General features: G+C 44.8%; 4 protein-coding genes across 6 annotated transcripts; 1 reads left to right on the plus strand and 3 right to left on the minus strand.

The window, feature by feature from the left end:
* Nucleotides 1-9,322: 9,322 nt before the first annotated feature.
* tmem131 (transmembrane protein 131) lies at nt 9,323-37,571 on the minus strand. Of its 2 annotated transcripts, none has more exons than XM_070961644.1 (41): nt 37,275-37,571; nt 34,830-34,891; nt 34,680-34,720; nt 31,412-31,480; nt 29,539-29,659; nt 26,051-26,167; nt 25,846-25,968; nt 25,657-25,737; nt 25,420-25,570; nt 25,282-25,338; nt 25,139-25,200; nt 24,948-25,056; nt 23,757-23,865; nt 23,485-23,638; nt 23,225-23,395; nt 22,459-22,569; nt 21,910-22,044; nt 20,643-20,747; nt 20,473-20,559; nt 20,233-20,385; nt 20,080-20,155; nt 19,876-19,990; nt 19,609-19,747; nt 19,403-19,512; nt 19,242-19,314; nt 18,953-19,104; nt 18,729-18,871; nt 17,775-17,961; nt 14,954-15,139; nt 14,719-14,874; nt 13,640-14,079; nt 13,366-13,550; nt 12,484-12,614; nt 12,276-12,394; nt 12,040-12,192; nt 11,782-11,932; nt 10,962-11,077; nt 10,794-10,875; nt 10,607-10,710; nt 10,378-10,529; nt 9,323-10,288 (listed from the first exon to the last, which is right to left on the minus strand). In XM_070961644.1, the coding sequence occupies exons 1-41, from the start codon at nt 37,444-37,446 to the stop codon at nt 10,022-10,024; spliced, it is 5,427 nt and encodes a 1,808-aa protein (XP_070817745.1). In that variant the 5' UTR covers nt 37,447-37,571; the 3' UTR covers nt 9,323-10,021. The 2 variants fall into 2 exon arrangements, with proteins under 2 accessions (XP_070817745.1, XP_070817744.1); XM_070961643.1 differs by having other exon boundaries at nt 12,040-12,189; nt 37,275-37,556.
* An 8,247-nt stretch (nt 37,572-45,818) lies between these two features.
* On the plus strand, nt 45,819-53,248 carry cnga3a (cyclic nucleotide gated channel subunit alpha 3a). 2 transcript variants are annotated; one of them, XM_070961740.1, is made up of 9 exons: nt 45,819-46,023; nt 47,746-47,867; nt 48,038-48,127; nt 49,271-49,444; nt 50,135-50,194; nt 50,715-50,921; nt 51,016-51,117; nt 51,199-51,305; nt 51,396-53,248. In XM_070961740.1, the coding sequence occupies exons 2-9, from the start codon at nt 47,770-47,772 to the stop codon at nt 52,790-52,792; spliced, it is 2,235 nt and encodes a 744-aa protein (XP_070817841.1). In that variant the 5' UTR covers nt 45,819-46,023; nt 47,746-47,769; the 3' UTR covers nt 52,793-53,248. The 2 variants fall into 2 exon arrangements, with proteins under 2 accessions (XP_070817841.1, XP_070817842.1); XM_070961741.1 differs by having other exon boundaries at nt 49,316-49,444.
* A 1,666-nt stretch (nt 53,249-54,914) lies between these two features.
* Nucleotides 54,915-61,188, minus strand: ube3a (ubiquitin protein ligase E3A). The gene is made up of 11 exons (XM_070961449.1): nt 60,873-61,188; nt 59,675-59,721; nt 59,099-59,400; nt 57,805-59,015; nt 57,559-57,703; nt 57,132-57,337; nt 56,166-56,330; nt 55,691-55,846; nt 55,534-55,607; nt 55,273-55,416; nt 54,915-55,106 (listed from the first exon to the last, which is right to left on the minus strand). Coding segments are annotated over exons 2-11 (2,526 nt in total). The 5' UTR covers nt 59,677-59,721; nt 60,873-61,188; the 3' UTR covers nt 54,915-54,985.
* A 7,714-nt stretch (nt 61,189-68,902) lies between these two features.
* Nucleotides 68,903-100,723, minus strand: atp10a (ATPase phospholipid transporting 10A). Its single transcript, XM_070960892.1, has 21 exons — nt 100,101-100,723; nt 96,714-96,918; nt 95,774-95,859; nt 93,203-93,309; nt 92,990-93,121; nt 92,671-92,801; nt 91,279-91,531; nt 90,950-91,167; nt 90,681-90,875; nt 87,474-88,032; nt 82,523-82,626; nt 81,838-81,964; nt 81,502-81,686; nt 80,610-80,970; nt 76,672-76,748; nt 75,402-75,527; nt 75,027-75,227; nt 74,193-74,273; nt 73,987-74,091; nt 72,441-72,628; nt 68,903-72,261 (listed from the first exon to the last, which is right to left on the minus strand). Exons 1-21 carry the CDS (start codon nt 100,523-100,525, stop codon nt 71,637-71,639), a joined length of 4,491 nt encoding a protein of 1,496 aa, XP_070816993.1. The 5' UTR covers nt 100,526-100,723; the 3' UTR covers nt 68,903-71,636.
* Nucleotides 100,724-124,659: the final 23,936 nt, after the last annotated feature.

Raw genomic sequence — 124,659 nt, forward strand, 5'->3', positions numbered from 1 at the left:
GCGTGGGTTCTCTCCGGGTGCTCCGGCTTCCTCCCACAGACCAGAAACATGCTCATTAGGTTAATTGGTGACTCTAAATTGTCCGTAGGTGTGAGTGCGAGTGTGAATGTTTGTCTGTCTTTGCATGTGGCCCTGCAATCGGCTGGCGACCGGCTCAGGGTGTACCCCGCCTCTCGCCCATTGTAGCTGGGATAGGCTCCAGTCCCCCGCAACCCCGAAAGGGATAGGCGGTATAGATAATGGATGGATGGACCCACAATGCCTTGGTGCCATAATGAAGATCAGGGCCGGTGAGCAAAAAGTCAGAAACTGTGTTGAGGACAGCATCACTCCGAGGAGACAGCAGCGTGGATTTCTGGTTTCTGGACAAAACCATCGAGTTGTGGCTTTACAGATACAACAAAGACAGAAACACACGAGGACAAAGAAAGAAAAAGACGATGTCCAAAAGTGGCAATAATGCATAAAATAAACCAAACAAGGATGAAAATAAAGTAATCGTAACAATAACATCAGACAGTTACTGTGATTTACATCAGTGTACTAACTGATGCACTGGTGGTGGGGCAGCACTTAAGACGCCTGTGAAGGAGGGTACGCAGTGGGATTAAATGGGTTTTATATATTGTAATATGGAAAAATGAAAAGTATAGTTTCTACTGCAGAGCTCGTTCAGGCTTATCTCAACACCTCCATGTCTGTCATCAAATCCTGCTCAAACCTGCACTGAGCTGCACGTTTGTCTGCAGATTCCAGTGTTTCGAGGTTCTGGGGGTCCTCTGCTGGGAGCCAGTAGCCAAGTGAGGGACCACTTTGGAACTGATGGACTTGGGGATGTGATTGAAGACAAAGACCTGCAGTGGGAGGAGAAGGTCCAGAGAGAGCACGCGGTCAATGCAATGATCCGGCTGGTGACTGAAAAGCCGAAGCAGGTGAGAAACTGGTCTGCGCTCTGCTTGTAATGTGTGGCGACTCTGAGTTAAATGCTCTTCCCACAGGTCTCCCTGGTGGCCCTCGGCCCACTCACTAATCTGGCATTGGCTGTCAGGCTGGATCCATGTTTTCCCCAAAAGCTCAAAGATCTGTACATTATGGGTGGCAACATGGAAGGTAATGCTACGACATGATGACAGGGTTTGTGTTTCAAACACGTCGGCTCGTATAACTTGATTTTGTCTTTGCAGGAAAAGGAAACGTAACACTGTGTGCAGAGTTTAACTTTGCAATGGACCCAGAGTCTGCCTACATTGTTCTTGAAGAATTCCTCTGCCCTACGTACCTGGCATCCTGGGAGTATTCATGCAGAAATGCACTGACGTGGGTAAGTCTGCGCCTGTGAAGAGCCACGTGACCCTGCGTGACCGCTCAGTTCAAACTGATTTCACTGCTCTGGCTTGTGCAGGAGATCTTTGAGGAGCTGATCAACCAGGACGCGCCTGCTGCACGTTTTATGAAGATGATAACATCGAAATGCTGGGCTTACTCCAGAACGGCCATGATGAATAAAAGAGACGTGCACTTTGGATCTGGCTTCGTCTCTTACGATGCCTATGCCATGGCGGCCTGCATTGACAGCAGCGTGGTAACAGAGAGGATCGAGTGTCCTGTCCGCGTGGAGCTGCACGGCTCGATCAGCAGGGGCATGATGGCGCTCGATCGCACAAACGAGCTGAAGAAGAGCCACAGTGTGTCTGTGTTGACCAAGTGTGACGTCGCCAAGTTTAGTCAGTTACTCATGGAGTCTGTCAGACAACCGTGTAAGAAGTGATCTTTGCTGACATGTCGGGGGAAGGAGAAAAAAAGATACTGCTGCCCTGAGTAGAATTATTTTTCAATACATCGAATTAAATAACTTTGTTAAAAAACAGTGCTAGAAAATTTTCTTTGAGCAATTCATTCTCACATGCTTTGATATAATATATGTATATAATCAAATGTTGACTGTTACGCATTGATCTGGATTTTTGTTATAACCAGCAGCAAAGGTGTGAGTCGCTGCAGACTACTTGACTTCATTATTTGAAAAGACTCAACAAGCATTTCCTTTGTCTGTTTGCGTTTACTGTGACACAAATGAGAAACACCCCGAAGGGACGCTTATTGAACAGGATTGATGTTAAATGTTCACCTGCAGATTTCTCTAGTGGACTGAGATCACACGATTAAGGTACGAATCAGTCACATGTTCTAAATTCAGTTAATAGTGTTTTTATTACACCAGAGAGCACTGACAAGCTACATGTCAACTGTAAAATATCCTGCTTAGTATGTATCTTATTCATAATTTAAAAAAAAAAAAAACATAACTGAGGGATCAGTATTATTTGATTTTCTGAAACTCCCAAATATCAGTATCAGTCTCAAGCATCAATCGCTCAGGCTCTAATCAATAACTTCATCAGAGTCTACATTCGTGTCAGGTGTTCCAGCTCCAGGCCCTGATACTGAGCATCTTGTCCTGAAGCAAAGAAGCACTGCAAGACTATTTAAGATAAATTATGCTTTGTACACAGACCCCTGGATCCCTTTCACCCCCAAAATAAGTATATTGTTGGCTTTCAAGGTGCAGTAGGTAACTTGTATAAAAGTAAATTTATGTCATATTTGCTGAAACTGTCCCTCTGCCCAGACAGCAGGACATCAAACATGTAATCTGTGGACAAAAAAATGGCTCCACTGGTCCCACCTACTGCCGGCTGCCGCCCAGTCAAACAGCTCAGAGAGCGGCGTCAGGAGGCTGGCGAGAGCTGTGGCGGAGCAACAGCCACCCGCTGCCAACAACAGCATAACAAACTAGACAAATTCCCCTCGGCGGGAAATTTGGAGAGTGATACAGTGCGCAAACGCCGGGCCGTGTGCCAAACGCCGGCCCGTGTGGCAAACGCCGGGCCGTGCGCATGCCTAGTGCCATCATATTAGCACGGCAGCCCGATATCACAAGTCAAACCCGTTCATAGGACCCCATTTCAGCATCGGCGACAATGCTAAGCTGACATTAGCATGTCAGCAAACACATTGAGAAGGTCTCAAACACCATTAGAATGCCTTTCCCCATCATTTTAATGCATGTTAGCATGTTAGCATTAGTATGCTAACATTAGCATGTCAAATAACACATTAAAAACCTCTGAACCACCATTAGAATGCCTTCAACAATCATTTTAGCCTAAGTTAGCATATTAGCATTAGCATGCTAACATTAGCATGTTAGCACACCAAACCGACATCAACAGGTATACCTCCAGGCACCAACAAGTTCATAGGACCTCATGTTAGCATTAGCATGTTAGCATTGTGGCTAATGCTAACAGGCCAACATCACTCATTACCTCACTAACATATGCAAGTCACCAGTAGGTAGCTTGGCTGTGGCTGGTTACCATGTCACTATAGAGCTTAATGGAGAACTGATCATTTGACTGAGCTGCACAGCTGCAGCTAAAGCTACATATGTGTGTGTATGGGAGAGGCAATCAGGCTCAGAGGTTGCCATGGAAACTTGAGGTGGCCTGATCCATGATGTCACCCACTCAGACACAGGTGCAGACCCACATGCATTTGATTGGAGTCAATGAGGAGCAGACACAGAAATGTCTGAATTTGGCCTCTGCGCACCCCTCGAACAAACGCTTCTCACACGAAGACCGAAAGTCCTATTGCCGAGATTTCTTCACCGTGAGAGCCACAAGGCTTTACTGTACACACTGATCACTTTGTTTTTCCGCTGGGGTCAAAAAAGCGGATTTTACAGCGAGCTAAAAACATGGTCGGTTTCTGTCTCTCCTGTTTTTGATTTGTATTGGACCTTATGGGCGAGGTCAGAGGCGCTCTCCTCGCTCAGAGGCTGAGAACTCAAAAACCGTGAGTCCTATCGCTTAGCCAGGGACATCGTGAGAATCAGCGCAAGCGGCACTACAACCTCGGAAAGTCTCATGCACGTAGTGCGAAATTTGTGCTTTGGAGGAGCGTGGAAACAAAAAATTTCAGACACTTTTCAGAGCGTCTCTCCACTATGGCAGTTAATCACCTCCACTCTAGCACAACATCCTGTGCAATACACACCCATTATAAACTCACAATTTCTCCCAAAACGCTCACGGTAATTGAACTGCGACAGCTCAACAACTATACGACTTATCAAAACAAGAATTAATACACCAATACCCGAGACGTGTGTCTACGTTTTAAAGTTGGAATGGCGTCTCTAGGTGAACGTATGCCAGAGCAGTAGTCCGTTGAAAAAGGGAGAGATTTTTTCGCTTTTTTTGGCTCGTCCCATTCATTTCTTATGGGAAATCAACGAGATGAGTCTGAGAAACGTCTGAATTTGGCCTCTGCGCACCCCTCGAACAAACGCTTCTCACGCAAAGACTGAAAGTCCTATTGCCGAAATTTCTTCACCTTGAGAGCCACAAGGCTTTGCTCTACGCTCTGATCACTTTCTTTTTTCACTGGGGTCAAAATTGCCGATTTTAGAGCGAGTTAAAAAAACAGTTGGTTTCTGTCTCTCCTGTTTTGATTTGTATTGGACCTTATGAGCGAGGTCAGAGGTGCTCTCCTCGCTCAGAGGCTGAGAACTCAAAAACCGTGAGTTCTATCGTTTAGCCAGGCACATTGTGAGAATCAGCGCAAGCGGCACTACAACCCTGGAAATTTTCACGCGCGTAGAGCGAAATTTGTGCTTTGGAGGAGCGTGGAAAGACAAAAATTTCAGACACTTTTCAGAGCGTCTCTCCACTCTAGCAGTTAATCCCCTCCACTCTAGCACGAACATTCCGCGCAATACACACCCATTATAAATTCAGCGGTTGCCGTGCAACGAACTTTTGCGTTTTTCGCGTCTTACGACGCGAAAAACGCGTATTCTGTAGAGAAAAATAATAGCACACCGAGTCCGATCGAGCCGCACGTTTTGATATATAATTCGCCTGGGTGCTCACTATCGTTTTAGACTAGTAGCGAATCAAAAAAAGTACGGAAGATGAATAACTAGACAAATTCCCCTCGGCGGGAAATTTGGAGAGTGATACAGTGCGCAAACGCCGGGCCGTGTGCCAAACGCCGGCCCGTGCGCGTGGCTATTAGCACGGCAGCCCGATATCAAAGTCAAACCCGTTCATGGGACCCAATTTCAGCATCGGCGACAATGCTTAGCTGACATTAGCATGTCAGAAAACACATTGAGAAGGTCTCAAACACCCTTAGAATGCCTTTACCAATCATTTTAACATATGTTAGCATGTTAGCATTAGCATGCTAAATTAGCATGTCAAATAACACATTAAAAACCTCTGAACCATTATTAGAACGCCTTCAAGATTCATTTTAGCCTAAGTTAGCATATTAGCATTAGCATGCTAACATTAGCATGTTAGCACACCAAACCGACATCAACAGGTATACCTCCAGGCACCAACAAGTTCATAGGACCTCATGTTAGCATTAGCATGTTAGCATTGTGGCTAACGCTAACAGGCCAACATCACTCATTACATCACTAACATATACAACTCACCAGTAGGTAACTTGGCTGTGGCTGGTTAGCATGTCACTACAGAGCTTAATGGAGAACTGATCATTTGACTGAGCTGCACAGCTGCAGCTAAAGCTACATATGTGTGTGTGTGGGAGAGGCAATCAGGCTCAGAGGTTGCCATGGAAACTTGAGGTGGCCTGATCCATGATGTCACCCACTCAGACACAGGTGCAGACACACATGCATTTGATTGGAGTCAATGAGGAGCAGACACAGAAATGTCTGAATTTGGCCTCAGCGCACCCCTCGAACAAACGCTTCTCACACGAAGACCGAAAGTCCTATTGCCAAAATTTTTTCACCGTCAGAGCCACAAGGCTTTGCTGTACACGCTGATCACTTTGTTTTTTCGCTGGGGTCAAAATTGCGGATTTTACAGCGAGTTAAAAACATGGTTGGTTTCTGTTTCTCCTGTTTTTGATTTGTATTGGACCTTATGGGCGAGGTCAGAGGTACCCTCCTCGCTCAGAGGATCATAACTCAAAAACCAAAAGTCCTATCGCTTAGCCAGGCACATTGTGAGAATCAGCGCAAGCGGCACTACAACTCTGGAAATTTTGACGCACGTAGAGCAAAATTTGTGGTTTGGAGGAGCGTTGAAAGACAAAAGTTTCAGGCAATTTTCAGAGCTTCTCTCCACTCTGGCAGTTAAACCCCTCCACTCTAACACAACATTCCGTGCAATACACACTCATTATAAAGTCACAATTTTTCCCAAAAACGGTCACGGTCATTGAACGGCGACTGATCAAAAACTACATGACCTATCAAAACGAGATTTAAGACACCAATAGACGAGATTTGTGTCTACGTTTTAAAGTTGGAATGGCGTCTCTAGGTGAAAGTATGCCGGAGCAGTAGCCCTTTGAAAAAGGGGGAGATTTTTTTGCATTTTTCGGCTCGTCCCATTCATTTCTTATGGGAAACGCATGAGACGAGCCTGAGAAACGTCTGAATTTGGCTCCTGCGCACCCCTCGAACAAATGCTTCTCACGCAACGACCGAAACTCCTTTTGCCGAAATTTCTTCACCATCAGAGCTACAAGGCTTTGCTCTTCACGCTGATCACTTTCTTTTTCCGCTGGGCTCAAAAAAGCGGATTTTACAGCGAGTTAAAAAATGGTCGGTTTCTGTCTCTCCTGTTTTTGATTTGTATTGGACCTTATGGGCCAGGTCAGAGGCGCTCTCCTCGCTCAGAGGCTGAGAACTCAAAAACCGTGAGTTCTATCATTTAGCCAGGCACATTGTGAGAATCAGCGCAAGCGGCACTACAACCCTGGACATTTTCACGCACGTAGAGCGAAATTTGTGCCTTGGAGGAGCGTGGAAAGACGAAAGTTTCAGACAATTTTCAGAGCGTCTCTCCACTCTGGCAGTTAATCCCCTCCACTCTAGCGCGAACATTCCGCGCAATACACACCCATTGAAAATCCAGCGGTTGCCGTGGGGACGAGGTTTTGCGTTTTTCGCGTCTTACGACGCGAAAAACGCGTATTCTGTAGAGAAAAATAATAGCAGACCGAGTCCGATCGAGCCGCACGTTTTGATATATAATTCGCCTGGGTGCTCGCTATCGTTTTTGACTAGTAGCGAACCGAAAAAAGTACGGAAGAGGAATAATATTAAAAAAAATAATAATAAGAAGAAGAAGAAGCGCACAGAAGAACAATAGTGTTCAGTGCTCAGCACTGTATCACTAATAATCGGAAGAAGAAGAAGAAACACGCAGAAGAACAATAGTGGTTCAGTGCTTTGCACTGAACACAGCAGGGGCTTCGCCCCTGCTGTGTTCAGGCAAAAGCACTGTATCACTAATAACCAGAAAGCAGGAACAGAAATTCAAAAATAAACAAATACAGACATTTGGAAAAGAGCAAAATTCTAAAATATTTGAATAAAAACAACCTGTTGCGTGCTTTGATCTTCGATGTCAGTTGCATTGGGTGCTTTGATCTCTGATGTCGCTGCCTTTGAGTGATTTGATCTTTGACCTAAAAAACTTTTAAAAGCCGACTTTTTTTTCCTGTCTTTCAAATATCACAGATCAAAGGACTGAACACATTTTATCAAGCGATTGAAAGCTTTGAATTTTTCATTCTAGTGACTTAAAGAATAGTTAAAACCCAGTTTCCAGTAGTCAGACAGACACAAGTACTCCAGAGTCAGATGGATAGAGGCAGAAATCAAAGGATGATGGGCAGGAACAAGAAAACCAACAACGGTCAGAGAGGTAGAACCCTAAGGAAAGGGTTTCCTAACAGCACAATGAAGCAGACGGCTCAACCTGAGCACTCTGTGGAGGCAGCAACAGCACCTGAAGAACCTCAGGTAGCTCTTGCCTCTGAGATAGCACAGGAGGTCATCACCTCTGAGGAACCACGGGCAACCATGGCCCCAGAAGAAGCACCGGCAAATGTGGCCCTTGAGGATCCACATCCTGTCACTGCACCTGCGGACCCACGGCCTGACACAGCAGCTGTGGAAGCACAGGCAGCTGTGGTCTCTGAGGAACCAACTCCCACAACCTCACAGCAGGGTCCAACAGCCAAGACTATCGATCAGGTCTTCTATGAGCAGACAGGGGTAAAGATGGTAGAAGTCGACGAAATCGACTTCATGACAAACACAGAGGAGGAGACCAACAGGTTGATATGTGAGCAGGTGGCTTTGGTCGCTGAGGTGGAGCGTCTCAGATACCTGGTCCAGATGCAGGAGCGCCAAAATGCTGAGAGCACTCTAAGACTTGACATTGGTATCGAGGACCTCCATTTGAAAATCAGGGCCAGTGAGGTCCTTAAAAATGAGGTTCTCATGAAGGTTAAAGATGTGGAAGAAGAGCTTGAAAAAAGAAAAGATGCCCTGAAGGAAGTGGAGACTTCCCTGGAACACCAGAGAAACGAAACCACCAGACTGATGGAAGAGTTGCCCGCGGCAGAGCTGGAATTGCATAACAAGGCATGTGAGTGGGAAAAGGAAAGGTCTCAGCTCCAGGACTCCATCAAAGCACAGCAAGAGGTCCTCCAGCAGCAAATCATCCTGGAAGACCTGAGGCAAAGACCTGACACTGTCGAGCCAGAGCTGACTGAGGTCAGTGAGACAACTGAAAAGCTCTCTCTGTGGAGGAGGTTCCTCAAGCTCTTCAGATCACCCGAAAGGGCCTCGCCACCCCCCACCCCGCCATCCAACGACACTCCCAGCACCTCCCACTGCCCCCGTTAGGTCTGCATGCTCCCACCACACCACCGAGCTCTGAGCCTCGCAGCCGTTCCGTGGCGCGTGCATACTACATGAGGTTTTCTCCGGGTGTTATCTTACTTAGCAGCTAAATATGACATTTTGCTCAGATTTGATTTAGACCAACAACAGAAAAATTAAATAAAATATTAAAATAAAATGGGCTGCACGGTGGCGCAGCAGGTAGTGCGTGTGCCTCACAGCAAGGTTGCCGGTTCGATCCCCAGGTCAGACGGGGCCTTTCTGTGTGAAGTTTGCATGTTCTTCCCGTGCATGCGTGGGTTCTCTCCGGGTGCTCCGGCTTCCTCCCACAGACCAAAAACATGCTCATTAGGTTAATTGGTGACTCTAAATTGTCCGTAGGTGTGAGTGCGAGTGTGAATGTTTGTCTGTCTTTGCATGTGGCCCTGCAATCGGCTGGCGACCGGCTCAGGGTGTACCCCGCCTCTCGCCCATTGTAGCTGGGATAGGCTCCAGTCCCCCGCAACCCCGAAAGGGATAGGCGGTATAGATAATGGATGGATGGATGGATTAAAATAAAATGAAAAAGCATTTTGCTGAAGTCCTTTATTTAATTTGCTGACAAATAGAGGTGATGTACAATACAAACCTCAAACTTAAGTGTTCTTTGATCACTGAACCAATTTATTCTCACAGAAGGCTTTGTTAAATTTAGGGCAGAGCCCGTTTTAACATGGGGAACATGAACATTCATATTCAAGGTTTTGGGCTGTTTATGTTCTGAAGAGTCACGTTCAGATTGAGAAAGATTGCTCCTGCCAAATAAAAGCCTAGTGTAATCATTTCAATGCAAATTTGACTTTAAAAACCAACTTTTATAAGAAACCAATAAGAACCAAAATGACTGAAAACACGTGGCTTCAAACAAGATGTCTGTTCCAACATTAATACTGAACTCAGAGAATCTGTGCCATGTTTCAAACTGACCAGCCTTCCTACAACAGCAAACTGTCTGCGCTGGCTTTAGCAAACCATGTTCAACATTTTCAATTTAGGGGCGCCGGGTAAAACAAATCCAAATAAAAAGTTAGCATTTCTGCCCCCGTGAATAAAAAGCTGCAGAGAACTAAATGGCAGGGCTGGTAACCTACAGCACTGGGCTACCAAACGCGTTATACTTCAGGTATCGTTGCTTTCTGTCGGGATTCTCCGGTTGTGAACGAATTTGATTGAGCGTGCAGAGTACATCGACTCCACGACGTGCTTCTGTTCAGTGCAGTCACGTGCCGCTTAATTCACGTTGTCAGAGGAGCTCGGCCATGGCTCCGAGCTGCGCCTGCTCAGCGTGGGGCGCCACATGCTCCAGGGGTTGTAGGTGCGACTCATCTCGGTGGAAGCCGGCGGCGACGGGGCGGGACTGCTGACCAGATCCGTCAGAGTCGTCGAGCTGGTCGTCGGAGAAAAAGGGTGTAAGGTTGAATCTGCGCTTGTTGACCAAATGGAGCTCCCGAAGGGCGTGGTTGCAGACCAGGGATTGCGGCCGTTTCCCAGGAGTGACTGTTAAAAGAGAAGAAGAAGAGAAGCTTCACAGTGGTGTTGTGAGCAGGAGGACGATCTGCAGGCTTTAAACAAACAGCCGCTCTTACTGCAGTCGGGGCAGTGGGTGAGCCGGAGCTGCTGGGCCAGGAGTGCAGAGAGTCGCTGCTCGGTATGTCCCAGATGGAGGAGGGCACAGGGGTGAACTCAGGCCAGCTCTGCTGAGGCTCAGATGACTTTGGGAGGTTCATGCCACTGAAAACTGAAAACACACCCACAGTTCAGTCTGCATGCAGCTTCTCCACATCCTCCTGTTCACTCAAACTGCTACACGGTTACCTCCTGTCAGGTTGAAGGAGTTGTTGGGTCCGAAAGCAGAGAAGGAGTTGGCAGAGTGGAAGTTTGGACTGCTGGCTGTGTCGATGGGACTCCACAATCCAGAGCTGAGGGACAGAAAACACATGCAGAATATTCCAGATGATGTCTGGAAGTGAATACATTTTCTTTCCTTTCACACTCACGTTACCTGTCAGAGCTGTCGCTTTCCACTGAGGTCATGTGTGCCAGACTCTTGCCTTGGCTGTCACTTTTACCTGGTCCAGATCCACCTGACGATCACATGAAAGATCAGCGTTATCTCATCGCAGAACTTATCGATTATTGATCGAGCTTTCCTTCATTGCTGCGTATTTACCTGGACTTTTGTCATAACCAGCAGCTACAGCAGCAAACGTGGGATTTCCATTTTTGCCTGGGAGTGGAGTGGCTGCAGACAGTTTATTTCCTGGGGCCTTCTTTTGATTTCCCTCACTGCAAAAAACGAGAATGAAATTCACCAAGAATCTGGATTAATTGGAGTTACATCCACTAATTCATGTTTTCCTCACTGTGAGGTGACCTTGGTGGAAGCTAACATGACTGCAGTTTCTCTGCTGCTGGCTGTAAGAACCAACAGAAACGTCTTCATCTTCTCCCGCCATCCGAGAAGTGAAGAAACTTAGGCTGACAGTTAAAACGTCACGTGTTCGCTAATCATTTTATTTCACACCGCTGTGACAGCCAATACAAAGCAGGAGTCTTCTGAAGCTCAAGGGACGATCGATACTGACCTCAGACTTCGAACTTGTAGGTTTTGCTGTTGTCTTGCTGCTTTTCTGTTTACTTTACTGGTTAGCTTGTTGAATTTTCTATTAGCATGTTGCGCGGCTAATGTGGCGAATAGCATCCACTGCAGACCTGCACACTGGAGCAATGTTGGTCAGGTACTAGTTAACCTACGTTATGGGGCAGATTATGGGCCTGTACCTCATTTTTATTCCTATTTAAATCCAATAAAAACACTTTTTAAATCATTTTTTTCTTTTCTTACAATATGTAGGAAATGACATCGCTAATAGAGTAAAACAAGATAGAATCACGTTTTCAGTGGAGCATCCCTTTAACGTGATATAATACTGTCATTATTTGAGCCAAAATAGCGTCATTTTATGAGCAAAGGTGCAGCGGTTGGATACCTGTTGCTATTGAGCACGCTGCTGTAGGTGCCCCGGGACAGTAAGCTGGGGGAGGTGGGTGGAGGGGAGCAGGTCCCGGCTGTGACGGATCTCTTCAGGAAGGGGTCTGCGTTTAATGTCTGGAGGGAGATCTGCTGGAGACTGTCAGCTTCTGCATGTGGAGAACAGGAGACGATCAGATCTTCACAGGTTCATCAGTGAGTGTGAGACAAAGGACAGACACCGGGCAGGACGGGACGGCTTCAGATCTTGACTTACGGACGCTGTTTTTGGAAAGCGGTACATCCCACTCTGGAGATGCAAACTCCTTCTCCCCCTCAGAGCTGCTGCTGTGGCCCAGCTCGGGCACGGAGCCACTGGACAACAGCTTGGCCAACAGAGAGGGACGCCCGTCCTCCAGCTTTCCATCTACTGTCAAAGCAAACACGTCACAAACACGTCTGGCATTGAAGCAAAGGACAAGGAGACGACATTTAGAGACCGAGGACACTCACGTCTCTGTTTCTGCACGGGTCTCGTCTTTGGGATGTTGGTGAGAGGGTAGAGAGCTTTGGATGTGAAGCTCTTGCGTTGTTTGTTCTCCAGCGGTGTTACATAAGGCAGCTCCAGAGAACTGAGGACAACGAGGACAACGAAAGATGAGCGCGTCCAGCTGCAACTGAAGACGAATTAAAGTGAAATCAAAGGGAAACATGAACACACCTGGACTTCTCTGCTTGGCTCTCTTTCTTTGTGGTTCCTTGTTTCTTGGTTTTGGGTTTGATTAAGAAGTTTGAAGGTTCTTCTTTCACTTTTCCTGTGATTACTGTCCTCCCTTTCTTTGTCAATGGTTCCTGCAGGAAACGATGGGAAAAGGTCAAATAGCAGCTTGCTTACAGTATCATGATGTCACTTCCGCAGCAGTGGAGGAAAGCTGTTTTAAAGTCTGTTGAACCAAATCAAGTCTGAGTCTCAAGGCGTGACCTGAGAGTCAGTCAGCAAGTTTTTCTGGTTTGTCAAAGCTGAGATCAGCTAAAGATGAGAAGCAATGAGCACATTTTGCAAAGCATTCACTTCTAATTCAGCTGATTTAAAATTTAAAAAGTCAGCGGCCACTTTTATTTTTAACTGAAAGCTCATATTTTTTACAGTGTAATGTGAGCGCTGACCCAAACACAGAGCTTTCATTTAAAGTGTCGCAGGGACGCAGATTTATAGAAGGACAGGAAGTGACATCGGTTCAGATCGAGAGGCTGCAGGCAGAAAACTTAAAGTAGTTCAATTCAAAGCCCTGAAAGTCTACAGACTCATTTTATCAGGAAAGGCTGCAGTCTTTCATCTGAATGTAGAGTTGTCAGAGTGTGCATGAGCTTATGGAGACATTGTGCACATCCCGGTTCTGTCATTCATCATTCATGACAGCTTGAGCTCCACGAGGCAAATGTATGCACAGCATTCTGCTTTTCAATATTTATGCATCATAAAGTCAAGTCTCAGCTTTTTGCCTTCATGTCTCAAGTCAAACCACGTCCTCATTTTTGAGTCCAAATGTCAAGTGCGGCTCTGGTGGAAGCACCAGGACGCGAGCGGGACGACAGCGGGTACCTCTTTGATGTTTGTCTCCACGTCTGGATTGGAGGTCTCTGTGGTGGTGGAGGAGCTGTCGTCGTTGTCAGCCAGGTTATCTTTGAGCTCGTCTCCCTGAGTCTTTACTGATGATTTTTTCTCTTTCTCCTCCTTCTTCCTCTGGGCTTTTGCTTTGCCCCTCAGCTTCCCTTTAGATTCCAACACTGCAAACAACACAACACATGCGTCAAAGCCCTGTCAATGATTACTGAGGTCTCTGCCCTGCGGCTCTCGCCTGATTAAAGGTGGGTACCTTTGTTTTGTATTGACTGAGAGCTCTGTTCCTGTAGAGTCTCGCCGCTGAGGGACTCTGGACGGTCGAGGTCGTTGTCCATGGCTCCTATCAGGTTGGCATATTCTGCATCCTCGGGGCCGAGGCCTCTGTGAGGCAACGATGACCCGGCTAAACTTTGACTCTGCAGATCCAGCTGTTTGGCACTCCGAGCCTTCCGGTTGGTTAGCTGACAGGCGGCTGGAGGGCCGTCTTGGCCTGAGCTTGTACTTCCTTTGGTCAGCTGGGAGGAAGCAGCTTGCATAGATGGGCGGCTGAAGCCGATCCTGGACCTCTTCTCTTGGCTGTCTGAGTCGGATAAGGTGCGGCTGTTGCCTTGTCGGCCTCCAACCCGAGCTGCTCCGTTACTGGACGCGTAAACTCCTCTGGAGTTCTGGGGCGAGTCGCTGTAATCATTCAACCTGAACGGCGACAGAAGAGACTCAGACACTGAACCCTCTCACATTTTCTGCCATGTAAACCAACTTTCTTTGAATCCCTTCACTGCTCTTTTATCTGGTTTTGCTGTAAAGATCACGGTTTATTTCTTTCTGCAGCTGATTTCTTCTTAAATTCAGAAAGAAGTGAAGCTCCTGAAGTGATTCCGGGGCTCTGACACACTAGTCTGACTTCACACCACAGCCTCCATTGGATGAGTGTGTGGGTTCCAGTCAGATGCCTGAATTCATCATCCATAAATATTAAGTTTTTGCTCCTTGAAATGAAAAAAGAAAAGAAAATACACTACATGGGTGAAATCACTTATTCACCTGGCTGAGCGGCCAATCAGGGAGCTCTCACTCGTTAACAGCATCAGGTCAAACATGCAAAGCTTCCAGTGACCAGTGATAAGAGCCAACAAGTGGTTAGAGCAGCAGACACTGCAAAACCTGTGGACAGTGGTTAACCACAGACACTCCACCACTGCCTTCTCTTTGTGTCAGCGTCTGATCAATCAGTCAGAACGATGGATCACTGTTTCAGCAACAGCTAAAGGACGCACTCGGACTGTTTTCGAGTTTTGAAATCATGAATATTAGATCCGTCTATTATACACTTACTTTGAATCACTGTGAATTTGCACAATTTCCCTGAGATTAAACGGTCTCCCAGTCTCCAACGTGGAGTTGGATTCCACTGACACACGTCTCTTGAAAGGCTCCCAAATGCTCTGAGCCTCCAGGTAGGCCGTGGCAATCACCAACAGAAACATAAAACTGGAGAGACATAAACAAACGTCAGCTGTGAGACGGGCTGGAATCCAACATGAAGCGCGGCGCCGCAGACTGGACTCACCTCATAATGAGAGACACGATGATGTAGAGCTCCAGCTCCCAGCTCGGCCTGGGCAGGGTCTCTGCACATGCAGCTAACATGTGGTAGGGCAAGGAGGCGTTCAGGACAAACACGAACTCAGAGCCTCCACATGTCACCAGTTTCAGCTCCCGGATCACTCGAGATGAAGTGAAGTCGGGTGTAAACCTGGTGGGAAAGGAAGGAAACGTTCAGAGGCCGTTTCAAACAGCACAAAAACCTTGCTGATCTGCATCTGAAATCTATCAATGTGTCAAAGTAAAGAGTTCTAATTGCAGCCTGAAAGCTGCAGGAAAGCCTCTGAAACTTCCTTTCAAAACACAGATTTGTTGAATTTAATCCTCTCTAAGATACACTGGAATTCAGCCCAGAGGAGGTCATCCGGATGTTATCGCATTCATCGAGTCACCTCAAGAGCTGAATACAGATGATGCCTTCAAGCGCTCTCTGTAATAAAATGTATCTATTGCCCCACATGCACCTGGTATTAAGATGTATCCTGACAAGGAAAAACGCTCATGGTCACAACTTACGTAGACGTAAACACCATCCAAACATGCTGGCATCTGCAGGCTAACACTGATATCTGCTTTCAGTGAACAGAAAATCAGGTTGCTCAAATTTAGAGAGCGAGAAGGCGAAAACAAGTCACTGAATCACATGTGACGCATTCACAAGAGGGCATAAGAGGGCATCAGCACCTCACTGCAGCCTTTGGTGGGCGTTACTATTATTTACTGACTGTAAACAGAACAAAGCCACCAAAAGCCAGTGTTGTTATTAGAGCTCTGCTTTTCCTGCTATGGGTGAACATGCTTTGATTGCATGTGAAGAGTTTGATGAAAACAAGCTTGATTCTGTCGCTCATTCCACTCTGTATGCTGTTTATCATGCACTAGTGTGGATATTTACAGTTTAATGTGCAATAAATAGTGTTGCGCTGCAGACAGACCAAAGGTTGGGGAGGGAAGGTCGTAAACGTAGCACACGCTATGGCGGGCTGTAAATCATACAGTGTTTTATTAAACATTTCGCTGTCATCGATCTCTGTCTCTGTACTCACAGGACACTCGCTGCAGTGGAGCAGCTTCCCCTATAAAACAGGACTATAAACACACCTTATTTCCTGAACGAGAGTCCCACCCTCGCTATCAAACCGGCTGAACGTTGGACGGCTTCATGGCTTCACATGTTAAAGTTTAAGAATTGAGCAGACTTAACTCAAAGGCGAGCAGGTGGGTTCATTTCCACCTGGACATGAATGCATCTCGTCCCATTCTGCATGGAAATGAAGTGTTGCGATACATTACCCATAAGCCACAGCTGCAGCCCCTCGGGGGACTGCGTGAATCCCCTCCTAAACTAACTCTCCTCCAAAAACTGCTCATTTTCAACATGCATAGCACCACGCTACGTACTGTGCAGCTCATCAGAAACAGCTAGCACGTGAACCGAGGCTAACAAGACGCCGAGTTGATTCGATAAATCTACTTACTTCTCATTTACTTGCTGCCACGTGGCCCAAATGCCCATTCTCACAATGTTAACCAGAGTGAGAAATAACCTGCGTATCCGCCCCGTGTTTCTGATCTGCTCCAAAATCCAGCTCTTCTTCGGCTCATTCTACACACTTCCGACAAGCTTCATGAAAATGGGGCCAGTAGTTCGTCCCACTGACAAACGGGACCAAAAACAAAACCTCCTTGGTGGAGGTAGGAGTGGGCGGGTAGGCTGACAACATGCTAGTTTACAACAGGCAGTAAAAATCAGATCGCTAATCAGTGAGGGTGTGTGGCTCTTGTTTGACACATTTGAATGTGTTTAAGACCTCCACAGGCGCTTTCACTGAAATGTTCTCTGAGAAAAAAGTCCATCGCGGCCTGTGACCGAACCTCACGTAGCAATAAGAGTGAAGGTGTCAAACGTCCTGCGTTAACAGGTGCAAGTGAACACACCCACAGTTCTGAGGAGAGGTCTAATGAGTGGAAACCTTCCAGGGCGGACCGAGGACACGTGACACTTTCAATTACAGCAACTTTTATTTCAGAATTTAAGATTTAGCGGTTTAATGGCTTAAAATTAGAAGTGACCCTTAATCTAGTGGCTGCTGGAACAATGAAATTTCTCACAGGAAACCAGCAGAGCACATTTTAACAGCGATGTGTCAGAGTATCTGATCCTGGAAAATGAACCTTCAACCACCGCAGCGCCTCCGAGTTTGGACAAGACAAACAGCAACTTTTACATCAGTATTTATAGTCCGAGAGGGTGAGGACGGCATGTGGCCGCCGAGCTGGTGTCGCTCTGACTTCTGGGTAAAGCTTGATTGAAGAGAAACGTCCTGACTTGAATATTTGAGGTGACTGTGTGTCCACATCGAGAGCGGACTTGAACTTTAAAGCAAAACGAGACCCGAGGGGAGCGAGCAGAGACAGAGAGCCAATTCATCCTCTTACTGAGGGCTTACTCAGCCACAGAGGCTGAGGACGAGTATTAATAGAGCCTGTGGGTGATGGGGAGAAGACGCACACACACACACACACACACACACACACACACACACACACACACACACACACACACACACACACACACACACACACACACACACACACACACACACACACACACACACACACACACACACACACACACACACACACACACACACACACACACACACACACACACACACACCATGCAGCTCTCATACTCCTTTGCACTCCTTGCTTCTCACACACGTCCAGATCAGACAGAGGGAGACACTTGCAGACAAAGAGACACGACGCCTTCGTCCACTTACAGTATGATGAGGTCTTTTGAAGCGTTTGGCTTAAGTGCAAATTCTTGACAGTTGAGAACTTTGAATCCATAACCTTCACAAGCCTGTCCGTTGATTTCCGCTGATCTGATGGTGATCGGGAGCAGGCCCGTGTTCTCCACCCTGAAGGTCCTTTTGAGAGTGAAGTTTGGCTCTTTGACTTTCGTCTCTGAAATAAAGGAAGAGATCATTTTAAACGGACTGTTTTTTTTTTTATCACTGTCTAACGTGCGAAGGCAAAGAGTGTTGTGAAGGCTTTAATGCCCTTCTGGTTTGTCTTTGCACCCTCAGTTAAGAGAGAACTCATGTGCAGCCGATGCAACAGACCAGGATGGAAATAAGCTGAAGAAATTGTGTTTTTAAACAGTAACAGCACTAATGATCTTTTATGGAGACAAGAGGAAACAGTGTTTGTACAATAAGGTTCAAGCTCTCCTCGTGGTTATGACATTCTCGGTGTGCAGAAGCCTGTTGTGAAATTATGCACATTAATAAACATCAAATTACTGATGAGTCAGAGACTCAACGTGCAGAATGTGTTTTACCGTGTGTTAAAAATTGATCTGAGAATCAAGACGGTCGACGTGTAACTACGTCTGTATGAAGTCTGTGGAAGGAGCCACTTACACGATAACTGAGCCAAGTTAAACTGAAACTGTTTAACCTGATTTACATGATCCCTCATCAGTTCAACCACTGAATTATCTGTGCTGGTGAGAGACGAGTGAGAGTGAGATTCATCAGTGTGTCTGTGGGAGTTTATGGGCAGCATAACTCGGGAAAAAAAAGACAAAATATAACTGAATTTGTGATCTGGCCAGTGGAGAAAGATATATGTGTCTGAGTGTGAAGTTTTATTGACATCTGGATTTTATCCGGATAGGAGAACGGCTGAAAAGGGGCCCATGGTCGCGCTGATCCGGACCACAAACTCACTCTCTGTGCAGTCTTTCAGCAGAGCCTCAGTCATCTTGAACCTCAGCGAGCTGCCCTGTCCCGGAGGCTTCCCTGCAACCTTCAGGCTCTCCGTCGTACCTCGGCCGTGAAGTATGATGGTGTCGATCACAGTCAGGTTATTCCTACACGGATTCCCAGAGAAGCACAGAGTCACAGAGGAGAAACACACACCTGCTGAAGGGACTGTATGGTTGTGACATTACCTGACTATGAGGAGGGAGGAGACGCTGTGGTTGCTGACGGGAGTGAACCTCACGTTGAATGACTTGACTTCTCCGGGCAGCAGGAGGAGGTTGTACACAAAGGGTCTGGTTGATCCCTCTACGAAGCCTGCACTGCTCTTCATTAGGGATGTCTGCCAAACAAACAGAGGGCCTGTCAGAGACAAACAGCTTCCACATGCTGCCTCCGCCTCGGACAAGAGGACCGTGTATGTGCAAACAACCGCTTCTCTGAATTCCTGAATGATGGCCAACGTCTCGCGGCACTCACTTGATTTCTGTGAACCTGAAACTCGAAGGTGTTTGTGTCGATGTTGATGTTGGACAAATTTCCTAATGGCAACCTGGGAAATAAAATCAGAGAAGACCACAGTCAGAGTCAGGCGAGGGGACAGAGGACAAGAACGCTCTGGATTCATGGAGGTTCCTCACCGGTCCGCCAGCTTTCCAGAGAAGACTGAGGGGTTGGGTAACAGGGCCAAGGGGAGAACTTGGACGTAGACGAGGACGTCAGCAGGATTCTGCAGAATCACCTCCTCGTCCTGCAGAGACGCAGAAAGATGTCCGCCTCAGTTTCAAACAACAGCGTAGGACACTCCGGCACGTGTTGTGACAAGAGGCGGCTCGTTTGTACTCACAGAGGAGCTGTTTGTGTTGGTCAGAGGGAACGTGATGCGCTGGGAGGAGTTGACCACCGAGGGCCAGGTCAAGTGCGCCGTTATTTTAGCCTGCACGTTTTTCTGAAGGTCCGTGTTGACTTCAAAGACGGCTTCAACCCTTTTTGAGGAGAGAAACATCTTGTGACAGCCTGTAAATAGCCCGTCTGTGTGAAACAGCTAATTTAACAGCAAAATTCGATAACCAAAGCACAAAGAACGCTGAACCTAAACCCCTGACGTGCTTACTTATGGCCCGAGCGCTCTTTCAGCTCTTTCCATCGTCTGAGGAGTTTCTGGTGGAGATCCACATCGGCGTCCCAGATATCCTCCTGTAAGGCCAGCCCATGAGGCTTCGCCTCCGCTGTGAAAGAGAAGTTTGCTTTTTTAATTTTGACTCTTGTGAAATCTGACTGCTACACACACATTTAAAAAAAAACAAAAAAAACTTACATTTAAGCACAAATGGCAGCCCCACATAACAGTGATCACCACACTGCAAGCTGGCGTCAAAATAAATATTTGCCACCTGAAAAAGATGGAGGAAAGAAAATAAGTTCGTGTTCGTACGGCTCGCTCATGGCGCTCGGTGAGGCGAGGCGCTACCTTAGATTTCCGTCTGGGCTCCAGCTCGTCCTTGTTGTTGCGGAGCCGTTTGTAATAGAAACGTATGTCTTCTGTCAGGGAGCGGATCTGCTGCAGCCTCACTTTTTGTGTGAAGGAGCTCTGTATGCTGTAGCTTTGATGAACAACTTTCCCCTGAGGACAAACACAGACACGTCAGGAGTTGCCGGCGCAGGGCGGCTGCGAGAGCTCCCTCGTCAACACATCCAAATGTTTACTCACTGGGAATGAAGGTGGTAAGATGATGTGTTTGGGGGAGCTGGTTAATGTGCCCACTGCTATGAGAGCTTTCACTGGGATGGTTAAAATCTGAGGGAAAAGCAAAAAAAACGTCACCTTTAGACTGAACTGTGTGTTTTTGTTGAGAGAACAGATGATTTGTGACGACCTACCTCGTAATCCGTGGTTAGATGCACGGCTCCATCATACGTGCCCTCCAGTGCCTTGGCCACAAGCGTCACTCTGAACGCTGCGTAGTAGCCAGATGCTAATATCACCTTGGAAGGAACAAAAACATAAAAATTCTTTGTTTTTTTTAATGCAAAAATACCTCAGGGGACTCAAACTTCAGATTCCCTACATGAGGAAGCGGTTTGCTGTAAAGTACCTTGTTTTTGGGGGGTTTTCTAATCTAAGTGGTTGTGAGATATTTTCACATCCTGTATAAAGTGAAACTGGCGTGCGGTACTGTGCCCTTTTATGGGTCAAAATAACAATCACCTTTATGATATTCTACAGGTATAATATCAGAAATACACATTTAAATATTTGTTTCTGGCACTGAGAATTCACTTCCTGCTTAAAATAAGCTTCTACCTGGTCAGACATAACACACTTTATACTTTGTTTAAAGACAAAAATTACTTTAAATTTCAAACGCAGTTCAAGGGCATATTTTAAATTTAGACACTAAAAGTGTCACTGACAGATCTGAACTGATGAATTACAGATGCTTTCTCTCACTTGTTCTAGTGCTTCTCCATGAGTCTTGTCAGACCTCTGCAGTAGTTCTGCATTAGCCTCCACAAGCTGGAGTCACTGTCAGTGTCCATGTCAGCAGCAGCAGACACAAACAACAGCGAGCAGGTCAGTGGAGTTTGCATCGCGGTGACTGTGAGCTGCTAATGGTCACATTAACGCTCGTGTTTGCATGAGCTTGACATTAGCAGCTAGCTTCCTCGCAAAGAAGCAAATACAAATTAATCCATTTTGAAAACTATTTCATGAACTTTTCGGTTCTTTAAACGTCGGTCAGAGCCGTGAGGCAACACGGTAAAAAAGAAGAAGCTGATCAGCTGTGCAGCGGGGACTCTGGACCAGCAATGCACAGTAAAAATAAACCCACACAATGTGAATGCCTAATGAAGAACGGCCTGATGTGAAAAACGTTGTCGTGCTACAGTCACAGTTTATGTCACTAACTGCACGTATGCAAAAGCAGCAACCTTAAGTGCGTCTGCAGTGTGATGAAATACAAAAACACTGCAACCTCCAAAATGACCATGACGTCAAACTGTCCTGTAGCTCAGTCTCAACAAAAACAGAGGCTTCGTAAAGGTGAGTCTACTCTGCACCAACGTCCAGAGATGAAATCTAGAGTTTCTACCACGTTTCGTGTGATCAGAGCGTGACGCTAACAGCAGCTTTGCAGTGACTTACTGTTTTATGATGCGAGGCTGAAGTGTTCTGCAGCTCTCGCAGCGAACTCAGGGCCACTGTTGTGTTTCCTTTCTCTGTCTTCAGCAGCTCCATGGACAGACTGTCTCCTGTGACCAGCCAGGACTTGATCTCCAGCTGGAGGACAGAGAGCAGTTTGACTGAAAGCATGACACACATGGACATGTGATACTCTTTGCTGAAGGATTTGTGTACTTGAGCTGAACAATGTGTGACGCTTTATCAAGTATCACTGTGGACATGAATATGTTAGCACAAAGGCTAATGTTGGAACAGGTTTAACTATTGCAGTGAACAGAGTGCAAAGCACACGTCAGCATAGTGAAAAAAATGCAGAAGTTCCTCCCACAACGGACCTAATGTGTGTGTAGTGCTGTGAACAGCTAAGACAATCACAAAAATAAAGCTCCATTCTTCATTATTTTTTACTTTCCTTCGGGGACAAAACATCCCTAAAATCGGACACTTGTTGCGTAATCAGCCACTGTTCTGTGCGAGTTGAAATGCGCGCAGTTTACCGTGTAACCTCACCTCTATGGGATTACTGTTAACCACCACGAATATGATGCTGCTGGTGTGGGTTGCACTGCGAACACCAAAGTCCAGGATGTTCTCGGTCAGACTGGGAGGCAGGACCAGTGGCTGTTCAGGCCAGGCGACAAAGAGCAGACACCACGTTACAGACAGACACACATACTGGAATAACACAGTGACTGGACACGTGTTTACATTTAACCAAGTCCTGAATCTGACTTGACTTCTGTTTTACTGTATAGGAAATTCTGCAATAACAACATAGAATTGCTGTGAAAATCTGCAGTAGCTCCGAAACAGAGCTACAGACGAGCCAGACCGCAGTTAATGCACTCTGGTTGTGTAGTTCCTGCATTCTGGCTTTGAATGGCTGCAGTAAGTTGCTATACTGTGGCCTCGAGAAACCACCACCACCACACTTCCTGCCAGCCAGACAGCTAAAGCAAGAGCGCTACATCCAGCAGCAGCTAGCTGGTGAAATACCCACGGCTGGCCTTATTAAAGCCGGAACTGAATCTAAACTCTGATGTTTCCCCTCCAGTGTACAACAAATATCCACTTATGACAGAGAGCAGAAACACAGCTAAGCTCCTGCCTAATGCTAACTAGCTTAGCAGATCTCAGTCGCCGCCGTCTCAGCTTTTGACTCTAGTGAACTTATGCAATTTGGTGTGACTGATCTATCTTCATATATCTGTTATGGAGTTTGACAGCCAGCCTTTGCGACGCATGTGGACCGCCAACGTCCGTGCAGGGTGTGTACCTCCAGGAAGCCCGTGTAGGCTCGCACGGGCAGGTGAAACTTTGATGCGTTTGTGATGAGCAGGATGTTGCTGTCGATGTGAATGGAGGGTCGGACTGGCTGGAAGAGGAGGGAGAAGATGTACCGTGACTCATGAGGGGGGATGACGATGGGCGCGCTGAAGTTCTGCACCTGAAACAGAGAAAGTGGCGTCACTTTGACCTCGAGATCAGGCTTCACGGTCACAGCGCCCTCTGTTAACCCTCTGTGGCGACACTCACGTTAAACATGGTTTTGGCCTCTTCGGGCAGAGACACCTTATGTATCCGGATGGCAAAGCTGAAGGCATTTGTGAGGAAGATGGGTCTGTCCACCGGGTCGACGGGGCTGTCCCTGATGTGGAACAACGTGGCTGTGTGGTCAAAGCCCAGGTAGCTGCCAGAAGAGACGGCAAACCAGAGAGAACTTGAAGAAAACCAAAACTCTGAAAAAATGTTTTTCTTCTATCACACATAAAGCCACCCACGCCCTGCACATCCACAGGACAACTCACCCCTCTAAAACTTCTGCCTGGTACGGGATTTCAAGCTTGGAGTAACTCTTTTCTTTCGCTTTAACTGTTATTTTACCAGACAGCTGATATGGTCTTCTTGCTTTTGAGGCTGCAATAAAAAAAAGAAGGTTGAAACAGCGGATAAGTGGGCTGCAGAAGAGCACAAGGCCACACAAGAGGAAGTTGTGTAATACTTCAGCAGTGTGACAAATTGCTAGAGTGAGGACAAGATAGAAAACTACTAAAGCCAAAGAATGTCCAGATCATCACTAATACACCGTCAATATGTATTAAACAGACATAAGGTGAAAAGACAAGAACTCTGGCTGCTTAATTTTTGCTTAAGTGGACCTAAAACAAAGGTCAAATGAAAGAATCCTCATGAGGAAGTTGATGCACCACACACGGTAATCTAAAAAAACCCACAACTTCACTTCCTGTTGAGATGGTATATCTATGTTTGTGTCTCCCAATGAAGACTTAGGCCTCGTCCATGCGTCCACGGGTCATTTCAAAGACATTAAAGAAATAAATAGATAACATCCTGTCCGCACGAGCACTCTCTAAAAAACGGCGGTGACGTCTGTGTATCAGGTTATATATCAGTAACCTTCGCAGTGTTTTCTGATGCCGGTTTCTCAGTAACGGTGGAGGAGCAGCTGTACATTTATGTGTAAACACGTAAAAAGTCACGAGGCACTATTTTGGCCCCGTCTGCCATTGCCCAAAATGGCGTCATGTAAACAAAGGAGATAACGGAGCACACTCTGAAATCAAACAAGGGAGATAAGTGCACACGCTCTGCCGTCACGAGCAAGAAACTCCCCGTCTACCCTCTTTCTGAACATCTTCAGCCTGGAGGACGTTTCCGAAAGGTCCATTTTCAGTGACCTAAAGCTGTTTGTGTGTGGACGAAAAGGCCAAAAATGAGAGAAGAAGCTACTGTGGCTGAGGAAACATCACGCAGGCTCTGCAGCTCACACTTCCTGCTTTCTGTGGAAATGAAGACGATGTATTTTTATTCCTTTACGTACTCTTTTAGTTAACTTGTCTCTGCATCGCGTCCTGGATTTACTGCAGGACGGTGGTATCAAACTGCATTAGTTTGGCGTACCTAATAAACTGGCAACCGAGCGTGTATTTCAGCAGATCTAAGGTTAGATGTTACCACATTAAAAAAACACGACTTACCATCAAAACTGATACTTGCGACTTTGGTGTATCTGCTCTCTCCAGCCTTCAGTGTGACCGCTTTGAAGTCTATTGTGACGGCTTCGTTTGACGGCGTTGTGCGCACACTCTGTGAGGCAGAGGCACAGGACGGGTTACAGGAGGGATCAGATAAAGTCTGAGGTTTTAAAAAGGCCACTGAGGGTACCTACTGTGATCGGAACATCTTTCGTTCCTGAATTTAAAAGGTGCAGATTCAGCAGTTTGGGACGATCTGTAAGATGGAGGCAGAGTGAGAAAGGAAGCCGGGTGACAGACGGACGGATTGTGCAGCTTCTGCTGTCGGACTCCTCACCTTGTGACCGCAGCGTACCAAAGTCGAGCATCTCTGTGGAGGAGTATATACCAGGGGCTGCGCAGAGAGCAGAAAAGTGTTAAACGACAGGAGGGGAAGGACAGCAAGCGTTAGTATTCACAGGGTCTGATGGCGCACCTGAAGTGACCTCCACCTCCACAGGGAGGATGATGAACTGGTCCTCATTGGGAGCATTGGTTTTTATTCTGATGAAAGCGGTGTGGTTGTCTACATCTCTGGACGAGAAGCTGGCTCTCATCACGCCCTTTGTCTCAAAAGGGGGAATCTCCTGGAGGGAGAACAGGTGACGGTGACTGGACCGGACTGAGCCGACACACACACACGCTGGGACAAAACCAGTGATGTGGAACTCACCCATAATTTTCCAGTGCCTCCTTGTTGACCTGTGGGAAGCTCTAGATGGAGATCCCCACCACTGGAGTACATCTCAACAACCTGGAGGGAGACACACACAGCCAATCAGTCCAACATGAACCAGCCGGTCCACCCAAAAACAAACATGTAACCAAGATTAAACATCAGACTGTAATTACTCTGAATTACCTGCAGCGGTTCACTGTACGGGTTGTGGATGTGTATTAGTGGTGAGAAGCTGCTGTTCACCGGGACTCGAGCCCCGATGAAGGGCCGCAGTCTGTAGGGGTTTGGGATACCGACCCCAAAAACCTTCAGGACAGAGATGGAAGAGTCAGCCTGGTTTCTCCTGCAGCTAATCGTTAGAAAGCTGAAAGCTTATTCCGGTGGATACCTGGTATGTGAACACTCCATGATGTGACGTATTAATAAATAAAGTGTTTTCTACATTCCCAACTACTCGAGCGAGAAACACGACATCAAATGACGTGTTCCCTCCTGGTGGAATTATCTGTGGGAAGAACAGAAAACCGGCTCAGCACACACGATGAAGACATACGTCAAACACTGCTGAACAGAGGACGGCTTATCGGCGTGAAGTGACCCCCGAGCGGCTGGACCAATAACCTGAAAGACCTCGACGCGCACTCACACCTGACCCGAACGCTCCGCTGCTGCCAACACATTACAGCTACACTCTGACTTTAGCATTTTGGAGGTGACTGCGGCTGCAGGTGGCGAGCGTTCAGCAGCTTTTAGCTCAGATTCCTCTGAATCCTTCCCGGGCGGTTTACAGCAACGTCAACGATCGACAGAAGCGGCTCAAAAATAAAAGATTCACAAAGACTAAAATAGAGCAAAAGCTAAAGTAACAGGTGCAGGCGTGTGTGTGTGTGTGTGTGTGTGTTATACACACTTAAAACAATGTCCTTCTCTTTTTCTGCATGTTTCAGGGTAAAAAATGATGAAACTGCCTTTCCTTAATGTTATATCTAACTATACATCATATTAACCCCTGCTGTGTTAATGCACTAACACTAACCCGACTTTAAATCATGATCAGTTTCCTTGATCCAGACGACAGATAATCTTAAATTTGCATGTAGACTACAAAGAGCTTTGTGCTTTGTCGCCTTGTCCAGCTCCTCTGAGCGCAGTGATAACTGAAGACAAATCAGACGAGCACAGCGACATCTTTATCAACTCGTCCCTTCTGGATTTTGCCAGCTGGACAGTCACAGAACAAGTGTTCAGAGAGAAAATCAACCTGAAAGTGTAATATGGCCCCATCCCAACACACACACAGGAAATTACACCCTTGCTGCACACAACTGGTAATTCCAAATTTCCCAGACATTTAACGATATCGACTGGCCCGCTAAAGGTACCACAGCGGAGTCCGCACAGGAAATGGAGAATGAAGCTACAGAACAATAAAACTAAAAACAAAATCACTTGTTTAGTTCTGATGCAAAACACATGTGCCACTGGAGCTCGTGACCGCAGTGCAGACCTCCAGGGAACGGAGTCTCTAACTATATATGGGCTAAAGCGCAGGGAGGAATCCTGGTGTATAAATAGACGTTCAAAAAGACAGAAAACCCATTAGCAAAATAACACTGGGCAAAATAAACAGCAGCAGATATGAGGCAGGGGTTGGTTATGTGATGAAGAGGAAGGGTCCAAAACAGCCCGCTCTGACATACATTCTCTGTCAGGCTGTTTATGATGGTAAAACGGCTCTTAGGGCAAGAAGAGTTTGAGCAGTTTTAGCGCTTGAAAACCTGAAAATCACAATAACTCTGTTCTTAAAGTTGTCATAAATTCGTAAAAACGCGGTGCAGCCTGCAGGAAGGACCACCGACATCATTCACGTTAACGTCCACGTGCAGAGTCTCCCATCAGACCAAACTAATGACGCCCGATCAGATTAAAGAAAGCGAAGGATCCCCCTGGAGACATGTTCTGTCCTCATCGGGTCCTGTGACAGAGGACGAGGCCTCAGGTTATCTCCCTCCACTGAACATCTTCATGAACTCCACTCTGTCCTGAAGCTGGAATTAGTTTTATATTCACCGCTGTCACACATTCATGTGCCAGACATCTATGTACGAACCTTTTAAGCTACACTGTGTCTTGTCTCTTGTCTCTGCAAGTGTCCTCTCCTGATACGTAAATCAATCTGCGTCGACGCTGCCCAGTCATGACTTTTATTTTGAAAACATCTGCTCACAGCGAGGCTAACTCAAACTCTTCTTTTTAAATATCCCAGTCACTGTAAGAAGACGTTTTCATCGTCAGCTCACTATTTGAATGCCTGAAAACGAGTAATTGAGTAATCAACGTCTGAGGACAACACATGAGCTAAAGTGTCCCAGCCTGGTAAATGTTTAAGTGTGCAGCCAGCGTGACTGAAGCCACAGGACAGGTCTGTCATGTTCACGCGCAGCGCACAAAACACGCTCTGCTGGCTGACGCGTCAACATGAGTGACTGCGCAGTGGAGCAGCACCGCACCGCACCGCGCCGCGCCGCTGCTTACAGCAAATCAGTGAAACACGACGTCTTCACCCGACTGACCTCATGAGGTCGAGCAGTGAGGAAGTCCTCTGTCGCAGCTGTTTTGTCTTTCAGCTGCAGGAAGTGCGAATGTGTTGCATTGCGTGGGTAGACGTCTGCCGCTGGCCACCACTTCACGCTGCCTTTTAGCAACGATCTGCGCAATGTCTCACGATGTACTGCACGATGTTCAGAGCTCAAAGGAATAAAGCTTTCTACGACAACCGTCTGACACTGACAGCTTCTTCTGCAGGGAGCTAATTAGATCTGCACAGTTTGGGATCAGCTGGTCACATTACTGTTTGAACATCTGTGGTCAGGCCATGTTTGTATTCATGAGGCGTTTATAATAATACGATGGCATGACAGAAGAAGTCTGTTCAGAACCTGCTGTGATTATTCTTCTCCTCCAGTCACAGTAGACACTCCTTTGATTAGCACCACAAAGTTAAAATCCGGTGGTCTGGAAGCTTATTCACCTGCTATGAAATATGATAACGATCTTCTACGAACAGCTTCTGCAGCATAATGCAAGCTCGTGAACGCTGCAGGTGACTTTGCCCCAAATCGGTGGGGGTGTCAGGTCACGTGACCTCCCGGTGGCCTGTGTGAAAGACCAGGATGGAGACTTCTGACGTGCGTTTGCTATAACCGGCCACGGCGAAGTGAACGTGGAGCAAACAAGAAGCGCGCGGGCCGCAGGAGGTCAGCAGGCCGCTTCACTTCACTTTTTTCATACATGGCGAGGAGCAGAACGGGTCTTCCTCGCACAGTAGTCAGTTATTACCTGTCCTCGAGGGACACTGCATCCTGTGGGTTCAAATTACGATTTCAGTGCTTTTAAATAAAGGCCAATAAGGAGGATGTTTAACTTGATTACACTGCGGCCTGCTTTTCCTTTACTTGTTTACTGTGTCTCTTTACACACTGTCCTTCATCTCGTCTCCGCCTCTGAAAAACAGTTGAGACTACGTCCCCAGACTTCTTTGGTGTTGTCACATACTCTAACGACACGTGTGATGTGCATCAGGACTTCCCTCTGCACTGTCAGCGTCTATCTGCTGCTGTTTATGTTTGCCGCTGATGCCTGCAGAGGATTCCTGACGAGTTTCAAGCAAAGCCAGAAGGCAAAGAACACCTGAGAGACAGACGTGGCGTTTCCTGATCACTGTCTCTTGTTTACAATAACATACCACGCTGGCCAATGTTTACAGAGGCTTCATGAAGTGTGATGATCAAATAACACGGTGAGATCAGCACACAGCCGTGTGACTCCACGTTAACAGTGTTCAATATGTTGAGACAAAAAGTGATTTATACTCACCCTATTCTGGAAAAAGGATGCGTGAAAATGTGCTGTTGTTGCTGATATTGATATCAAACTAATTTGTTCTGAGCTAGGATTATGTAAATAAACTTTCTCCATTTTTGGCATTCCAACGGGCCTGTGAATGAGGAAGAGAAGCCTCTGTGAGAGTGAGTAAACAACAACAACAACAACAACAACAACAACAACAACAACGTGAGTGAAGAGATTAAACACACATCTAAGACAAATCTCACAGCGACGTCAACGTCGACACAAAGATCAACAGAGAAAACAAGTTTGGTGAAGAATTTAAGAGGAAAAATAAACGAGCAATGTCAAAGATGTTTTAACGGCAGCGAAGACAAGAAGAGACAGGAGAGTTTTTCAAAGTAAAATGACACAAATAACGTCCCTGTTAGCATCTCAACAAGGTGATTAATGACACTCTGACGTTCCTCTGGGTGACCTCCAAATGTTTTCTTTAAACATGTTATAACCCTTCAACATATGTGACGAGACGTAATGTAAAGGCTTTGATTTCCTACCTTCCAGGCAGCCTGTGGTTTCCTTCATTTCAATATGGTATGAAAATAGACTTGCAGGGACTTGAAACTTGGGGGATTTTTTAGGACTCTGCCTGCTCGCAAATGCTTAATCATGCATTGAGGAAGTCACTTTGGCTGAAGGATAAAGGCCACATAATGCTAACTGTGGCGCATCACTTCTGAGACAAATGAGCAAACCTGAAAAATCACTTGTATGGTCCTTTGGACAAAGTGGCCTGTGGGACTCTGTGTGAAACATAAATAAAAGCAGAACGCCGTCATTTGCAAACAAACTGTTCCTGAGCTCATGTATTAACATCCTTTATCCAGTCTGAGTCTCTCCAGGATGCCCCTTTCATAGCCAACCATGACACTCTCACCTGTTACCAATCAACCTGTTTACCTGTGGCATGTTCCAAACAGGTGTTTTTGGAGCGTTCATCAACTTACAACAAATTCAGAATAAGCCAATATTTACTAAAATCGATGAAGCTGATGAGCTCAAAGATTAAATGTATTGTCTTTGTGCTGTTCTCAGTTGAGCTTATGTTAGAAATGATGAGCATTTTGTCACATTCTGTTTCATTTATGTTTTACAGAGTCCACCTTTTTTGGAGGTTGTAAACGTGTCCATCATCTAAACGTCTCATGCAGTACACCTGAGCGTCCACAGGCTGCTTTATTTATATCTAATCGTGCAGTGTATTAGAGACAGGGTGAGGATTTCTCAAGGTTTCACTTTCATGCCCTCAAAACATTCACAACTGATAAGTGGACTGTTTATTGAGAAAGTAGGGCGGGCTGGGAACGCTGGGTCGGTGCATGCAGGGGTATGCCGCTCCTCTGAGAACGACCGAAGCGTTTGCACACCGCACGCTGCTAAAGCTACGCTACGCTCTGAGCTCGGTCACACAACATGGGTGTGCTCCTCCTGTCAGACTGGAATGTGATCTGTGTCCTAGGTGAAGCTAGGTGCTGCCGCTGGAGCTGAAGAATGTGGTTTTGTTAAGTGCATTAAATCCTACCTCAGCAATCCATTCATTGTTGACAGGCTCAGGTCACCTCAGGCATGCTCAAAACTTTGGCTTTACTTAGGATAGAAAGCTAAAGGACATACTGACTGTGCACCAGGCTGTAAACTGTCCACTGGGCTTGGAAAATGTTTATTATCATATCAGGTGATGCTGTTGATCGGATGTGAGGAAGCAATATTTCTGCTAAATGAGTTTTGTGTCTCAATGTGAAACGTAATGAAAACACATTACAGGAAAACAGGATAATAAATGTGTGTGAGATAATGTACATTTCACACTGCATGAGGTGAGAACATATCCAACACTCACTGTTCATGAAAGTCCAACATTGGAGGTTCAAATCGTATAGGTCGGCAGTTCCCACGGTGCGGGGACGTGCTGCGAGAGACGGGGACATGTGACAGCAGCAACAGCAGGACAGGAAAAATAGTATCCATGTTTGTGTGCATTTCAAACAAATGAGAGGCTAAACACACAAGCACAGACACCACAGTCTGCGCCCAGGCTTCTCCAGCACGCCATTATGGGACCACTCCCATCTGCGCTGCACATTTTCCACACGAATCTCCATGAAAATCCATAGGCTGAAGAAAAGAATCACCCAGACCAGGAAAAACTAAAATAAACCCGTCTCTTCTCGTCGCCCTCGGAGCAGGGCGTCTCTCGCACGAAGGCAGCAGCGTCTGAGCATCGGTCGCACCCGCCCAGTCGCAGGACGCAGGCATAACTCACCAAACCTGTTCAACAACAGGTGTATCTTAACAATAGAGAAGGGCGTCCCCGCAGAGACGCTGCTCTTCTTTGGCTGAGGTGATACACGCCAGAACAATGTAATGAGAGCCTCTATTTAAATCTTATGGAAAGAGAATTGGGTGATCCAGGTGTGGTGTGTGACCAGCGCTGAGTCATTTCATGGTCGAATAAAGCAAATGCCTTAAAGTTACGGGCTCATTTTACCAAAAAGTACCGAACTGTTGGTGGAAAAGTTAAGACGACCACAAAAATCCTGCAAGCAAGGGAGCACTGTGGCTGAAATGCTTTATTCTCACGTCTTTGGCACCAGAATCGATGTGGCGGTGCCTTCTGGCGCCCACTTATACATCACTCACTTGTAATCACTCTAATATCACCCGGGAGTCAGACAATTTACCAGAGATCAATTTCACCTATTTACTACCCAGCCTACGCGCACAGGAGAAGACAATGGCCGTAGCAGTGAGCTCCAATAGCAGAGCTGGCCGGAGACGGGATGGATTTCCATCCCCTGAGGCGCACAGTAATCCACCCCGAGCCCTGACCACGCAGCGCTCCTCCTGGATAATCTGTCATCTCCAGCCTGTCCTCGCTCCTCTCATTAATATAACAACTACTGACAAAATTCTTGTGGGATTAAGGATTCAAATGGATCCTGGCTGTGAATTCTGCGCAGCCTTTCGCTCGGCGCTTCAGAGCTAATGTGTTGAATGTCAGTGTGTAATTGGAGGAGCCGGGGAGATCACGGGGAGGGCCGTGCTTCTTGGCCTCTGATCTGCATACGTCCAGTGTCAGGCTACCCTGAAGACGAGCGCGTGAGAAATAATAAACAGTGACCATGAAAAGCCTTTCAATTCCTGTGGAAGCGAGCGGCGGCTTTCCTCACAATGGAGGAGCTCGCTGTGTGACAGAGGGGAGATAATAATTAACAGCAAAAAGGACAAACACTGCTCACACACTGAGGGAAAAGGGGAAGTTCAGCATTAAAACAACCTGAATCAACATAGGCAAACAGCAAAATCCCCCCCCCCCCCCCCAACTCACAGGGAGTGGTCATGCTATGCCTGTGCAAGATAACCCTTTTATGGAGCAGCACATACTGTTCACATAGTAAAGCCTGGCTGTATGCTGCACCCACCCGAAACACATGCAGACTACGAACACAGCTGATATAAAAACATGATGTTTGAGCCATTCGACCTGTCCATCACAGCCACATGGCCCTTTCCTGACAGACTGACACACTTAATCCTGCAAAATCTGTACAGATTCCAAGCATTTCAGTGGACTCCACCATCCTTAGACAGTCACTGTAGTTCTCATCATGCCAAGACGTACGAGGCTAACGTCTGTCTGCGACGGACACTAGAAAGCAAACTTTAACTTCCCCAAAACACTCTGCCTGTCGTCTATGTCTGTCACTCAAAGCATCCTGACTAGGAGGCCTGACCCGGGACCCTCATAGGACGACCGTCAACCAGCCTCCAGGTAGCCGTGGCAGCTGGTTGTTGTCATGTCTTTTGGGCTCTGGCAGCTTGTGATGACGACGCTCAAACTTTGTATTTTCGGTGGTTCACTGATACTTTGCAGAACTGCCACATGCGATAAAATTACTACCCAGGTTTGTTATCCTTGAGAAGAAGAAAAAAAAAACATTTTGTACTTGCTCGTCCACATGACCGCAGTGACTGATAGCACATCTGCCAGTTTGTCGCGGTGCAATTTCGGCAGAAGCTTTGTTGTTTCCTGCTTCATTTTGCCTCAAGTTCATCTGCCCGAAGGCCAAACTTTTTCTGAGGAGACACTGCCGGGGAAGGACTTAGAAAAAGGAAAATACTCATTTATTTAGGGATAATTGTCCTATTATAATTTAATACTTTCACTTTCGTACAAAATTCATCTTATTTTTAGGAGTCAGTGTGAACAGACTCCTAAAAAACAAGGAAAATCCATAATAACTGTGATAACTACTTAGAAAATGCTCTGAGAGCTCCACCAAGGAGGCCGTCAGTGCTCAGTAGAAAACCCGCAGTCCAACTGCCAATGAATGAGTCCTGATCTCGACAGAAACACCTCCTAGGGATTACAATTAGGCATTTGGCAATTCACACCAAAGGCACAGCTTCGGGGGCAGTTTTGGGGGTCAGTATCTTGCCCAAGGATACTTTGGCATGTGGACTGCCTAGGCCAGGGATTGAACCACCGACCTCCTGATTGGTAGACGACCGCTCTACCTCCTGGGCCACAGGCCCTCAGGAAGCAAACAAAAATACTCAATTTGAGACTCAATACAACAGTTAGCCAATGAAAATAAACCCAGCTGAGGCCTCTTGAGTCTAATCAACTTTATGAAGGGAAGCTCCAGTGAATGACCGACCTGGGAGGGGGCGGCTTGAGGGTGGGTCCACGGAGTGCAGAGGATGGAGCTGGACTATAATCTGATTCTGTTTAACAGGTGAACTATTAATTACAGACTTTTGGGGCTCATTGCCAGGGCTTGGCAGGGTAATAAGTGATAACTCTCCAGACAGACTGGTCCTCTTCCTCTGGTGAGCAACATCACATGCACACATCTCATGAGTTCATTAACACTGCGGGCTGGATGTTGACAATCACTGTCAACTGTGTAAGCCTCACTTTATATTTACTTTGCAGGTAGACTTAACAGAAGAATGTAATGTGGGAACAGTATGTTTACTTAATGAAGAGGTTCAACAACACCCAAACGAACATAATGGCATTTAACCACACAAACATACATTTGTTTGGAGTTCTTGCAACAAAACAGGGATGAACATTTACAAAGAGAAAAGTAAAAACGTACCTTTGTTGATGATATAAACTAAAATCAATGTCAGACTCTGCCTGCAAAAAGAACAGAGACGTGAGCGATTATTAAAAAGTGGTTCAACTAGAAGGTACATTATTACGCTCAGACGTGGGTCAGGTGTGAGAAACAGGTGGCAGCACTTACCTGTAAAAGTCTTCCCTCATCAAAATGTAAAACTTCTAGAATTGTGTCTGACTGAATGAATGCTGTGAAAACAATGACAGGAAAACCTTGTGAGTATTATTGCCGTCACTGAAAAGACAGCAATCTGTTTTTTTTTTCTGATTTCAGCCCAGTGTTGAACTTTCAACGCTTGTGAACACTAGAAGGTGAAACTACAGCAGAACGGAGCATATCTGAAAATAACTTTCTGCTACTAACCCCTCCTCCCGACTCTCCAAAGCAGAAGTCATCCATTAGCAGCAGCGTTATATCTCCCTGAACCACAAAGTTATATTACTAGTCAAGATAACTCCTTCCTTGGACATTAACCTCTTGTACTTTCAGAGCAGAGAAGACACAAGAGACAGATCATGTTTGAGGTCTGTGTGGACGTCTGGTGTCTGACCCAGGTTGAACCATGAGGGTACATTTCATGTGTCACTATCAAGTCAAAACATAGACTTATGTTTCAGGATGTTATCAGGCGTCAGTCCACAGCATTTCTGTGAATGAGGCTCACTTTGAACTGGATGAGCCTGAACCAGTACACGCTCATATCCTCCAGCTGAGCGTTCAAAGAGCGGTAAATCCTTACTGATCACGTTATTATCAGCAGGATTTTCAGGACTGGACGTTTTTTGTACTGACTGTCATTTGATTCAATCCAAGTATGAATCGACAAGTTTGGAGAGGTCAACTCAACGCTCGGCAGCTGCGACGCTTTCACTGTACCGAGAAGCTTTTCACCTGACACCGCCACAATCCCACAGCTCGCGCTGCAACATCAGCCTCTGCAGATCATGTTCACAGCACACTTTCAGCATGGAAACCTGTTATTAAGTCGGCCTGAACCGACAAATTAAAGAGCCGTAGTCTCCTGCTGGATATAAAGTGTGCGTTGAGATTAAAATGCCACAGCAGATCCAGGTGATCCAGTCACCTGCCACGACTCTGTTCCATTTCCTTTTTAGATTCCACAAGTTAGATTTCACACAAGTGCCTCGGCTAACATTAGAGCTATTCTGCCATCGGCCAGAGCTGGAGTGAATTTTTCCGAGTCACCTTTTTTGTTAAGTATAGAGAGGATAGAAATAACTTTTCCTGCTGTGCCTCAGTGGAACATACAAGACTAACAGAGGACAGCCATAGTGAAAGTTACCCTGGGCTGGATGCAAGTCTACACAAAGTGAAACTCTGAAGCGTCACTTGTGTTGTTACTCAGCATATGATTTAGGAAACTGCTATCAAAACAGCAAATGTACCCTACAGCATGCACTAACAGAGGGCCTTCGGTCACAGCTGTTGGCTGAGTGCAGCTGGGAGTTTTCTTTGCTATTTCCAACCTGAAAGGAAGCAGGAAGTTTGATCTTTTCTCTCCTTTAAATCACATGGCACCCCCCTGTCATGACCCTGTGTAATTCTGCACAGATAGTTCAGCAAATGAAGCACAACTACTGATGTCGGTGACACTGGCTCAGTTTGTGAAACTCGCAGTGTTGACTTTGGCAGAAGCAGAGAGACTTCGCAGTTTTGCCAGCTAACCCTCGCAACGCTATTTTAGCATTCAAGTGCATTTCTTGTGAGATAAATGTTTGGATTGTGTTGCAAGTTTGCGGAAGCAATGTAAACAATTTATCAGCACCAGACACGTTTCAGAGTTGGCACAGCTTATCTCGGACGTGGACTGCAGCTGTCCACTCAGGACCGGCGGACTTATCACTGTGACCTGACACGATCAGTACATCTGACAGCTGGACTCTCCGGTCCGCTGGATAAATAACATGCGGCTGTCATTTGGCCCGCGGTGGGCCGATCACTGCCAAGCTGGGGTCAAAATCAAAACTCCCAGCCACGTTTACAGTCACCTGACTGAATCAAACATTTCCCTTACTGAGTCCAACATGAGGAAGTAATGTGAGGTGCCCTGCCAGCGATAAGGAGGCAGTGTTGTCATAAAAGCTGCCAATCTGACTTATCTCTTAATTGCAGTCCGTTAAGATCATACAGCAGCCGATGTAAGCTAACATTAATGCTAACTATGCGGCTAACGAGCTGCTCTTTCCGTCTCTGCCCTGGTTATTTTGTATGTTTGCTGGGCTGAATGTTAGCCTAACTTAGCCTTATATGGAAGGAATGACAACATAACAACAAGCTGCAAACGAAGCTAACGTTTACTGTAACGTTTAAGGCCACATACAGCTAACTACAGCAGGTTAACTAAGCTTTGAATCCATTCAAAGTCAGCCCGCTCCAGTTTCTGCTTGAAACAACTACAATTTAGCATGTTGGAGAGGCGTTAATGTTAGCGAGGCAGCGGGCTAGCTGAGATAAAGTTGGCCCGCAGAGGTAACCTCAACACACACTTCGTAGAAATGTCTACGGAAGTTAGCGCTAGCTAACGCAGACGTAGCCAGCTAAGTTACAAACCTTGATTATTGGCCCGCGTCGTGTGAATAAAAGCAATAAATAACATCCTCAATAATCCGAAACATGGTGTTCTGGTTCTTGTGTGAGGGTGGCGAGAACTCTGGGCTCCTTCTCCGCTCGCCATGCCGCAGATCTTTCTGTTACGATAACAACCGAGCGACTGTGCGGACATGCCCGTGTAAACCTCTGCTGACTCTGTCAATCATAGCCGTGCAGAAAAAACTCGAACTCAACTGAGCAGAAGCTAACTGCCGAGCAGGACGTTGGCCTCGCTTCTTCTTCTTCTTCGCTTCCTCTTCCGCTTCATGTGTGCCGCGTCACGGGCGGACGCGCGCGGCGGGGTATACTGCTGCCTGCTGCCGCGGAGTGAGCGGGGGTCTCCGCGGGGGTTAGTCCCCCAAAAGATCCACGTTTCACCTTACTACGCTTTCATCTTATTTGTACTGTGTGAGTCTGTGTTTTCATCTTCATGCCATTTCATCTCATGCAATATTACACATTTTCTTCAATATCACACTCATATCTTCTTGTGTCATATTCATATTTTTTGCTTCTGTATACTGCTACCTACTTTTTTAACCAATGTGCAATACTGAAAAACTCTGCGCTCTCTTGTATAGAATGTATATGCTGAGTTTTGATTTTTTTTTAATTTTCTATTTTGCATTTTATTCCTTTCTCTGTGTTTCTATACTTCTGATATTACTGTAACACCCACATTTCCCCAAAGTGTTATCTTATCTCATTTTTCATGTGTTAACACAGGATGTTTAATCACTTACTGGACATTTAGTGGATGCTATAATCCCCCTCCTCTATGGTCATTTTCACTTGTAATTAGCAATTAATCAAATCATTTATTTATTCAGATAGCTAACTTAATTAATTAGGTGGTCTGTCTAATAAAAGTTATCTCGCTAATTCATACTTTTGATAGACTTTTCATCAGAACTGGAAAGTAACTAAATACATTTACTCAACTACTGCACTTACAAGCAGGTAGACGTACTTGTACTTTACTATTGAGTATTCCCCCCCCTCCAACACTTTTATCACTGTCACTCTTTTGTTATCTCATTCATTCTTGTTTGTCCCAGTTAGCGTCCTTCCTTCTTCTGTAATCTCCCCTGGGTCCTTAATGGTAAGACTGAAAGCGATGAACAAACAGACACAGTGGACAACAGACAACAGACAAGAGACAGAACCAAGAAAATTCAATAAAACCAAATAATGAAATTGAAATAAAAATAAATACTAGCACTTTGTTGTTGCAGGAAAATTAAAGTACACTTATGGTTAATGGTTGACAGCAATAAAGCCCGATGATTGCTGATAGCTGAGGATAAACCAAGATAACATCTGACCAGCGGGCTAATGCAGCACGATAAGGATGCTGTTCTTAGAGCTGCCTCTTACAGCCGGTGGATTGTCTGTTTGGCCTCAGGCTGAAAGGAAAGTTGACCTCTGCTGTGAGGTGAACTAACCAACACAAACTGGAGCGTAATTTATGGTTAACTGGGAGTCATGAAACCCTGCTAATGTCTGCGTTTCAATGTTTCAGCACAATATCATCAATAAAGGGCTCATTTGAAAGGTGGGGGGGTGGGCTAAAACGACTATTCTTTGACATCTGCTGTCAGCAGATCATGAGAATGCATCATGAGATAACACTCACAAACCCATTACTTGTTTGATAATTACAAGGGTGACAAAGGTTGGTTATTTTCTGCCGGCTGCCACGTCTCTTCTCATTATCAGTACAATGCTGTCAATGTTTTTACCGAGCCAGAGGACGATCCTCCATCAATGAGTGTCACAAAGAGGGCACAGTATTTATAATCAGGCTGTTCTGAGGAAGTGCTGCATCGTTAAGTCATCAGGCAGTAACATGTCACTGTAAAACCTGTTAGTTTGGACTGGAATTCTTTCTTTCTGCAAACAAAAATATCTAAAATTTACTTTTAATTTTCCCCCATTACTAAATATAGGATTTTTAAATACTTCTTAAAATAAAACCAGACGCCGTGCATGCAGGCCAGTTTTCAGAAATGAAAATCACCATGACTCGGCGTTCCTCTTCTTTGAAGCTTGTTCTGGCAGGAAACTGCTGACGGTCCCCAGTTTCCCCAGTTTCCCCAGTGAACCCGGGGCCTCAGAGGCCCCGGGTTCACTCCGTATCATTTGGCTCTAGATAATTTGATTAAATGCAAATTTGTCAGAAACGTGTACCATTGAGGTACAATGTCATTGTGTCTGTGTTTTATGGCCCAGTCTTGTAGGTCAAAGTCTGATTTTAAGATCTTGATTGTTTTCCTTTATATTGTGCTTATATGATGACATTTAATTTGTGGCAAGTAAATACCCCATAGAAACATGCCACTAATCTACTTCAAGTGTTGGCCAAGGTCACATTATTCCATCACAGAAGGCTGTGACTGATGATTACTTTCATTATGGGTGCAGCTGACAGTTATTTTCTTTAATAATCAACTGATTGTTTGGCGGACAGACTGTTGGCGGGTGGTGGAAAATGCCCATGGTGATTCCCTGAAGGCAAAGTTAACACAAAAAGCTATTCAAATAGACCAACAGCCAAAAACCAAAGGACTGACCCTCACATCCCAGAAGATCTAACAAATACTCTTATGTGAGAAGCTGGTGACAAAAAAATGGTTTAAATGGTTAATCAATGGTCACATTGTTGCTAATTTTCTGTCAGTGGTGCATTTCAGTTTTACAACAGTGGTAGGTCTCTGTGTCTGGTGAAATAATGAAACTGCCATATAAAGAGGAGGTTAAAGGGCCCAACAACACATTTTTGCACTGGGGCCGTCTGGGAGGTCAATCCAGCTGCGGGCGTACGAGCGTCAGGTCTGATGGATGAAGCACGGGAGAAGCTGGGGAAGAGGAATGCTAACTGACAGCAGGGTCACGTGTCGGCATGCAGGGGGCCGACACCCCGACAGAAACCATGAAAACAACCTTCAACTAACCGCCAACGTTCACATACAAGTTTCTGCGAAGCGAGCATCCGTCCAGCAGCAAGACACATTCATGTCCACACCAGAGCTGCTTTATGGCTGCGTGTCAACAGCACGAGCGGCTCGGACGGTCCGGGTATTCAGGATCCACTCTGCTCTGCAAATATGAGGAATGAAAAATAAACTGTCTGGACAAACGTTTGCTGTCTGAACGTTTCACCAAAGAAGTGACTGACAGACGAGCTCTGCTGCTCGTGTCTTAAGAACACAGTGATTATCATTACAGCGTCTTTGTCATTACTTTGAACATAATGACAGGCGCTCCCAGCGCAATACGGTTTAACTAATGTTCAAAGTTATTTATGTCTGGAACAAAAAGGCCTATTTGAGAGCAACCAACAGGTAAAACCAGAATGTGATATGCAAATGATGCAGCGGTGTTTGTATTGTGGCAGGGCTAACATAAGCACCTATAAGCCCATTATAATGTAAACATTCCCTCCAGACATTTTAAAGATGTATATAAAATACTCTGCTTTGAATAATAATTTGGGCCTGAGTCCTTGGACACCACATGTCTCTCACTTTGCACTTTGAAAAGTTGACTCTCAGTGTTTGTGCACTGGAAGCTTCAAGTTTCCACATCACACTTTGCAAGCGGAGTTTTGGACCAGGACTGGCTTCGAGGGCCCAACCCTAAAAACTGGAATTTCAGTGAGCACGGACAAACTTTCCGCTTGTAGCAGGCGAATGTAAAAACAACCTTCCAGCTAATATCAAAGTCTGCACAAACATCATTCTGCACAGTGAAGCTCAAACATTCACAGTTAGGAAAAGGAAGAAAAACCCATTTTTGAGTGGATATGATGGCAACTTTCAGTGTCCCTTTGAATGGCACTGATGAAATGAATGACTGCTGGTACAGTTAGAGCCCTGCTGCTTAGTTTACAAGCTGCCTGCCACACCTCAGTGACACTCAGCTATTGGTAATGTTCTTATTACACCTGTGCTTTTCCTGCCCTGACAAGTCAGACTGTCACTGTGGGAAAGGCCAGTAACCATGATTAATCGCCATGTAAGGGCACATTGCTGGGCTGTTGGGTGTGATTTCATTGGTTGCCTGCAGAGGGCAGAAACACACTGACATGCATCCTGCAGAACTTCCTTTTTCCTCACACAGTTCAGCATTTGAATTTGCTTACTCCTCTTCATCATCCTCATAGATTTATCACTAATCTTTTCATAAAATGCATCAGTGTAAATCGGATCAAATATTTCTTTTTGCGTGGCAAAGGCTTTAAATCATTGCATGTTTCAGTCAAATAACACAATCAGTGTCCCTCAATAACTGATTTTCATCCATTTCACTGTCAAGGTTTTAGTCTACAACTTCTGTGGTATTCAAATAACATTCATACCAACTTTTTCAGCACATTAGCATCTGCAGTTACTTTGATTGTTCACATGCACGGACACGTCTCCTTACATTCATGTACTGAACTTTACACACCATACATGCATTCCTATTTCTTTTTACATACCTGTACATTACCGTGTGTACATGTAGATTCACACTATTATTCCCAATATTCACCTATGTAACTCAACTGAAGTTACTATTTCTGCATCCCACATTATTGCCTGCTCACTCCTCCATCACGCCCTCTGTTCATTCCTTACTGTGTTTCTCTGCAGCTTCACGTGGAGCTGCAGATAAATCCAGATGGATTTTAGGAAGGATTCTCATCAGAAGAGTCAAGCAGCCAATCATGCACTTGTACCACTATGTAATGTAATTGTAAAGCACAGCGCCAACACTCGAACTGTCTACTGATTGCAAGAAGGAGCAATCAAGCGTGGCTGATTACACAACCAGAAAGATGAAATCAATGGAAAGCCTCACACACGCAGTGGTTGTAGAGCACAGATGCACATTTTCCTCCTGTCTGACATGTCGTTTTTGACATCTCTGATAAAGGCTCACAAATTTGTCCTTGAGGTTGTTATGGCAACCCTGTGTAAGTGTTTGGCAGAAGATAAATCATCGGCTCCATCTGGTATAAAACAATGACAAGGTACAAGTAATCAACCCGAGCATCTGATGAGCAGGGGGCAACTCATCAGCTCAAGAGGACTCACAGCAGCCACTTAAACTGATACTGCTGCCAAGACACATCTGACTGTGGAGCTAATTCAGCGTTACAGGCACGTATGGCATGTTTTTCTTTTCATTCTGATTTCCCCTTTTGGATTAAGGTTAATTAAGTCTGATATACGCCACACATTTTGCACACATCTGAAGCTTCCCTTTGTTTTTGCCGTTTGGACTTTGAAATAATCAAATTACCAAGAAAAAAGATTCATACCTGAAGACTAACACTGCACTCAACACCTTTCAAGGATGTGCCGTCTGCACAGCCACAGTGTGCAGCGATGTGTTCACATCAGCCACATTTAGAATTTCTCTGTTTTCAGAGCGTAAGGCGACGCTGCGCAGCAGTGGTGGTTTGCTGTTAGCTGAGTTTTTGTTTACTTCTGCTTTCCAAAACTGCAAACCGGATACGTCTGGCTCAGCATACCGAAAAATAAATCGATTTAACAGTTTCAGACTGCATGCTATGCGTTTCCAGGCAGAAGGTGAAGAAGGTGGTTTCAAATACAGGCCATGATGTCATCTCCTCTGTTTGCAACAGGCTTGTTGGATTTTAACTGAATTTCTTGCATTTACTCCTCTTAAATCACCGTCCAGTTAATGTAGACACGTGGGAGGGACCGTTTCAGCCCTACTACTCAAACTTATCACAGTATACTGTTTGTTGGGCTCCATCTGAGACTTTTCTCCTCTTCGTTTCATCTCAGAGCTAAAGTGAAGCCTGAGCTACCAGCTGGGACCTGATTAGAGCCTCATCACATCAGTTTGATTCAGCTCATTGTTGAACAGCTGAGGTTTGTACATGAAGGGGCTGCACAGTCTGATTGACTTGGAAATGCACATGAAGGCAGCGTGCAGAAGACAATTGTTGCACTGTGTCACGGTGCACTCTGGGAAGGCCTGCAGGGTTTAGGATGCAGTAATTACCATGTGCCTTCTGGCAGAGATGTAAAGAGGCTTTCAATAGATCTCTGCACCTGGAGGCAGTCCTAAACCTAATGAGGTTTGGAGGAGAGGAGAGTGATTGATCGACACTTCTTGATTTTCTTTTTGCCACAGCAGCTAATTGAAATACAGCATTCTAAATAACGTTAACGGTTAAAATGACCACATAACGGTCTGTTGCAGCTAGTTTGAACAAAGATCCAACACCCGGGAATTAAATGCTACAAAAGCTTGCTGCACATAAAATCAGACACCACATTTGGAGAAGCTTAAAGAAATGTTCTTTCTTTCTATCAGTGTCCACAGACCTCTGTATATAAGCACCTTTCCTGTGTATCCAGCACACTGCTTCTATTAATGGATTGGCCTAAACCCACTCTCAGTGAGGACAATCCTAAAGTCTATTACACTGCTAATTCCCTTCAGTTTGAGATGACTGCAGGCGCATATAAAAACAAAGAGGATCAGGTTCTGCAGCATCATCGCTCATATCTGAATCCTGGGGAGGATTTCTTACAGATGATTGTTAGAAATATCTGAGTGCACATGTAAGAATAAGAGGCCATATGCCACAATGTTGACCACAGATAACTTCATGAATTTAGTGTAACGCAGACACAAAAGGGTGAAATGATGCACAGAAGTGACATATCTTTAAGTGACCACATCTATGAGGGGGCATTAGATGGCTGAAATAGGTGCTCAAGTCTAAGCTGGGATTAGTGGTGCAGCGTTGTGTATTGCCAAGGGATTTCTCTTTTAACCTTAAGGCTTCAGGTGACGCTGCTGCTGAGCTGGTACAGTGACAGAAAAACATGGTGATGGAGGATGTTTCTCTCAGTCAACCGACCCAAAATACTGCTTTATTCAAAAGCTATTTGAAGTGTGGATACTTCATGTCTCTTGGCTTTTTGGCGTGGCAGTATTGAAAGTGATGTTAGAGAAGCCATTAAACAGTCCTGTGAAATCTGCACTGCACTGAGGAAGAAAAGGCATAATCATCATGAGAGTTAAGCAAAAATGAGTTTGGATGATTTGGAATTAAAGTGAATCCTGACATGTTTGCTTTTTCACCCTGCTCGTCCTCTCATGATGTCATGGCAGGAAATGCTTGTAAAAACGTCGGATTGGTCCAGATTATGTTGATTAAAGTGGAGGACGAAGTACTTCTGTTAAAAGTATCAAAAGTAAACACACTTGTTTTGCAGATGTCAGTGTTACATTGTATTTTGTCAGTGGTTCTCAAACTGGGGGTCGGGCCCCTCTGAGGGGCCATAGAGCCACTGCAGGAGGGTCGTAGATGATCAGGAGAAAAATATGGAGACTAAATTAAATTGAGCTGAATGTCATCTGTACAGAGGAAATAAACAAACAAGAAATTGACGCTCTCGTCCTGACCGTTATTTCATTAAAATTCAATTCATTTTTGTTTGTTGCTTCCCAAATCATTATGAGTCAATGATAGAAATTGTGAGGTCGGGGGTGAGAACTTTTTTGGGGGGCGTGACAGAAAACATTTGAGAGCCACTAAATTATATGACTGGATTATAATTAACGACACTTTAATGTGTACTGGTCTCCTGTTTCTGCTGGTTGAGGTGGAGCTAGTTTTAACTTTTGTACTCTTGATTAAACCCAAAACAGTGTGTTGTATTTCAAAAGGTCGTCACGGCTTTTGTTTGTAATAGTTTGTATATAGTTTACAAAGTGCTTTAGCTAATTCTTGACAGACAAACTACAGCTGTTAAACATGGTATAAATATCCACACCTAAAGTACAAGTTTGTCAAAACTGTATGATAGATGTAGACGTACTTTGTTACATGTGGTAAATTTACTTTGTTACATGCAGTAGATGTACTTTGTTACATGTGGTAAATTTACTTTGTTACATGCAGTAGATGTACTTTGTTACATGCAGTAGATGTACTTTGTCACATGTGGTAATGTGTTACATGCAGTAGACATACTTTGTTACATGCAGTAGATGTACTTTGTTACATGTGGTAATGTGTTACATGCAGTAGACATACTTTGTTACATGCAGTAGATGTACTTTGTCACATGTGGTAATGTGTTACATGCAGTAGACATACTTTGTTACATGCAGTAGATGTACTTTGTTACATGTGGTAAATTTACTATGTATTTTGTTACATACTCCAGCTGTGGTTGACAGTATTTCCCGGATAAAAACACTAATCATGTCATATTTCGTTACTCTGAATTGCTCTCATCGGTATTTTTTATTTATTTATTTTTTGTACTTTTCTATTCAACTTTTCTTCTTCGTGGTTTCAGACATCGTTTTAAAACGCGTCCTGTGATCCCTGCAGTCAGCTGGAGTGTCACTGCTGTGAGCTGCGGTCAGTGATGGCAGGTACGGTGATGCACACGTCTCCTCCCCCAGTCTGATCTGGGACCTGTCAGCTGCCTCCTCACACTCCTCACCCTCCTCACCCTCCTCATCCAGCAGAGCCGCCGCTGCCGGTCATGGACAGCCGCCATCGATGGGTTTGGTGACGCTGCGCTCGGACAAAACATTTGGAAATATTTCCTTTGGAGAAATATGTGACATTTCTGCGGTGAAGATGGGATTATACAGAAACACTCAGAGGAGAGTTGCTTGTTCGGTCGGATTACAAAAGTCATTGTGAAAAGGCTTCAAACAGGTGAGCTGGGAATGCGCAACAGTTTGACTTTTTGGTGCAAAGACAGAGAACTGAAAACAGGAGGACGCGTCAGACACTTTTCAGGATTTCCGCCTCTCAAACTGTCCTTTAAAACCCTGACTTAGGTTTATGGCTCAGTTTAGGACAGAAATCTGCTTTAGCCTTCTGCTGTTCTGCAGTCTGTCGCAGCAACAGCTTCGTTATTGCTCAAATAAATTCTCACTGAAGCTATTAAAAAAGTCCAGAAATGTGGATTAACAGCAAACACAAAGTGAATACGACAGAAACAACTCCTGTTGAGCCTTTACAGACAACATATTGACACATGGAGGCACATAAAGTGAAGAAGAACAAGATATTCCAGTGTCATATGAATCCTTAGACCAAACAGTACATTTAACCATCATCAGATCAACAGCTGCATTTACAGCTCGATGTACTGAGGTCTTTGTTACAGGATATCTATGTGGTAACCTTACAGGCACAAGTCTCAAGCCTCTTAGTGAGTCTCGACACCTGGTTGCAGCAAAAAACTAATCTCCAAGAACAAAAGCTGCCATCATTTAAAGCAGTTAAACAGTCAAAAGGACATCAGAGACTGATTTTAATAAACTCATCATCGTCATCGTCATGTTCAGATGGCAGATATGAGTCAGGCTCAGGTTCTGTGCATCGCTGAGTTCAGTCCTGTCAGATTATTACTGGACTTCAACACGTAACACATTTTCCAACATTGTTTTTCATGTTAAAATTGCATCTGTGGAAAAATTATGTTCACCACGATGCAAATACATGATTGTACAAATGTTTTTAAAATTAATTTTGGCCTTTCAAATGGAAAGGAAGGAAGGGCCATGAATTTAAACATTTCTCGATTTTGCAGCATCATCGTCCAGACTGTGTCTTAATAGTTCTTGTCAAAGGCAGGAAATACAGAAAAAGACATAAATCACATCCTGATCTGGTTTCAGCCTTTCACAGATATGTATCGTCGGGATCAGAGATGATAATGTGACTCATACTCAGAGTACAGACAGCGCTGGCTTTACCTTTGGTCACCCTTCAAGCTTTGGCTTCTTGGTGATTGTCAGTGTGATTTAATTCAGTGGGGGTTGCTTAACTCCCTGGTATTAGCACTAATCTACATGTGTGCACGTGTTACAACCACTGGTGTTCCCCAGAGATCAGTGAGTCAGTAAGAAAGCACGTTGCAGCTTTGGAAATGTAGTTGGCTGGAAATGTTGTCTAATTTGCATCTGCGCTGTATCATAACGTTAAAATCAGCTTTTTTTGAATGCAGTTCCTGGAGGATTTACAGGAGCTGATCTGGCTGCTTCTCAGGATTCTGCCCAGAGCTGAAGAGTCGCTGCCCTCAGCCACGCACAGCTATACCTGTTCTTTAAGTGGTGACCTAATGGACTTAACCTGCTGTATACATGGCTGAACATAGCAACTCCAGTCTACCTGTAAGCCATAGCTTAGTTATTTTAAAAACCAGCTGATGGTTCACAGGGAGAGGGCACTGATCCTGTTTAGTGTTAAGGACATAATGAGGATGTATTTTTAGGCGCTACTCTCAGACACACAGCGAAAAGTGGCGCTCAGTAATCAACAACACAGCTCTCATGAGGGAAATGTCTTTTTGCTGTGTGATGATGTAAAATGTGATGTTGGCGCTGTCACATCGCAGCCTTATGGCGTGTTTTTCTCTGTGCGCTCCAGGCCAGCAGAGCCGGACACGACAACATGGCAAAAATCTGCAGTGAAAACTCTTTAAGCAGACAGCAGCTGTCCACCAACACACACGATGAGGAGCTGGCTGTCATCGAAAATGGAGACTGCAGGTCTGATGTCACCACGAAACTCAAGTTTGCTACCTTTAAGTCAGGATTTTGGAAACTTTTGACCATGTTTCTACCATATCACAGCCTTGTGCGTTGTTCTGATAGCTAAGACACATTTTCTGTATCTTTGATGGACTGGTCGCTGTTTTCTCTCACCTGCTGTCTTCCAGGTCTCGGTCTCTTTGTGAAGACAACTCTGAGAGAGCGCTGTCTTCAGAGTCCCACAGGGACCCATTTACAGGTGCTGGTGTAATGGCCAGGTAAACTTCTGTACTAATACTTTAGAGGTCTTACTTGGTATCTACCAGTGGTGGAAAGTACACATTGTATATTGAGTATTTGCATTTTATTCTACAACATTGATTGAAGTTTGGTCTCAGTGTAAAATGGAAATAAAATCAGAATTCAGTCAGGTGTTCCTGAGTCCATGTAATAACCTCCTTTATACAATCATGTGTCCACAAAGTGGTGAACCTCGCTCCATCCTGGCCTGTGAGCAACTGAGCCTTTCCAGGATTCATACCCAATCACTATCACCTGTTACCAATCAACCTGTTTACCTGGTGTTTCTGGAGCCTTCCACATCTTTCCCAGTCTTTTGTTGCTCTTGTCCCAACGTGTTGAAACAGAGATTCATTCAGAATAAGCAGATATTTACAAAAATCAATGAAGCTGCTGAGCTCAAACTTTAAATATATTGTCTTTGTAATGTTTTCAGTTGAGTATGTGTCAAAAAAGATTAGCAAATGATCACATCCTATTTTATTTATGTTTGACACAGCGTCCCAACTTTTTTGTAATCACGTTATACTCCTACTCGTGGGGTAACTATTGTTCATTTGACAGCTGGTTAAAGCCTACAGTTCTGATAAAGATTTGTCATAAAAACATAGAAGCTTCTAAAATACAACACATTGTTAAAGATTAAAACAGTGGTTACAAAACTGCTACATTTAAATAATCGTCTGAGCACCAAAAAGGTCACATTTCAATATGTCACACAAAAGCAAAAAGTCCAAAGTTGGAAAAAATGAGGACACATTCAGAAAAGTTCCTCTTTCCTCTCCCATTAATCATCTCACAACCTTTCAGATTCATCTTCTGACCCTTTGAAGCAGCCGTAGGCTCAGAACCACCAGACTAAACAATGTCATTAAACAGTATATAATAAAACTCAAACGTCTCCGCCAGCTACATCAGTGAAATGCTGCCACCACACTGATGCATCAGCATGCATGCTAATATTTTACTCTGTTGTACTGGTGCTCTTATGTAAATATAAGATCTGAATCCCTCCTCCACCACTGGTATTTACACATCCATTGAGATTTGATGACTGACAGTTCATCTGTAGACTAGACAGGTGTCACCTTGTTCCGTTTTACCTCCTGCTAACCCTCCAGGCTCTCTTACTTCTTCTTCATGCTGTGGAACTGGGCGTCTCACAGAGCGAACCCTGAAGCAGAGCGACACGACTCTTTCCTCGAGCGCTTCAGAGGCCCTGAGCTCAAAGACATCCCCAGTCGAGAGAGCAATGCCCAGTCCGTGGGCTACGGCGACACAACCCATAAGAGAAAGTAAGTACCGGTCAGTGCGACGGTGCGTTAGACCACAGTCTAAAGAGTCACACTGTGGTTTCATGAAAAATTTCACACAAACCCACCAAACAGGACAATTAAACTATAAAACAGGCATAACAATTGATTCCACAGCTTTGCTGAGACAAACGGGGCTGAATGGAAGGAGAAAGTGACATAAAAGTCTCATAGAGCGTCTTTAGCTCCAATAATTTGACGTATTTCTGGGCGAAACAGAATGCGGACGGGGTTCAGTTTTGTGGATTTGAATCAAGTCGTTGACATGTGATTGGATGGCTGAAAAGCAGAGCTGTGGAGGAATGCTGGTCACCATACAAACCTCCCTCACTGGCATTGTTAGGTCAGCAGGAGGTGATTGAGGGTAAAATTACGTTGTTTGGAAATGTGGACAAAGTTTTTGCCTCTAAACACCTGCAACTATGATGCTGCTCTGCTGGTAACCACCAGCTAAAGGTCTTATGTGGTTTTATTTGACGGATGGTGTTAGCTAGCCACCCCACGTCATCGGAGTTCAAGATGATTTTTTTTGACATTTAGCATGCAACAAGCGATAAATGATTAGCCAACACAGGAAAACAGGACTACAAGTTGGAAAATGTACTGAGCTGTAATGTCTGACACTGACAAGGTTCACCGAGCAAACGTCTTGTCCTTTATCTCTTTCCAAAGCCTTGCCAGTAAGTGGCCGCTAGCTACTTACAACATGAATAACTGCAACAACACAGACGAGTAAGTGTGTGCATACCTGTCAGAAAATAGAGGTAGAATAGAAAAACGAGTCATGGATCATGCTGGACATTAGCAGATTTGTGTGTACTGTGTAGCTAATGTGGTGTATTCTGCAGTAAGTAGCATAGCTCATAGCACATAAGTTCCTTTTTGGTGTCTTCTCCTGCATTAGACAGATAAAACCTCTGTCCCCTTTGCTTGCTTGAAGGATTTTTTGGTGCACTGTTCTGATGTAATGTTTGGGGAATAATTAGATATGAAATGGCCAGGCATGTTCTGATAGCCAGTAGCTGTTTTGAAGAGTTAAACTGAAAGAAGACATAGAGACTTGCCTGTGCTATGTTGCCACCTGCTGGACAAATGCTTGAACAGCACCAGATCATCCAACAAAGCCTCGAACCCCAAGCTGTGAAACGTGCACTAGACCCCCTCCATGTAGTCTCTCAGCCCTCTGAAAGCCCCTCGTAGACCACCTCTGTCCTTTTTTACAACCATGAAAAACTAATCCTGTGGTCTGTAGCAAAAAAGAGGAGATTAAAAAAGATGAGAAAAAGGAGGAGGAGAAGAAAGATGGGGACAAGAAGGAAGAGGAGAAGAAAGACGGGGACAAGAAGGAAGAGGAGAAGAAGGACGAGAAGAAAGATGAGAAAAAGGATGAAAAGAAAGACGAGAAGAAAGACGATAAGAAAGATGATAAGAAAGATGATAAAAAGAAAGAGGAGCCACCGTAAGTATACCTCTAGATTCAGTCAGTCGGGACGGAAAACATACGTTTTTACGAAATCTTGCGACAACATCAAGTCATTTTGTGTTGTTTTCAGGAAAGAAATCTGGATTATGGATCCAGCCGCAGACCAGTACTACAGATGGCTGACCATCATCGCAGGCCCAGTATTTTATAACCTGATGTTGATTGTAACAAGGTATTGTCCATTTACCAGACTTTATAACTTCACTCAGTGGGACGTTCATGAAATTTGAGACGTATTCTCTTTGTCTTCTAGAGCCTGTTTTAACGAGCTCCAGGACACATATACAAAACTCTGGATAGTCTTGGACTACACCTCAGACATTATCTACTACGCAGACACATTTGTCAGATCAAGAACAGGTCAGATTGTGGACAGAATTCGTAGAGCAGCAGCAGTTTGTGTCCGTTGTAGTTTTGGATTTGGCTCCTAATTTGGTGTTTGTCCCTCAGGTTATCTGGAACAAGGCCTGCTGGTAAAAGACGCCAAGAAACTGAGAACTAAATACAGAACAACATCTCAGTTCAAGTACGATATGATCTCAATGATACCCACTGATCTGCTGTTTCTGAAATTCGGATTCAACAACCCCGAGTTCAGATTCAACCGTCTTTGCAAAATCTCGAGGCTTTTTGAGTTCTTCGAGCGGACTGAAACCAGGACCAGCTTCCCCAACATGTTTCGTATCAGCAATCTCGTACTCTATATCCTCATTATTATCCACTGGAATGCTTGTATGTTCTTTGCCATTTCAAAAACCATCGGTTTTGGAACTGACACGTGGGTATATCCTAATATCAGCCACCCGGAGCACGGCCGCTTGGCCAGGAAGTACATCTACTCCTTGTACTGGTCCACACTGACCCTCACCACGATCGGAGAGACGCCTCCGCCGGTCAGGGATGTTGAATACCTCTTTGTCATTTCTGACTTCCTCACCGGTGTGCTGATCTTTGCTAGTATTGTCGGTAACGTCGGTGCCATGATCTCCAACATGAACGCCTCTCGCGCTGAGTTCCAGGCGAAGATCGACTCCATAAAGCAGTACATGCAGTTTCGAAAGGTCACCAAAGACCTGGAGGCCAGGGTCATCAAGTGGTTTGACTACCTGTGGACCGAGAAGAAGACCTGTGATGAGAAGGAGGTATTGAAGAACCTCCCAGACAAGCTCAAGGCTGAGATCGCCATCAATGTCCATTTGGATACGCTGAAAAAAGTGCGTATTTTCCAAGATTGCGAAGCTGGGCTGTTGATTGAATTGGTGCTCAAGCTGCAGCCACAAGTGTTCAGTCCTGGAGATTACATTTGTAAGAAGGGGGATATTGGCAGGGAGATGTACATCATCAAGGAAGGAAAGCTAGCTGTGGTGGCTGATGACGGTGTCACTCAGTTTGTAGTGCTCAGTGATGGCGCATACTTTGGGGAAATCAGCATCTTGGGTATCAAGGGCAGTAAAGCAGGCAACAGGAGAACAGCCAACATCCGAAGTGTAGGCTACTCTGATCTCTTTGCCCTGTCCAAGGATGACTTGATGGAAGCTCTCACTGAGTATCCAGAGGCCAAAAAAGCTCTGGAGGAGAAGGGGAAAGCCATCCTGATGAAAGACAACCTGATCGACGAGGCGGTCGCCAACGCCGGTGCCGACCCCAAGGACATAGAGGAGAAGATCGTCAAACTGCAGTCCAACATGGACACCCTGCAGGTCAAGTTCGCAAAGCTGATGGCGGAGCTGACCTCCAGCCACACGAGGATGAAGCAGAGGGTCACAGAGATGGAGACCAAAGTGAAATCCATACGGCCGGAAGACCTGGAAGAAGTGGTGGCCGACAAAGACAAAAAAGTGCAGTAACATGAGAGATGCCCGAGGACTTTACAGGAAATGAAGGGATTTTTCATTTAGAATAGTAGAGTGACACTTTTTAAAGGCCCATGTTTCTATATTTATACATCCGTTTATTATCATCATAATGTGTCAAATTGTGTACAGTGTATGCAGCATGTGAATACATTTGTGCGTATGGTTGACAGCCACTTTCATGTTGTCATGAAACTGTTTGAGCTTGTTGATCAGAAGCACTCGTGTATGCAAAAAAAAGGTGTAGAGTAAGTTTTCTTCTGATCCGTATTGACATTTTCCCTGAAAAATAAATATATATATATATATATATAAAACAATACATAATAATGCAACTGCAATATCCATTTGATACTCTATGTGAATGTACAAAATGAACCCAAATGTTTCTAAGTTATCAGCATGCATCAGTTGTAAATTGCTATATGTGAATAAACATTGAAATGTTCATAAACATATCCTGCATGTGTCTACAGTTCTTTTGTAGAATGAAGGTTTTAAGCTCTTTTCTGCAGCAGCGAGTCAATGATTGTTTTGCATTGAGTCTTACTAAACTGTAAATCTTCATAAGCAACAACAGTTTGATTAATCTGCTTCGTCAGGTCTGCGTGGTTGTGATTTGATTGGCGGTGACCAAACTACCCGCCGACTGTCATCAAACTTTGATTGAAATGATGCCTTTGAGGACTTTTAAAGTTTTCAGACCTCCAAACCTGCATTAACTTTGGCCACTTGAGGGCAGCAGAAACAAGCTGACCACATTGACATCTTATCCACTTTGAAGTTGTCTTGCTAACACTGTTTACTGACACTCACCTGGACTCATGTTTCTGTCCACCTGACAAATGTAACACTGATATTTACCTCCTTTTGGCTCAGTTTATGGGACTAACTTAATTAAAATATCTGGCTCTTTAGCTTCTGCGTGTAATCCCTCCAGTATGTTCGCTAGCTAGCCGCTAACATGGTCTGTCTGCTGTTTGGTGCTGGCAGGTAGTGGATGAGAGTTTTAGAGCTTTTTGCTGAAAACAGTCGGCTGCTGCAGCCAAGAACAGTGAAGCTGTGCGCTGCATAAACACAACAGGGAGCTGAAAGACGCCATAAAACTAGGTGGAGCTGACAGAAACACAGTCGAGTGATAATTCTCGTGGGATTTGTCCCTTTTGCATCACACAGTCATGTGATCTGTTAACATAAAATGACTGATTATCACACGCTGTTAGTGGAAACTCCTTCAGTGCATATTAATGAGAAATTTGGTGTTTTTTTCAGCTTTATTTACTTTGCATAATAGATGCTTTACATTAGTTTCACATTTTCTGCACATTCTTTATGTACCTGAGATATTTGGCCAAATAAAACATCATGTGACTCGTAGGCATTGCACATTTGGAAACTGCACATACAAATGTGCAATGAGAAACACTGAACGGCAAACAAACCGAGGGAAGAGAAACACTTCTTTCAGGATGTGAAAGTCTGACCCGACCAGTCAGTAAGTACATTTTAAAACCCGGCAAGCTATCGAAACCACTCTATCAGGTCAGGTTCGCTGTTTCACAACACACAGTATTCATTTCTATGTAATACAACGGGCACAAGACAGAAATACTTTAAAATAACCTTCATGTTATTGGTGAGTTTGCTCTCACACTGACAGGAAATACTTCAAATCTAAGCTTGTCAGTGAGGCTGTTTGGGTTAGCAGTAATATAAAAGGCTTCACCTCCGTTTACCACAATGACATTTGTAACCAAGTAGCACCATAATGCTCAGTCCACTCAGGTGAGGGAGGAGGGCCCGAAGACTGAACACTGCTACGCCGCAAAGAAGTGAAAAACACGAGGACATTCAAACTGAGTCAATAAATAAATACACTGTGTGTGATGGCATTCACTAAAATCCTGTGTATAAGTGCACTTTCACAGTTTCACAAATCAAATATTGTTCATGTTTGGCAAGAAACAGAAGCACACAAGAAAAATAAAAGTGCCGTGTTAAACTCTTTGGGGAACCTAACGAGCGGTGGAAGTGGAGCGGCCGGCAGCGGAGCGTGACTGCTAACGGTCGGTCAGGCACGTGTTACTGCAGCATCTTATTTCATGTCATCTCTGTGTTTTGTTTATTTTTTTGGATTCGCCCTTTTTTGTGTTAAAATGCCACCATAAAACCTTCGTTGTGCGTCTGTCACAGCATCCCAAATCCTTTGGCATAAGTGATGGCCTTCAGGAGTCTTTCTCTCAGTTTTTCCTTGGTGGAGTATTCTGGGAGCAGCAGTGCGTTGAAGCAGGTGTGAGAGGTCGGTAACCTGAAACAAAGGACGAACGTGAGCTTGTGAACCTCGCTTTGACCCACACAAGGGCAAAATAACAGAACCGCTGTATTTTTAGGCTTGCTCTAAAAAACGGTGGACAATCGTCTATTGTGCCTGAAAATATCAAAATAAAACCAGAAAAAGGCCGACTGCTCTGTACCGGTCTGTGTCGGAGCCGTTCTTGGCGATGATCATTTTTAATTTGCCGAGCCCGCCGACCGGCGCTCTGTCTGTGCCGGTGGTAAACTGAAGAAACAGCCTCTTCTGCTCCTCTCCAAACGAGTGAATCGTTTCCCAGAAGTCTCTGCGTGCAGAAAATAAAAGACGACTTTCAACAGCAGTGACCCGACTGATAACATTTATGAGCTGCTGCTTAAAACTGCTGTGCTGTGCGTGCGCAAAAAGGAAAAATCAGACCCACTTGATGATTTGACTGTCTTTGCTATAACCTCCATCGTACTCTGTTGTCTTTTCAAGTGCTTCAAAATCAAGTTTCTGGGAAGAGATCAGTAATGTAAGTCATAAAACACCGGCGACAATACAGCAACAAAAACCTAAATGAAGGTTTGTTTCCTCACCCTGCTTCCACAGATAAGCAGCTCTACTTCCTCAGGTCTGAACAAATACTTCAGCGGGGACTCATTTGTGACCATGAGGAAACCTTTCTTGAAGGCTTTGAATTGTCTCTCCACGCTCTTGTTCAGGATGTACTCGGCGTACAGGTCCACAAACTCCTGAGAATCAGAGATATTAAAAACAAAAACGTCTGTTAAATGTACAGAAAGGCACATTATTTACTTCCTTTCATGACGGCAGTAAAGTGAACGTGAACCTTTGTGAGTCAGTGTACTCTGTGTACTTTAAGTCTGTACATGAACAAAAAAGATGGCCAGCAGAATGAAACTGCATCATTTCCAGCTGTTTCATATAAATCAAGTTCGTGCTGCTGCACGTCTGACATGTGCATTTAAATCAAAGCCTGCTGCAGCTTCTCAACTCAGAAATAAAGATTTTGAATGACCCTGAGAGGTCTTCACATGAAGGGTTTCAGACCTGTCTGTTCTCCTTAGTGACAGGGATCTGGTCTCCCTCGTCCTTGAGGTCGTATAACACCGGGCTTCCAAACAGGTCTGTGTGTGATATCTGGAAGGTGAGCATCATGTCTTCCTCCACGTTGCCGCTATATTCGAGCAGCTCCTTCAGACTCTGGTAGAGAGGCTGCAAGAAGAAAAGAAGAAGATGAAGAAGCTTCTGATGTTAAAGGGATAGTTGGAGGTTTTGGGGGATGTGCTTCATTACTTTCCTGTCTATTGAATCTAAGGTTACAGCCATATGACAGTTAGCTTAGCATATAGAGTGGAAACAGCTAGCTGGGCTCTGCCCACCTACCAGCACCTCTAAAACTCACATTATGTCTTATTTCCACACAAAAGTCTAACAGTAAAAACAAGAAGTTACAGTTTTATGGGGGTTTATGTGCTGGGGGTGTCTGTTGGCCTTGTCAGTGACTTCCTGGAGTCTCCACCTGTTGCCTTTCATGTGATGAGACATGAGCCAAGATTGCCATTGCCCCTGCTGCCAGCCTTTACGCTAAGCTAACGGTCTGCTGCGTTTAGGACCGCAACCAATGATTATTTTCAAATCTCCACATTTAAGAGAACAGAATCAGAGAATTTTGACTTGTTTTCTTAAAAAGTACTCAAAGTGATTATTAAAATAGCTGGCAATTAATTTCATAGTTGACAACTAATCGATTAATAGTTGCAGCTATACCTGGTTTAAGCTTCACATTTACTGTATGGATATGAGAGTGGTATCAACAAAGAAGTGTGTTTCCCATAATGTTCAACAGCTGCAGCACAAAGCCGATGAAAGACTCTGCAAACTGTTCTGTACTGAATCATTTTCGTTTCAGACGTTTCAGAAGCATAAAGCAAAGGAAGGTGTCTCCAAAACGTGGAGATACAGAACTGCTGTTTGTCTTTCACTGCATATGAACTTAGGAGAAAGTTACTGTACTGGATGAGAGTCTGACAGGTCCAGGTAGGTCCCTTTCTTGCCCATGAGTTTCCTGTAGACCACCATCGGGAAATGCACATCCAGGATGCAGTTGTTGTAAATGGCGAGTCCCAGGACGAGTCCAACGAGAGTGTACTGCGCCTCATTCTCCAGCGAGGAGGAGTTAAACCAAAAAAGCTTTGTCTCGTCGTCGTAGGTGAACATTCCTGCTCAGAGAGTCAAGCAGAAAGAGAGAAACACAGCAAATGCTCGAGTTAGAGGAAAAGATTGACACCACTCTAATGTATGTTCAGTAAATATGAAGGTACAGACATTAGCTTATCTTAGCTTAGCTTAGCTTAGCTTGGCACAAAGACTGGAAACGAGGGGAAACCGATAGCTCAGATCCGTCCAAAGATAAAAAAACTTTCGTCATTTCCTGTCTCACCTATGTCGGGATTGAAAATTTCCTCCAAGACCAGCTGAAAGAACTCCTTTGAAACGCCCCCCTCGTCTACACCTTGCTCCCCCTCAAACTCCACAAACAGCTGCTTCTTCAGGTCGGACGGGTTCTCCATGGAGATCATCTCCAGCTGCAACACGGGGTTTGAATTCAGTGACAATCACAGCAGCACCGAGCCTAAATCTGACAGCCCATGCACGTGCAACAGGAACACATCACACTGCAACTCACTCTCACGAGGGCGTCGTCGATGATGTGATCTCGGCGCACTTTGAGCTTCAGGTAGGGGTTGGGCTCCTCGCCCTGGACCATGCTGTAGAGGGCCGTGAGGCGCCGCTCGCTGTACATCCTGATCCTGTTGTCGTAGTACAGTCCTTGGTTCTTGGTGATGACACTGAGGATGAAGGGGCAGGTCTGGAAAGAAAACTTGGTTTCGGCGTCGACCTTGAAGAAGGTGAAATCTTTGTCCATCTCCACCACTTCGTTCAGTGACTCATTGATAAAATCCTCAAAGGGGATGAGCGGTTTTATGCAATCCACAGGTCTGATGCCCAGTTCTTTCTCCAGAGGATCGACCCGGGGACCCTTCTTATAGAGCCGCTCCTCGCCCAGCAGCTCATGCAGGGTGATCTCATCGGACTCAGAGTCCTCCTCCTCTTCCTCGTTGTGCTCCACGTCCACATCTCCACTCTGGATGCTTGCGTAGAAGACAACTTTTAAACACTGGGTCGCAGCCACCACCGTCTCGTCGTCATTTACCAGGTTTTCACCGTCATACTCATTGCTGACGACCGTGAAAGTGATGAGCTGCTGGAAGGTCTCCATCATTCGGCGGATGTGTGGGAGACCGAAGGTGGACCAGACCTTTGACAGCCTGGCAAGCGCAGTCACCGGCAGTTTGCTCATTGCCTTGCAGAACTGCGGCAAAGCCACTTCCAGGTACTCTGGGCTGTGGAGGTTGCTGTTCTCCATCACGATAAGGAAGATATTCAGGTAATCTGGGTTTGTTTCGTACACGTCAAGGTATTCAAGGTCAAGTTCCATATTTGGAGTGAGGTAAATGAGTGCGTTAACAAGAGCTGCCTCCACCTGGTCGATGGATAGAAGTCTGTCGTAGACCCTCCTCACGGCGGAGACGTCCACTGTAACCTCACAGGGGTTCAACATTTCACTGGGACCCCCGTCTGGCAAAGCAGCTGCAGAGGAAGCACCCATCGTCTCAGAGGTTCGCTCGCTCTGCTTCTCATGTTTGTCCACATCTGTTTGCTTCAGAGAGTCCAGGTTTTCACTAGTGTTGGGTTCATCCTTCCTGAAGCTCTTCATCAGGGACTCTGTGCTGGAGAAAATCCTGCCAATGATGCGGATGAGAGCAGAGTAGTCGTCTTCCTCCTCGCAGAAACTCAGGATCATACATACAGTGTTTTCTGTGAGGTAATGAACATCTGGACCAAAACAAGAAGAGAAAAAACGAGTTAACAGTGAACTTACAGGAAGTCAGCAGCCATAAGAGTCAGTTTAACGGTACCTGAGAAGTCCTCTTTGTGGGGAAGAAGGTCCATATCGCTCATCTTACCGTCCAGGTAAGTGTTTTCATTGGCACTGGAGTCTGAATGCGGGGCGTCAGACACTCTCTTGGACGGGTGAGGATTGCAGAGTTTGGCATTAATCTTAAAAAGCTCAAGCGCTTTGGCGGCTGCTGAATTGTTATCCAGAGGTTGGAAATCACTACATGATGCGCAAAACTCATTCGTGCAGTCGCCATTTCCACAGCCTTCAGTTAACTGCCGAAAGTAGCGCTCAATTAGATGCTTTGCAGCTGCTCTGTTCCTGCGTGAGACATTTGAACAGAAGTCAGACTGATGAGGCCTCTACGGTTAGAAGAAAGAAGCATAAACACATTCTCGCAATGCAGATAATGAGACACATTGAACGAATTCCACTACCCAGCAGAGATGAATATGGAACAAGCACATTTAAACACGTTCTTGTTTTACACAGGTGAAGACATCAAATGGTGAAACTCAGAAATATTAGTTTAACTAATTGCATGTATATTAGTTCAGCAACTAGTTCGAGTGCAGGTCCAAACTGACTGACTTACATTCGGCTGGATTCAGGAATTCTCCTGCAGGCCCAATTTACAGTCCTCTGAAAGAAATGTTCAGCAATAATGTAAAAAAAAAAAAAAAAAAAAAAAGTTACTTCCTCTGTGAATAAAAGAAACTGCTGCTTTTAAATTAGTCAACAGATTCAGATATGTGATGTTGTGCTGCATCAGGCCGCATTTCATGCATTTTTATTATTTTCAATGCGGACTGAGGCAACAAAATTGAAGAGGCTGTCTCACTCCTAATGTTACAGTATCAACAACTGTTTACGTCACCGTGCGTAAAAGCCAATCAGCTGTGCGTAAAAGACGTTACCGGTCAGAGCGCACGCTGCACACAGCTTCCTCTCTGTTCTGCACCAACCAGCACTTGAGCCAAAGTATTAACGTGCTTTTAAATGTTTACATTCATTCAGAGGCTGTAATAACTGTTTGATTAGAGGGTCTTCAATATATACGTAAAGGTTGCATCCGCTCGTTTTTGCTCTTAAAAGTAGAGAGTGGCTGTATTTTCACCACGCTGTAAATATGCTGAGATATTTAGAATAACATGCATAAAATGATATGTAAGATTAAAGCCCCCTCCCCGCCCCAACAATGTCTTGGCTCTTACAAATAAATAAAGCTCGCACTGCCGTGCCACGTGCGTAAAAGTGCCCGTTTCTCATCTGGAGGCGCACGCGTCCTCCCTGCTGCTGTGTGATGGCTGCAGGTATTCAATAATCACTAATAAACTGATTATTCAGTGACATGTGAACATCAACAAAGTGGAAAAAGCCCAGATAGTGTTTGTTTTTCGTGAAAGGGTGGCTTTGTCAGGACGGCGAGAGGCAGAGATGAAGGCGGCTGTGTCACGCCAAAAATGGTATTAATATTAATGTAAATCGGACGAGGGGTTTCCTCCATGATGCTACATATAAGACGAGAAATATTACTAATTATTATTTATCAATGTATGAAGCCTGGATAAGTGACATGCATTAGCTTACTCATTAGCCACGTTTGACCACTAACTGATATTGCAATAAGTTGACAGCAGACTGTCGCGAGCCGCCACGCAGCGCTGAAGTGACGCTGCTTTCCCACTTTCAAACTAGCTTACTGTCACATTAGCAAAAAAGCTACGGAAGTGAACGCACCACGGAATAAGGTTAACTTCAGTGTCACGTCTCGGTTAGCTTCGTGTACTAACCTGTGATTTGAGCAGGAACACGGTCCTGTCTGCCTGCCTGCCTGCCTGTCTGTCAGTGACGGTGCAAAAACACCTCCTGTCTGTCGCAGAGCTGCTGTTTTAGCGACATTCAGCTAAAACAGCTCCGGTTTGATCAGCGACGCGCAGCCTGGAGGAGATATAAAGTGTGCTAACGTTAGGAAGCGGTGACGCTCTTTGTTAATAAAGTCAGAGCATTTTATCCTCCGTATCCAACGTCTGTAAACAAGAGCGCGATATGTCCCAGCATGCACTGCGAGGCTGTCAAACATCATGTCCCCCCCCACCCCCCCCCCCCACCCCCCCACGATGCACAGGACCGAAATAACCGTTACAAAAAAACCAAAACAAAACAAAAAAACCGAAAAAACACGTTTGCTGCTTCCTCCACTTGTTTTTATATATTATTTATTATTTCTTATTGGTGTATTTATTGAAACGCTGTGATTTAACCAGGCCCATTATTCTTTCATCAGTCTGCTTATTCAGCACCATTTATACACTGAGGCTGTTTCAAAGTCCCAAAAACACACTTCAACTACTTTAAAGAAAATCTAAAAACTTTAAATGAATTAAAGTCAATATCCTATAAAAGGAAATGTACGTACGTGTGACATATGGAGAAAAAACTGATAAAAACAAACAAAATCACATCCATGTTTTTTATATCAATGTAAAAATACTCTATTACAATAACAACTCAGTCCTACCTCAAAACTACAGAAGTATCAGAGATTAATGTACCTGCACTATCAAAAGTAAATAATGTGTATCGGCGTCATTATCATTTAATATTCAATTGTTAGCACTGTCGCATTATGTATCGAGATGGAGCTAGTTTTACTTACTTCATAAGCTGTTTAGTGGCTTAATCCACAGTAAAGCATCATTTCATTATATGAGAGATTATCATGAGATTATATGTGTGCAAAAGATTCATCTGACAAATAAACTTAGAGGAGTATAAAATGCAATATTTCCTTATGAAATGCAGTGAAGTAAGTAGTAAATTAAAGTAGCATAAAAAGGAAAAACTCAGGAAAACACCTTGTATTTAAGTACAGTACATAAATACTTGCAGTTGTTATGTTTCAGCTGTGTGCATGAGCAGCAGTTATTCATACGAACAAACTTTTGCTCTTTTTCTATGATTTATTTCCTTTTTGAAAATGCAGGAAAACGTGTGTCATTCTGTTGTAGACTTACTGTTGACTAAAGCATTAATACAGTAAATCCTAAAAGTGTTTCTCCACAGATTAGTCCCTGTCTCTGTCTGCTGAACATAAATCAACATTAGAGCTGTTTATTCATAAATTTGTTATTAACATTCAGCGTCATAGCTTACCTAAATTACACGTCACATACGTGTGGCAGCGGTTTGAATCTAAGGATGGCGGTTGGTGCAGTAGCTGTGTTGATGGAGGTGAAGACACAGCACAATCTCTAAATCATATTCATAAACCATAAATCAGAGCCGGCATATATAGCAGGAAGTCAAACCCCTGAAATCTCATTCTGCAACAGAGCCCTGTAAATTATGCATCATGTAATCCATGTGCATTGCTCTCATAGTGCGGAGATGTTTGTTATTCTGTCAGCGTTAGACTCCGATATGGAGTTTTATTGTGACATTGAACACTGAGAGGCTTCCTCTGGAACGACAAGGTGAAGCGAAGGTCAAAATGAAGGAAGTACAGGGGTTATATTTGGTAACAGAGAAGGGGAAATGCAAATATATTCATATTCCTGCCATAAATGACTGCTGAGGTCGTTTTTATAATTACTATTAATAGAAATGTGCTCTGTATTTGCATGAGGGAGATTCCAAATAAATATGTCATGCTGACTTAGAGGATGTTAGCACAGCATTAATTACCATCCTTTTGTCTTTTACTGTAGTTCATGCCTGCAGTACTCTACATGAACACTAGGAGTCACTGTGAGCGCACAAAGCATCAGACATGGATGCTGCTCTCACAAGGTCTCTGTCTGTCTTTTTAGATTTTAAATGGCTTATTTCACATCATGCTGTCGACAAGAGACACTGTTGAGTTAAAATAATTAAACCTTAGAACAGTGTTTCTCAAACCTTTTTACCCACAGGTCGTATTTCGTCTGTCACGGTTGTTCAGTTCAGCCTTTGATTGTCTTATTTGATTGATTTAAAGAGCCACTGATAACATTGCAGTAATATTCCAATAATATATAATAATATTACACGTTGAAAGAAGCTGCCTAAAGTACTTCTACTGTTGATACATGAAGTACATTTTGCTGATAATATCCTGGTACTTTTACTTAAAGCAGCTTTAGTTGATATTTTAATAATAACGATCTATCAAATGATGATGAAAACAGTGTGAGAGGCGTCGCTCATATTGACGAACCTTCAGTGAATGATCACCTGAACCTGCTGCTCCCTTTGGCCTTATGGGGCTTTAGAGCTGGAGCCACTTTGAGAGCCCTGGTTGCAGAAGTACAAGTCGAGTTCAGTTTCCCCATAGACCGCTGTGTCACTCACATCTGAAGTGCCTCTGCTGCTTGAACTCTTCGCTGGTTCTTTGATAAGAGAGTCTGAGCACATAAAAACACTGAAGAAGAAACATCCAATCGCACAGCTTTAAATTCTTATTAAATAAAAAAAAGTTAAGAGCCAAACAGGAAATTGAACAAACAAGAAAAGTGGCGGGTTGCATGAGGTCAGCAGCTAATTTCAGCTAATTGTTTAGATGCAACTTCACTGTTGTGGTTCGCTCTCAGTGTTGTCTTTGTTGATTTTAATTTAAAAAAGCCTTAAAAAACCTAATGTACACGACCTGCTCAGCACCAAACTGCAGACAGGTGGTTAGCGACCAGAAGAGCCAGAGGAGACATTTCTCTCAGGAGTTGGTGGAAACCAAACATGGAGCTAACAAGAGAGCAAAATACTGGACTTTCCTTCATCAGGTCACACAAACATGATGGAAACAAATGGATGATGATGTTACTCTATAACTGCTGGGCGTGTTAATAAGCAACTGTTTGTTAACAGGTTCACCGTATCGACCTATGTGTCAGTGGGACATTCGCAGCTGGTTTCTGCTGCCCCCAAGTGGCCAGAAAATTCTGTTTTTAACGTGTTTCTCAGCGCTGGGGCTAAGAGACGAATATACTGATGCACTTCATCACTCAATCACAGCTGAAACTCCATGAATCTACACTGCAGCCTGATCTTTACACTCCAGCACACACAGGAGCTTGTTTCATCATTTCCAATCAACCTTTCTGCTCAGGCTGTGTCATGTTCAACATCTCAAATGGAGGAAATTAGGGGTTTTAGCAGCCAGCGATTCGGGTAAAGCTCTAACGCTGAACATTAGCCGATAGCGGTGGTCATTGCTTTCTACTGTATGTGTGCTCATCTATGGTTATATCATTTCCCTCCCTGCCATTTGATACGCATTAAGAGTGCCTAAAATTGACATCATCACGGCGAGTCTCTTTTCCTGGAACATATCAATTAACCTGAATCGTACAGTTGGCAGTTTAGGGACGTGACTGCAGGGTGGTGCAGAGTTCAGGGGAGGACGCTGAAGGTTGTCTGTATGTGGACTGTAGGATTATCTTATCATGGCTGTTGAGTGATTCCTGGGACAGGGCTCACTCAGGCAGCCATGACAAGGTCTCTGCAATCAGGATACATGAAGATCTCGGATCAGCCCTCTCACCTCTGGCCCATCAGCTCAGGGGATTTTCAGCACTTCTGCAGGATGTGAACGTTGGCATCATCAGAACGAGCGGGCAAATGTTCGACTGAAACGTTTATAAGGCAAAAACGAGGACGTTGCTTCGGTTTTGGTTTGTGTCTTGCGCTGTTTTCACAGCATGAAGGTTTAAAGCTTCTTCCTGATGTTGCTCTATGCTGAGATTTCTGCTTTTTAAGAGCATCGTTGTGGCTTTAGTGATGACCGTCAAACGTCCGGACTGAAACATCTCAACAACCATGCCGTGGTCCTCAGGGGGTGGATCCTGTTGGCTCTGGTGATCCCCTTAATATGCGTAAAAGAGATGAACGAGATATAGTACAAGCACAACTGATGACGCTCATATCAGCTTCAGCTTCACTCTGTGTTTAGTGATCGAATGTTAGCATGCTAAGACAGCAAGCTAACATGGTTACCAGGGCAAACACTACACCTTCTAAAACATGTTAGCATTGTCATTGTCATGGTGTGATGTTCACCGGAACACAATGTACTTTATTTTGAAGTTATGCTGTTAGACAGGAAGCACGTATAATGTGTGTTGCTTCTGGTCTGACGATATGTAAAAAATCGTAAGATGCCGCTGCCGAGCCATCATTAAAGTTACAAGTTCAATGAATGAACTCTCGTTATTTCTGCAGCCACCACGATGCACAAACATACAAATGGCCAAGACGACGGGTTTTGTTTCTTCTTCTTCTATGAAGTTTGATTGGCAAACTACTGGTTTTGTTCCCAGTTCGCAACCTCTTCTTCTTCTACTGCCTTTATTAAAGCCTACTTTATTCGCTCCAAACCAATTGATGGAAATTTGCATCATTTGTGTTCTTCTTTGCCGCATTTCCAAAGTTTTCTTTCAAACTCACTTGAAAATTAGATACAAACACGACTATTGCTGACGTTGAGCGTACAGCCTCACAGAGCCGCTTGCATGCCTGTAGCCTCTGTGGATAAACTGTATTTTACAGGAATAAATTATCAGCCCCTGAAAGCTTCAGCAGCACCTGGCTGCAGGTGCAGCACTTCAGACCACACCCATCAGTCCTGCTGGCCGTGGTTAGAGGTGAAAGAGACCTGAAACGTTTGTCTGGAGAGGCCGGTGAAACACTCCTTTTCTGCTATGTTTTAATTACCACACAAATACAATAATTAGAATGATTGGCCTTGTTTTCCTCTCAGTGTCTTATTTCCTCCTCCAGGTGAGCTGCAGACAACAAATTAGCCGCAGGTGTTTGCCTGTCTTTGTGTTATTTGTCCAGTGTGCGTCCCTGCTGTTCCTGTTGGATGGATTCCTGCGTCAGTGGGAAGTTAAACTGAAAAAGAGCAATGATGCTTTGGCTAAACCACTCCTACGTGATGGTGCAGAATGGAGCCTTACAATGCCTCCACCAACTGGAAGACAGATGGCCCTGGCTCGCAAAAAGCCTTCATTTGTTATTTGGAATCAAAAGTGATGCGGCGAATATCTCCGCTGGTGGAAATGAGCGAGTCCTCGAGTCTTCAGTGAGGGGCGGAGAGGCTGCGAGGCTTTTTAAAGCATAAACAGTTCCCATAATCCAGCTCTCTGACGGCTTCATTGGAACAGATTATATACGAGGCAGCCGAGGAAATTGAAAATGTCCTGATTTAAGCTTGTTAAAACAATGGGTCATGAAGTGGGTCAAGGCGACTTTAATGACCAGAATCAATGAGGGTCCTCGATGATAAAATGCAAATCAAACTCCATTAGCTTCTGCAGGATTCGTCTCCGGTCTGTCTGTAGACTGCAGGCAATCAAAAACAGTCATTAAAGAAAATGAAAGAAGGCGAGAGGAGAGTGCGAGGAATCCTTCACTTCCAGAGAGGAGGAGGAGGAGGAGGAGGAGGAGGAGGAGGAGGAGGAGGAGGAGGAGGAGGAGTTTAATTACATTATCAATCTTTTACATGGAAATTCCCAGAACACAATATGTGATATGTTTTATTGCATGTGCTGCTTATCTAATGCCACCGAGAGCAGATATCTCACAAAAACCACTGTTGTGCAGAGACTGAAGCTTCGCACGGCGGCACAAAAGTTCCACACTTACACATGCAGAAAAAACAGCTGATCAAACCGGCTGCTTTACACCCGGGCTTTGAAAGAGATGGAGCAAGCAGCACAGCGAGGGGAGAGGAGTCATCATTATCTCTGCGTTCGGACGAGGAAAGTGCAGCGGCGGTCAGTAATTTGGCCGTCCTGTCGCGGCGGCTCACTGAAGGCAGCATCAGCAGAGCCTTGTCTTTCCCTTTTCCCTCGCTGTGCCTTAAAGGAACATTAATAACGTCCTCCTCTCTGGAAAGACGTCGCAGATGTTACGCACACCACGCTAAGACAAACTGCTACGACACCGGGCCAAAGATCATCCGTCTTCTGAAGGCCTCGCACTGCATATCACACCTTTGTGCAGATGTGCTGAATTCATGCACGTGTCACTGAGGCTCCTTCAGAAACTGGAGCCTCCTCTCCTTCCTAAACAAGCTGCTTTTCAGCATCATGAGAAGCTCCAGTTTTAGCATGTGTGGTGGATCCAGTGGGCCTCTAACCCTTCCTAACGTGATTTACCCACTGGGCTACACAGGGCTGTCATACTGCCTTTGAAACTAATTTGAAGGTGTCTTTCACTTTTATTCCAGCAGGAAAGTCTCTGAGAGTCAAGACAGCAGAGTTAACACCACATTTATGCTTCAGTTTAGGTGTCAAACACTTTTCAAGCAGCAGTAATTTCAAGCTCCCTCACTGACCATCAGTGGAGGGTTTGATGTGGAACTGCGTGACCTTTGCTCAACAGCACCCACTGTGGAAAGAAGTGGTAATTACAGCATGATGGGACACAACTTCACTGCTTAAGACTCTCATGAAGGAGCTGCTTTAACAGATACTTTAATATTACTGATGGATTGAACGCTCGCAGTGACAAACTCACCAACCAGCCCTGCACTTCCTCTCATCTCTGCTGAGAATTTATCGTCTTTCAGCTCTTTGTTTTGGTTTTTACGGCTCACAGCTTCGCTGTTTCGGTTCACTCTCTGCTTCCATCTGTTTCCAGTGATAAACTCACTTTACACTATGTGCCCAGCGCCAATACAGGCGAAGCTAGCAGCTCGCTGGTGAACATAGTGGAGCGTTTAGCAGCTAAACAGCTGATATTTCCCTCAGGAAGAGTGAATATTGTCTTTTCACTCATATATACTTCTACACGGGTAGCACGGTGGCACAGCAGGTAGTGCACATGCCTCACAGCTAGAAGGTCGGCGGCTCGATCCCCGGGCAGAGCCTTCCTGTGCATGCGTGGGTTCTCTCCGGGCACTCCGGCTTCCTCCCACAGACCAAAAACATGCTCATTAGGTTAATTGGTGACTCTAAATTGTCCTTAGGTGTGAGTGTGAGCGTGAATGGTTGTCTGTCTTTGTATGTTGCCCTGCGATTGGCTGGCAACCAGTTCAGGGTGTACCCCGCCTCTCGCCCAATGACAGCTGGGATAGGCTCCAGCCCCCCTGCAACCCCAAAAGGGATAGTCGGGTATAGACAATGGATGGATGAAAATTTCTACACTGTTAATGTTGCATTCATCACACAAACATGAATCTAAATAGATACAATTTGTTGCTTCACATCTCTTTGATTCATAATTAGCTTTGATTTGATTATAATAGCTTTATAAAGTGATACTATGACAGATGTAGTTTGCGGCCTCCAAGTAACCTTTAAAGATCAGTAAATGCTGATCTGTTCATCTGCTATGTGCTTACACGTAGCTTAAAAATAGACCTAAAGAGCCTAAAGAGCTGCACATCTCATCTTCTGATTAATGGCTGAGTTCAGGGCCTGGTGCTGTGCACGCTGAACCGTCTTTAATATCAACACATTTGTAAGTCAAACAGAGTTTTTTCTATGACAGAAACCCCCCCCCCCCAAAAAAAAGCAAAACCAGGGCACAAGCTGAAAGAAATTCCCAAAATCACATTAAACATTAATATTTTAGTGCAACAGTCCTCTGAGACCAAACTTTAGATCTATTGTAACCCAGTTTGTATGGAGCAACTTGAACTAGTTTACGCTTCACACCTCCTGGGAGCTCAAAATGAATTCCTGAGCTCAGCGAGACAGGCGCATTGATCAAGCTAACCTCAGCATCTGAACTTTAACCACACCGACACGACACAGCTGCGTGTGTGTGTGTGTGTGTGTGTGTGGGGGGGGGCTTTCAGCAGGTCAAACGCAAAGACAGTGTAAGAATGAAGGACTGAGACGTTTTATTAAGCAAAGAGTACATTTCTCTGAACAAACAAACAGGTAGCAAAGGATAAATACTTTATTTCTATCATTTTTATTTTGTTCACAAGCAGCCCGGTGCAAGCAATTTCTGAAAACAAGAACTTATATCTGAACAAAACTTAAAATACAGTTTTTCCAGGTTGGTGAAGGTGTTTGCTGCTGCAGTTTCCAGCCATTTATTTAGAGACACAACACCAGGAGCTCTGTGCCCTCTCGGTTCTGTTGGAGATCTACACGAATACCTTGAATGATACCGAACTCAGTGATTTAACAGCAGATAATTTCCCACTTTGAGTAAAGCAGGACACTGAGAGTGAGCCGACCTCGTGACCAAAATACGAATGAAAAGGCAACAAATCGAGCTCAGATATGTTCAGGGCCGGTGAGAGCGAACATCGCTGTGAGGAACTCGTGAAAGTGGGGACGTCGGCTTTGAGCAGCGAACACGCTCGAGCTTCATCCTGGCACATAAAGTGTGACGGCAAAAGCACAGAACAGACAGAACCTACGAAACATAGTGTGTGAACAACATGCCGAAAGAGGCACCGTGTGCAAAAACAGACGTGACAACATGTAGCCTCTCAATATCCTCTCCACCAAATCCAATGCTCCTCATTGATCACAGACAGCGTCATCTCCAGACAAATACAGATTCAACACAGAAAGCAAACTCTCAGATTTGTAATTTCTTATCCAGTGTTAAGGCACATACTGTTGCTTAGATAATACAGAAATATAAATGATCTTTGGTAAATGATACACTTTACAAAAATGTACTGCGACGACACAAGATAAACAACAATCATAAAATATTAAAGGTGCTACTGCTTTAAATGCTTAACAATTGAACAAACTGTAGCATCTTTCCATTTTACTAGTTAGTTTGTGCATGATGACAAGAACATCATGATTCCTCTCAGAAGTGTGAAAGGAAAAAAAACAAACTTCCCCTCCTTCTCATACTGAGCGCTGAACAGGCCACCGGTACCAACAATACTCGATGGCAATTCTAAAATAATGCTTTCAAAGTGCAAATTTAACTCTTAAAGCCGCGTCTTTAACATCTGGGAAAGACCTCTTTCACCTTCTGGTTTACAGCTGAGCACCAGCACGAGTCAGACTGAGCGCAGACAAAGTCAGCACATGAAGAAGAAACGGACCTTCAAGTAAACTTGTTTATGAAACGTGATGGTAGCTTGTTGTCAACCTACTAACCAGTGCTTAAAGGAACAGTTCCAACGCTTTGGGAAACACCTCGCTCATGTTTGTATGCTAAATATGGAGCTACAGCTCGGAGGCTGTTACCTTAGCTTAGCATAAAGACTGAAAACTCCAGTTTTTATAAACAAACAGGCTAAATGTTTATTAGTGAGCTTTGGAGTGGTCTGCTGCAAGGCAGATTTTTTTAGCTTTGGACAGAGCTAGCTGCTAGCCAAGCTAACTGTTTCCGGTCCGTATGCTAAGCTAAGCTCACCAGCTACTGGCTCCAGCTTCATTGATCAATACCACTCTTGTGTTTGTGCGAACCTAAAGCCAGACAATGATTATCTTAGCTTAGCTTAGCTTAGCTTAGCATAAAGACTGGAAGCAGGGGGAAACAGCTAGCCTGGCTCTGTCCAAAGTTCTAACATCTGTCCACCAGCATCTGTAGAGCTCGCACATTAACACACTCTCTTTTTTTAATCTATGCAGGAGTTACATGTTGGACTGGTTTTTGTATGGATTAAACGAATGAGACATGTCAATGAATGACCTTTTGAAGTGCTGGAAGGTTCAATTTGGACAGATCCAGACTGGATGTGACTGTTTCCAGTCTTTATGCTATGCTACGCTAACGCTAATGCTAGCGTGGTATCTGTCTTCTGATGTAGCTCTTGTACGGAAAAGCAAATAAACTTATTTCCCAAAATGTCAAACTTGTCTTTTAGTGTGAAACTGGCTGGCACTGTTAAAGGGATCCAATCAGTCAACGAAGACACACGCACACTCACACGCACGCACGCATGCACGCACACACACACACACACACACACACACATGCAGCATCATTTCTGGTAGATTCTTGCTGTATAAAGACAAAATGTTCTTGCATAATTGCAGTAAAGTCAACAGCTCTTGTAGTTTATCAGTGGAATGTAAAGTACGACAGAACAGCTATAAACAAACTTTTCAGTCTTAAAGCAAAAGAAATTTTTGCAAATCCAGCAACGAGACAGAGCTGTGCGCTGAGCCAACGCAACAATTGGCTGATTTAAAGAGAAATCTCTGAGAGTCTGCACTGAAACATGTTTCTGTGGGGATTTGAAACATGGAAAACTTCAGCACAGATTCAAAGCCACAGCGGCGTCTGATCCAGGTCTTAATGCACTGACAGGCCAAGCTGAACGAACAGAGTACCATTTCACAGAGAGAAAACAAACTCCCTAATGAGCCAGCAGTGGAATGTCTACTCTTCCTTACATTAAAACCTGATCAAGTACTGAGATGCATCTCTGCGATATAAAAATTTCCCAGGATTACAAAAAAAGAACGGAAGATATTCCAGTTCCTCCATCTCCCACACCTCCTTTAAACATCCAAAATATAAAGTACCTATTTGCATCTTTTTATAAAAGAATCTCCTTGAAAAATACAATAAAATTAGATTTAAAAAAAAAAAAAAAAATCGTGCAAATTGGAGTTTGAGGGACTACTTAAGACTGTAAGGCCTCACAGGGTGGTGTGCAGCGACTGATCTGCCGCCAGCTCCGCCCGCCGCGCTGGATGAACGGCGTGCTCGGAATGGAGTCTTTCCTCTGAGTTCCTTGTGTACTTGGCGCACTGGGAGTCTCCGTCAGGGGGCAGGTTCAGCTGGACGCTGTCTGTCTGCGTGGGCAGCGGCGTGGACGTGATCCAGCTGGATGCGCTCACGTCTAAAGTCTTATTGAGACACTGCAAGTCTTTGGAGGAAGGAGGCCGCGACTCCCCCGAGGGTGGAGGCACGTCTTTGGTGTAAGGCAGAGTGTCTATTTCTGTAGGAACTAAAGTGTAGAGATCTGAGAGGCCCTTCTCGCTGTCTGCGGCCCCCGGCAGGCTCCTCCCGCCCTCTGCGTCTGTTTGTGAAACGGGCCCCTGCGAGGTCTTGAGGAAGCCCCTCTGGTCTTTCTTATTGCAACCTTGAGGGGAGGGCTTACTGAGGGACAGGAAGGGAGGCTTGGGGCTGAGCGGCGACCCCACCTTGACCCTGCTCAGGCTGAGGATGTTCCTGCGGGTTTCAGCGGGGAGTTTATCCAACTGTCTTCCCACTTGGACCGGGCTGGGAAACAGCGTGCCTTGACACGCCCTGTAGAAATATCTGCAAAGAAAAACAGAGCCAGACATCAGGACACACTTCAGCGCTGTTCAGAGATGAATGCCAGGCTCTCGGGATAAACATGAAAGGCATCTGGTGCAGATATAATTCATGGCACGGGCCATAAATATTTGAGAGAGGAGCGTGCGCACTCAGTCGAACACACATCCAGCACAGCGTACCTGGGCAGCAGCGCCGTGATGGGCGTGATGACGCAGAGCAGGTAGAAGAGGGGGTCCTGCAGGAGCCTCTGCATGGTCCAGTAGGGGTTGGAGGGAGAGTAGCAGGTGGGACAGGAAGCATTGTAACACAGAGCCACTGTGAAGAATAAGGCGATACTGAAGGTGATGGACAGCCAGTTCATCCAGGTCTGCAGGGGAAGGACACGAGGACAGCCATCAGTTCGCACATATTAAAGAGTCTGAGTAAGTCAAGCTGGACATCACTGAAGACACGATAACAACACCGTTATAAAGAAAGAAATGCTGAATAAGCTGAGCTTTGACACGTAAACAATTAGCCAAGCGAGCGCAGCCAAATGTCACAAACAATAAATTAATGCTCGAAAAACATGTTCAATAACAAATGTGAACCAGGTCTATACAGCTTCAGAGATGTTTATAGACCAACAAACACATCATAAATATAATCTTACAGCTGGATTTATTTTGGCCACTTGGGGGCAGCAGAGCGAGCTGTGAACACAACATGTGTCTTCATAAAGTTGACAGCCGCCTTTTAACACATCCAGTGACTTCAGCATTGATGTGCAGTTCAGTTATTTACGGCCACGTGATGACGTTTACGTCAAACATTTGCTCTCTTTCGGTTCTCCGCTGCCTCTTGAGGGAAACATGTGTTCTTTGTTCATGTGTGTTCTGTCAGATGGAGGAAACACAGCAGAGGCCTCTGGAGTTGACTGGCTGATCGACACGTGACAGACTGAACTCCACACAGCGGCTGACTGCTGTATTGTCCCTCCTGACGCACACAATTAATTACCGCCTCACAGCGACGATGGGGGAAGACAGAGAGCGCTGCCTGCCGTCACCTCAAACACCTTTAATTGACTTTAGCGGCCGTTTACCCATCATGCATGCATTATGCTCCGGGGCAGCCAGAGAATGAAGTACCCGCCAGCTGAGCGTGTGCAAATGTTTACCTTCAGTCGATGACGCTCGCTATGAATACTTCTCTGCGCGAGGCGGCCGTCATGTCCAGGAAGATGGTCGTGAAAAGGACATTTTTCATGTGCAAAACTTGTCAGGCTAAATTTACAACCTCAGCATAATGGAAAAGACTCTGATTCAATGCAGGGTCATAAATTTAAAAAGGCTCGCGACCAAGACTGACGGGCCGTTTACGAGAAGCACATGTGGATACCTGAGGATAAAACCTGAGGCAGGGGGGCGGCGTGGTGGTGGTGTTGAAGGGGGATAAACAGGTATTTTGGGGCTCTGTGGTGAGCTGTGCTGTGCTGTGGTGGAGCCAGATTGCAGAGGGACGAAGGCAGACGTGCTGTCAGGCTGATATATAGGCTCTGATGCTGCAGAGCTTTCTGGTTCAATCTAATCAGCTGGAGTTTAATATCCACGTGCCTGTCAGCCCTCACAAAGCCAGGACGCTGATATAAGTGAGAAAACGCAGCACTGAGGGACAGAGGAGGCTTTCTGACCTGAAGAAATCATCGAGCATTGCTGTCAACGAGGCTAAATTTAGGCTCCTTACCCAGGTTTTGGTCTCAATGCCCAAGTGCACCAGAATGGTGAATAAAGCGAGGGTGGTGATGGGTGTTCCCCATGTAAACAGATCCACGTCAGAGTCAGCGTAGGCCTGGGGAGCAGAGGGAGAACAGGAGAGTGGAAAGGATGAGTGACGAGCGACGAAGAGTTACTGGGTGAAGACGAGCTGATGGAAACGAAAGCCACACTCACAAAGTAAGGAATGAAGAAGCAGATCAGACTTTGGTAGAAGGCATCGATCATGTTCATCCAGAACATGTATGGCTTATATTCCTGTAAGATACGAGCAGATTTACAGCCATGAGCGTCAGCAGAGACTCACATCACATCAGTAATGAGTTTTCTCTGTTCGATTCAACAAAAACCCAAAAATCCGCAGAGCATCGTGTTGTTTTTACACTCACAAAAAAGCCTCGCCAAAGTTGAGATTTTACAAAATAAACGACAGAAATTAAAAGGTTTAATGACACAGAGTCACTTCATTTAACAGGAAAGATGTTTGTGATTGCTTTCAAACAAATTTGTGTAAATAAGTGGAAACAAATTCAAGAATGAAGTCTGCAGCGACATTAGCGGCGAGGCTGTACCTGCACACAGTGGTGCTTTAAGCTAAACGCTAACATCCTGGTGTTTAGCAGCTAACGTTCAACGTCTCTGTCCGATGTGACCGCATGCTAACTTTTGCCAGTTAGCACAAAACGCAAAGTGCAGCCGAGGCTGATGGGAATGTCAAAGAGCTCATCAAAGTTTTCAAAAGCTCCTGAGAGGAAGATGAAGGTCTGCACCAATTTAATGATAATTCATGTCAATAATCAAGACTTTTCGCTCATAATTACAAACTCAGAGGGCCGAATCAAACAGTTGTTGAGATATTATATCCTACATTTCCAGCTTTCATTTCAGAGCTTCTTGCAGCTCGTCTCAGCAAAGGAAAGTTGAGGAAAACACTTTTTCTTTTCACCACCCGCTTCTTTAAACACAGATGTTTTCACGCTAAAAGAAGAGACAAACACGAGCAGACGGGACCTCGGAGTTCTGCCCGTTCACGTAGAGCTGAGGTAGTTGTTGGAGAGTCTCTGCTGACACGTCTTTGTCCAGAGTGCCAGTGATGAGTTGTGGGAAGGCGGAGAACATCAGGTTGAAGAAGATAAGATACCACTGGTCAATCATGGCTGAACCTGAGAATCCACAGTAGAACTGATACCAGAAGATGAGCGCAACAAACATCTGTGGGAACACGAGATAACAGAGGTGAATTCACACGAGGGGGCAGAGCAGAACGCCGCTCCGGGGAAATCACTTCCTCATATGTCGGCTGATCTAAATCACACGTTTTCTGACCGAAACAATGTTAGCGCAGCCACTGCAGGGTGAGCGTGTGCAGAGGTCAGAGCGGCTTACAGCGTTCTTGTAGAAGAAGTAGAGGATCATGTTAGCCAGCCGGGAGTAGCACCAGTGTCCGTGGACCAGTAGGAGCTTCTGGAGATACCGGAAACGCGGGAGAGCGAAGTCGCTCGCCATCACCGCCTGCAAAACACCAGCAAGACCCAACATTCAGTCTCCGACAGCCTGTGCTTCCTCCCTGCTGCACCCCATCAACACTCACACGAGACCTGTGCAGTTATTAGGAAACACACTGCAGGAAATGGCTGGCCCTGCTACACTCGCCTGCCTCTTTTTAATGAATCTTTAGCGGGTATAATCCCTCCAAAGCAATAACCCTTAAACGAGTTGTCCGCCTTTTGGGATTCATCGTTGCGGCAGCGGGAAGCTGTCAGCCTCATCTATCAACATCTAAAACAAAGCCCTCCCAGTAGTCAAGCCCGGTTTATAACTTACATTTTAAACAGCGCCGCTAACCCTTTCCGACACATCGCAACTGTCAACGTTATTTGTCAACAAGAAAAATAACAGCAGACGCCTCGTCGTGCGGCTGTTTAGTGTCTGCTGCGCTCTAATAACGGCCTCCTAACGACTACACGGGGAGTTCGCTCCTGATAGGAGGAAGGTGTGTTAATCATAATGCAGCGTGCGGCGGCCTGGGCGCGGAAACGTGTGTGTCAGCGCGCCGCGGAAACCCGAGGAGTGACTGCTGTCTCATTAACGGCATATTTGATTAACAATGATTAATCTGGCGGCCCAGTCGAGGACAGGATGCTGAGACTTTAACAGATGTGCTGCGCAGCGCCGCGCCTCCCAAGCCTCCCTGGGAAGTTAATTGGGAATCTCCATCATTGCTATGCAAGATCACCTTTCTGGAACAGGGTGCTTGAGTGAAATGAGCAGGAGGGTGGTGGTGGTGGGGGGGGTCATGGGAGCGTTTTTTTCTTTACCATGTTATTACCAACTGCCTCGGCTGTGGCATTGGCTTTGACCTCAGAGCGCAGAGAGAAGCCGGTGTGGATGGAGTCGACAGTAAAGCGCCCATAAAGTGTGCTGCTTAGCTGCAGGACGCGGGACGAGCTTCCTGACTCAGCAGCACGCAGGCAATCCTATTTAGAGGATGCGTATGGATGCATCTAAAACATGCACTTAACAGTAATGAAAAGCCATTAACTATTCTAAAGAATGTCTTCCCTGATCCCACAGCTCCTCTCTCCTCGCTCACTGCGTTTGCTTTTACAGCCTCCTCTCCTCTTCCTCCTCCTCCAGCCTGGTCCTGCTTCCTCACCTGCATGCCCTCCTGTCCCGAGATGCCCACGCCCACGTCCGCTACCTGGATCATGCTGACATCATTGGCCCCATCACCTGAGATTAATGTAGAGAGAAAACAGGAAGTTGAGTACATAACCTCAAGATGCATGAATACATAAACCGTAGCCAAGAACTTTATTGAGCGTGGCGACGGAGCGTGTGTGTGGTTAGCGTTCAGCTGTTAAATCAGCTGTGTGTGTGTGTGTTTATTATTCGCTGTTCCAGCTCAGCTGCACCTCTGGGCAGGCAGAGCCCGGCTGCTGCGCTGGCTGACGAGCGGCGTTTTTGTTCTACTTCGAAGGCTGTGTTTTGCTTTTTTTTTGTCACCACAGGTGGTGGAGAGGAGGATGAAGAGTCGGTGGGCTGACAGGGTTTTGTTGTCACAATAGTAAACAGCTGAATGTGAGGGAGGCGGTGATGAGCGCTCAAACAGGGGTTAATGGGTTGTGTTAGCTGGCAGACTCTGCTCCAGGATGAGACTTCTACAGAGCTACAGCACGATATCCACTTTTATTCTGACCCAAGAGAGAAAATCCTAAACTTTAGAGCTCTGAAGGTGACGCAGCACTGCTAATATCTGCTCACATTTATCCATTTCACCTGGTGCAATCTAAATTTCTAAAGTTGGATGCTTCTCTCAGCTGTGCAATAACACTATTTATTATCTATATTGGCAACTGTATACTGTGTGCTTATAAACTGTATATATTGTGCATTTACATAGACCCAGTATTTCCCAGGTGCAATAGTATCCTCAGTACTTTTTTATGGCAGTAGATTTCTTTGGCATTTTATTATATTATTTATATTTTTAATAAGCTTTACAAATGTATATAGACATAGTTGTTTTTTCTATCCTGTATTTTTGTGAACTTTTATATTTTTATTTTTTGACCTCTTATGCCACTGTGCCTGCTTTTTGTAACCTGCTTGCTCTTACGACTAAATTTCCCCAGTGTGGGATCATTAAAGTCCTGCCTATCTGCCTGCCTACCGTCACAGCTTCCCAGATGTTCTCTTTAAATGACTGGATTATGTTTTGTTTCATCAACAGCCCGAAAGCCGACAATATCTTAATATTCAATCATACGAAAAAACACACGAACAAGCATAATCTCACATTTTAGAGCCTGGAGCCGACAGATTTCACTTGATAACTGACATCAATCCTTAATTGCTTACCTATTGGTGATTCATTTTCTGTTAATTGACAAACTATCCAATTATTTCATCACCATTGACGTGCATTAACGTCACAGCCTGGTTCTCACTGACTGTTCAGCAGAGTGCACAAAGCAGCTCTATCTTAAATTCAGGGCTGCTGCATCTTTTTCTTGCCGACTGTAAACAATTTCACCTGCTGTAATGGAAAGAAAACAAACGACACATCGAAATGCTGCGTGAAGTAAAACAGAATTTACATATAGACGACAGTAGGTGGAGGCTCCGCTCTCGTTAGCGGCGTAACGGCAGACGAGGGCTGAAAACACGGTGTTATAAAGCTGAAGCTTTAATATCTGTAAGTACTCTAATCTTATCATCATCTGCCGTCCCCACAGAGATGGAAAATAAAAGAGCGAGGAGCTGCGGCGCTCCCTCCACATTACTGCTAACGTAGCAACGACAGAAAAGCGCTTGGCTGGCAAAAACGGGATCCTCCTGAGAACAGCGGGAACAAATAAATGATAAACAGGGAAAAGACAGTCATAAGTCATGCCGACGTCCTCGTGGCACCTCGATTAGGCCGCGGCTTCATTAAGCCAAAGAGCATAATTACCAAGGTGCCTTAAAATAACTGTTTCGACTCACAGCAAGGGTGCAGAGGGTGGGAAGGTGTAGGTGTGTGTGTGTGTGTGTGTGTGTGTGTGTGTGTGTGTGTGGCTGAAATGTTTTAGCTTCTGGCACTAAAGTTAGTACATGTGCAGATTTTTGTGTGTTTTGGATGCAACGCCAGCGAGTAGGTAGACAGCAGCTCTTCATTACCACCTCTGAACATAACAACAACACACAGCGGCTGCCACTAAACAGCAGCATTCATACCAAACACCACCTTCACACCTGATTTAGTGCACATACGCATGTTTTTTCAACGTGGCTTAACCCCTAAATAACAATAGGTATAACAATAATAGGTGACTGGCTCAATGCCAGCAGAGTTTGTCTCTGTGTTTGCTCTGGTGTGTTACGTTCAACATCACAAATGTGCAAGAAAACAGGGAGCAGTAGAAGCAGCACAGCAGCCAGTGACACTTCAGTCTATACTCGCTTCCGTCAATGAAAATTATGACTAAATATCGTCGTCAACGAACCTTTATCACGTGACGAAAACGAGACGAGACGCAATGTAAATGCTGGTCATGTGACGATAACTATGATTAAATATATAATGCATATATGCATATATTCCTTGACGAATAAAAACGAGACTAAATGTGGTTTACAAAATAAAACGAAACGAGACGAAATGTTCCAGCGTTATTTCATCTCGTTTAGTCGCGTTGTTATTATTATTTTGCAGTATTTCTGTTTCCCGTGTCTCACTTCAGGGGCTGCATCAGGTCGCACTTCGCAGTCGCAGCGACGTCACGGCATTAGTTCCCGCTCACGGCGTTATTTAGAAGATGCAGCTGCGGTAGGTTAGCGTTAACGACAGACAACCGACACAGAGAACGGGACCGATGGCTGGCCAGCCGACTTTGCTTGGTAATATAAATATGTTGTAAACTCAAATCAGAGTGTCTTCGTGTCTGGAATGGATGTATTCTTGAGTCTATAAGCTAACAATATAATAATAAGACAACCTTGTTTGAATTGTGAAATGGGTTTGGCTAAAAGAACATTTTGGTTTCGTCTATACCACTAGATGCTATATTAACTGGGTTAAATAGAATTGCATTATTAAAAAGAAACTACAATACGATTTTCATTGACTAAGATGTCATCAGTTTTCGTCGACTAAAACTAGACTAAAATAATCACGGATAATTCTGACTGAAATAAGACTAAAATGCTCAGACTTTTAGTCGACTGAAACTTGACTAGACTAAAAAGAGCATGAACGTGACTAAAACTAATAAAAACTAAAATGACAGCTTGACACAAAGACTAGACTAAGACTAAAATTAAAACAGGCTGACAAAAACAACACGACTTCAGTCTCTGTTTCAAACGCTGACAGGACGATTGAATCAGGAGAAGCTCTCTCTCATCTCGCTGCATGGCTGCTGCATGTTGTTCTCATAGACTGTAAGAAACAACAACATTCTGGCTATTTATGCCCCAGTTTCTGGCGAAAATGAACGCGTCCACATGGGTTCCATCACTGCTGATCAGAGCTGGAGCCCATAAACACAAACCGTGGCTGAGCCAGGAATGAAGCTGAAGACAAGAGGCAGATGTTAGTGGGTGTCAGTGTTTTTTTGTCCAGTGTGAAAAAAGGTGTAACAGCCTCTTTAAATCCCAATAACATCAGAGATTTTGTGAAATTCATGTTTCTCCCGTCAGCAGCTGTGCGCGGGGGCGTGTTTCGATCTGCCTCGACGCTCCTGCATCGTGATAGGCGATAGCCTAAAGGTTTCAAGGCTACGGCTTTTAGTGTAATCAACCTGATGCTCAGGAATGTTTTTCCTAAATTTAGCTCCTGTTAGCCTGAATTTCTTCTGTGTTTCAAACTAAAAACACATGCAAGCGTGACGTTAACGGGAAGGTTTCTGTTCAGGGCAGGACTGGACGTGCTTTTATTTTCCAGGAAAGTTTATTTGTTGACAAAGAGACACATATCAGCTGCACAGGGCTAATGGATCTCGAGGTGGGTGGTGAACATCGGCCAGTCAAAGCACGTCTAAAACATCTGGCTCAAGGGCTGAAATGAAAAGGGATGTCACACGAACGTGAGTGTGTTGAACCTTTACTTACCTATGGCTAAAGTCATGACCTTCAGCTTGTTCCGCACCAGTTTGACCACCATGCTCTTCTGCAGCGGCGTGGAGCGGCAGCAGAGCACCGCACGGCAGCTCCGCGCAACAGCCAGAAACTTATCCTCCAGACTCTTATCCAGAGCGTAGGCCAGCGTCCGCCCATCAATCACCAGGCCCAGCCGGTGCACCGTGAAGGGAGCGGCGTGGGAGGATGAGGAGGAGGACGCAGATGAGGAGGGATAGAGCTCAAAGGGTGCAAAGTTACTGTGGAAGGCCTTGGCAGCCTGGTCTGCGGAGCTGCAGAGGAATTTGGCCTGGATGTAGTGCAAACTCTCCTCCAGCAGCAGCGCACACGCCTCCTGGTTCAGAGACAGACACAGAGCGGGCTGGAATTCAGGATCAGGTCAGTCAGTTGTTTAATATCACGCCGCCTGGGCTGCTTCACATCTGGCAAACAGATGCTCCGACAGTACAGAATTAAACGCCGCTGGTCCTCAAACTGTTTTCTAACAAAGGTGGTGGAACAGGATGATAGCATGTTGAAGTTTTTGGGAAATACAGACACACCACTCTGACATTACATTTACCAACTTAGTTTAACGAGCTAACATGCTAACTTTTGCTAATTAGCGTAAACCAAAGTACTGGATCAACACATTTTGGCGATGCTAAAGGAAAAGTGAAGACCATTCGGTCATTAGTCATGAGGCCCTCTGGGGATCACTGATATCTGTATGAAATTTAACGGATATCATCTGACAGATGATACCGTCTGACTGACACTGACATCCCGAGAGCCACGACACTCGAATGGCTCAAAATGTCAGACTGACGTTAAACTTTCTGTCTCGCTGGTGAAGAAAATCTTTCCGCTTGCTTCTGCTGCTCACCTGAGAATCAGCATTCAGCGTCAGGATCTCCTCCTCAGGGTCCAGCAGCTTGCAGGCGTATGCAATGTTGACGGCCGTCTCCTGCTTGTCGCCCGTCAGCACCCAAATCTGTAGGCCGGCCTTCCGCAGGGAAGCTATGGTTTCAGGCACGCCGTCCTGCAGCCGGTCCTCAATGCCTGTCGCTCCTGTGGGGGACGACACATGATGATAACACACTCTGCGTCTGCAACAGCAGTGAGGTGACACTGCATGCAAACTAAAATGAATTTTAAAGTATAGATTCTCAGCTACAGGTGCTGTGTGGACCTAAAATCAATCGACCAATCAAACAATCACCCAGAAGGTGGAGGTTTGTCTCCAGTCGCAGGGCCGACTGAAACAGCAGCTCCTCTCGTCCCTGGATGGACGTCTCAGCCTCCAGGTGATGCTGCAGCCAGCAGGCGTACTGCTCCTTGGTCAGAATCTGATATGAGAACACACACGCATGCACACGCGCGCACACACACACACACACACACACACACACACACACACACACACACACACACACACACACACACACACACACACACACACACACACACACACACACACACACACACACACACACACACACACACACACACACACACACAGTTAAAGCACTGGGGGGGGCTTTAGCAGCGGAGCAGCTCCTTTGCCTGCATGGCAGAGGAGGATCCACAGGAGAATGTGAGACCTTGAGGTGTTTTATCACATCGCTCTGGTGACGGCTTTGCACAAGCAGGGATATAATGAGCCCGGCTTGCGAGAGCATAAATTAACAGCCTGGGAAAGTGGCACAGATTGTGGCTGAGTCACGAAGAATGTCGCTTCAGACGGGCCGGTCCATGTGAGATCATCTGCGCCGGGCTACAAACACAACCTGCCAAAAAGCCACTGAGACGCATCATGTCCGACGTCTGCAGCAGTTTAATGAGGGAGTGAGACAGAGAGGGCATGTGCTCAGCACTCCTTCAGAGGGTTTATGGATCCCTCTTACCTTTTTGGCAATGCACAGGGTGCGAAGGCCATCTGCAGCGTACAGGTTCAGGTAGTTCTGGGTCCGGTTGACGATCTTTTTCTGGCGTTTCCCTTTGGAGTTTCCTAAAAGACAGCAAAGGACAGAAGAATGAGGATTAAACATCCTTATTTTTAGGGAGTTTACATAAGTGGTTCAGGATTTTGGTTCCAGATTGCCAAAGGCTTCTTTGAGGAGGCGCGTGAAAGCCATCTGTCTTCACACCTAAACGAAGCGTGTGTGTGCTGCGCCTCGATATATTCCATCAAGTCTTCACGTTACTAATCGAGCTGCGACTGGACGACACTGAGCAACACGTGATAAAAAGACTTCCTGATTAATCAGTTTCAATCAACCGTCGAAGTCGAAAGTTTTGCATGTGTGGAAGTCTTGCTGAAGGGTCTCTGGCGCAGCGTCTCGGGCATCTTCTTGGCAGGGGGACAGCGCACAGACAGACTGGCTTTATCAGTCTCCTGACACAGATGCACCAGCCAACACTCTGATCGCCAGCCTTGTAATCTCACTAATAACACAACAGCTTGGCAGGCTGCTGCACATGCACCGCCACGCAAAGTTATTTTCACCGAAAAGAACAAATTAGCACAAAACTGTCAATTATCTGAAGACTTCAAACACAAAAAAGGGCCGATGGCGGCCGTCTCGCACAGAGGAGACGCAGCAGTTTCATCTTGTTCGGTAATTTTCCCGCTGTTTGTGACAGAAAGTCTGCTTTCTGGTTCCAAAGACAGCAGCAGTTTTCCCTTTCGACAAATAGCAGCTCGGACCAGCCGGCAGGTGGAACTTCCATCAATGTTTATTTTTCCTACGACTGAAAATGGGAAAATCCACCTAAAACAGGGCTTGCATGTTAAAGGCTCCCTGAGGAGTTTTTGACCACTGCTGAGGTTAAAGAGCAAAGTTTTTATGAGTGTCTCCCCCCGTTTGTGTCCAGTGGTGCGGTCCAAATCTCAGCTTTGCAAAATGTTTTATGAGAAAGGAAAAAAGGAAATCCATTCAGCACATTTGTTCAACCTCAAGGACACACACAATTCTTCTTCGTGGGTAACATTGAATGTAAATGTTTGTTCTGAAGAAAAGCTCCACAGGGCGCCTTTAAACCCACAATGATTTTTTTATTGTTTTTTTATTTTGGGGCACTTGAGGAAAGAAGTGGGAACAAGCTGCAAACACAGAAATGACGTATTATTACCTTTTAAGTTGATACGGCTAATGTGTTAGCAACCTGTTTGCACATCCAGCATCTACTGAGCAACATCATCATTCATTTAGTCGTGAGATGATTTTACGTCCAATCTCCTGAGTGAAATGTGTCTTTAGCTCTTAATTGCTCCTCAATGTTCACCTGATACTTCCTCACTGTCTGTCCGATGTTAGCTTGCAGGCTGTCATGCGCAGTGTGTTTTTTAGGGCTGATACGTCTGAAAGCGACGCCATGAGAGCCGTGAGAGTGAACCAAAACGCTGAAGCTGCGGGTCGGAAAGCCAAAACAATCAGCTGAAAGACGCTAAACGCTCCTTAGAGTTGAGCGGAGCTGGTTAGGTTAAAATTATCTGTGAGTTTGAAACCATGACAACCTGTTTCACAGCCACTTATATCACATCCACTTAGTACAAATATACTGATTATCGCAGCTTTAATAACAATAATAATGATGATAATAATGTACGTAGCTGTTAGTGATTACAAAGTGCTTTACATAAACTATGTCACTAACAACTATATATGATAATAAGAACAACATTTAGATTTTCGGACAGTTTACATTTACTTAAAACTGTTTTTTCGGGCCATTTCTGGGACATTTCTGGGACAGTGGTGGAAAAAGTTTTGAGTCTGGATCCTGATAATAATACGACTTTGCTAGAGCGAGCCAAGATCAGGACACAGAGGTCTGCAGCGTCAGGATAATAGAAATATGTTTACGTTTCCTGCCAGCGGAAGAGTTTCTATCAGAGAAAACAGCATGAAAATGTAAATTCTGTTTTAAGGTGGAATGTGGTATTAAACAGAGCCCTGCGGCGGGAGCGAGACTGGAGTCACGCCATGACGCACTCCAGCTTCTACGCCCCAAGTGTCTCCAGTCCACCTCCATGTGCACTGTTATTAGAGTGACACTGAACAACTCCCTCAGCGCCTGAATGGAGTCATTATGGAGGTCTGCGTTACGAGGAGGCCCAACTCACGCTGCGCTCTAATTGGCTGGTTTTACCCAATGCTAAAACAAAGCAGTGAGTTGTCTGCGTGAAGACATACCCTGTCAGCCATTTAAGCCCACATGGTGGAGGACGGGTGTGTGTTTGTGTGTGTGTGTGTGTGTGTGTGTGTGTGTGTGTGCGTGTGTGTGACAACCGTCCCGACGGAGTCTCTCTCCTGCAGTGAGCAGCAGCGCTCGGTGAATTTTAAGTGAAAAACTTCTGAAAACGTCCTCCTGCTCCAGCTCAGCTTTAAAAATGACGACCACACAGCACGGCCCTGAACGCACGTGGTCCTCATAACGAAGAAATCAATGCACTCAATCTTATTGTGATTCAGAATTGCTCCAAAGAACAGGACCGCACGTCAGCTGGAAAACACGCCAAAACAAGATGGGAGTGCTTCCCTCCATTGACGTCTTAACAAGTCTTCGTTCAGAGCAGCGGGACAATTAAGCGGGAAACCATTTCTCCGTGAAGCAGAGCTGCCTCGTTGAGATGAAGTGCCTGCCTCTAACGAACAGGAGGGAGCCCCTAACCAGGCATGTGAAATAAATGAATTACCCACACGACATGACAGCGGGCTTTTACTGAGAGGAAGTCAGGACGAGTTGCTGCAGGTTGATTCGGCAAAATGTCAAAATATGAAAGCGAAGGACAGACGAGCAGTTTAAAGGGCTTTAACACCCACAGGACCACATCCTGCAACGAAATCCAGATCTGACCAAAGCAAGTCCAACGTGCAAAAAAGACAAATTCAGATATGTTGAAGAGCAGGTATAATTAAATGCTTTTTAAGACCTCATGACCTTTGACAGAGGATAGAGACGATTCATTGGCTCTTGGCTAACGTTTGTCATCAGCACCTCATTTCTCTCAGTGACATAAAGCTGCTTCATGCCGACTGCTGAGAAGTTGGAAGAGTCGATGTTTCCGATGCGATACATGAAAAACAAAGCCGGTATCAGCACAGCTCTACGCTCGCTGATGCTGCAGGATTCAACGGCCTTCACCCCAATGGTCACCAACATGAACGTCTTTGGGCATGAAGTACACCTTCCTTTATTTCCTACCAACACCAACCACCTCTGAACTTATCTTCTTCCAAGCATCTGCCATTAAAGTTCTCATCTCGGCTACAACCACCACTGACAACAACAAAAACATGACCTGGTCACGTATTTTAAGACCTTTTCAGACTTTTCAGGAGCTACAGGAACCTTGAAGGGTTGATTCAGTGATGCACTTCCATAAAACCGGAGGACTTGATGCAGCAGACAGATCTCGACTCCCTAAACTGTGTCAACCTTCCAAAATGTATTCCCACAATGCACCTCCACAGCATCTTAGATCACACCCTCCATTGTTGCCTTTTAGCTCTGATCCTCTTCATGTTCACACTAGATGATTACAAAGAAGCAGCAGCTTAGAGTTAACATGACCTCGCACAGACTGACATAAAGCTCAGTGATTGGACAGTTTTGTTGTCCGTCATCATTGGAAATCAAATCTTGTAACTTCCATCACATAATGCAACACTTTGCTCTTTGAGTTCATACTAAAAAACACTAAAATATATGTTGAATTAACACAGAATCACAATAAGACTGAGATCTCTTTCTGTTTAAAACAGAGGACATTATAAAACTGCAGCATCCCTCTGACCAGTCAACCTTTAATGAGTGACCACAGCATTGATTCAGGCAGTCTTCACTCTTCCTAAAAACTGGATTTCAAACTATTAGCAGTTGACATAAAATCTACCTCTGACAATCTCAATGAATGATTCAGTGTTTAAATCATTAATCGACACTTGCTGGTTGCAGCTGCACAGACGTGACGACCTGCTGCATTTCTCTCCTTTATATAATCTTACAGAAAATGTGTCTGAATAATGAAAACAATCACTGTTTGCAGCGCTACAGGCTGCGTGTTGTGTCCAGCCTTCAGTCTGTGGGCTGAAGCGGTCTTTGCTAAGCACCCCTGGACAGATGTCTGGTGACTGTGTACAAAGCATTAGTGAAAAGTGCCTGTGTGGCTCTTTGTGTGCTTGGAATACTAACAACCTGGCGCACCTTTGCCATTAGGACGCTAAAGAACACGAAGATTATGGAACAAGGTTTCAAGATGTGAGGAAAAAACACAGACGGGAGTGTTTTTAAGGCACAGATCAGGAGGCATGGCGGTTTTCAGCAGTGACATGCTCTAAAAATACGAGTTCTTACATAACGTTAGCTTATAGGTTTACATCAGCGGAAAGTATGAAGGCTTCAGGGGGGTGAAGCCTTGGGTGCTCTATAAAAACAAAAGCTCCTCCCTGTGCAGGCATGTGAGTCCACAGACAGCCTAATCACCTTTTTTTCTCCAAACCTGAAGCAGCTATAACAAAAACAATCCATCATTTGGGATTGACCGGAGTGAAGTGAGGATGCTCTCAATCTGCTGACATGTCCAGCGAGCCCATGTGCCGCGTGGAGATTACATGAAATGATTTGTGGCCCGTCACGAGTTCACAGCCACAATTCATCAGTTCTGATGGAGGAGTCCGCAGACGTGATGCAGCGCCGCTCCAAATCACACCGTACGACGAAGCTGACAGCGGCGTCGCCATTTATCAGGAGAGCACGCCACAAAATTCATCCTCACGTGATGATTAATTCCTACCAGGAAACAACAATCTGAGAGTGGCCAAAGCGACAGTATGAATGAGCGTTTCCTACCTGTGTCAGGAGGTTTGATGAGGTCCATGATGACAGAGTCCGCTCCTTTAGTGTAGACGGTGATCTGATCCGTCAGAGGGTGTCGAACCACAACGGACATGCGTTTCCTGGTGGAGTCGAAGCCGAGCGTGTGCAGCAGCTCGAAGCTCAGCTTCCCCAGGTGTGGCAGCTCTACGGTCACCTGATCAGGCAGGCGTCCCACAAGGGAGCACTTGTAGGCCCTGGCGGCGTAGACCAGCGCAGCCTCGTCGGGTGACTCTGCCTCATACCGCAGCTCGCCCTCCTCCAGGTTCCACGCCTTCCCGTCGTAGCAGGGCGGCACGGGGCCGAAGGCGTGCTCCAGGCCTCCGGGAGGCTGCTCCTCGTCCAGTTTGGTGAGCGTGCTCTCTGCCGAGGGGGAGGACAGCACGCTGGAGCATCCCTTGTTGGAGGAGCGGTTGGTGATGAGGCTGGAGGAGCTGCTGTTGTTGGAGCCCGAGGTCAGGCGGCTGGGGGTGAAGCGCTTGATGAAGTCCTCGATGGTCTTAACCGGGGACTTCAGCTCGAACCTCATCCGGACCTGGAGGGTGAGAACAACCTGTGTCAATCACGCCATCAGCAGCAGGAAGTAGAACATATTCTCAAAAATTAAAACCATTTCTGAGATTTTCATGTGTTTCAGTGCAGCACACTAAAGCTTCTCAGGAAAGACTGAAAATGTGCCCTCATCATCATTATTATTATTATTATTATTATTGTTATCATTAGACTCAAAGTAAACAGCAGCACAAAATTATAAAAACAACAAGATGCAGAAGACACAGAAACTGAAAAAAACAGCTTTCACTTCGACAGGCTGTCACAAATAAATAAATAAATAAACCCAGTAGCCTCCACCTTTCTCCATCAGTCATCACTGTGATTATTATGGTCTGGATGGTGGCAGCCATGCTTGAAAAGAAGAGTCAGCTCATGTGCAGGACATGGCATGGCACGTTTGCTTATTCTTGTGTCACTTTAGCTTTATTTTCTTATTTTCTCCTTTAAAATTTAGCACTCGCGTTACGTCAGAATCACTTAGTATAGACTTAAGAAAGAACACAAACAAGAAAAACTTCTTGTGCTGAAGAAAATCCTGAAGGTGGGTTTTATGATCATTTTAGCCTTAAGAGGCTTTTGAGAAAGCGGCTCCAGCGCTAATGGACCAGAGGACTTCAGGACTGATGAAAATGCACCTCCTGGCTATTATCCTTTGGCCGCTCCTTTATCCCAAGGTGGTGCAGTACAATGGCAGTGAGAGTGACTCACGCTGAGGACTCCTGGCAGCAGGAGTTCTCACATACATAGATATAAATCATTCAGGTGCCGGCTCCGCCACAAGGGCATCATAATAAAATGTGAACAATCGCATTGGCCCAAAGGACAAAAAGCACAAACAATAAAAAAGAGGCCGTATCAAAGCCAGCCCTTCTCTGCAGATTTACACTTCCTTCCATCTTATCAGATAAACTCCAAACAGAAACACAGAGTTCATAAATAACGCGTCACTTTGTGAAGCCTAATCTGCGCAGGTTCGGCCTCTGACTGGCAGGACGGCGAGCGGGCACGCACAGTGCGTGGCGAGGAGAGGATATCACCTCTGAACAGGACGGCCACACCCAGGCACAGAAAAACAAAACAAAACACGGATACACAACAGCGAGCGGACCGAGCACATCAAAGATCCAGGCAGCGACGCGGCCAACGCTACGTGCAGAGGGAGACCGATCTGGAAGGTTCTTGTGCTTTTGAGCCAAAAAGAACAGGCGACAAATTGAATTCTTTCAGTGAAAAGATGGAAACTACTCCCATGCTGTTCAAAACAAGAAAAACAAAATAACCCGCGACATTAGAGGCTTTGTGTTCTGGAAGGATATCAGTAGAATCAGTCCCTGCTGGAGCGTCTACTCTACTTTTACCCACTTAAAACAAAGTAAGCTCTGCTTGTGTCTGTATGTTTATCAGCTGTGACCGGTTCAACTCAAGTCTTTTCCTCAATTTGCTTGGATGTTTTTTCATACTGAAGAGAACAGGTAGCAGCTCTGTGGACTGCGCTTACACCAGGGATGGTTTAAGCCACATGTTTAGCAGGAATAATGTTTACTTTTTTATCTTAGTTGCTAGCATTTGCTAATTACCACTACACACAAAATACAGCTGGGGCTGATGGGAATGTCGTATTTGTGAAAAGCACTGCTCAAACTGAAATTCTGATGGCACGAGGTGAAGAGAGGGGGTAACAATCATCCTACGGGGGAAATACAATTCAACCTCATGGTGGCATGATGGGATCATCCGTCGGGGACTATGAATGTCGGTAAAAATATTGTGGCAATCCATCCAAAAGTTATAGAGATATTTCAGTCTGGAAAGTTGCAGACAGCAGAAATATCTCTACATATATTTGTTAGCAAACTTGCGAGCCGTCCGACTGAATGTGCAGCGTTTGTGGGGGTCCCTGACCCGGGTCGGACTGGACTCAGGGTCTAAGACTCTGACAATGCCTTTGCAATGTCCTGCAGACAGACAGGGGTCACACTTTTATTGTCTGACTTACAAAAGCAATATTTCAGAGGACTGTCAGAGTTCTTCCAATAAAATGAATCCCCTTTTAATTCCTGATTCTCCTTTTTTGTGTTTATTATGAGACAAAGGGATGGTGAGAAGAAGCTGCTACATGTTCTGACTTATTTACATCACCTTCACTTGCTTTGATTTGTCCATGAAGACGCTCTCTGATGAAGGAGGGACTGATGAAGAGTCAGTCCCGTAAGCTGCACTCTGTTTACTCCATGAGCGCCGAGCCACTGAAACCAGGTCAGCCCTTTATTATAAGTTTAGCTTCCTCACCAGTCACACAGACACGTGTATTGTAGTAATTAAACACAAAGACTGCTTTGCCTGCTGGCTGGATACGACGATCTACCTTGCCTCACACACACACACACACACACACACACACACACACACACACACACACGCACACGCACACACAAAGAAAAGCAAGAGCACCAAACCAGAAGCAGGAACTGTGAGAGCTTCAGATGTAGTTAAAACTAAATTACGTCATAAAGATAACTCTGACAGCCGATCTGACCAATCAACACTCTCATTAATTTCTAAATGGTAAAAGTTAATCCCTTATTGACCCGAGGAAGGTTTGTCTGGATAGATTCTGGTGAGTTGTACCTTCTGCCTGGGCTGGTTGGGGGAGGACACCACCACCGTGTTGCAGATGGTGAGAGCGATGAAGAAATCAATGATGTCAGCCAGGTCAGAGGGCAGCTGGGACATGGGCTGGCTGTGGAAGCGCATGAAGTCCAACTGACTGCTGCAATCATTGACTTTGTCTAGGAGCTGCGGGTCGGGGGTGATGTCTTTCTCCTGCAGGAGAGAGGAGGGTTTAACAGCGGACAGCACAAAGCGCAGCGTGCCGCGTGAAGGTGAGGCGCACTGACCATAGGGCTGCTGAACGCCGTGTGCTTGGACAGGATGCTGGCTCGCTTGGCCTCCGCCCTGCTGCCCGTCCTGCGGTGGGACTTTGTGCTCTGCGAGCGCAGCACCACCCGGGCGCTCTGGTGGCTGGTCACGCTGTCCCGCCTGGGCAGGGTGCCACCGTGAGACGTACACTCCTCCTCCTCAGAGTCCATCTCCTGGTACATAGCAAGTCTTCTAGCTGGATAGCGCACACACACACACACTTGATTAAGTGTGACTTTAAAAGGCAATGACTGTTAACTGCTCCCGTGAAGGAGTGTGTGCGTGTGTGTTTGCTGGCTCGTCTCACCATTGGCATCATGGGAGTACTCCACCCCTGCCACTGTGCAGCGGCGGAACACCATCTTGTTCTCTGTCAGCGTGCCCGTCTTGTCAGAGAAGATGTATTGCATCTGGCCGAGATCCTCGGTGATATTAAGAGCTCTGCACTGCAGGTGAGAGTCTGTCTCCTCGTCATACAGCTCCATGTCCTGATGGATGAAGTACACTTGGCAGATCTTGACAATCTCAATCGACACGAAAAGGGAGATGGGTATCAGCACCTGGGAGGGGGGCAGAGGGTGTTATTGTCTTTTCCAGCAGACATTTATAGTACAAACAGTTCAGAGACTTGTACCCAGGGGGGGCACGCCTGCAGTTTCCTGATGGTTTGTGAAAAACTGGAGAAGCTCAACTAGTCTGAAATCTAAAAAATTTAAATGTGAGCTCAAAGTAGGTAAAAGTCATCCAAAATGAATGAATAAACAGCTGACACACTTAACCAAAAGTGATGGATAGATGGCTAAAGTAGCGAGCTAGCTAAAAGTAATAGTTAATGGTTAAAAAAGATACAGTAGCTAGCTAGAAGTAAAGGTAAATGGTTCAAATTTAAACAGTTTAAACAGTGAAATTGCAGATTAATGGTTAAAACAGCTAAAAGTAGTGGACAGACAGATGAAGTGAGTGTCAATGAACAGACTATGGGGCTTTGTCTGTTTGGGAATCACTGTTTTACTGAATTACAGCTTTTTAGTTACATTTTCTACAGGTCAAATTCAAGAAATCATATATATAAGCACACTGGGTACATGCTTGATTGTTTATAATGTTGGTGCAATCCCCTGTGAGACATTTCCAGTCCACATTTCTGGAGAGCAGTTACGGGGAGATGAGTCATCGCTGCTGGGAGGGAAGCTCGGCCTGCAGCCCGTCCCCGTGCCCCAACGCCAACAGAGTCATGTGTTTATGTGAAAGTGGATCAAGCAACACTGGTGGGTCCCCAGCCTCAAACAGATCCTGTTTGAAGTAACCGAGCTGCTATCTTCACCGACTTGTCGTTCATTTCAAAAGTCAGCTGATATCAGGGGAACCGGAGCTGCGCCGTCTGACACGGGACAGGGTGACATTTTGGCATCCAAGGAAAAAAAAAAAGCTGTTCGGTGGCACATTTTCCTGTTTTGCTGCTGTATTGTGAAGATGTTCTTGCAGTATGGAACAAGTACCTCCTCACTGCTTCTCCACATTAAATCTGAAGATGAACATCTAGAGGTCACGCGCTCGGGGGGCTGAACTACTGCCAGGGCTTTGATTTACGGCAGAGCTCGTGAGCGCTGGAATAAAACATTTCAAACTCAGTAATACTGCGTCTTCTTTCTATCTCTGCCCCTGCCTTTGTTTCTCTCAGCTTGTCTCGGTTTCCTACCTGAAAGACGATGATCATAGTGAGGAAGAGATAAATAGCGGACATGATGGGTGATAAGTCTGTCCCCTCTGGACTGAGAACGTCAAACACGGGCCTCTTATCTCCGTACTGAAACATCCACAGCCCATGACCTAGAACAGCAACACCACAAGGTCAGCTCACACAAACACTGGAATGACGAGATATAAATAAAAAGCACGGAAAAGCCAGTTCAAAGGGAGCTTTTCTTCACTTTCTCCCACGTCATCTTAAAAAAAAAAATGGTGGTTTTATATGAAAATGTATGAAAAGAGACCACAGCTGTTTACTCTGTACGCACCAACAGCAGCAAACAGGCACATGACCAGCAGGATGATGACACACCAGAACACATCTACATTCATCTGTCTCTCCAGTTTACTGCGCTTGTAGCGTGGGCCGTTGTTGTTGAGCATGGCTTTGGTCTCGTGACCTGTGGAGACACACGGCACGTTAGCGGCGGCGGGTCAGAGGTCGCCGACGAGGCGCGACGGCTGCTTGCTTTCAGGCCGACCTGCATAAATGACTATCCCCACGGCCTCCTCTGTGTTGCGGATGGTGCAGCCTCTCAGCAGCAGGTTTTCTTTGTAAAGTGCATCTCTTCTGCCACTTCGATGGATTCTGTCAAGTGAGAAGAGGCGTGAAAATTAGTGCGGAAAACGTTAGCGAACAAAAGCAAAATGACTATGTTTTCACACTCGGGTGAAAAATAGTGATGCTCTTTGAGGAATAGAGTATCTCTCTGCACCAGAGCCCCCAAGACAACATCAGTTTATTCTGCTGAGCACCTCAATCGATCACGCTCCAAAGCATCATGGTCCTCCCTCACCAGGAGCCCTTATCTCAGCACAAATTCCCTCTGATGTACCACTCCACAGAAACCCCCCGGGCTTACAGTCAATCAGGCGATTCACTGCGTCGTCGCTGACCCTCAGATCTCACTTCAGACCTCATCTTAAAGCTGGTCAGGCTCATCCAGAGCGTCCATGTCACATAAAGACTGAATTCAGCTCTTAGCCAACACACCAAAGAAGTTCAAAGCCCTCTTAGAAAAGTCTTCTTAGCTAAAAGTGAGATTTATCTGTATTAAATGAGGGGCACGTTTGCTGTTGTGGGGGAGCGCAGAGCTGATAATGTCAGCCTTAATCCCATTACTAAATCAAGGATTACTTAAGCAGCCACACAACCTTTAGCTGGAAGCAGCATTTCACCATCTCTGCTGTGGCCTCAATCAAAGTCACACAAACTGTCAGCATGTTTACGAACACCAACGTTCATCCTTTGGCCTCTGACAGCAGGCCGACTGACACGTCACCGCCACCATAGATTAATAACAGCGTCCCTGAGCCGCCGCGCTTCACACACACTTTGTCCCAGTTCATCGCTCACGCTGCTTAAGAAATTGATAACACGGAGAGACACGGAGTGTTTTCTCTCACTCGGTGCCGTTGGCTGTAATGTAATAAAACACTGCTGAGACAACTGCCCCCCCCCCACCCACCCCGACTCTGCCGCCGAGCCCTGTGCTCCACTGTAGCCTGGCAACTGAATACCTGCAGCATCTGGTCTCCTTCTGAGCAAATGTCATAATCACGCGAGCGCGAGTCGGCCCGGACACTTCCCAGCACGTTTCTCAGCTTCTGCCTCACACAAACTTTTCAAACACGCCTCAGTGAGGAGGCAGATCCAGCTGGGAGCACTGACAAACATGAGCGTGAACACGCTGAGTTCAGCATGATTAGAAATCACTCTCGAGTCTGTGCGGTAAATATGAAGCTACAGTCAGCAGCTGGTTAGCTTAGCTTAGCATAGACACTGAAAAAAGGGGGAAACAGCTAGTCTGACTGTCAAAAGGTAATAAATCCAGCCTATCAGAAGCTCTAAAGCTCACTGATTAACATGTTTTAACTCCTTTGTTTAAACAGACGTGTAAGAACGCCACGTCTTGGCTTCACGGGGGATTATGTGCTGAACCGTCTCTTGGCCGGGTGCAGTGACTTTGTGCGGGCTTGTCCGGACCGTCAAGCTACCACGCAGCTAAGAGACAGAATGAAAACATTTTCTGTGACCTTTTCACGTTAAAGACAAACACATTAAACTGCATGGATCAAAAAACGCAATTTCCACTGCATTCCTGAAGACGCCATCACGTTAGTATGGGTCAAGCTTCAAAAACACTGGATCCTACATTTCCCATAAAGCACCTCAGCATCTTTCATCATTCATCCAACAAAACTCTGACGCCTTTGAAGGCCCACACATCCTGTTTGCAAGCTAGGTGTTCGGGTAGACATTTTCAGTCTCCAAAACAAAGGCACGATCACTCTGATGACATCATCAGGGTTATTTTCAGACCTGACTACGAGCCCTTAAGCTCCTCCAGAGCCACTGAAGATAAAACACAACTGTGTCAGACGACCGAACCAACATCCAAGCCCTACATGTGGATGTCACTCCTCACACGGCGGTTAGTCACCGGTTAGTAAGACAGCTACAAGCTAAACAGCAATTAGCTGAAATGTGAAAACAAAGGAGAGGGATGAGGTATTATGCCAGGATGGGCTGAATCACTGAGTGAAACTTGGTCAAGCTTTCCTCCTCTCTGTGTCAAAAGCACATCCTGCAACCTCTGGCACTTCGACAGCAAACACACACAGAAAGGAAGTAAGGTGTGACAGGAAATGAGATGAGTGGGTGGGTGGCAAGTTGTTGTTGCTAAATACTTAAGCTGCTCTGGTGCAGGTCGAAAAACTAGAGCAAATAGCGGCCTTCAGTTCATTCACATACATATTCAAACGTGCATGGTCAAAATCATGCAACCACATCCCAAGAAGGCAAATCGTAACCCTGACTTGGAAAAACTGTTTAAGTCATAATTATAAGTTGGAAACATCTGGCTTGTCAACAAACCGCAGTTTCACATTATTTCCATGTGGCAGCTTAACATTACTGAAAATGTCACAGCATTAATTTACAGTGAGACGAAAATGAAACCTGAAACCTTCGACGTGAGTCAACAAACAGAAAGTCGAGCATCCTCTCAGCCGCACGCTGTGCAGAGCTGGCTGAACAGGGCCGTACTCACATGTAGCCTCTGAATCTGTTCAGGTCGTTGTTGGGCTTCTCACATTCAATCACGCTGTTGTACTTTAAAGGGTCAAAATCACAATCCTGCAAACAGACAGCAAGCAGCTGATTAGACAAAGCAGCAACTTCACTTCAAAATCTGTTTTAACATAGAGCTGCTTTAATATTCAGTGTACGCTCACTGATGCAGAGGGGTGGCCACAATATTAGAAACCACAACCTCCAAACTGACACCTCTGCATCATAGTTTCGACAGAGAGTGAACATTACAACCATCACAAAGGAGGATTTACTGCAGAACTGCTTCAGACAAACTGTCAAGCTGAGTGTAACTGTCACATAAAAAAAGATATATCATGTGTGGCTGATGTGAAGTGACTCCATGTTTTTCTCCTCTCAGATGACCTGAGGTAAAGCTAATGAGACGAGCTCAGTCTTTATGGGGACGTTAGCATGTGTTAGCATCGCGTAACAAACAGGCAAAACATCCACATCATTGAATTTATAATAATATCATATTTTCGCTTGATAAATTATTGAACGTTTGGCTTAAAATTACCAAAACTATCACTCTGCCATGTCTTAAAACAGATGACTGTAGGAAAAATATAGATTTGGTAAAGAGCAACAAAAACACAAACCTGAAAATGATGTTTTAGCATCTTTACGATGAGTAAATGCTAGCGACATGGCTAAATGCTAATTTCCGATTTGGTTGAGGATGTTGTGTACAAAAGCTATTTCACAAAAAATGTTGGATTTTTGTAAATTCAAGCACTGGGTGGAAAGTTTCTGTGTAACCTCGTGTTTAAATGTTTATGTAATTTAAAAAACGGTCAACTTTTGCATCCAAAACAACATTTCTTCCACACGCACGACCAATTCGTGTGACCAATTATGACAAGATGGAAGCAGAAAGCGAGGATGGGCCGTCTCACCAGGTCAAAGAAGCTGCGGACGACCTGCCTCTGCTTGAGGTTGGTCTCTCCGTCCAGTGTGGCGGTCTCGATGTGGCACAGGCGGTCGGGGTCACTGGAGCTCAGCAGCAGGACGTCGGCGGGGAGGATCTCGTTGCATCGCAGCCTGATGAAGTCTCCCACTCGCACCTCCTTCCAGTACTTCTCCACATAGCGTCTGTCAGCTCTGCCGGGACAATGAGAGGGCAAAGGGCCGCTGTGAGCTGCGAGTTAAAGACGTGCCGCCATTGTTTTCAATAATTGGCGGTTCTATAAACAGAAGCTTCAGCTCCACTTCCATAAATCTGTACGGGACAACAAATATGCATGAAGGAGGACTCTCAGTTTCAGCCTAGACAGAGATTCCTCTCAACTTCCTCCTCAGCGCCCATCAAAATGCGGCGCAGCAGAGACATAACTCTGCGTCTTTATTGGATTATACACAGAAGTGAGATGTAGCTGCATGAGATCAGACCTTTCAGAGGGTCAAAACAAACATGAGGCCAAAGCTCAGGAGGAACGACCTCACTCGTATGACACGACATTTTCTGCGTCTGAAGACGATATCACGCGGGTTTTCCATTTTGAGTCCGTATCAACAGACTGATCCCACCGACCACAAACGAGTCTGCGGCGTGACGTCGGGACACCGAGCGACATCGCTATTCTGAGTCACAAGCTGCCGCGTTCTCAGCAGTTAATGTGCAAAAACACATGTGGACGGACGGAGGACAATGAGACGTTCCTGGTGGCAAACAGGCTAAATAATTCACAGCAGCGAGCCGTAAGCAGCAGTCAAGAAGTGAAAGGAAAAAACACTCAGTTATTTATTCAGAACAACATAACAATCCCCTCCGGCATTAATGACTCACATCCGAGTATATAAAAACATTCCTTTCCTTGAGTTTTGTCACTGAAATATGCACGTGGTGTCAGCGAAAGTCAGACTTTTTCCACACGCTCTAAACTGAGGACTGGACAAACAGACGGCGAGCAGAGCAAAAGCAGAAAGACGCCAGCAAACTAACAACGTGTGTCAGGAACGTTTGCTCCCCTCTCTGGTTTTCCGTTGCCTTAAAGTGGATCAATAGCCTCAGGACCAAGAGGAGCTCAGCACTGTTGAATAAGTGTCCCACATTTCTAAAGTTTGCTATTTCTGCCTTTCAGAGCAAGAGGCCAAACATACTGACTGACACACCGACGCCGGCTGATCCCTCAGCTGGTTCCCTGAAGTGCTTCATTAAATAAATTACTTTATGCTTCAGTAAAAAACACTTATTTGGGGGTCTGGGTTTGTCTAAAGTTTCCAAGCAGCGCAGAGCTGACGGGCAGAAAATGTAAGTTTAATTAATCGATTAATGGTCCGAGTCGTTTCTCAAGCACAGATGACAGATAATCCTCGGCTTCAGCCCCTCAGACTTTATGACTGCGCTGCTTTTCTTTATCATATCGAACAGGAAATTGATCATCTTTGGGCTTTGGACTGTTGGGAATCTGACTGCATCACCTCCGGCTATTTTCTGACATTTCCAATCCAAACAATCAATCAATCAATAACTGGCAGATTAAGGACTGTTAGCTGCAGCCCTGCAGTAACTTAATAGAAGCTCAACCAATAAAAGAGCATTTTTATGCTATAGAGAACTTCAGCCAACATGTCGCCTTGATTTCCCGCCAGTTAATCAACATTTTAATGAGCATTTGGTTCATATTATCTTTCCTTCACACATTACTAAACGCATGTAGCTCACTGTAACCATAACACACCAGGACAGAGCGTCTATGAATACTGTGACTGTTGGAAAAAGCCCTGAGCGCTCGTCTTGCTGCTGATCTGTGTTTAAAAAGGTCACGGCTAACACTTCGCTGCTGACGAGACGGAGTTCAGAGCAGCCTTTGGATCCAGACGCTGTATTATTGTTTTGTTTGTTATTTATCGGTCGTTGCACTGAAAGCCATGAGGAACATTCTCTGAAGCAAGCAGAAAGAAGTGGAACGAGGACGGCCTGTCTGATGAAAATGAATGCTTTCAGCTGCCGGTCATAAGTCCTAAATGTAAAATCTATCTTGTCTCCTCAGTGCGTGACCACAGAATAACTACAGCGAAACGAGGCGGCCCACACGCGTCACTAATTAATAATCCTGTCACAGATTCATCATCTTGGACAGATGACAGTGGGACGAGATGTTGTGTTCAAGCTGGACGTTGGCTGACCTGGACAGCGGAGGCAGCGGATGTTGTTATCGCTGTTTAACGCAGATTAAGAGAAAACTATTTACATTCCAGTAAACTTCATCTATTAGCTCGAACGGCTGATTTGACCGGGTGCGTCTACGTCTTTGTAGCTGCTCCAAAATCCACATTTAGGATGAATCCTCGGAAGTGCTGATAACCGGGAAGAAACATCCACCCGTATGTGGCTGTTTCCATCACTCAGACTCTGTAAATATTAGCATTTCTGATTAAAAAGTGGAATTTCCCTCTCGTTAATACGAGCTCCCGGTGCTTTTCCACGTGAACATATAAACGCAGCTCATGTAAACCTTTTACATGAGCTGCGTTTAAGGGATTTAGCTTGAGAAAAGTGAAATAAGGCCACTCTGTCGGTTCAGTCAGCTGTTTCCAGGCTGAGGAAGGGGACGTTTTGCACAATACGGCGACAGCAGAAGAAAATTCAATTATGTCCAACCTTGACAGAACAACTTGGGTCAAGACTTAGCTGAAAGCGTGGAGCCGCTAAACACTGAGGCTTTTGAGAGCCATGAATTATGCTCTGTGCATGGACGACAGTGCTGCTTTTCATTAGCAAAACACACTCTGCACACACACACACACACACACACACACACACACACACACACACACACACACACACACACACACTCTGGAAAATAGTGAACAGCAGAGAAGCTGGGCAGAGGGACAGCTTGTCAGGTAACACGCTGCATTGTTGGAAAAGCCGTTTCACGCCTCCCTGACAGACCGGTGGGCTGCACACTGGACGGTGTCTGAACCTCTGGATTCCACCTGTGATATATATTCCTCATGTGTTTGCCAGGTTTAACTGTGAGGCCTGAAAAGCTGTTTGTTTACCATCCTGCCCCCCCCCCCCCCCCCCCCACCCCCCCAGACTGAGGCTGACAGCTGGCTTCTGGCATGAGGGCCAGCCAGCGAGAGAAGAAGAAAAGTGTGTCATGATTGGTTTTTAAGTTGGAACAATCAGCTGGTGGGGATGCACTGAGGAAGGACACTCTGTACGGAAAACACACACACACACACACACACACACACACACACACACACACACACACACACACACAGGGCATCAGGCAACAGCTGGACGCCGCTGGAGTTTAGGCCCAGCTTACCTGCTGTAGACCAGACAGTCCATGTGATTGATTTCTTTATCCGACCTGTGTCTCCTGTAGTCCTCCCACAAGTCTTTGATGGCAGTAACGGACAAAATGAAGACGACCGGAGCCAGAGCAAGTTCTGGCTGAAAGGCGTTGACAACCGGAACAAAATTCAGCAAAGCGATGAAGACAAAGTAAACATTGGCAAAGCGATGAAACTGCTCGAAAAGGTTCTTTGGCAGGAAGGACAGCACGGTGTACTTGGTCGTCTTAATCTTGTTGTTTGCATAGTGCCGGTTTGGGTTTTCCTCCCCTTTGGCGTGATCGTACAGCATGTTCGCGTGCACGGTCCTGGTTTTGTTCTCCTTGGTTTTCTTCTTCCTTTGGCTTTTGGCTTTTGAGGCTTTGGCCATCCCGGTGTCTTCGCCCTCCCGCGCCATAGCCAGCTCCCCTGCCTCAAACTTTCCCACAGTTGAAGGTTTTCGCGTCCTCTCATACAAAAGCAACGCAAAGTGCTAGCTATGTTATCATTCTTTGACCGTGTGGAGAAACTTTCCCGCTCCTTCGCTCACACAAACGGCTCCTTTTCATCCATGTCGACTCGTCTTTCCGCGAGTCGGAGGAAAACTTTTGCTTGTTTAGCGTCTCCTCTTTTTTTTCTGCTGCTGGGAAGGATGCTGAGATAGTAGGGAGGCATAACTTTGACTTCCCGCAGCTCGGCGGGCGATCGCTACATCACGTGGATGAGCCTCAGCCTGTGCTCGCGTGGCGCTGCGCAGCGTGTAGAGCGGCGCGCTCGCGCAGCCTGCGCACAAACAGGATGTTCGTCAGCGGGTCAGAGGTCACACTTCTCTGGAAATCTGACCCGCAGGCCCCTCCTCGATCCAACCTGGGCTTTTTTTTTTTTCTTTTTTTGTATGTGTGTGTGCGTGTGTTTCTCTCCAAGTGCCACGCGGTATTATTGGAGTTTACGGCGGATCGCAGGAAGCAGCCAAAGAGCGGCAGCGCGAGAAGAGTATGTCGATTTTACACAAGTAAAACAGTTTGATGAGCGGGAAAAAAAATGAAACACACCGCTTAAAATGGATAAATGAATTTTAAAAGTATTATTTATGCCGAAGGTATCGCACTGTTGCAGCAGCAAACTCACATAATAATCACAAAACAAACAAAATGATGACAGGTAGATGAGAAATGAGTAATAAAACCATAAAAACTTATATTTTGACTGCAAATTGAAATAGACTTGAAAGCTTGAATGTATATATATATACAACAACAATGCATGGTTAGAGCATTTATTATTCAAACATAATGTGCTTATACAGAGTTTCTCAATAGAACTCAGATTAAAAAGTTTTATGTATTTATATTTTACTTAATTTTAAGCAGATTCTAAGTCCTTACTATTCAACAGGACTGGTTTCGGAACAATAACTGTGTTTGCGTGCATTGTCAAGACAGCCATGTTAACTTTCTTTGCTAGCTAACTAGCATCATTTCAGCAAAAAGAAAACTAAACACTTACAGCTGAAAAATGAAACACTTTTAACTGATTCTGTGAGCGTCCTCAGCCAACAGTCAGCCAACAGATCCCACCACAAGGAGTCACCAAACTCAGAAAAATCCAACACATAGGTGCTTTAAAGTTTGCTCCAGGGACTTAAAAGGCCCCAATCTGAGATAATGACCCACGCAGTCCTAAAGAAATGCTCTTATACTGTGGGAAGACATTCAAAAAAGAAGCATGTACCCATGAGCCCTGTAATGCACTGAATGAACGTGAGAGTCAAAGCTCTGATGTATTAGTACCTCCACAGAGTGACTGGCCACTTAGCCAGCAGGAGATAAATCAAAGGCCTATCCCAGGGCAGTCTGCAGCAATTTGCTACAGGAGCATCCAGCTGTTGAGCTAAAAACTAATGGCTGATTGTACACTGTGGCATCTTGGCATGGAGAACAATTCAATTTCCCCATGATGAATGACCAGAGCGAGGCGGATCGGAGACAACAGGCCAACTCTGGCCTCAAAAAGGCAGCTATTGCACTGAGCGGACAGAAAAAAAACTTAATCAGGTTGTGCCTCTCAACTAAAAAAAAGAAATAAAAGAACCATCCGATACTTTTGTTCCTTTTTGGAAAATAGGGTTTTGTGTACATCGAGTGCTTTTCAGAGGGTCACAGAATCTACTCACATGTGGACTCTTGTTAGCTGGTGTTACAATAGCACCAGTGTTGGAAAAAGTACTCAAATATATAAAGTTTCTAGCATAAATGTAATTTACGAGTATTTGTCCTTTTCTCTGTCTGCATACAGTGCAGTTGAATGTCCCTTCACTGTCCTCGCTGTGATGGAGCTGGCCCTGGGTCAGTGATTCCCCCATAACTCTTTCAAAGCTTTAAGGAAAAACAAAATTGCTGAAGGCAAAAGGTTCAACAAATGTAAGTGTTGGCTTCCACAACACAAGGCTTTTAATGACGAACATTAAAAAGAGTCTCCATGCTGACGTGAGATGAGAGGCTGACACTCGTCCATCCCTGCTTTAAACCCGGTTCACCCTCCGTCTGCGCTCACTTTCATTTCATCCTGGCGTCCTTCAGTGCAACATAAAGATGACGTCACCTGGACTGCGTCCTCTCACAGTCAACTGACATGCTGCCCTTGACGAGGAGCTCATAGCCGGACGTATTACCGTACATCATGGATATTATGGATGGTCGTTCATTTGCTCAGCATTTTATGAGCAGACGTAGCAAAGCATAGCGGGAAAAGGCACACTTGCTGGCTTTGCACTAATTTGTAGTTTCCTACACAAACTATAGATTTTCAGGACTCTGCAGACACAGCAGCACACACAAAGACAACGCATGAGGCGTCGTGGTCTGTAAGACACCGTACTGTGAGGACACTGAGGTCGCGTCCTTTTTATTTTTATTATCTATTTCTTTTTTGCATGACTTGCATGGTCGCCTGGTGACTCACAGAAATAAGTTACAAAACAGCTGCAATAACATCTGAATCATGCAATCAGAATGTTAACGATAATGATAATAGAAAAACGTAATTGCCTCATTTTCCAACATCACTGACTGATGGATAATAATAATTTCATGAGCCACAATGGGAACAAAAAAGTGCATCCCAGGTGTGTTCAGGCATGTTCGTCACCTTTTAGTGTCCCCTGGAAACGGATGTTTCAGAGCTAATTTTTTTCCATCTTCTGTGGGATTTGCAGTATTTCTGTATTCTATTTTCTCTCTATGCTTCTTTATTTATTTTTTTTTCTAAACGCTGATCGACGTTTCCTTGATTTGCTTGTTTTGTCTTTGTGTTTTCTGAAGTTTCAGTACCTGGAGTTCTCAGGGCCGCTGCAGGATTTCAATGTTTGCTTTCTTCAGCTGAGATGGAGCAGATTTTGATTGTTTTAGGAGCTGATTTTTTATTCTAAACAAACATTTCAGCGTTGCTCCCTGGGGAAGAGTGTGGAGAGGGCTTTGAAACACAATTCAAACCTTCATGTTTAAAAATAAAATGGACAGAAGATATTATCTAATAAAAATTTAACACGTAAAATATGAAAAATCTAAATAATCCTGGCTTTGGCCCTGCTCAGACACCAACGTGTATGAAATGAGCTGCACAAACAGCCAGCAGGAGTGGAAGAGGTGTGAAATGACCTTCAGCAGCTTATAACAGCATCCAAAGGTTTTCTTTGTGCAAACACAACTGCCATACAATGCACAATCATATATGAGATGCACTTTTACACGAGCCAAATCTTCCAAAACATTATTTCACAAGGCAGCACATTAACTGTCCATACAGTAACATCCTTTATCCAATCATGTGTTCACAAAGTGGTGAACCTCGCTCCATCCTCGCTCGTGAATGACTGAGCCTTTCCAGGAAGCCCCTTTCATACCCAATCATGATCCTCTCACCTGTTACCAAGGAACCTGTTTACCTGTGGAGGTGTTTTTGGAGCGTTCCACATCTTTCCCAGTCTTTAGCTGCTCTTGTACCAACTTGTTTGAAACGTGTTGCTGCATCAGATTCACAATAAGCAGATATTTACAAAAATCAATGAAGCTTATGAGCTCAAACATTTGAACTGTTTTCAGCTGAGTTTATGTCAAAAAGGATCAGCAAATGATGACACACTGTTTTATTTATGTTTTACTCAGTACGTACCAACTGTTCTTTTGAATTGGGTTTGTATTGTATTGTTAATACTGATGTATCAATACTTTAAACAGCATTGTACCACTGTACTGTAGCTGTTCGAGGTGGAGCTAGTTCAGACTGGGTCAGAGGTCAGGCCTCTCCAAAGGGTCACATGATAAAGCTGACAGGTCCTGAGATGATTAAAGGGCGAAAACAGTGTAGTTCTGATACAGTACGTTCAAGCGAGAGATGCAATGATCAGTCAGCTGATCAATTAATTGATTGACAGAAAATGGAATCCAGCAAACAGTTACATCTTCTCTGATGGGATAATTGTACAAACTAAGTACTGTACTTGAGTGTTTTTCTTCTTCTCAGAGGTGCTGCAGCCTCTATTCCTCTTTTTGAATTCCCCTCAGGTCAAATATCGTTAAATAAACCTCCGTCACAAATAAAAAAACTAACAGTAAGACTGAAAAACCACAACGAAGACTGTGTGACAGAAGGCCTGTACATGAAATACACTGAGCTGACTGGAGGTGAACAGAGACGCAGCTGCAGTTCATCAGACAGCAAACAAGCTGCCAGAAGAGGGCATGATACTCCAATCAGTACACACTCAGAGCTCCAGTGCAAAGTCTGAACTACAGCATGTGTCTGTGCACACACGTATCCTGTGTGTGTGTGTGTGTGGGTGCAGAGAGCAGAATCATATAAATGAGCACAATGTAGGTGTGATGTGCTCCATCTTTCATCGTTGTTCTTCATTTGTTTCTTCCAAATGAAAATCCCAGATGACATTATTCCACATCAAACCTCCATAACTCAGACGTCTCTGTGAGAAGAGTGTGTGAAGACGCTGCGTGTGCGTTCAGATCACACCGAGTCACACAGGTGGCGCCAGCAGACATTCCTCTCACGGAGCGTTTGACCTCGGTAAGTCACGACGGTTTGGACATGAATGGCTTGACTGCGAGGCCTGTGAAATCTGTCTATTCTGAGGACACTCCTGTTGCCTGGAGACAGCGCAGTGTTTGGCACCTCGGCTTGTCTGAAGTGATCTGTAGGTGTTAAGAAACCACGAGGAAGCCATAAATGTAAATGAAGAGAGAGACATTAGCACGATGTATGCCAGCTTTTTACTATCAGTCTGGCTGCTGTTCTATTTGAATCTGCAGCGAGAAAATGTTTTGACACCCTGAAGAGGCTCCAGAACAAAACGGATCTCGACTCTCTGCAGCAGCTGAAGCAAGCATGCAACCGAGATCTGAGAAGTGAGGAGAAGGTCCAGCTCCGGCTAAACAACACAGGCCAAGTTAGACTGATGAGGACAGACACACAGGTGTGAAGGTGTGATGAGCATCCGTCTCACTTCATGCGGATCAACGCGTTCACCCTCTTTTCACAGTGAGTGAATGAATCCACTGGATGGATATTACCTTTGTCACTCAGATAAGCGATGAGCGCCCAGCCTGCTGACTTCCAGGTGAGGAAACCTGCTGATTCTGCTGACGCTGCAGATCAATCTGTTGGACTGATGCGCGGTGGCTTGAGGTCGCTGTAGTGAAGGTAATCAGTTACTGCAGACGGTATCCAGAACACAGGAAGAACACACTCCTGCAGCAGCAAACAGCAGACGGATGACCAGAATCCCTCGCAGGTTCAGCTTCCTTATAAAATCTGCCTCTTACACCACACGTGTTATTACTGTGATGGAGAAGTTTATCTCAGCAGTAAGTGTAACGAGCAGTTGTGTACTTTAGTCTATTAGAAATATAACTGAAGTATAGAAAAGTCATTACATGTACATTTCTACTTTATGTGCTAAATTAAAAGTACACACACTTTTAAAAAGTGTACTTCTCAATAGAAGTCATTATGGTCTACTTACATGTATTAAAAATGTATGTACTAATTCTGCAATACTTCAAGTACTATTTCACGTCCTTTGTAATACACTATTAGCATGCTGTGCTTTCATTTCACTTCATTTTAACTATTGTAAATATATATTTCCAGCACATTGGTGATATAATACAACTGTACACAAGTGTGTTTTGAGCACTCATGAATCCTGATTTTCACTGATGTACTTCAGTAATTTAGCAACTATTTACTCTTCAAGTATACTCAAGTATTACTCAAGTGGTACTCAAGGACTGCTTGTGAACACTTAAGTATACACAATATAAGTGTACTTAGTGCATTCTTCAAAAAGTACAATTTAAACATAATATTGTTTCACCTGGGCTGTCTGTTCTATTCTGCAGGGATTTTAGATTTACTCAAACACCGAAGTGCTCAAAAAAAAGAAACAGACACCCACTTGTTTATTCATTCAGTGGGGATATATTGGTGGTTTACCGTCCGTGTCTTTATAAGTAAACAGGAGAGCCACACGCTGATGACTCTGATGCATTTATTAGGTGAAGATACAACAGTCACCCGACCGGTATTTAGCTTGAGATGAGAAAGGCCTGAAATTAAAAACATGTCAAGAAATTACAAACCCAAAAAAATACAGGACAAAAGTCAAATTATACAAATATCCAAGAAGCTGCAAAATACACATCTACAATTTACACAAATACTGAAAAAATGACAGACATTCGCCTCTGGAGCTGATTTGTAGCACCTGTCCTCGTCAGTAGAAATACCTGTCAGGTGTATCTTGTCCTGCAGAGACAGTTTGCCAAAACATTCATCTGTATAATTTAAAATAAATGCATCGCAGTGATGAGCGTGCAGCTTTATTTAACTGTTTCATCTTATGTCTGCCTGTGACACAGCAGCTCACTCACCTGAACAGGTGTTTTCCCTCAATTTAAGTACAAAACATCGTCACCAGTATGAACAACTGAACAGTATGGAATTTGTTTGTTTTTTTTTTAAATTCATGATCGCCCCCTGCTCTGGATTTAGTTTAACATGAGATAAACCTTTGAAAGCTGAAGCTTTGAGCACTTTGGTGTGTTTAGAACATCTGTGAGAAATCTAATTTGGGTTCGGATCAAATCTGGGACAAGAGGACAGTGTCACCTCCTGTCAGAGCATTAATTTGGACAGATAATTCTAATTTTAGCCAGTAAGATAACTGGTCTGGGACTACACGAGCCCCTCTGTGTTTGACCACTGGACAAACACCTCGAGGAGACGTCTGACGTCTGACGACCAGACAAAGACATCACAGCCGTCCTCAGGGGCGGCGCATCACCAGTCCACCAATGAGTTTAACAACACCCCCTCATCAGTCCAGTGATAACTGCATGATAACGTTTGGGCATCTGGCTCCTGAACCTGTCACTCGGCTTTATGTAAACACAGCCTGCAATTCACTCAATTTTTCCTCTCCATCCATCCAGGCTCCAAGAGTTTGTCAACAAACATATGAAATCAATAAAATGAAATCAATACCCAGCCAGAACAATGGCATAAATCCACGAGAGTCAGCACTTTTACCGAGGGTACATGAGGACAGAAAGGCTCATAGCAGCAGCTGTGGTGCTTCGTCCTCCCAGACATCATTTAGGAAACTTTGCAGAACCTGACCTCGTCCTGCAGCATTCAATCGGACCCTCTGCACCTTTGGTACCCACCCACACCTTCTTGGGATGCCACCATCACAAACACTCACTCCACCTCTGTCCCCAGATTGCTCCGAGAAGCTTGTTTGGGAGCCATTATTGAAATCATCACAAGCAGAAGCTTCTACGAGGCGTCACCAGCACACCCTCAGGCACGGGCGGGACAGACTGATTAACAGCATGACATTAACTTTAATAAAGTCAGAGACGTCTTCTGGGTGTTTAGGCTGGAGTCGCGTGCTTTTATTAGCAAATGTAAAGTGCAGCAGCATTAAGTGAAAGCCTGTGTACAAGGAATGCAGGGTCTGATTGGTGTTTAATGAGAAAGCTCATTGAATTAACATTTCTCTCGAGAGTTGAGGATGTGGATACTAGTCTGCTTAATTAAAGAGACATGTTGTCATTTTGATGTAGATGAGTTTAAAATTAGTATCTCCCTTTGCTGTGACTGAGCATCCTAATTTTAAGTTCTGCACCTCGGAGAACGTGGGCCGATGTGACACAAACAGGGGAGTCGAGCTGGGAGCGGCAGGAACAATTTGCTAAGTGAAATTTGGCAAAGTGAAAATGACTTTGATAAGGAGAAGAGACAGATTGAGCTTTATTTGTTCTTACAGAAAGTTTAATGAGAGAAATGTCTAGATTGAGGCATTAAACATGACAAACTGTGTGAATTCATGCGAGGTTGCTCAGTTTCTGTAGCCATGCTAGTAGCACAGCTGTCGGTCAGTCAGCTGGTTTGATGAAGCATTTCATTGACCCCAGAGGATAAACCCTACCAACTTCAACTCAGGGCATCACCACCGTGACTTTTCTCTGGTGGCTCCAGCAGGCTGACATTTTTAGCTTTTGGTGACATGTGTCAAACAGCTATTGGTTGGCTCGCCATGAAGTTTGATAAAGATATTCATTGTTCCCATGTATCTTTATCATGTAAAATATCTCAACATGTGCTGGATGGATTGGCACAAAATTTTGTCAAGGTCCCCAGATGGTGATGTCTATCAACTCTGGTGCTCCCTTGATTTTCCCTCTAGCGCCACCTGGAGATGGTTTTGACTGAAATTTCTCAACTGGACAGATTTGCACAAAGTTTTGTAGTTCCCAGAGGATGAATCAGTAAGTATCACCACCTGACTTTTCCTTAAGTGCAACCATGAGGTTTACAGTTGTAGTATTTCAGTGAAATGTTTCGACTGTAATTGGATGCCTTGCCGTGAAATTTGGTACAAAGATTCTTGGTTCCCAGAGGATGAATCTGAATCATTTGGTGGCTGATTTGCTGATCAACTGACTGCTGGATGGATCATATCTATATTTGGTACACGTCCCCCACAGGATTAATTGTAATAACTTTGATGATCCTTAAATGTATCATTTACCATCATCAGGTCAAAAATAAATTTTTCCAATAATTTGATCACATGACCAAATACCTGCAAAACTAATCACATTCCCATCAGCCTCTACTTTTTACATAGTGCTAATGAAATTATGTTAAGATTATTTAAGATGGTGAACAGGGTACTGTCATTGTGAGCATGCTAGTGTGTTAGCACTTAGCTCAGAAAGCTGCTAGCATGGCTGTAGATTCTTTGCAGACACAACATCCCGGCTGGAGGATGGCTTAGTGCAAGAATGCTAATCTTTTGAAGTAACTTTGATCCTTGACCTTTCATCAAGCATCATCATCAGATGCTAACATGCGAGCATGCTAACACCCTATACTATGATGCTGAACATGCTAAACATTATACCTGCTGAACATCAGCAATGTTAGCATTGTCATTGTGTTGTGCTAGCATTTATCTCACAGAGCTGCTAACATGGCTGCAACATCTTAGACGTGTTATCATAAAAAAGGATATTAATTATTCACAGTGTTTCTGTTTTGTTATTACTGTTGATCCATAGCAGCTGAAAAACACCAGTCACTCTCTGCTGTGTGTGCACGATCCGGTTATCAAAGGATTTAGCTGACTGCATCTTGAATGTATAATGCATTCAGAAGTTCAATGTGCAGAGGCCCAAATAAATCAAAGTAATTAACTCAATAATTGATCTGATGAATTTCCCCACAAAATGGAGACATTTTTGCTAAATCTGCAGAAATGTGCAGCTGGTGGGGCTTGGGGAAATCACACAGAGAGAGATATTGCATAAACAATGGATACATTGTGCCAGAGGGTAAGGCACTTTTAATTACAAGACACTGCAATCTACAGGCGCGATATGACCCTTTAATCAGTGATTGAGTGGTGGATACATGCCAGTCAGATGTGAGAATTGAAGCAGAGAATGGGCGACACTTCCTGTCAAGCAGATAATGACCATTCTCAAATGTGATTTCCCTAAAATGAGTCTCATCTAATTTTTTCACTAAGATATACACGGGCCTGAGTAAATGATCATTTGTTTTGCTTACAGAAAGAAAGAATTGGGATGCAGGGTTTTAGTTTATAGCTACCTATTATTTACAATCACCTTCCTGTTAATTAATCAGAACATTTGCAGGTTAAGTGTGTGACAGCTCACAACCACATGAGGTGACCTCATAATGTTTGCAAAACATCCTGTAACAAGAGTCTACAGCTCTAGCAGCTCTCTGAGCTAAATGCTAACATGCTAGCATGCTCACAATGACAATGCTAACATGCTGATGTTTACCATCTTCACTATCACCATGTTTTGCATGCTAGCATGCTAACATTTTCTGATTAGCACTACATACAAAGCACAATGGAAGCTGACGTGAATGTGATTTGATTTGCAGGTATTTGTCATGTGATCAAGTCTTTTTTTCTATAATTAATCCTGTTGGAGACATGTGCCAAGTTTAAATGTGATCCATCCAATAGTTATTGAGATATTTCACTCAAGACCACATGTGAGCGTCATGGTGGCGCTAAAGGAAAAGACAGGATCACCCAATCATTCATTCAGGATTCATCCTCTGGGGACCATTAATGTGCTGAATTTCGTTGCAGGTCATCCAATAGCTGTTGAGAAACTCAGTCTGGAGTTAAGTGAGTGTGCCTGAAAAGAAGTTAGTGTGGTTGAAAAGAAGTTAGTGTGGCTGAAAAGCATCTTGACCTCCATCCTTCTACAGTAATGAGTAAAAACTGCAGCATGATGAATTGAAAAGTTACTGTAAATGTAAAATGTAAATTACTGTTTTCGAATGGAAAATAGCAGCAGCACCGTTGCTTCCCAGCACACTGTTGAATGACTGGAATCAATATTTAATTCCAAATTACCAGCAGTTTGTTCTTGAGCAGGTATTGATCCCATAGACCTGAGGAGGACTTATAGCACATAAATCATTAAAAATTATTTTGCTATTCCTGCTCTACTGACCCATTGGGACGGGGTAATGGGGTGTCTTTGACAGTGCGGTGAGTTTGCAGGCTGAGGTCAACAGAGAGAAGGATTGTTATTGCATCCATACTAGGCTGTTTGACCCTAAAGGTGGAAAGGCCGAGAAAATGGGCACCCTTCATCACCAACACTGAAGTGACGAATTGTCACCCACGGTGTCCACCAAAATCAGCCAACAACTGATCTGATAATGAGGTGTGTGAGTTTTGCCTGCAGGCTTTATAGTGGTAACTGTCCAATAAAGTAAATTATCTGTCCCCACTTAACGCAGCTGACTGTTGATGAGAGGACTTGGAAAAGCCTGAAAGACATTCTGGTTGAGACTGTCCTTGAGATATCTATACACGTCTCTGCAGACTAAGGTAAGGCTGGAAGGTTTTATTTCATGGTGTTTTATGGCTTTCATGGCTCTTATTTAATAAAACGTCATTATGGCTAATCCAACATAAAATTGGAGATTGTCACTATTTGTTATGCAGATGATGGAAACTTTCCATGTTGAATGTCGGCGTAATGAGTGGAAAATTCATGCTTCTGGTCAGGGCTACCATCTACGAGAGGCGACAGGGGCCATAAATCACTGCCCTCCTGCACAGTATTGTAATTCTTAGCAATGCACTGCTTTGCTCTCCTAAACACACTATAAAATCTAAATCTTACATGCACTCTTTCATACAGTGTGATTCTGTCACAGCAAAACTCTCTTAAAGGGCACGAGTCCACTAGAACCTCACTAGGAGCGAGGCAGCACCGACTGTAGGAGGCCTCGTGGTGATGTCTGATGTGGAGAGTCAGGGGACACTGACTGACCACCACTCAGTGTAGCATGGACAGTGATGTAGAGCTGATAGTTAGAGCTATCAGCTGTGAGAAGCTGCTGTCAGACTCTCTGTGTCTCTGCTGGGATGAGAAGGAGTCTCTGAAAGTCAGCAGGAGCTCATTTATGTCCCTCTGAGAGAATCGCTTTGTGGACATCTGTGCTGTAGCTCGGCTAGCAGCGCAGTGTTGTATTGGTGACAGGTGATAGTAAATGCTGACCAAATCATGTAGCATGTATTTTGTGTCTTATCTAGCTCTTGTAACAGCTATAAAAACAGGTATCAGGTACATTGTGCCCAGTACAAAAGATTACCACTGGCTATTGTGACACTGTGCTTTTACCGCTAAAGCTAGCCTATAATTCACCAACTTTCACCAAGCTTGAGCTCGTGAAGACAAACATGGATACGTGGATACATTTTAATGCAGCCTTAATCTGAGGTGAGCGCAACATAAAAGTCTCATCCAGGTCTGCAAATTATTAATAAACTGGAGACAAGCAGGTGCAAAAGCAATGGTTGTCTCCATGCTATGTGCACCATTTAATTGTTTCAGCACCTGTCAGGGAGAGTTAGTGCATTAACCATGATGGGAAACTGCAGGAATCAACTTCCATTTACAATAAAAACTCTTGAAAAGTATCTGCGAGCATTGTGTAAACAGCAACAACTATGATCCAGAACACTGTTTAGACGTATGCACACCATCTCTGAAAATCGTAATAAAACTCGTTTTAAAGGACATTTATTAGCATGAATTAACTCATGAGCCCTAACCATTATGAGCCAAAGGGCATTTAGTGCATTCATTTCCCTCTTCGCCCGTCCCTCCCTGTGCTCTCGTCTGCTCCTCACCCCCCATCTATCAGGTTAGTTCCTGTTAGGTGAGCTGAGGGAGCAAGAGAAAAGACAATATGTCATTTCTGACATACTTTGCAGAAAAATGAACTACGGGTCACTTAATGTATATATTGTCTGTGCTGGTTTGTCCTGTAACGTGGAGAGCCTGCACAAACCAAAGCACGGCTGGATGAATAAGGCTATTAAGGGCAAAGTGTCACACTGAGGAGAGTCCTGACCCTCGGGGTGTCCAGTAATCCTTATTACTCAGTGCATACAGGAGCCCAGCTTACATGCAATGGCAGGATGGAGATTCAGTCACAAATGTGAGGTTTAAAGAACTTAAACATGTCGAACAAGCACACAACAGAAGATGCCAACAGCATAAAAATGTCAATATTTTTTTAGATCTATTGGTAAAAATATCCATAATAACAATCCTGGGTGGAGAAGGCAGTGGGTGATTTTTGAAGGCAATCATTGGGACATCCTCCTCTGCTGGGGGGAGGGAGAGAGAAGGGAGAAGAAGCTTTGTGCTGCAAGTCCTTCGTGTGAAGAGACAGACAGCAAGTGATGCAGCATAGAATGAAAGTGGAAAAACAGCAACCACGAGTATCCCCATAAGAGACTCGCTCTAACATCAAGCGTTTGGCTCTGCTGTTTGTGCTGCCTCAGAGGGAGCGCTGTGCTACTAATACAGTAACCTTTGTAAAGACCGGCCTCGACTTGGACGCCTCTCACAGGAGAGGGGAGGAGAAGGGAAAGCTCTGCCAGCTCTGCTTACAGGAAGTTTCCATAAACAAGTTGTAATTTCATTAAAGGGTTTGTGTTTTCAAATCCAGCTGATCGGGCACTTTTTGAGCTCAGGTGGCGTTCATGTCCTTGCAGAGAGGAGCAGGACCCGTCGGGTGGAGCTACACCAGAGACTTGAATCAGGGTGACTCAGTCATTTCCAACCTCTTTGACCTCCTTAAGCAAAGTTTATGTCTGCTTGTCACAGGTTTCATGTGTGTTTGTGTCATGAACAGTTCAAGGACAGAGTAGTTCTTCCTTCCCACACTTCACTTGAATACATTGTAGAGAGATACAGACGTAAAATTCACCAGTAATTCAGAAGAAGAAAAGCAGGAAGGTGTTTTTCTGTCTCCTGTGCTGTTACCTGTCGCCTCCTCAGCCAGCGATGCTGTCTGGAGATTTAACAAACATTCACACTTGGCTTCAGGTGATTCCAACGACTCTAATTCAGGAACACTAACGAACCAGGTGGTATGAATAACCCTCCATCCTCATCTGGATGACCGTTCATAGACGGCTCTACAGCCTCATTAACATTGGTTTGTTTCAATAACACAAAAAGGTTGAGAACCACTGAAGTATTGTAGTGTTCAGTTCTAATGAAAGGCCAGTATTTAAAGCTTAGACCTGCATTACGTGACTTTTGGGCCACCTTAAACAGTGGAAACAAGCTAAAAACACACCACTGACATTAAAACCATTTAAATAAAGAGTACGTTTTGGGACCTTGAAGATGGAGCCAGTCTGGATGTTTCCACTGATTCCAAGCTTTGTACTAACCTAAGCTGGATGTTGTTGATTTTTCCTTGTCCATTTGCACATCTAGCTGCTACAAACATTAGCATTTGCAACATGAACTCTCCTTTTAGCTCTGTTTTGATCTCCACCGACTCCTGAGAAAAATATGCTTCTTAGAAGCTAAATGCTCCTCCGTGTTCAGCCGCTAGCTGCTAACGTTGTCTGCCATTTGATGCTGTAGTAGTGTGTAATGGGTTGTGACAAAAAGCCTGAGAGTGAAACAAAACAGTTAGCAGCAGCCAGGAAAACTGAAACAAAGAGGTGAAAGATGCTGAAGGACTCCGCAGTAGAAGAAATAAAATAACTGATGGAAAGTGATGTTTCTCTGTGGGTTCGTCACCAGGAACAACACATTTCACATTACACACAAATGGTTCGTATCCTTGTTAATTGCATGGGCCGCCTTGCTTAAAAATGACACCTGTATTCTGGTAAAGACCACGTGCAGGTCTCAGCCTGATTACTGACATGCAGATTCTCTGCTCAGGTCTCTGCAGAGTGTGTTTGCAGTATCAGTGCAGGCTCAGAGAAACCAGGTGAACGCAGCATATGTACAGTTAGCTCATTAATTTAAAGGCTTTCTGGGCGTCCTGCCAGCTCCAATGAAGTATGCCAAAGTTGTGGAGCATCATAGAGCTAATGTTATTTAGAGATATAACGATGATCTACAGTATGCTTCGTTACATGCGGGGTTAAGGGTGAGTGTTGTACAGGGACAGCTTTGCGTGCTGACACTTGCAGGGCGGTTGCAGAGGTTTAAAATCATCCTGTTATCTGCTGTCGTAGGACCGTTTACAGACAGGACAACAAATCTGAGATGTGTCGAGTGCTGTTGGCTCTTCCACAGCACAGGAAGTAGGAAGCCTTTCACTGCGATATGCTATCACAGCATATGGGTGAGGGCCCAGGAGAACATAAATATGGCTGCAGCCGATATCAGAATGGGCTGCAGTGAATGTTAGATTCTGTAGGCGTCACGTTGCTGGATGAAACTCTAGAGGAGCTCAGATTCAGATTCCACTGAAGAAAACTCTTTTCTGCTGGATGCTGATGCATCTCTGAAGTCCAGGTCCCTGAGTGGACTGGATGAAGTTGCAGTTGGAACAGCCAAAAATCTGAGCGATAAGAAGAAATTCAGAGCAGACACTTCAGCACAAATACACCACGAGCTTCAAACAGCGTTCCACCATGAATACACAACTAACATGTTACAGAGACGGGTTTGGGAACACATGTGGTCTCAGACCTCCTTTATGGGGCTTTCCTTCTATTTTTTGGTCCAGCAGGATTCAGGACACCCAGCTGTGATAAAGAAGATCCCACACAGTGACGTTAAGGGGAAATTATCATCATCAAGCTGACAGATAAATGATCCTTCCCTCTTGAAAGCAGCCCTACAACATTTGAAAAGGCAGTGAAGATTTCCATAAATCTACTGGGAGAAAGGAGCCAGAGCTGCTTCCTCTCATCCTGGATCCAGACTCAGCAAACAACCAACTCATCGTCTCTGAGGGAACCAAGCGACTTCCTCTCCCACTGAGATTTCATCATTTTCTCGCGTTTTGTGCAGAGCTGGGCTGACTGGGCGGTGTCACTGGGAGTGCTGGTGCCTGGTGCCAGCTTGGGTGAAGTGACAGGTCCTGGTGTTTGGGCTGCAGGTGGTCTCAGCAGCAGCAGCTTCACTCCACGCACAGCACGATAAAAAGGGTCACCCTCTTCCTCTACTGGCTGCAGCCGACCTGGAGTGCATCTGCACCGGCCTGAGTCACCTCCACAGCTTCCACACCAGAGGAACCTGTTCACCCAGCACTCCTGATTTGACGTGAAAGCGACTTCCTGCGCTGTAAACCCGGCTGTGGCTGGAAGCTGACGTGCTGTATGCTGCTTGGTGGAGCTGGATAAAGCTCACATGATTTCATTTGAGTGCAGCTCACAGCAATTTGATCACAAAATCATTTGAGGTGCATCCTCGCAGAGCTCAGTTTCTGATTTCCACACATTTTCTTACTGTTACACCACATTCAGATAATCACAGTAATATTCATCATGCTGCTATTATCATTTATCACACATATAAACATACCAATCATATGCAAACTGTGCATGCATTAACAAGCTAACATAATGCAAGCTTCCTAATAATGTAAATTAAAACCTGCATCTTATGTTTGACTAGATTTAGCCCAGTTTTAAAAATGAATTTATTTGTTTTCAGGGCTACTCACTCAGTAATATTCCCATAAGCCCTCATACAATGCGACAACTATGACAGAGTGAAACCAGTCACATTGTGATAAATACGAGATGATCATTCATTGATCAGTGTCCTTCCATTTAAACAGATACACCATCATGTTAATGTTTCAGTGCAGGGAACTGTTATGAGAAAAAAATATATTTTAATTATATTTCATTACTGTAAAAACATATTTACACCTGTACGTAAAAGGATCATGAAAACACGTCTTTAAACATCGACTCATTATCATCAATACTCCTCTCTTCCTCACCTCAACATGGTCCTTTCTCTACCAAACATAACTTTATTCTAACGTCATGTTCTTCAATGGAACAGATCTTGCAGCGCTGCAGAGGTGCAAGTGCAAACTGCTAGTTTTATTATCTATTTTTATTATAACATCAGGAAATATCAGAGACATCTCAAAACCCTGAGTGACCTGAGCTGGCGTTACATAGAGAGGGCATTCACTCTTCTGCTTGGATCATATGAGGTTGAATGTTTAACCACAATGGCTGAAGCAGCTGATGAGTAACTGAACTCTTTGTGCTATGACTGTTCGTCTGTTAGAAACACTTCATGCCAACGCGGAGATGCACATAAACATCCGCACACAAACGTCTGAGCAGAACAGGCGACGAGCTGCGATCCTGCTGATCGCGATAAAGAAAGGATGCACTGAGACGCTGACAGAGCACGGTGAAGACAACAAGGCTCCACTGTGAGATTACGTGAGAAGAAAAGAGGAAATTCATCATTCGTCCACGTGAAGCTCAACACTTTGCATAAAGGAGGCCTCCGCTTTCTATTATAAACCAGCTTTAATTCTTCAAGTGGATGATTGTAGTTCATGTTTCACTGAATCGTGTGTGAAATTCATTAAAAGCATCTGTGATCATAGTCCAGTTCCTGTGTTGGTCACTGACCTTGAACTAATGGTGAGTTTTCTGGAGCGCATGGACTGCTTATCAAGCCCTTTCCAGCTCCACGCTTGAGCTGATGGAACCTGAAAAGCACAGAGATTTTGTTTTTGTGCTCTGACCGCTCTGCACACACACTAACCCTGCAAAAACATTCCTCCATTCCACATCATTTCACCTCAGCTTCACTCTTCAGCGCAATTAGCATGTTATTCTGGTACAAGGGGGGAAAACAAAGTTAGCAAGTGATGTAACTTTCACATAGAAATACTCTATTCATTGGTAATCTATTACTATTACTGACCTGATCTGGATGCTGGTGTGTGGAGTAAAAACAAAAAAAATCCCAGCATGTTTAGTCATAATCAATTAACCAAAATATAAAATACTAAAAAAGTAAAATAATAATAACAATAATAATAATAATAATGATAATAATAATGATGATAATAATAATAAACTAAAGTGCTTTACAGGATTGAAACAGGATTAAGACAAATCAGGACAGAAATAAACAAGAATCCAGATAATTAGATAACTAATAATAAAAGAGATCTTTAGAAAAAGTGTATGAAAGAGTGTTTTTTTTATTAGTATTTTTAATGCTGCAACAACAACAATAATAATAATGATAATACCACAAGCGATAAAACATGTTGGCATGTTGGATTGTTAAAAGGCTTTTTCGAAGATGTATCTTCTGTCCGAGTATTTGTTAAGAGTCTGCAGCCGTGCGAGCTTCTCTGTGAGGCTGCACGTCCAGCTAAAGGCCAGCATGCTAACATGCTCACAACGACGATGCTAACATGCTTATTTCTTACCAGGTGTGATGTTTAATGTGCTCACCGTCTTAGTTTAGTGTGTTAGCAAGCTAATATTTGCTAATTAGCACCGAACACAAAACACAGCTGAGGCTGATGGGAAGGTGAAAAACCAAAGAAGAACAAACAAGAACGAAAAGTTTTTACACTTCATCCAGGGGAGGAATCAGGACTTGACGTCATGGCAACCCATCCGACAGTTGTTGAGATAATTTCAGTCGGTCTGACAGCTCCACCCCCGAGCCGCCGCGCCACCAGCATGATTAAAAGATTATCATCATTAAACTGAACGAGCGAACACGAGTCGCTGTCAGCGGACACACGAGTACTTTAAACGCAGGAAGTCGTGCATCATCACAGCCTCCACAAGCCTCAACTGCTAATTAACGAGCAATTAACATATCAAGGCCACAAAGGGTCGATGCTAGCCTGTATGTTCTGTGTGTGCTGTGGAACCCACAAACAAAGACACAAATCAGACTCTCCATCCCCTGAAAACATCATGTGATCTTCCTCCTGCTGCCACCCACAATAAAAGCATGTTAATATTTAAAATTTCAATCAATAAACTCTTAATTTTGCTCTGTTTTACAGGGACAGTCGGCTGATTTTGTTGCCATCCTGCTGGTAGAAGCCGGGTCAGACTCCATCATTAAAAAACAAGTATTTCACTGGAGAGAGTCTTATAGAAGAGAACTGTCAGAGATGTGATGCCATCCAATGAAAAAGCAGAGGCCTTCAAAGCTAATGGGACCAGTGACTGTCATGGTTAGTTTGATTTGGACTACTGAATCTGACTCTGACTGTAACAAACAACCCAGTAAGGAGCAGTTTTCTGGTGAGGAAACGTCAACATCCTTTATATTAACCCTTAACCTCAATGAACAATTATTAATATGCCAAATTTCCAGTTTATTTATTGCATTCTGCTGCATCAATCACTGAAAACACACAGGTAAGGTGAAGCGAGCACAGAGCAAAGATGTTTCCTCTTCTTCTTCTTCATCACTTTGTTTTTCGAGTCTCTGCTTTTAAAATGCATAAAGTGCATTTAAGAGATGAAGTGCTTTGTGCAATTAGTTCAAATGGTAATTCTACGATGTTAGTTTGTTTAGCTTTACATGCTCACAGATCTGAGGTCTGCTGATCATTCAGAGCAGTTTTCCACAAAAACACTTTGTTCCTTGCTCAGTCATGGAGAGAGGCTAAAAGTTACCAAATAAAATGTTTCCCAGTAAATCAGCGGTTATATGACACATTTATAGAGTGAAATTAAATTCCAACGGTTTCAGCTCTCCGTGCATCCGTAAGGACGGACTATATATCTGAGTGCAAATGCAGCAGAACCATCTGGAAGCTGTGCAGTCCAGCTGGTGAGCAGCGCCGCTAACAGCCAGCTGAGGTGTGCTAATAAAAGTGATGAGTTCAGGTGGTCAGCTGTAACCGTCCTGACAGCGACACTGCGAACCCGCCGTGCTTTCGTCTCAGTGGTTTATTCTCTGTCAGCTTAATGGTGCTGCTGGTAATAAGAGGGAGGGGCCACACATCTGCATCGCTCATTTGCATAAATCAGATAAGGACATAAAGGGACTTCATTAAGTCAGAGTGACATTTTTGCTTTGTTTTTCTTTAATTAATGATCATTGGGTATTTTTTAACGCAGAAAAAAAGGCTTTGCATGGCCGTGCTTCTCTTTATTTTTTACTGCATGAGGATACTTTAAAGGAGCACTCCAGAGATTTAGTGCTGCACCTCCATAAAGGCTGGAGACTCACATCTGACTGATTTAACAAAAGGAAAAGAAAAGAAAAGTACAAATCAAAAGATAACTGCAATTTTAATCACCGGTGTGGTTCAAGCTCTAAAAACACTGAATCCTACGTTTCCCATGATGCAACATGACAGCCTCTTTCATCAGACGGGCTCCCAGCAGACCCTCCAACAACACAAATGAAATACAGTACTCTGTTCAAAGGAGGATATTAAATCAAAAATGGTGCCATTTGCTCCTCCAGATCTCCAAATCAGCAGCATTTTTTCCACAAACTCTACTCTTACTCTACATAAACTATAAAAGCTGTAAATGAGCCATAAAAACTAAAATACATTTCTTATTTTCTTTGGTGTTTTTGTCACTTGCAGATGTACAGTGATGATTGCTGGGAAATGTGTGCGTTGATGTTGCCTGAAAGCCTCTGATCACGTGATGGGACGATGTGTTCAAGGCCACCGCTGCTGATGTTGGACGTTACGACTCCACGAGAGAGTTCAAACCACTCGGAGATAACTGATGTCAGAGCGTTTGGGAGGATTTAGCACCGTAATGTTTGGACATGTTGTGCTTTACCCCTAAAAAATGCTCCACCGTGCGTCAGCAGACATGCAGATTTGTGCTGCTGAAGATGCCGATATCATACGTCTTCGTGCTGGTGATGAAGAGCTTCTTTGATGAACTCGGAGATCCAATTTGCGTCCGCAGCCTTGCCTCCTGGTTATTGGTCCACCTGCTCTCGGGGGGATTACTCACACAGCAGCTGCTGTTGTTGCTCCCGCCTCCAGTTTTAATATCACTCATTTAGATTAATTATCCTGTGTGAATGTACAGATATTCAAACTGTCTCATTATACTGGGAAATTTATTATTGCCTCGGCCTAATTAGCTTTCTCGTGGTTTCCCAAAAAAGCCAATAAAGTCTTCTGTTTATTGCTTTTATTGCTCACACATGCCCTGAAGTTCATTAAGAGAGAATCTGAATGCTTGGAGGCGAGAAACAAACCGAAAAATGATTTTTTCATTCTAACAAGAATTCACTTAGTCCTTAATATGTAGTATTATGTTGTGATTGTGGTTAAAAATACCTCAGTTTACTTTGTGAGCAGCGTCTCTTCACTGCTAACCTGCTGCCATCTGATCTGATCTGATTTACGTGCCAATTACTGAGCGACACTGTCTCACCTCCATCTGACTGTCTCCCTGTAAAAACCCTAATTATACCGTCAAATCCTCAAAGCAGAGTTTTTTGAGCAGGGCTTTACAGTCCAGCGTCCTCAGGGATTTTTGGCAGACTTCCTCCAGAACATCTCCTCTCTAAGCCTGCTTTGATGTGACACCTTCGCTGCAGTTTCACTGTCATCGAGCAGTAATTGGTGGACATTTCTTGTGGTTTGTTTGGGGCTTTAAATCATAGTTTGAACCAAAAGCTCTGGAGATTTGTTTGGCAGTTGCAGTCCTTTGTTAATGATGCACAACACATTTTAAAAATGAGAGAGCACCACTTTTTGGACGCTCTTTGTGCTGCTCTCTCGCTTTCTTGCAAACAGCACAAAAATCTGCTTGTGAGGCATTTTCTCCACTCAGTTTTGGTTTGTTTGGTGATTCTTTATGTTATTCCCACTAATTTCTTTTGAAGTGTCTTAACAAGAAATCTTTAACTTTAAGGAAAACAAGGAAAACAATAAGTTCTGGGACAGTGTTACCCAATATTGCTCTAAAACTAAAAATTAAAGTAAAAAATACTTTAATTTTAACATCTTCTGTGTCCTCCCCGTATGTTGACTTGCCTGCCTGCAGACAGTCGTCACATTCTGCATTTTTAGCTGACCTGCTGTGCTTTCACTAACGGACTTCGTGTTAGCAGTGAGTTCCAACTAATTACTTGGAAGTCGACTGGTTTGAACGTCTCTTTGCCTATAATTAGTACAAAGTAGGAGTTGTTGAGGCTGAGCCAGTGAACTAAAGTGCGAGACAGAGAAGTGAGAAGACTGCAGTTTGGATAAAGAGAAGGATTTAACGCAGGGGAGGAATGATGGGACGAGGAGCCGGGCAGGAGGGACGACTGGGCCGGTGACGGGTTGTGTCGAGGAGGGGGTGTAGCTGGAGTAGCTAGCAGGGGGGTCCAGGGCTGAGGAGATGAAGGGCTGGGGCAACAGGATTAGGCAATGGGCAAACATCAAGAGAAGTCTGGACATGAAGACTGACTGAACAGGTACTATGACCCTGCAGAGGGGCATGTGGCTGAGTCTTGATTACAGGATTGGCTGCAGCTGCTCCGACACACCTGTCTGCACTCAGGTAATCACACAGACTCACAGGGAGGACCAGGTGAAACAGGAGCAGGCTACATGATAGCAATGAGATGATGTAAATTTATCTCACAGACTTTTCCTTACTGGTTATACTGTGGTATCTGGGTGAATTAGACCTTTAATCAGCATGGCGTGGCGAGTTTTATCAACACAGTTGTGAATATTTGAAAGCGTTTCATGAACAAAGTACAGATTCCAAGAGAAAAAAATCTCACTTTACATGCAAACTGTGCACCGTCAGTCAAGTCGAATCTGAAAAGGAACGTCGAGTTGAAGCATCTGACCAGTCTTCAATATCAGGGAGGGAATAATGATCACAGCGATTAATGGGGGATAAGACCGTGAGCCAACAGCCACAAAGTTCCTCCACCGACTCAAACTCACAGCGTTTTACAAAGGACATTTCCCCACCAGAGGCAGACAGACTCGTATTAGACGACACTGTGGAAGATCTGCAGCCTTTGCAGCTCATTAAAAACTAAAGAAACGAAAGTGAATTTTAATCTGTGTGAGCTGAACTGTGAGCGAGCTCTCGCACACCCTGATCTAAGATGTGTACAGTATAAATAAAAGATGAAGAAAAGTTACTCTCTGATCTAGAATAAAAACTCACCACGTGTCCAAAAGTGTGTGGACACCTGAACATTACACCCATATGTGTGCATTAGACTGGTGCTGGTCAACCCACGGCGGCTTCAGCCTCCCGGTTTCAGGCTTTCTACGTGGACTCTGGCTGCAGGGATCAGGTCCCGTTCAACCACGAGAGCATGAGCAAGGTCCAACGCTGATGTAGTCAAGTTCTTCCAAACCAAACTCAGAAACCTTTTTTTTATGGGTGCTGAGACAGCGAAGGGTCTTCCCCTCACAAAGCTGGAAGCACATTATTATTGAAAATATGATTATATATTGTAGTATTAAGAAAAAAAGAGGACTGCTACGTGTACCATATCCCTGTTCCACTCAGTCATTATTAGTCATCCCGTCCAGAGCTGCTCCAGCGGGGCATCGGGCTGATTAATCTCATCTGTCACCAGAACAAAGCCTTTGATCAGAGTGCAGAGGACCCGAGGTTGTACAATCCAGATTTCACGGTGATGTGAGAGAGTGAAAGATGTTTCAGTCCTAAAATGTGGCACTTGTGTGTCACACTGTCGTAACGTTAAACACACACCTGCTTTCATTTGCTGTCTGAAGGCTTTACATCGTTCACCCATTCGTCCCACTCGACACCAATCACATCGAGGCAAACAGGCAGCGACCGAAATGAGGCGAGAATGGCTGACGAAATAAAACAGCAGAGAAGAAGAGTGCAGGTGAGCGAGGGCACAGTTGTCTTGCGGCTCGTGGAAATCACACAGCGCTGTGACCTCGCTGCTGTTGATACACACACTATAAAACAGGGATCATATCACTGTTATGGTTGTTTCAGTCCTGTTTCTGCTGACGAGGTCCTGCTAGAAAATTGCCTCTTCTGGCTGGCTCATGGTTTTCTCTGCTGCGGAAGATCATTCATGCTTTCACTTCAGTATCCTGCAGCAGTAAAGTGTAATGTGGAATTATGCTAGCAACGTTGCAGCTATTCAGTGGATTAAAATGGCATTGTGTACAAGCAGTCATGATCCTCAGAGGATGAACCCTTTCCTCCATCATGTGCTTTGTGGTCTTCAGTCTCATGAAATATTGGAGGATTGCCACAAAATTCAAATGTCCTGTGAAACACGTTAACATCTACACGACAGAATAGGACATTCGTGGTCTCAGAGGATGAATCAAATGGTGATCTCCCTGCAAAAAGCCTGACTTTCCCATCAGAATTTGTGTTACCATGGCACCTGATGATAAGACTGGAGCTTGTTCAACAATGAAACCTTCAAGTTCCACATGTCTTCATGAGTTTCTAACACATTTATGAACAGTTTATGTAGTGTAAATTTTTCTCACAGATATGTGACGATGTCATGCATTCACTGGAGAAACAGAATATAGTGTTATAATCAATGGTAGCAAATGACTGAAGAAGATAGATTTGTTGAGCCTGATATTATAGTAGCTCTGATGAAGTGTGTTATTGTGATGCACTGCCCTCAGAATGACACCTGGCCACAGCCGATACACTGAGCATGAATCTGT

The sequence above is a fragment of the Chaetodon trifascialis genome, chromosome 4 (genome assembly GCF_039877785.1).
Source record: "Chaetodon trifascialis isolate fChaTrf1 chromosome 4, fChaTrf1.hap1, whole genome shotgun sequence".
Classification (NCBI taxonomy): domain Eukaryota; kingdom Metazoa; phylum Chordata; class Actinopteri; order Chaetodontiformes; family Chaetodontidae; genus Chaetodon; species Chaetodon trifascialis.

Coding starts and splice junctions, on each gene's coding strand:
- tmem131 (XM_070961644.1), bottom strand. CDS start 37,446: ATGTCCGCACAGTCGCTCGGTTGTTATCGTAACAGAAAGATCTGCGGC. Junction 31,481..34,679: donor AGTTTATATCATCAACAAAG/GTACGTTTTTAC, acceptor CGTCTCTCGCAG/CACGTCCCCGCACCGTGGGA. Junction 11,933..12,039: donor GCTTTCCAAAAACAGCGTCC/GTAAGTCAAGAT, acceptor CTCCACATGCAG/AAGCTGACAGTCTCCAGCAG.
- cnga3a (XM_070961740.1), top strand. CDS start 47,770: ATGGCAAAAATCTGCAGTGAAAACTCTTTAAGCAGACAGCAGCTGTCC. Junction 49,445..50,134: donor GACACAACCCATAAGAGAAA/GTAAGTACCGGT, acceptor CTCTTTCCAAAG/CCTTGCCAGTAAGTGGCCGC. Junction 50,195..50,714: donor AACTGCAACAACACAGACGA/GTAAGTGTGTGC, acceptor TGTGGTCTGTAG/CAAAAAAGAGGAGATTAAAA.
- ube3a (XM_070961449.1), bottom strand. Junction 55,417..55,533: donor AAAGACAGTCAAATCATCAA/GTGGGTCTGATT, acceptor TTCTGCACGCAG/AGACTTCTGGGAAACGATTC. Junction 55,107..55,272: donor AACGGCTCCGACACAGACCG/GTACAGAGCAGT, acceptor CCTTTGTTTCAG/GTTACCGACCTCTCACACCT.
- atp10a (XM_070960892.1), bottom strand. CDS start 100,525: ATGGCGCGGGAGGGCGAAGACACCGGGATGGCCAAAGCCTCAAAAGCC. Junction 91,532..92,670: donor CTATGATCATCGTCTTTCAG/GTAGGAAACCGA, acceptor CCCCCCTCCCAG/GTGCTGATACCCATCTCCCT. Junction 82,627..87,473: donor CATCAAACCTCCTGACACAG/GTAGGAAACGCT, acceptor GCTGTCTTTTAG/GAAACTCCAAAGGGAAACGC.